General features: G+C 39.3%; 2 protein-coding genes across 2 annotated transcripts; one reads left to right on the forward strand and one right to left on the reverse strand.

The window, feature by feature from the left end:
- Positions 1-13,000: 13,000 nt before the first annotated feature.
- LOC126484477 (DNA methyltransferase 1-associated protein 1) lies at positions 13,001-83,081 on the reverse strand. The gene is made up of 9 exons (XM_050108004.1): positions 82,953-83,081; positions 69,897-70,123; positions 66,990-67,153; positions 34,072-34,290; positions 33,866-33,973; positions 26,941-27,132; positions 26,719-26,860; positions 19,191-19,345; positions 13,001-13,350 (listed from the first exon to the last, which is right to left on the reverse strand). Exons 2-9 carry the CDS (start codon positions 70,099-70,101, stop codon positions 13,204-13,206), a joined length of 1,332 nt encoding a protein of 443 aa, XP_049963961.1. The 5' UTR covers positions 70,102-70,123; positions 82,953-83,081; the 3' UTR covers positions 13,001-13,203.
- Positions 83,082-83,319: 238 nt separating this feature from the next.
- On the forward strand, positions 83,320-113,693 carry LOC126483842 (uncharacterized). The gene is made up of 4 exons (XM_050107054.1): positions 83,320-83,680; positions 111,546-111,806; positions 113,162-113,338; positions 113,469-113,693. Exons 1-4 carry the CDS (start codon positions 83,368-83,370, stop codon positions 113,489-113,491), a joined length of 774 nt encoding a protein of 257 aa, XP_049963011.1. The 5' UTR covers positions 83,320-83,367; the 3' UTR covers positions 113,492-113,693.
- Positions 113,694-144,179: the final 30,486 nt, after the last annotated feature.

The following is a 144,179-nucleotide window of genomic DNA, read 5'->3' on the forward strand; positions in this document are numbered from 1 at the left end:
ACCAGCTCACACCAAAACAATTCCCTGATCCCAGTTGAGCTGCAGTGCAGAGCATGATATGTCAGAGACCTCAGCAGTGTACTCGTGCTTATTTAGGTGTGTATCACCTGATCGACAACTCATCTGTGTAGTGAATAGTTACTTTTCTCCTTTTAATATATGTATTCCACTTAGGATCTTCCATTACATTTTTAAATAACACAACTTTGATTTTAAATTATAGATTGCTTTCCACTCAGAGGACTGGAAAAACAACTGACAGGAAAATACTATAGAATCAGAATTGTTAAATCAGTTTCCTTCCATGCATTGTACCACCAAAGTGGTGGTGTTTTGAGTGATGAGTAGAGGCAACTGTTGGAGTATTTTGTTTTAGTGGAGTGCGTGGAAATATCTTGGCCTCAAGGCCAGGAACATAAACTGGTTGTAACACTGTTGGATGCAGTTTGTTTCATATGCATGTAGAAATTGGAGGCTGAGAAGAGTTTAATTTAGAAACTGTTACTGGCTTTGAATTTAAAAAGGCGTTTGATAAATGCAAAAAGTATACGCTCATTGGACTAAAAGATGTTTCTTTCACTATTACGACACAAAGTCCACATCAAAACACACATTTAGGAACATCAGTTCAGACAAATCAAGAAAACATGGAGCACTACTGTGAAATTAAGATATTTTTGGATGCTATAAACACAGAAACAAAACAATCCTGTTTTCCATCATAGCGGTAAAGTAGTAATTTATGTGCAGACACTGTTATGGTAGTTACACAGGCAAAAGATAGCTTATAAGGGCAAAATTCTTTTTAAAAAATAGTTTATTAACGTGGAGTGGCAGTACTCCCACATTATGCAAGTGATGGCTGGCTGTGAAATATAAACTGCAGGAACACTGAAAATAGCTCACCCAGAGAAGAATGGTAAAAATGGCCACAGTGACAGTGCAATTAGGCAAGGGGCCCTATTTAAATGGCACATAGTGGGCAAGTAATACATGTTACAATCTCATCCCAACTCAGAGATGACATTAGTAGGCCCAGAATGCCAGGTAGACATGTTAATTACATTTCTCACAGTACAGCCAGTTTGAGAGGGACCTAATCATTGGCATGAAAACTGCAGGTTGGTCAATATGTCAGGTCGACAATCATTAAGTAGAGTTCCAACAGATGATGATTATGATGATGATGATGGGAGCAGTGGCCACGAGATGGCACACACAACATACTGGGTCTGGAGCAACCCGAAAGACGACGATGAGAGGGTTGAAGGATTGTGGGGGCAAGCAATCGTGGATACTACAGTGACTCACTTCATGATAAAAGCAGATGTAAAGGTGCCAGATGTTCCACAAATGATATCCAGGCACCCTTGTCATGTCATGTACTGCTGTTAACACTGAGACATCATCGACTCAATCTTCAGTGATGCTGAGCCAGAACAATGTGGACTGCCACAGACAGGCAAAACATAGTGTATAGTGAGGAATTCCAATTTGTTTTGGGGGCATATAACTGCATACGGATGTGGTGAACAGTACAATTCCACCCACACCATCACATGCTGCTCCACCCACACAGCTGGTGTAATGGTATGATCCCCTAAAATTGTGATATGTGGAACCTTAATGGGTCGGTGTTATGCTGACTTGACATTCTTCAGCCTGATGTTGGACCTTTTCTACATAGTCTACCAGGGGCACTTTTCCTGCAACATTCTCATCCTCATACACTGTGAGTTGCTCATGACTTCGTACATCATGTTCAAACCTTTCCATGACTGGCCTGCTCTGCGGACTTGTCCCTTATACAGCATTTGTGGGACTAGCTGAAATGGTAGATGCCGTTGTCACTCTGTACATTATTTGGAGGTGGGTGTTCAAGATTTTTGGATCAATCTGCCTCAGAACATCAGATGTCTAATCAGCTCGATGCCAGACCATGTAGCAACACATATTGCAGCCAAAGGTGGTCCATTGTGTTACTGATGTTGCATTGTATTTGTCTATTTGTACTATCTATTTGTTTACATGTCTCAATTTTGGGATCAAGGGAATCTTGCATCTGCATCATTGTCTAACAAATTTCATTTCGATCTGATGCTTCCATCGTGGTGCATTATTTAAAATATTCCCTAGTGTGTTATACATGGAAGTTCCAAAATTCTGTAGCTTCTGTTTTTTCATTATCTTGAACCTGAAATGTTTCCCATAGCAATTTGTTTTTATGACATACACCTGCATCATTAGCAGTATCTGGTAATATAAATGTAGAAAAGTGATCAAACTTATGTTTTAAAAAGGCAGTTCACCAGCGAAATAAATTAAAATATTTAAAAAGTAGAAGGATAATTAGAACAGTTAAGCTGCAGTTTCATAAATTGTTGGAGAGGGAGGAGGTGGTGTAATGTGATTATGGCTACGACTGATGCATTATGTCCCCTCACTTGGTTGCATAATATGTGGTTTGGTTTGCATCTGAATGCTTCTGGTAAAACATTACTTACACAGGTAATTGGCAGTATCACCTAGCCTTACAAAGCAGTATCCATCTTTTCCCAGTGATATCCAATGTGGTCCCTAGGCCTTTAAGGTAAAATAGATTTGAAAGGCAGAGATGCAGAATAAATATGTTGTTGATGTGGTCTTTAGCCGGAAGACCTGCTTGATGCAGCTCTCCACTCTAGTCTTTCCTGTGTAAGACCCTTCCTCTTTCTAACTACAATAAATCCTTTTGAATATGTTTACTCGAGTCAAGCCTTGGTCTCCCTCAACGATTTTTACTTAGATGCCTCTGACTGTGTCCCTTTTTTTAGTCAAGCGGTACCCTAAAAATATTTTCTCCTAAATCATACCACCTCATTAAATGCACACTACACCCTTCAGCTTTCTTCTGTAGCACTAAGATTCAAAAGCTCCTATTAACTTCTTAACTGTTCATCATACACATTTCTCTTCCACACGTTACACTTCGTACTGTACTTTCAGAAGCAACTTCCTAAAACTTAAATTTATACTGGGTGTTAAAATGTGTCTTTTTCAGAAACATTTTTCGTGCTATAATAAATCTGCATTTTACACTCTCTCTACTTTGGCCAGCATGTTATTTCTGCTCAAACAGTAAAACAGGTCGTCACCTTTTAATGTCTCATTCTCTTGGCATTACCCAATTTAATTCCATTACTTTTGCTGATATTCACTTTTCAAGATACTATCATTGTGCATAACTGATTTTTCAAGTCCATTTCTGTCTCTAATAGAAACGAACCTTTTAAAAATTTTGTCTTCTTGAACTCAAGTTCCCTTTATTGCTTGGTCAATGCACAGCCATAACATGGGGTGTCAACTGCAATCCTGTGTAACTCCCTTCTCCACCACTACTTCCCATTCATGTCTGTAAACACTACTAACTGCAGTCTGGTGTCTGTACAAGTTGTAGCTCTCTGCTAAATTCAGAACTTCAAAGAGAGTATTCCAGTTAACACTGTTAAAAGCTCTCTCAAAATTTACTAGTCGTGTAAAAGAGGGTGTGCCTTTCTTCAACCTATATTCTAAGATAAGCTGTTGGATCAGTATCACCTCATATGTTCCCTCATTTCTCTGGGACCCAAACTGATAAAAAAAAATGGAAATAATCTTGTCTGTAATATACAACCATAACGGTTCAGTAATGTTCACACCTGTCAGAAACTGTCCTCCTTGGAATTGGAATTATTACATTTACTTGAGGACTAAGGTATACCTTGCATATAAGGTGGAATAGTTTTGTCACATTTTTGTTTTTACTCCAGGTGCCTGGTTTTGACTTAGACTTTACAATGCTCTGTCAAATCGTCTTCTCAGTATTGCATCCCCCATTTCATTGTCAAACATTTCCTTTTCCCTTTCAATAATATTTTCAGGCTTTTTTTATATAGCTCTCCTATACAAGATGTGATCAAAAAGTAACAGGAATTTTTGTTTTTCATAAATAACCTTTATTTATTCATCAGCATCAACTTTGTCCCCTGTAAAGTAAACCCCTTCAGATATCACACACTTGTCAGCAGTTTCTCCAATCTTGGAATCACTTCTGGAACTCACTTTTTGTTATGGTGTTTAGCTCCTTCAGCAATTCTGTTTTATCTCAAAATGATGTTCTTTCATAGTTCTCTTCAACCTCGCAAATAGAAAGAAGTCACAGGGGGCCATGTCCAGCGAATACAGTGGCCAAGGCAACATAAGTTTTGTTTTTTGCCAACAAATCATGAACTATCTTTGAGGTATGAGTGAGAGCATTATCAAGATGCAATTTCCACAAGTGGTTTTGCCACAGTTCTGGTCGTTTACTTTGGATTGCTTCATATAAATGGCACTTAACTTCCAGGTACTGCATTTTATGGACTATAAGACACCTTAACCCTGAAGCAATTTTTAAAAAATTACATTTTTTCCAATTTTTTTTATGAGATTGCAAAGCCAGACTAGAAAAGTTACTTATATTATAAAACTGAAGTGACCTTTAAAATCCCTGAATCTCGTCAGTTGCTTTCTCTCTCTCCTTCTTCCATCATTGTTCTCTTCATATAACAAATGATTTTCACTGCCACCAAGAGCATTATTTATGCTGCACTTCTTGAAAGATTTAACAGGAATGTCTTCTCTTACTTGAGACCATGACTCTTTTTATCCATTGACACATGTTGGGTTTCATCAATCATATTATCCATCTATTCCATTCCTCTCTCATACACAGTTCAAATGGTTTATTTATTGAGACATTAAGAGGTTGCGACTGTGAAGTCAGTCCTCCTGGAATAACAGCAAGCTCTGTACGTCTCTCTCTCTCTCTCTCTCTCTCTCTCTCTCTCTCTCTCTCTCTCTCTCTCAACTGATCTAGCACAAGAAGAGAACTCTTCTTCAATAAAGCGCCTTTCCTTCTCTCTCACACTCTGTTAATCCAAAATTTCATACCAGTCTAGTCCATCCAACCCTTGCCATGTATATGAAAACCACCACCTGGTTGAAAAGAATCATTGGATAAAGTTTAGTATTGTCAGCACAATATGAAAGGACAACAATGTAGTGCATTTTTTTTCAAGTCCACTTGTTTTTATAGTTTCAGTTTTAGCACCTTTCTTGGCAAAAGTTCTGTTACTCAGCACATCAAATGTTAGAGGAGTTTCATCCATGTTTGCTATTTGGCTTAATTCCACACGGCTTTACTGTCAATGTTGAATAATAAAGTGATAGAAAGATAATATTTTCTCTTTGTACTCCTGTGGCATTTTCTGAGATATTTTGGTTTTGTTCTGCATGTTAAGTCCTTAACAATTCATAAACCTCTAGCATCAACCAACTCCACCATTATAGTCTGTTAAGTTCCTCTGTAACGCTAGCTTACAAGTGTGTATTTGAATCATTTTTGTATTAGTCCCAATGCCATTTTGACAGTGTCCTTGAAACCATTTCAATACATTATCACCTAGTTTTGGCCAGTTTACATTCAGTTTTCTATTTGCACATTTAGTGTTCATTTTTACAGTTCTTTCCTAGCCCACCAATCACAAATGGTAATTTTTTTCTGTTAATGGAGGGCAGAAATGCTGCTCAGCTACTCTTGTTTCCATGTTCTTCTACATATGCTATTACTTTCAAATTACAGCCCTCATCATACTTATTTTTTCCATCATGAAACTAGCTACTAACAAGAATATTGTACTGTTACCAAGAAAACAAATAACTTTCAATTACAGTTCACTGGTACCATAGACTGCAATGACACTGTATGCTAGGCAGTGTTCTGGGTTTGTGATGGTGGGGCAGGAGGAGCCAGTGTTTTTAGCACATTGAATATTAAGACACACCTGAATTTTTGAGGCAATTTTTTGAAGAAAAAAATGTCTTATAGCCTGTAAAATACATTAGGATTCCTTACTCACCATGCAACCATAAGGCATGGACTCATTATGCACTATCCCATTGTAACAGAAGGAAACAGTGAGGAGACCCACCACATGTGATCAAACTTGTCAATATTTTCGATCTTGGCTATTCAGGCAGTTTCCATTGGGATGATTGGACATTGGTTTCGACACCTATTATATCTTTCCTTAGAAGTTCTGGAACCTTGTCAACTTCCGCAATGTCTACGCAACATTGGTTTTGGTTGAAATTCAACAATTTCAGGACAAACTTTGCTGCTACACTTTTCATGCCCAAAACGTCAGGAATAATTGGCATGACCCAAAGGATATGCAGACATCATCAGATGTGTATTACCAAGATAAAAAAAGAAAAGATCTGAAAATAGGATGTCGAAATCCACAAAATTAAAAAAATTCTTGTTACTTTTTGATCACACCTATCAATCATACCGTCTTTGTTTAGTACCAGCTTTCTATACAGATGTTCCTTTTTTTCTCCAAATGTTTCTTTAATTTTCCTCTAGGGTGCACATATCAATCCCATAGTCATGGATGCTTCTACAGCTTTGCATTTTTCCTATAGCTATCCTTGCTTTACTTTCGTACACCGTGTCACTCATATTTTAGCTGTCTGTAATTCCTTTCACCTAATTTTTTTAAAAAAATAATTGACCCTCTGCTGTCTTAACTATTTAATCTCCCACAGCTATTCATTAGCCTTCTATTGTATTCCTTTCCCCGTTTCAGGTAATAGACGCCTAATGGTTCTTTTGACACTTTCAGCAACCTTTCATTCTGTCAATTTATCCATATCCCATCTCTTCAAATTCAGAAATTTCAATTTAATCTATTATAAAATTATCAATAAATTATGTCCTGGGTCCCTCTCTCCATCTGGAAATGTTTTCCAGTTTAAAATGTGGCTTTTGGGATCTAATAATGAAACCCTCCAGGTCTCTCCACTTGGACAACCTTCTTCCCTGATTGTTAGTTAGTGTTAGCAATAAGAAAATTGTTTTCTGCGCAAAATGCTACCAAGCAGCTTCCTCTTCCTTTCTCTCAGCTAGTCCATGTTCTGTTACTCCTTCTTCTCTTCTTTTCTTTTTCCTACAGTTGAATGCAGCCTCATCATCTTTCAATTTTTGTCTCACTCAACTTGTTGTGAATAATTTCTTTAAAATCCCATCATCTGCAGGGATAGTAGGCTTTAAAAGCATACTTCCGTAGTTGTTTGCTCTGTATTTATATTGGTTAGATAATGTGCTCACTATGCTGTTAATGTTCATTCTTTTTAATTCATTATTACATGTATTCAGCCGATCAGAGGTCCTATTCTTCATGCTACTGCATTTCAATAATTCATGCTATCTAACTTCGACCTATCTATTTCCATTTTTTAATTCTCTAACTTACATACACGATTCAGGGATCTAACATTCCCTACTTTGATTCTTAGATATTTTGTTTTTTGTAATGCTGATGCAACTGTTGATGGGCATGTGTGCTGATACTTGTCCAGCAGTAATTAAATTAAAAATACATTCATTGAGTATGATAATGTCAATAGCAACATGGTCTCCCACCCCCACCTCACCCCACCCCACCCCCATGAACCATAGACCTTGCTGTTGGTGGGGAGGCTTGCATGCCTCAGCGATACAGATAGCCGTACCATAGGCACAACAACAACGGAGGGGCATCTGTTTAGAGGCCAGACAAACATGTGCTTCCTGCAGAGGGGCAGCGGCCTTTTCAGTAGTTGCAGGGGCAACAGTCTTGATGATTGACTGATCTGGCCTTGTAACACAAACCAAAACGGATTTCTGGTACTGCGAACGGCTGAAAGCAAGGGGAAACTACAGCCGTAATTTTTCCCGACGGCATGCAGCTTTACTGTATGGTTTAATGATGATGGCGTTCTCTTGGGTCAAATATTCCGGAGGTAAAATAGTCCCCCATTCGGATCTCCGGGTGGGGACTACTCAAGACCAAGTCGTTATCAGGAGATAGAAAACTGGCATTCTACAGATCGGAGCATGGAATGCCCGATCCCTTAATCAGGCAGGTAGGTTAGAAAATTTAAAAAGGGAAATGGATAGGTTAAAGTTATAGTGGGAATTAGCAAAGTTCGGTGGCAGGAGGAACAAGACTTTTGGTCAGGTGAATACAGGGTTATAAATACAAAATCAAGTAGGGGTAATGCAGGAGTAGGTTTAATAATGAATAAAAAAATAGGAGTGCGGGTAAGCTACTACAAACAGCATAGTGAACGCATTATTGTGGCCAAGACAGACGCGAAGCCCACACCTCCCACAGTAGTACAAGTTTATATGCAAACTAGTTCCATAGATGATGAAGAGATTGAAGAAATGTAAGATGAGATAAAAGAAATTATTCAGATAGTGAAGGGAGACGAAAATTTAATAGTCATGGGTGACTGGAATTCGATAGTTGGATAAGGAAGAGAAGGAAACATAGTAGGTGAATATGGATTGGGGGTAAGAAATGAAAGAGGAAGCCGCCTGGTAGAATTTTGCACAGAGCATAACTTGGTTCAAGGATCGTAAAAGAAGGTTGTATACATGGAAGAAGTCCGGAGATACTGACAGGTTTCAGATAGATTATATAATGGTAAGACAGAGATTTAGGAACCAGGTTTTAAATTGTAAGACATTTCCAGGGGCAGATGTGGATTCTGACCACAATCTATTGGTTATGAACTGTAGATTAAAACTGAAGAAACTGCAAAAAGATGGGAATTTAAGGAGATGGGACCTGGATAAACTGACTAAACCAGAGGTTGTACAGAGTTTCAGGGAGAGCATAAGGGAACAATTGACAAGAATAGGTAGCTTTGAGAGACGAAATAGTGAAGGTAGCAGAGGATCAAGTAGGTAAAAAGACGAGGGCTAGTAGAAATCCTTGAGTAACAGAAGAAATATTGAATTTAATTGATCAAAGGAGAAAATATAAAAATGCAGTAAATGAAGCAGGCAAAAAGGAATACAAAGTCTCAAAAATGAGATCGACAGGAAGTGCAAAATGGTTAAGCAGGGATGGCTAGAGGACAAATGTAAGGATATAGAGGCTTATCTCACTAGGGGTAAGATAGATACTGCCTACAGGAAAATTAAAGAGACCTTTGGAGAAAAGAGAACCACTTGCATGAATATCAAGAGCTCAAATGGAAACCCAGTTCTAAGCAAAGAAGGGAAAGCAGAAATGTAGGAGTAGTATATAGAGAGTCTATACAAGGGCGATGTACTTGAGGGCAATATTATGGAAATGGAAGAGAATGTGGATGAAGATGAAATGGGAGATTTGATACTGTGTGAAGAGTTTGACAGAGCACTGAAAGACCTGAGTTGAAACAAGGCCCCAGGAGTAGACAGCATTCCATTAGAACTACTGACAGCCTTGGGAGAGCGTCCTGACAAAACTCTACCATCTGGTGAGCAATATGTATGAGACAGGCGAAATACCCTCAGACTTCAAGAAGAATATAATAATGCCAATCCCAAAGAAAGCAGGTGTTGACAGATTTGAAAATTACCGAACTATCAGTTTAATAAGTCACAGTTGCAAAATACTAACGCGAATTCTTTACAGACGAATGGAAAAACTGGTAGAAGCCGACCTCGGGGAAGATCAGTTTGGATTCCGTAGAAATGTTGGAACACATGAGGCAATACTGACCCTCCGGCTTATCTTAGAAGCTAGATTAAGAAAAGGCTAACCTACGTTTCTAGCATTTGTAGACTTAGAGAAAGCTTTTGACGATGTTGACTGGTATACTCTCTTTCAAATTCTGAAGGTGGCAGGGGTAAAATACAGGGAGCGAAAGGCTATTTACAATTTGTACAGAAACCAGATGGCAGTTATAAGAATCGAGGGATATGAAAGGGAAGCAGTGGTTGGGAAGGGAGTGAGACAGGGTTGCAGCCTCTCCCCGATGTTATTCAATCTGTACATTGAGCAAGTAGTAAAGGAAACAAAAGAAAAATTCAGAGTAGGTATTAAAATCCATGGAGAAGAAATAAAAACTTTGAGGTTTGCCGATGACATTGTAATTCTGTCAGAGACAGCAAAGGACTTGGAAGAGCAGTTGAACGGAATGGATATAAGAAGAACATCAACAAAAGCAAAACGAGGATAATGGAATGTAGTCAAGTTAAGTCGGGTGATGCTGAGGAAATTAGATTAGGAAACGAGACACTTAAAGCGGTAAAGGAGTTTTGCTATTTGGGGAGCAAAATAACTGATGATGGTCGGAGTAGAGGGGATATAAAATGTAGACTGGCAATGGCAAGGAAAGCGTTTCTGAAGAAGAGAAATTTGTTAACACCGAATACAGATTTAAGTGTCAGGAAGTCGTTTCTGAAAGTATTTGTATGGAGTGTAGCCATGTATGGAAGTGAAACATGGACGATAAATAGTTTGAACAAGAAGAGAATAGAAGCTTTCGAAATGTGGTGCTACAGAAGAATGCTGAAGATTAGATGGGTAGAGCACGTAACTAATCAGGAGGTATTGAATAGAACTGGGGAGAAGAGAAATTTGTGGCACAACTTGACTAGAAGAAGGCATCAGTTGGTAGGACATGTTCAGAGGCATCAAGGGATCACAAATTTAGCATTGGAGGGCAGCGTGGAGGGTAAAAATCGTAGAGGGAGACAAAGAGATGAATCCACTAAGCAGATTCAGAAGGATGTTGGCATGGAGAGCTGCATCAAACCTGACTCAGGACTGAAGACCACAACAACAACAACAACAACAACAACAACATGATTGCTGTAGTGCAGTGTTCCAATATGTTCACAAAATTTCGTAATATGTAAATGAAGAGACTGGAATATCTTAAGCTGTTTTAGATTACAGAATTTGTGGCAATATTTTTAGTACCTATTAAAAGATAAATTGTTTTCTTCTACATCTATACTCACTGAGCCCCAACATGGTGTGTGTGGTGGAGGATACATCATGTCCTGTTTCCCATCCAAATCTAGTTTTTTTCCCCCACATATTCCTTCTGTTTCAATATATCGTGTTGCTCACTATTCCTTCACTGAAAACGCAAGTCTCCAATTCCAGTCCACCTTATTACGCAAGCCCAAGAAGCAATTGCACACCTCCTTGCTTTGGGGCTGGAATTATTGTACGTTTGGAATGCAACTCTGGATGTGCATGGTGTAAAGTTTAAAAATGTAAGAGAAGATATCAAGCTAAGTAAATAATAAGTGTAATACATATAAAAATGTTGCTTTCATTAAGAGCTGAATAAACTATGATCTTATATTTCTTACTGACCACAGAATATTTGATTTTGAATTCAAAGTTTAGAACAAAGTAAAAATTATGGGAGAGAAAATGCAATTCTGTTTGATGGAGAATAAAAGGTTAGAAACTGAATACAATCAAAATATGTTTGGTCCCGTTATTTCTTGTAAATACTTATTTCCATATTTACTTAGAATAGATATACAATGATCAGCCAAAACATTATGACCACCTACGTGTACCTAATAAACAGCATTTTGGTGATGCGTCATGGCAAGGAAGCAATGAAGTCTTGGTAGGTTGCTGGATGGAGTTGGCGCCACATCTGCATGCACAAGTCATCTAATTTCTGTCAGTTCCTGGAAGGGGTGTGATGAGCTCAGACACCATGTTCAGTTCAGATCTGGAGAGTTGGAAGGGGGGGGGGGGGCAGACGGCAGCTCGTCCGTTGGAGATCAGCACTGTGTTCCTGTAACTACTCCGTCGCACTCCTGGCCTCGCGGTATGGCGTATAATATTGTTGAAATATGCCAATGCAGTCGGGAAACATGATTGTCATTAAGGCTGTACATGGTCTGCAATCAGCGTATGGTACTCTTTGGCTGTCATGGTGGCTTGCACAAACTCCACTGGACACACAGATGCCCACATGAATATTCTCCAGAGCATAATGGAGCCACTGCCAGCTTGTCTCCATCCCACAGTACTGGTGTCAAGGAGCTGTTCCCCTGGAAGACGGATTCACACCCTCCCATTGGCACAATCAGACCATGCAATGCTCTGCCACTGTGCCAACATCAAGTGCCGACGGTCATGTGCCCATTTCCACTGTAGTAACCGATATTGTGGTGTTAACACTGGTACATGCATCGGTCGCCGACTGCAGAGGCCCATCACTGGGAGTGTTTAGTGCACTGTGAATGTAGACACACTTGTACTCTGCCCAGCATAAATCTGATTTTATTTCCACCATAGTTCACTGCCTGTCCTGTTTTATCTGTCTGCCCAGCCTATGACATCCGACGCAGTAATGAGGGGGCAACCCAACCTCACGATGTCTGATGTGGGGGTTTGACCTTGGTTTTGTCACTTGTTGAAGACTCACCACAGCATTCATTGAACACCTGACAGACTGTGCAGTTTCCAAACTGCTTGTGCTGAGCCATCACAATCTGCCCTTGAAAACTCAGATCGTGCCCATTCCCCATTCTACACATGGATAGCACTCCAACTGATACAAAATGCACTGTACATGCGTCTGACTAGCAGTTATTCCTCGCCAGGTGATGCTACTATTACCTGGACTGGTTTATATTGATAGGTCAATTTGCTGGATGTTCAGTGTGTATGGTCTGTAAACTATTGAAAAGCAGGGGCATTAGGCTTAACTTGGTAGCTACATTCTACAGACTAGTTCTTACAATAACAGTGCATTGATTTTCGCATCAGGTGAAGAGAGGGCAGAACAGCTCAAAGTTTCTTAAGTTTGGTTATTTTTCTCCAGACTCTTAACGTGTGACAAATTTACATTCCTGGTGTGTGCCAATTTGAGGGCAACTTCCCCTGTTGTAAAGTGACAGCACACTGTCAAAGCATGAAATTACCCTTAGAGACATGTGGCAGACTGAACAGTGGTTCACTCTACTACACTCCAATGAGAATTCAGGCATTCTTTTATGTCCAGTACGTAAGTGGCTATACCTATAAATTTGCTGTGGTCTAAAAAGTATTGAGAAAGGGGTCTGCAACAAAAAGTCATGAAGGATGTTGCAGAACTTTCGAGCAGTTTATTTATAATACTGAAGAGAAAGTCATGTTACTAATTTTCCAGTTTTTATACAAAAGAAGTTTAAGTTACATAATCGGACATTTTCTACTTTTTATGTAAATGCAGATCAATGAATACTTTTATACTCTATTACTGTTTGAATTAAATATAAATCATAAAAGTACAAAATTAAACATTTTGAGAAAAAATGTAATCTACAGAAAATATACAAGATATAAAGTACATGCTATGGAATCAAGGTGCACTTGGTGTACCAGGTGAACCTACTACATCAATAACTTCTGAAATTGCCTTCTGTTTCACAGCTGGAGCATCACCTTCAGCACTCTGTGTACGAGATTCTTCAAAGTCTAAAGATATTGCACTTGGTACAGGGAGAGTCTGAAACATATACATCACTTTCACTTAGAAACAACTATATGGGTACCAGATGGAAACAGCTTAATGAATAAGTGTAGCAGTTCTAATTTTTTTTTCTTTTATGGGACAAGAACTTCATATAATATTTCATCCGATAATCCAAATGGCAAGAAAAATTCACAAGAAAATAATTCGCAATTAGAATTTGTGCTTGCAGCCTCCACCGGACACTGCCTTTTTGTCATAATATCACATAGACTTTCTTCAAGTGACAATTCTACAGTGTTAGAAATGGCAGAGTTAACAGTTAAGAAGATTAGGGGGGGAGAAAGAACGTAAAGCAACAACCATCCACCAGACCTCAACTTAGGCTTTTTGTTTCCCTCAAGTACATTCTCTTTTTCCCTTTCTCACATCTTTTACCATAGTTCAAATGTTTTAAAATTTATTTTATCTTTTCTCCATATTCTGCGGACTGTCCAACTGCCTTTCTTTCCTTGGCTGCAGCTGCTGCATCGCCATTTGCCTCTTCCTTCCATACCTCAAATGGCACTAATTTTTGCCTCGCATACTGTAAATCAGTGAGATATCGACATCCTTTTCTGTCACTTTAAAATTCCATCTGTTTCTGGCATTTTATTATTTTCTCAGTCATTCTGTCTTGTTGTGTATTGACCTGTGTTTCTGGGAGGCTTTCCTGATTAACTTGCAATGGGTACACGGGTCATTTCAAAAGTCCTGTACACAGTGCATGCACAGGCGTTCTGATGGTGTGATCAAGTTGAAATTCATGTCAGTTGTGAGCGAGACTCCAGACGTGATGGTTGTGTATGTGTTTGCTGGTTCGCATGGCTGTGTCATGAGTGATTCAGTCTTAAAATGGAAGCTGAAACAGACTCATCTTGGATTACCCATAGTGACCTGCATTACATCAAAATCGAATCCCCGCATGGAAAGAACCCACTGGAAATTTACAATGCTTTGAGAAAGGTGTGTGGGAATAGTGGAGTGGATCATAGGTTATCTTAGGCTGTGTCCTACGTGAGCGACAGAAGCAAGCGACTTCTGGATACGCGACACTCCAGTGACAAACAGCAGCATTGGGCGAAAAATTGGGTGTCCTGCGTGCGAGCAACCATGTCGCGCTACAAGATGGCTGCTCAGAGCCAACCAGCTATTTCAATAAAACAGCATCCCTAACCTGTAGAATACTGTAGCTGGAGAGTAAGGCTACAGAATTAGGATTAATTAAGAAAATAAAGCGAAAAGGAATGCTGTGCATGAAACTTACAAAGGGAGGAATCTCCATGGAGAATTTCATAAATATCAAATACGAAGATCACCAGACAAATTCTTCGAATGCACTTGAGAAGAGGAGCATTATACTCTCATCAATATATATATTAAAAAAATGCTGTGACTTACCAAACGGGAAAGCGCCGGTAGATAGACACAATAAAAAATAAACAAACACACACACAAATATCAAGCTTTCACAACCCACGGTTGCTTCATCAGGAAAGAGGGAAGGAGAGGGAAAGACGAAAGGATGTTGGTTTTAAGGGAGAGGGTAAGGAGTCATTCCAATCCCGGGAGCGCAACGAGTTACCTTAGGGGGGAAAAACGGACAGGTATGTGCGCGCGCACACACACACAGATATATAAAGACACAAGCAGACATGTGTAAAGGCAAAGAGTTTGGGCAGAAATGTCAGTTGAGGCGGAAGTACAGAGGCAAAGATGTTGTTGAGTGACAAGTGATGTACGAGCGACGGCAACTTGAAATTAGCGGAGGTTGAGGCCAGGTGGGTAACAGAAAGAGAGGATATATTGAAGGGCAAGTTCCCATCTCCGGAGTTCTGATAGGTTGGTGTCAGTGGGAAGTATCCACATAACCTGGACGGTGTAACACTGTGCCAAGATGTGCTGCCGTGCACCAAGGCATGTTTAGCCACAGAGTGATCCTCATTACCACCAAACACTGTCTGCCTGTGTCCGTTCATGCAAATGGGCAGTTTGTTGCTGGTCGTTCCCACATAGAAGGCTTCACAGTGTAGGCAGGTCAGTTGGTAAATCACGTGGGTGCTTTCACACGTGGCTCTGCCTTTGATCGTGTACACTTTCCGGGCTACAGGACTGGAGTAGGTGGTGGTGGAAGGGTGCATGGGACAGGTTTTATACCAGGGGCGGTTACAAGGGTAGGAGCCAGAGGGTAGGGAAGGTGGTTTGGGTATTTCATAGGGATGAACCAAAAGGTTACGAAGGTTAGGTGGACGGCGGAAAGAAACTCTTGGTGGAGTGGGGATGATTTAATGAAGGATGGATCTCATTTCAGGGCAGGATTTGAGGAAGTCGTATCCCTGCTGGAGAGCCACATTCAGAGTCTAATCCAGTCCCGGAAAGTATCCTGTCACAAGTGGGGCACTTTTGGGGTTCTTCTGTGGGAGGTTCTGGGTTTGAGGAGATCTGGAAGTGGCTCTGGTTACCTGCTTCTGTACCTGGTCGGGAGGGTAGTTGCGGGATGCGAAAGCTGTTTTCAGGTTGTTGGTGTAATGGTTTAGGGATTTGGGATTGGAGCAGATTTGTTTGCCACGAAGACCTAAGCTGTAGGGAAGGGACCATTTGATATGGAATGGGTGGCAGCTGTCATAATGGAGGTGCTGTTGCTTGTTGGTGGGTTTGATATGGACGGATGTGTGAAGCTGGCCATTGGGCAGATGGAGGTCAATGTCAAGGAAAGTGGCATGGGATTTGGAGTACGACCAGTTGAGGTTGGAGAGGAAATTCTGGAGCTCTTCTTCACTGTGAGTCCAGATCATGAAGATGTTGTCAATAAATCTGTACCAAACTTTGGGTTGGCAGGCCTGGGTAACCAAGAAGGCTTCCTCTAAGCGACCCATAAATAGGTTGGCGTATGAGGGGGCCATCGTGGTACCCATGGCTGTTCCCTTTAATTGTTGGTATGTCTGACCTTCAAAAGTGAAGAAGTTGTGAGTTAGGATGAAGCTGGCTAAGGTAATGAGGAAAGAGGTTTTAGGCAGGGTGGCAGGTGATCGGCATGAAAGGAAGTGCTCCATCACAGTGAGGCGCTGGATGTGCGAGATATTTGTGTATAGGGAAGTGGCATCAATGGTTACAAGGATGGTTTCCGGGGTAACAGATTGGGTAAGGATTCCAGGCGTTCAAGAAAGTGATTGGTGTCTTTGATAAAGGATGGGAGACTGCATTTAATATATATATATATTAAAAACAAAGATTCCATGACTTACCAAACAGGAAAGCGCTGGTAGATACACGCAATAAAAAGAACAAACACACACACAAAATTTCAAGCTTTCGCAACCAACGGTTGCTTTGTCAGGAAAGAGGGAAGGAGAGGGAAAGACGAAAGGATGTGGGTTTTAAGGGAGAGGGTAAGGAGTCATTCCAATCCCGGGAGCGGAAAGACTTACCTTAGGGGGAAAAAAGGACAGGTATACACTCGCGCGCACATGCACACACACACACACACACACACACACACACACACACACACACATATACAGACACAAGCAGCAGCTTTTTGTGTAATATTTCAATTTTTCCTCAGCTTATTAATTAAGTGTTCTTTGATTACTCAGATTACTTTCAAGCAGTTAAAATATTTTCATGCCAAACTAGACCTCATGATGGTCACGTTGATACCCCGTTTACCTATTTCTCTCCCTTTGTTTGGCTATGAAAATTTGGACAAAATCTCATGGTGTAAGTTATAGGGAGTCTTGTTTTTGCTCTGCTCACACATTTACAAAAACGTATCGAATGTTAATCATGTGATAAAATAGTCATATCTGCGTGCTGTCATTTCCAAAATTCGTCGTTTCGATATCTTGAACCTTTTATGAGATACGATGATTTTTACGACCACTTGATTCCTGAAGGAAAGGTTCAGACGTGGCACGAGCGACCCATCCGCGGATATAACAACCAATATCTCAAGAATGAAGAGAGAGATCATTCCGGTCTCAACTTTAAATACAATTTACATACATTGGTTACATTTCATATGCAATAATGTATGGCCTTAAATACTATACAGAAAGTCTACACAATGTGATTTTACCTCTGCAAATTCTTAAAAATTTTGTGCAGTCGTGTACTCAATTTCGTGCAGCACAGTAACGATGACGAATAACAAAAATAAATTCAGACATTTATCGTTTAAAGATATCAAGCTATAGGTTGCTGAAGAATCGAATTTTTACACCAAATAGTTTTCTTAAAATCGGATGTTAAGTAATTCATAGCTGTCGTGTCCGCTCCACTGCTGTGCAGAGATGACACATGGCTGTCGCTCTATGTCGCGCGTGCTGCAGCAACAAGCTTCAAACGTGTTTGAATTCAAACGTCGCCAGTTGCAGCAGGAGACAGGCAGCGACACAAGTGTCGCTCACGTAGGACACTTCCGTAACTACACCTGCGGTTGTGTTTTGTAGCCTGAACCTGTTGCTCGCTTCTGTCGCTCATGTAGGACATGGCCTTAGTGGTCTGCTCATTTCCAAGAAGATGTAAACACTGAGGACAACCCAAAAGCAGATGACCATCAATGCAACAGACTACACCTCTCATGCTATTGTTAATGACACTTTGAGAGAGGGTTGATGAGAAACATGAGGCAATTGCATACAATGCCAGAATGTCTGTCACTTCAGTTTACAGACTCATACTTGAAAAGTTGAAGAAAGAAAAAGTTGCAGCCTTATTGAATGGAAGGAGAACAGTTTCTGAAAAGGATTGTTGCACTCGATAAAACGTGGATACAAAATTTTGCGCCAGAACTGAAGTCTCAGTCATCGCAATGGCAATGTTCTGACTCTCCATGCCCAAAAAAATTCCAAAGGTGAAACTGATAACGATCTTTTGGTATGATATGAATGGAGTCGTAGCTACAAAAGAAACACCACAGGGGATGTAACATGCGCATACTGGAAAATGTTTCATGCCTAAAAAGTTGTCAAAGAAGGCCTTACATGTTTGCAGCTGGTGTTCTCATTTTACATGATAATGCGAGACTGTATATTGCCCTACCAGTGAGAGAAATGCTCAAAATATATGGATCGGAAATATTTCCCCATCCACCATACAGTTCTGATAGAGACCACCAGACTTTGATTTGATTCCCAAATTGAAGCAACAAGTCTATGGAAAACATTCTGGTACAACTGTTGAAGATTCCCAAGTAACCAGACAGCTCAACAATGAAGGTGCACTACCCAGAATACCGAAGTAGCCAAAATATTGGGAAGCTGTCACAAGCGCCAATGGAGATTATGTTGAAGGCCTGTATAGGTATTTTGTTTTGTAAAATAAATGACTGTGAAAGTGAAACTGGTACTACAATTGTGACTAACCCCATTTTCTTCAGTCCTTTTGTCTATGATGCTATATGAAGGTTCCCTTGGTTCCTGGCTTTAAATCTTTCATTTTGAATCTAAGTTTTTTATTTATTTAGGAGGCTATTGATGAGTGGGGAGTTTTCAGCTAGTGAATTCTATGATGTCTACCCCAAAAGTAGGACTCTTGAGTCTTCTCAAGTAAATTCTCCTCTTGATATAAATAAAATCAAAGCTATTTCTGTTGAAAATTTATAGCTATTGAAACAAACTGCACTATACAGTATTATGTGAAGAACCTTTTGCTGAAATAAAGGAAAAGGCTTTGCCATCTTGTTGTCACTTCTTTTGAAGAAAGTATTTCTCTTATTTTCTTCTGGCCATTGTCATTTTCAAAAAAGACATAATTTAATGGTTTTGACTAACACAAACTCTGAAATAATAATAATAATAACAATAATGATGATGAATCATTTGTGGAGTACTAACCTTTCCTGGATTGAGGGCTTCATACTGATGACGAAGTGTTTGCAGTTCAAATTCACATGTTGCTAGTGCCATTTTTAATTCATACAGAAGAACCATATCACTACGCAATTCATTAAAATGTTGGCAAATGTCTTCTGTTGGCATGGGGTTTAATTCTGCAACATATAACATAGTAATACATGTGACAAGAATAGAATATACAAGTGCAAACTGAAAAGTAAGCAGAGAATTTCAAACATTTAGAAATGTGTGTCTTTTGTGGAGGTAGAATAAAAAAAATGGGAAAATGTGTGTGCTGGGAAAGGCAGGATACATCATATGCGATACTTAATACATAGTACTGTCTTACCAAATATAAGGCTACACATAAACAACACAAATGCAGAAAGATGTCTCCATTTGTAATAGTGTGCACACTTAGTAAATGAAAAAGTTGTGCTTTGGAGCACTGTATAAGATTGCAGAAGCTATGCCCAAATAGTCTGAAGTTTAATTAGCATATCATTAATGAATTTTATATTTAAATGACATTAGTGTTTCAACCGAATGGAAAAAAATAAAAAATTTGATTCCACCTGGAATTGAACACAAGCCCCCCACACAGTGAGCAAACACTCTACCACAGAGTCACACTGCTCACATTTGTACATTCATCTTATTTTAGTATATTAAATGTGACTGGAAAACTTAAAAAGTCTATTTTCTCGAGAATTTTTGACAATTGCATTGAATGGCTTTGGAGGAGGTATTTTTGAGTTTTGAACTTCATGCATCATAAATGTAAAAAAATTACAAAAATCTTGACTGGCATGCGGCACCCTTGCAAAACAAAAAACATTCAACACAAAGTGTTTTGAATAGTGTCAACTTTTAAACAATCAGTTCTTGGGGGCTGACAACTAACTTACCACACCCTTACTATGGCTGGTCCATTGAGGGCTCATAAATTACTAATTTATGTAGGTTCTGGATGAATAATAAGATCAGTACATAAGCAGCAAGTTTGACGAACGCTGACCTAATACTTCACACAAAGCATTTTAACTTTGCACAGACCACTATCAGCTTTGTCCATACTGGCAATATTAGAATCTGTCTGATAGAAATATTAGGGTTAGGCAGAATTTAAATTCCCGAATCCAAGAATTCAGACAGATTGTAGAAGTAATGGCTAATGAGGTATTATTTTACTTTGTGTTTTAAGTACTTGGGGATTTTCAATTTTCTACCATATGCCCACTGGCAATGTGTTACAGACTTCTGCACTGGAACATAAAACTCCATTTTTAACCCTAGAGGGGGATGCAGTCTATATGGAAATTATTTCTACTTCTAGTATAGTGACAGTAATCTTTTTCATATTAACCACAAACACTGTTTTGGAGTATGTGTACTGGCATGTAAATGTAAGTCTGCTGCAAGGTGTTTAGTTATCAACTTCACACAATATTCTTACTTTATGCTTCTGCAGAATAAATATTCTTTATCCACCTTCACTGCAATGCCCCTGAAGATTGCTGCATAGGACAGAATTGAGTAAAACGTGCAAAATATACTAACAACACTGTGAGAGAAGACTTTTGAGTGCAAAGCTGCTAGAACTGAACTTTTTGGTTAACTTGACCACATGCTGGCACCACCTTAGTTTAACACTCATCTTGATGCCCAAGAACTTCACATACTGGGACTCAGTGTAAGCCCCTTGTTCTCTACTTCTAGTACCTGTAAGTCACATTTATTTGTTTGGAATAGCATAATAAGAGTTTTGCAATATTAAGGATTAAAATGTTGGCTGTGAACCAGTTGTAAGATTGTTCCATTATCCTCCTGGCTGTGTCTGATATGAATTTGTATGGATCTTTGATCAATATACTTGTGTCATCAGTGAACATTCCAGTTTTTGATGAGTCCTCCATTGTCTTTTATAAATTATTTACGTAGATCAAGAACAGGAGCAGGCCAAGCACTGAACCTTGCAACACACCATATTTAATGTTTCACCAACTTGAATTCAATCGTATTCCTATTATATCTGACGTGACCCTTGCTTTTCTATTGATAGTTTATGACTCCATTCATACAAGGGAAAGACCTTTAATGCTATACTATTTGCATTTCCCTATTAGAATTCTATCATCTACACTATGAGTTCCCAGACAGTGGTACTTGCGCCACTGGTGGTATGCAAGGATATTGCAGGTAGTATGCATACAAGTAAACAAAACACATATTGAAATAAGTAAAATTATTAATTTACATTACCTTATTTTTAAACTTAAAATGATAGTGAGAAAATTGACTGATAAAATTAGTATATGTGTAATGTTAAACAAAATGAATTTCTCGCAAAATGTTTGTTTCGAACTGTTGCCTCCCCATCCTCCCCTTCATTAGTCGTCGCTGCCTTTGCTGGGAATAATTCATCTTGTTTTGACGGTCTTGTTGATAGTTATTTGGAAGTTTTTGTGCTGCTTCTTTAACTGCTGCTAACTTATGCAGTGTACAAATGTATGACACTGCAGTAGTCATTACACAGTGAACAATTTACCATTGTTATTGTCACACTGTTGGGCATTACAGTAAGTGGCAGTGTGGTATGAAGAAAGCATGTGTCTGGGATTTGACTGTGTGTATTACGAGCTAATTTTTTACTATTATAATTGTGATCAGAAGTTTAACTTGATTATGAAACTTATACATGACAGTGTTTTAAGTTAACCATGAAGTGATTTTTAAGCCAGGAAGCTGCTTCTTTCTCCAAGGAACTAGTTTAAAAAACCTAAACCAATGCTGCTATATCTCCCACAGGGCGATGCTTGCTAAGAAATAATAAGGCACAGGTAAACAAGAACAAGTTCAAATGGTTCAAATGGTCTGAGCACTATGGGACTTAACTTCTAAGGTCACACTCAACCCTCCGTCATTAGGACTTATCAATCAGTAGCATAGTCTTCCCGCCCCAGTATGTGTATTCACTGTGTGTCTGAGAAGTTGTATTATTTTTTATTGAGAAGAGTTTCCCTTTGTTATTGAATCTCTCTGCTGTGATTGTTATAAACACTTGTTCTTGGCAGGCCGGGTGGCCGTGCGATTCAAGACACTACAGTCTGGAGCCGAGCGACCGCTACGGTCGCAGGTTCGAATCCTGCCTCGGGCATGGATGTGTGTGCTGTCCTTAGGTTAGTTAGGTTTAATTACTTCTAAGTTCTAGGCGACTGATGACCTCAGAAGTTAAGTCGCATAGTGCTCATAGGGATTTGAACCATTTGAATTTTGCTCAATATTTATTGCAAATAATACTGACATTCTGAAACAGGTATTGGCAGTTTGTGCACTATACTGAAGGAGACTTCAGAGTTTTAAAAATACTGATACTAGCACAATATATTACAGGGTAGTATTGGGCAATACCTAGTTGTTCCTGTCGAGACTTTGTGATCTGCGGACATGTTAACAACTGAAATAGCAATGCTATATGTATATGACAGAGGAAAGACAGATGAAAGGAATTAATTGTCAAGATGCATTCACAGGAATTGTTTGATTACACATTCAAGATACGTATTCAATAATTAGCTGTAGAAATATTCGCCAAAAGTGTTTAAGAGCAGGGCAATAACACTGCAACTGCTCATTTGTTCGTTTCAGAAACTTAAATTATTTACTGCACAAAAACATAACAGCAATGCCTACCTATCCTCCAAAGCAATGTATCTTACTCTTTTCATGTTTGTAGGAAGCTTCCAGCATAGTGGTAAGTGAAATCCGACATGTACATGTGTACATGCGGTGTAGGAAAGTTCACCAATTCAGTGAGAGGTTCCTTTTTCATTCTTAAAAAATTCCCGCAGTGATCCATCTCTGCTGTAAGTTCTATTAGTACATTAGATGGCTGTGTGTAGAATGCCTTCCAAACCACTTTTTGTCCACTGCTGTTTCCTCTTGCTTCTATTTTTGCAGCATGTAGCAACTGCAGTCGCAATACATGCAAGTTCCATATCATTGAGTATTGACATGTTCACTACAAAGGCAGAGTTCTAACTGATGCGCTCGGGCATAAATATTGTGCAACAATATTATTCACAATAAATATTGAATTTGTGAGGGGCCCCATTACTGCCAGGGGCAAAAGACATTGTCCAAGCAATTTTGGGAGAAGTGGCCAAAGAAATACGAAAAGTTTCATTGGCTGACAATGTGGTAAAAATGAGAATTGAAGATGTGTTCCAATATCGAAGACATTATTATTACGACTCCAAGAGTGTACTTACTTCATTCTTCAACTAGACAAGAGTACAAATGTCACAAATATGGCACAGTTACTTGTTTTTGCATGCTTTTGCTAACATGAAGATAATAATAAGAGAAAAGATTTTAAGTTCACGAACTGCTCAAGTCAAATGCTACAGCAGAAAATATTTTCAGTAAGGTTGGACTTTATTTGTTAAAAGTAGGTACTGCTGGGCAAAAATGTGTTGGTATTTGTACAGATAGGGCCAAGGCAATATATGGTCACTTAACAGGGCTGGCAGCAAAAGTGAAGAATGTTACATCCAACTGTCGAAGCACACACTTTATAACATATCGAAAAGAATTGGCTTCTAAAAAAAGCCTAAAACTTCATACTGTTTTGACAGATGCTCTTAAGTTTGTAAACTGAATCAAGGTAAGGGCTCTAAACTCACGGCTATTCACACTATTGTATGAATATATGGTACGTAAATTTAAAAGTTTTCTTCTTCATTCTGAAGTAAAATGGCTTCTCGTGGCAAGATTACAACCAAATATTTGAACTGATGGCTGATGTTTTCTATGTTTCTTAGTGACAAAAACAATAACATGAAAAAATTTTTTCACTGATGATCAGTGGTTATCAAGATTGGCCTATTTAGGTGGTATCTTTGACAGGCTTCGCATTTTGGATATGGGCCTACACGGACAAGGCACAACAGCTTTTTTAGCAATAACAAAATACTGTCTTTTAAAAGAGAGGTGATTCCTTTTAGATTACAAGTACTGAACAATACCTTTTTCACATTCTCTACTTTTACATCAGTTTTGGAAGACAATGAACTAGCTCCCATGAAAGATTTAGTTTGGGACATTATCACACATTTAGAGATCATTCAAAAAAGTTTTGAGAACTACTTTCCTGTAAATTACACAAAATGTGACTGGGTAAGAAATCCATCAACAGAAAAAGTAGCGAAGAAGTAATAATAAAAGAATCTTTAATTGAAATGGCTAACAACAGTTCACTAGCAGATGCTTTCAAATGAAAACTCCCCTTTTTTTGGCAGTGAATAAAAACAGAATACCCTCTTTTGAAATAAGCAGTCTGATTATTGGTGCCGTTTCTTACTACTTACATGTGTGAAACTGGGTTTTCTGAGTTGTACTATAAAAATAAATAGAGAAACAGACTTAGTAATGAAGAAGACTTGGGAGCTACATTGAGTTCAATCGAGCCAGATAAACAGGAACATGTTTCCTACTGAAACACGGAAAGTTCTTTGATCAGAATCCAAATACGAAAACTGACTTGCTGATTTCGAAGTCTAATTTACCATAAAAATTTGATTTGAGTCTGAATTTTTTTGCTTTTTGCACTCTAATTTTTTGCACTTCATATTCAGTTTACGTGTCTCTTGCACAACTGGTTTATTTTACTTGTGATGTGAAAGTTTAATAAATACTTTTATCAGTAAATACTGTAAATGTCATTCCTAGGGACATCAAATTTTCATGAAAATGATAACACAAAATTGTCTATTTTAGAGAAATATGACGAAATTGGCAATTTTTATGAAATATTATGAAATTTGTCGTTTTCCCTTATAAAAAGTGTAGTAAATTTGAGGACAATTTACCAATATTCTTAACTGATGGTTACTGAATGGTGAAATTCTATTTCGCCTTCTTTCACCTCAAGGTTGAAATTCATGTGTAATTTTAAAAAGCTATAATGTGACTTTGAAAACATCTTGGAAAGGGGCCAAAAATAACAGTGTTATTAGTACAAAAACACTGAATACGTCAAAAAATTACACCGAATGTGCCAAAAAATATCACCAAACAGAAAAAAAACACAAAAAGAAAAAATATAACACTGAGTTTGTCAAAAAAGAACAAATTTGGTAGAAAAATAACAGTGAAATTAGAATTTGGCAAAAAAGTCACACTGAATATGGCAAAAAATATTCAATGTTTCAAAACATTGGCCAAAAAAGCCCTGAAATAGGAAAAAATAAACACCAAAATGGGAAAAATATAATACAGAAATTGGCAAAAAACCCAACAGTGACCTTGGCAAAATAACAGCAAATTTGGCAAAAATAAAACTTAATTTACAGAAATGCACCAAAGTTGGCAGGGAAAAAAAACTGCACTGAAACTTGAAAAAAATAACAAGGAAATTAACTTGGAAATTGGGGAAAAAAATAACACTGAGAGTGGGGAGGGGTGGTGGTAAATTAGTTACAAAATGGCACTGAATTTGGAGAAAAAAAACTGAAATAGAAAAAAATAGCACCAAATATGGTGATAAAATAAAATGATTTTCCTGTCACTAGTCATTGCTCTCTTACATTTGGCTTTATTTCATTTGATTTCATATTATTTGCTACAAATACATAACATATAAGAACATGAATGACTGTAAAAAATGCTTCCACGAAACCTTTTTACTTGTGTGTGTGACACTTTTCTATCACACATAGAAGTTGATCAGCTTGATGCAAAATCTGTGTGTTGTCAGCACTGAGAAAGATGGTGAAAATTATTCCCCTCATACTGTAACTCCCCCCCCCCCCCCCCCTTTCCACCACCTCAACAGGATCCATCAAGTGAATAAGCTGTATGGGTAGGCCCAAATGTCTAAAAATGTGAAGCGATACACAGTGAACCCCTGGCCTTCACAGTCAAAGGCCTTGGCAAGACCACACATCTGCTAGAATTGCTTTTGTGGGTTCATAAATCACATTCACACAAGAGAACCCATTACAGAAGCCGAACAGGGCTGTTGTTAAAAGGTTATTCTCAGTTCTATTGTAAGTTGCTTTCTCAAAAATTTTTGACAACACGGGAAGGAGTGAAATCAGTCTAACAGTTCCAAAAGCTAGGACTCTATCATTACTTTGCTTTTACATGTGTTTATTGGTTGAACTAAGTATTTCATCTTCTGAAGGTACGTACTGGCCAGCAATTCTGTCTCATAATTTATTAGTTTTCTCAATTGAATTTGTTCTGATAAAATTAATATTATAAATCAAAATGTAGGGGGAAAATGTACTATCCCTTGCAATGAATTACTTTAATTTCTATGCAGAAAAGTATTGTGAAAATACTACATTGTATTAAAACAATTTTCTCAGACATTTAAATTTTACTATTCCTGCACAATGATGAGAAGAGACATCACCTCACTAGCATGCATTATGTGACATCATGATAAACAGGTTAACATTACAGTTTCTGGAACAGCCAGTAAACAAAATGCTTGTTTGTACTACATCTAATGTTACAATACCAATGTGAAGTTCATGAAGCAGCTGCTCAATAGCTTTAGTTTTCTTCTGGCCAATGTTTGCTGGTAGCTTCATACGCTGGGAACGCAGAGACACACCACTACCCTTGTAATCAGGGAATTTTATTCCTGCAGTTTCCACCATCTGTAACATACATCAGAGAATAATTCCAAAAGCACTATTTTTGCAACATATGTATGTACGCTCTTATATCGTGCACTTACATTAGCATCTAGCCTCGGCCTTATTTGATGAGTCAGCTTTTTTTTTGTTATTTTCTTTTCTGTTCGCCGGACATCAGACTGGCTGTCAGCAGCTGTTATTAATTTTTGAAGATCTTGTTGTTTCTTTTCTCTTTCCTTCTTTCTTGCTTCAATCTTCCGCAGTTCATTCAAAAGAGTTTGTTCCTCCTCTATCTGCACATGTACAAAAACAGACTGTGCAGTGATGACACTAATGATCTTTAAATTTCTATGAAAACACTCAACAGACAATATCTTACAAAGTGTACTATCTAATAAGCAAAATTTTTCATGTCAAATTCCCACATTTTACTATTTATATATTTACTCCTATTTATAAATGACCTGCCACCTAGGGAAAGACAGGCCAGGTTTAACTCTACTTCGAATTGAACAATGGAAAATCCAGGATGCTACTCACCATATAGCGGAGATGCAAAGTCGCGATAGGCACAATAAAAAGATTCACACAATCACAGCTTTCGGCTATTAAGGCCTTTGTCAGCAGTAGACACACACACACACACACACACACACACACACACACACACACACACACGTACACACACACTCATGCAAACGCAACTTGCACACACGTCTGCAGTCTCAGAGAGCTGAAATTACACTGCGAGCAGCAGCACCAGTGCATGATGGAAGTGGCAACTGGGTTGGGGTAAGGAGGAGGCTGGGTCGGGGAGAGGGAGGGATAGTATGGTGGTTAGTGGCGGACAGTGGAGTGTGCAGTTTAGACGGAGGGCAGGAGAGAAGGTGAGGAGAGAAATAAAAAGAAATTAAAAGACTGGGTGTGGCGGTGAAATGATGGCTTTGTAGTGCTGGAATGGGAACAGGGAGGGGGCTGGATGGGTAAGGACAGTGACTAACGAAGGCTGAGGCCAGGATGGTTATGGGAACGTAGGATGTATTGCAAGGAAAGTTCCCACCTGCGCAATTCAGAAAAGCTGGTGTTGGTGGGAAGGGTCCATATGGCACAGGCTGTGAAGCAGTCACTGAGATGAGGGGTATCATGTTTGGCAGCATGTTCAGCAACAGGGTGGTCCACTTGTTTTTTGGTCATAGTTTATTGGTGGCCGTTCATGTGGACAGACAGCCTGTTGGTTGTCATGCCTACATAGAATGCAACACAGTGGTTGCAGCTTAGCTTATAAATTACGTGACTGGTTTCACAGGTAGCCCTGCCTTTGATGGGATAGGTGATGTTAGTGATTGGACTGGATTAGGTGGTGGTAGGAGGATGTATGGGACAGGTCTTGCATCTAGCTAGGTCTTTTGCAGGGGTATGAGCCATGAGGTAAGGGATTGGGAGCAGGGGTTGTGTCAGGATGGATGGGTATATTGCCAGAATGAGATTTTCACTCTGCAGCGGAGTGTGCGCTGATATGAAACTTCCTGGCAGATTAAAACTGTGTGCCCGACCGAGACTCGAACTCGGGACCTTTGCCTTTCGCGGGCAAGTGCTCTAACATCTGAGCTACCAAAGCACAACTCACGCCCGGTCCTCACAGCTTTACTTCTGCCAGTATCTCGTCTCCTACCTTCTAAACTTTACTGAAGTTCTCCTGCGAAACTTGCAGAACTAGCACTCCTGAAAGAAAGGATACTGCGGAGACATGGCTTAGCCACAGCCTGGGGGAAATAAAGAAGCAAGCATGTTCTTGTAACAAATTTACACGAAGAAAATAATTTGATACAGAAATGAAACGGAACTGTCTCATAGCTCTTAAAAGAGCAAAAGCAGCTCTTTCTTCCAGCAATGGATAATTTCTGAAAGAATATTTTGTGAATACTGCAAAAATTTTATGTACAGCTGAAATCATTCTTCTCAAAGTACTTCCTCTGTCAATGTGAAGCATTTGCAGATGTACTGAAGAAACTGTGAGCGACATGGAAGTGCTGTTCAAATACAGATAAAGATTGGGTTATTTTCTCCTCAGCTTTGGACAAAAGCAATGCTACAATTGATGCTACTCAGATTGCCATTTTCATGAGAGGTGTTGACGCTGATTTCAATGTTGGGGGGAGGGGGGGGGGGGCAACTCCTTGATCTGATCCCAATGCACGACAACTGTGGCTGACAATAAATTTTCTTGCTTAGAAAGCATAATTGTTGTTGTGAAAATTTTCCTTGATTGCAACAGATGGAGTTGTCGCATTGACTGGTCGCAAGTCTGGGGTTAATGAGAAACTTGGCAACTTTCAGAAAGTTTGTGTGTGCACTTTCTAAAGGTGAAGGAGTCGCTAATCCAGTAAATTTTCTAGCTGTAGCTGACTCCAAAGTGGATAATACTTTTGGGACATACTCTTTCCATGCTTTTGGATTTATATTTCATGAAACAGCAAACCCTCTTGCTCCAGAACGAGTCATGCAACTTCCATCAAATGTTGTCCTGCCCTGTCTTCCATCTTGGTGCACATGAACATCAGTCTACCACCACTCCCTGTTGCAGCTCATATGGATCATACACCACCGACATTTTTCTCTCCTGGCAATCACTGCAGGACAGGGGGTAATAATAATCATAATAGTGAAAGAACTCAAGCTTGTCTCAGGCACAACAACAACATTAATATTCAGCATATACAAGGAAATAACGTGATGCAGACAAATGTCTTTTCTGCAAATGTAAAATAGCATGTAACATTACAAAGTCGAAGTATGTAACATTACATCCCAATGAGATACAATGAAAATATTCTGTATTATCTCTCTCAGAATGAGTATAAAAAAGAAGGTAATTGTTGAAGGAGGTTATTCACTGCCAAGTTATAGATAAAAAGCACAGCTGTTATAACAAAAGTGGATGCTGAGCAGCACTTCTGACACACCTCATAGACTTCAGGGAATGTTATACAAGATGAGAATTTTTGTAACACACAATTTCAATTCAATGTTATAGCGCTATACTGGGTCCAGACCAGATCTGGAAGAACCTACAATATTATCATACCAGATGTTAAATATTGTGCAACAGACTCTACCAGATCTCACTAGGAACTCCTGGTTACTTCCTATGTTCTTGCCACTGTGTAAGGAGATAAAAGCTGGTGATGAGGTGTTCCAGCTCTGCCACAATACATCAGTTGCAGGTATGGCTGTCAACTAATAATCAAACATCTTGTCTCAATGAATTAACACATCTTGTCTCACTCGGCGCATCTGCCTGCCTCGCAAACCAAACACCTGTCGTCCTGCCAGCTGCTGCCACGCTCCCTGGTTGCCGATGCCCAACATTTGAGAGACGTGGCTGGTGGCTGCTGTGGATAGTGACTTTTTTTGCTCGGCTGCTGATGGACAGAGTTTCCAGAGACCCAGTCACGTCACCAGCAGCTGTTACATGTTGAGCCACGCTCCTCTCCACCGCTGAAGCCTCTCATCCAGAAAACTGTGTCCTCCCTCTGGCAGCTGCCACTGGTTCAGCCGTGCTTCCTTCGGCTGTCACTTCCCTATATCCCACAGGTTTCATCGTCCTCAAGACCATCACTGGCAGCTCGTCCACCTTCAGTCAAAAGCAGGCAATGTGATCCCACACACATCGCCTCATCTGTGGCCACTGTCCTGTGCGACCGGCACTGTACAGACACATAAGCTGGTGAAGAGTTTGTTCCAGCAACCCCAGCATCTTCATCAGGTGGCTTACATCTGGACGTGGCTGCTGCTGTGTCCTCCTCGAAGGCGCACCTGAAGATGACTGGCAGGTGCCCAGTTGAAATATCGTGCGAAGTACTGAACGACGACCTGCTGCAAGCCCGAAATTTGTTTGAACATCCAGCAGTCATGTTTGTCAAGTCAACCTCATGGCAGCTGCAGACATCTGATCAATGTCCCAATGGTCCATCTGCTTTTGGCCGAGCCCACTGGCGTCCCAGCTGATGTCCCACTGGCCTATTGGCATCTGGCCACGCCACCAGTGTCTCGATGTACGCCTTGCTGCTGTGCTGACATCCTGTCAGTACCTTCACATCTCCAGCAGCCACTGATGGCTAAGCTCCTTGCTCCCACTGGCTGCTACTGACCCTTCAAATACTTACATGGCTCACAGGCATTACTGTGTTTCAGGTGGTCGCTGTTCGCCGAGCTAGTCTCCCATTGGCCGCCGATGGCCTGCCAATGCTCTCTCTCTGTTTCCCGCGTCACAGGACGCCGTTCAGTCCATTCTAGCATTCTTCTGTGTCTCTTCGACGCTTCCACACCCAGCACCTGTCGTCCACCTTGTGCAGTAAATTGTGTTTCCAGCACATGCTTCTTTTCTGGATGCATGGGTGTCATGCTATTCTTATTTTCAGTGGTGCTTGTTCTTGGTGTTGCCCCTGACATGCTCCTCTGTTCATCATAGCATGTACTGTTTTGCATATTTTTTTGCAAGCCCTCGTTACTAGATGTCTGTCGCCATCACCATCAATCTAGCCTTCACTTCCTGCAGGAACTAACAATCTTCTGGCACATCCTTTCTTTATCACCCATTTTGGTGCTCCTAATGCCCCGTTTGCCTAGGTTCGCGTCTCTGACTTCTTCTCTCCTTCTTTCTCTTTCATTTTGGCCAAGATGGCTCTGCTATCTCGGCCCTGCCATCTCCTCCTAAGGAGGTGGGCTATTGTAGCTGGCCATTAAACAGGCCACTACAACCACCAACATTACCTCACATCCTGTGGGTTGTCTCATAACTGAGCCACATGTATTTCCTTGTGTTAGAAGCACTAGTTTCACACTAAACTGCGCACACACAGCCTATAGTGGCACTGCGATTGCGAAACAACTTTTTCATCCAGTACACACTGTCTGTAGCACCACTGGGATCAATCACATAATTATGCAAATATCAACCTGCCTGCCTTTATAACTCACAATGAGGCCACTACCAGGCAGTAGATTCTCCAGCTCTGGGCAGTTATGCTCACCACTTTTGGACCATCAGTCAGATTTTCACCATCTGTCTCACTGGCTCATCCATATCATGGGCCACTGTTGGTCTAGTTGTTACTTCCGTAAGTCCCCAAGAGCTGATGACATCGTTGCCAGCTCACTAGCTCCTAAGACTGCGCACTCCATTGGTATCCTGACGTCTCAGGTGATACCGTTGGTTAAGAGTTACCTCCCAGCTGCCACCACTACCTTCACAGGGCTGTCAGCCCCACTGCGCCCCAGTTTGTCACTGCTGATTGAGAACTGCCTCACCAGCGACTGCCAGTACCTGTCACGGCCTTGATGGCTCTTTGGGCTATAGACACTGCTTGTCTCACTAGGTGCCCGCACACCGCTCTTGCCACAGCATCAATTGCCCTCATCAGGCCGCTCACACAGTTAGTCTCACTGCAGCACCAATCACCAGGCAGCTGCTGTGCCTTGCCGAGCATCACCAGGCATCAGCTGTGCACACATCAGAGCAGTACATTGTGTTTGTAACAGTTCCGGTAAAGCCTTCAGTCTGCGATACCAGATGTTATGTATTGTTAACCACTGTGCAATAAACTCTTGCAAATGTTACTGGGAATTGCTGTTTACTTCCTGTATCCTTGTCACCTTGCAAGGACATAAAAGGAGGGAGTAAATCAACTGTCCTTTTCAAACAAGTGATCCTGGCAATTGCTCTCTCTGATTTACATAATAAAAAAATTAAATCTGGATAATAAAATGTATTGTTAAAAAGTGTACTTACTACGACTCTCTATCAAACATAACAAAGTGAACAAATTAAATCTGGATGGCACAATGAGTATTTAAACTTCTGGCGTACAAAATGTGTGTCCAGTGTCTTTTTGGTTATTCCATATGCACCTGCGATGAATACAATATAACGAAAACTAGCATATAAAATGCTACATACTGTATCCTCTTTCTCATTTCTGTTATAATGCTCTATTTAACTGAACCAATTCTTGCTGTGTCAAATTGTGTAACTGTTTCCTTTTAATAGGTCCCACTTTTTTTTTTAGTATATTTCAGTCTTTCAGTTATCATTTTCCACTCTGCCTCTTTTAGATCATTCTGAAATATACAATATGGTTGGTCTTACTATGGTACTTCATTGTCTATGATTAAATAACGCTGATTTTATTTTGTACATGCTGCTCTGACAGAGTTGAGAAGCTTTTCCACATTTTGTGCATATGTGGTTTATTGCCTGATACCTACTAACGATAGAGCTATCTATTCAGGGAAATTGAGAAGAGTGCCTATCAGATTTCGGTCAACAAATCTCGTTTTGATAACTGTGATCCTCAATCCTGCTACTTTAGCTGCTACGTAGTTGAGAGAAAAGAGTAGGCAAATAGCTTCTTTCACACTCAATGCATTCTCTTTCAGAGCACACATTCTATCACCTCTGTGGTCTGACTGTATTCACACACTGTCCAATGCCTTGTTTGTATGGCTATCCATCACTTAACGTCTCATGTCAATAGAGGCTATTTGTCTCTATTCATTACAGTGTTTGCTCACAAACTGAAAAACACATTTCTATCAACTGCAGAATACAGTTAAGATACCTAATATGAGCAAGCAAAACATGTTTCATTAAGAAACCACCCCAAAATGACAAAAATGATTTTTGCAGAGCCAGCTAGTTGTTAAAAGATGTCCCACAGTGTATAAAAAAGCAAGAAAATTATGACAAAATACAGAATAAATAAAAAATGGTTACAAGTGCCATGGCTTCTCATACTTCTGCATTATCTGTTAGGAAGCAGCATTCACAATGGTAAACAACTGAGAAATGAGCCTTCATACTGCTGCTGAGTGAACTCACTGAGCCTCACTCAAAGCACTCAACTTTAATTTCCTAACACCCTCACTTCAACTGTGAAGTTAATAATATGTAAATGTGACTGGAAAGTCAATATGTTGTTACAGAGCATACAGATTATTTATAATGCTTCTAAGACATAATTTTACCTGTTCAGGTGTTCTTTCAAAAAGCCGCCGCAGCTGTTCCTTCCTTCGCCGTTCGTGGTCTGCATCAAACACGTAAACTTTTGCTTCTGCACTTGAACTGGCCCGCACCTGAATGAGTGGTATACGTAAGAACATATAAATCTGTTAACTCTACAGAAGAAACACATTATAATTTCAAAATGAAGAATCATGAACAATGAACATACCCTGGTAAGAATTGCACAGACTTCGTAGTAGCGCTCTTTTAGATCTTCAACACTTCTATCACCAAAGCGAGTGCGATCCCAGCGGTCTTTCATCACAATAAACCTTAAATCAAATCGCCTACATAAATCAAACAGGTGGTCAGTTTCCTGTCGGCTCCATGATTCATTATGTAAATAGTGTAGGTACTCTGAATCCGTGTACGTTGGAACAGGAACTTTCTAGAAAAGGAAATACTAAAGAAATTCACAGTAAATCAGAAAGTGCATGACTTTTGTATAAAACAACAGAGCAATAGTCAAGTTATAAGGTAGAATGAAGCTGTAGCTCAGAGATGATGTGAAGGCTATCATGAGGCATTGTGCTAGATTAAAGGTGTGTGCTGGACTAGGGACTTTACTCTAGCCTTGGTCATTATCACTCTTACCAAATGAACCATCCAAGCACATTTCACAACTAGTTCAGAGCATCAATCTCACAGTTCCTCTCTTGTGCTCTTCCAAACAGCTACCACATGAGGCCACGATCGAGGAGTGAATCACAATAGGCATCATATTTTTTATGTCAAGAAGTACTGTCTATGGTACCCACTCTAATCAATTAAATTAGTTCACTAACATAGTTGTCACAATCTTATTCATCTAATACAACTTGACATGTGACCCAGACCAGATTTTGGACACTTATTTACTGTTTATTGGGAACTATCAACTTAAGAAGTGGGACTACCTGAGCACATGTCCAGGACCAACGTAAACTTCCACTGTCACTGGTGTTACACACAAATCGTAAGTGACATTGAAAGTTTGAGTCATGCTTGAAGGCATGTTTGGATGGCCTACCAGGTGAAAGGACTGCTTGCAATAGGCATTCTTCTTATCCCTGCCTTGAAGCTTCAAGTTGCAAACAGGTACAGCTAAATGGCAGATGATATGTAGCAGTAAGGCAACCAACATTTGATCATGGTTTTTGGGTTGATGACCAACAACTGAACAAGATTTGAAGTGAGGTTTAAGGGAGATTTAGTGTTAGTCGTAATAAACTTCCACTACACAACTATGTCAAATTATCTTGGAATGGGTGACAATGGAGATATAACATTTAAAAAAAACCTACCATATTTTGTTTATTTTGACTCTACATGTCATATGGTATCATATTCTGGAGTATCTCGGTAAACCGAGAGAAAGCTTTTAAAGTGCAGAAGCATGTAATTACACTCACTTGTGGTATACATTAAGAAATGACTATAACACTCAAGTGTTTAAAACATGTTTCTTATTTTATATTTTCTAACATGTACCTTCTAGATGCCTACACTATGTCATTGTTTCTCCACTCCTCGGATTCCCTTGGGCCAAACCGTCTTCTTTCTGTAGCAGCCAAAAACAGATCATGTCTGTCATGTAAACCAGTCCTACCTGTTACCGAATAAGACTCGATAGCTGAGCAATTTTGCTGGACAATCACCCGAAAGTGCTGTAGTAGGACTTATAGCCAGACACTTCTTTTTAAGGTCAGAAGTTTACCAGTCTTTTATCATGTCTTTAAGATCCTACCAGTGATGACCAAGTCACTTACAGTCTCTAATGTTTACAAACAGGTAGTTATTTTGGACATACGCAGAGCATAATAGTTCTTATTTCTTCAAAACTAAAATTACACAATACAGATGGAGTGAACAGTTTGCTTTACTTTGGCTATAACTAACACTGGAAGTTATGACTAGGTGAAATCTCTAACTAACAATATCTTTTAAACTAAGGCAAAAAATAGCCTCTTTAATTTGGAAGTGGTCTTTCTTTCTGAATTCACCTGTTAACTCATAAGATTTTCCCTATGACTAAATGTACAAAATTTTATAACTGCAGTAACTTTTGATGGCCATTATTTCTGATGAAACTAACTAGCTCATTGCAATCAGGCCAACAAAATGAATGATATGAATAATAAAGTTCTGTGGGGTGAGTTTGTTTCTACCATTATGATGGTTTAACGATATGTGCTTAATGTAGGAACTTTAACATTGTAATTTTGAAAAGAAAATTAGCAAGTATTTCATACAGACCTTAACACATGAAAACAGGAGAGCATGCAAAGCAGGACAGTGCTCTCTCACATGTCAATAACCATACCGATAGTCACACAAAACTTTTCGAGATGAGTCATTCAGGGAACTTGAAAATGGTTTAAATGGCTCTGAGCACTATGGGACTTAACACCTGAGGTCATCAGTCCCCTAGAACTTAGAACTACTTAAGCTTAACTAACCTAAGGACATCACACACATCCATGACCCCGGTCACGTGGTTCCAGACTGAAGCGCCTGGAACCGCTCGGCCACAGTGGCCGGCCATGGAACTTGAACTACCAATAGTAGTTCATGGGATTAATACTTGTAACAGTGATTATTGACAAAATACGTGGGAGAAACTGGTGGTCAGTAATGAAGCTGGCAGGATTATGAAAATATTGCTATTATACAGGAGATCCTGGGAAATATGGGAGAGCAGCTCACCTTACATCCCAGGTAAAACCTCTAGAAGAATAAACATTGGAGCACAGCGTAACACTATCAATGACAACTTCAGAAAGCACGCTTTCCTCCACAGTGTGCGTCTGCTGCTCTGAATGTAACTTCTAATGTTACTGGAAGAGATCTCTTTGTCTTACGTTTAGTGGGCTAAGTTATGAATGAGTGCACACCAATACACTCATGTGTTTCGTATTTGGCCATTCCTTACTATTGCATGTATGGAGACATGTGGATTGGATTTGATTGTGGCAGGTTGGGGTTGGGTGGGGACGGGTCCTTACTGTATTGATAAGCAGCTATTTGTTGACTCTGTTGGTTTCTTCTGTGGGGGGACAGTTGAATGCCAGCATTTATTGTATCCAATAAAACTAGAACACACTATTGCGTACATTCATGACAAAGCTGCCTTGCTGGAAGCAACTACAACTGTTTTTCATGAAATTTGTTCTCTTTCTGTTACACAGGTCAGTGTAAGGCGCACAAGGCCTAGGTTATATCGCTGGTGGGGTTAACACTTTGAGTACTTTCAAGGGATTTTTTTTTTTTTTTTTTTTTTTTTTTTTTTTTTTTTTTTTTTTTTGGGTGGGGGTGGGGGGTGGATGTAATATTCAGACCAAAAACAGAGCCCATTCTATGGATACTGACATGATAAGAGTCCAGAAATAAGGATCACTTCTCTCTCAACTTAAGTCATGTTGCTCAAATGAAATAGTATTAATAGGAATACAACAAAACTGTTTTCACATAGAAAATTGAAAATATATTTGGCAAACGAATCAGGCCAAGACTATTGAAAGTTCTTGAAATTTTATGAGCAACAAGAAATACAGGGTACAAATTTAATCAACAAAAAACCCAACATACTCATAGTAGCACTATTATTTTCAATGAAATTATTAAAGCAAATTAATACAGAGTGCTGATAAAATTTTACAAATTCAAATTTTTCACTTGCAACACCAATACACATAATCCAATCTCAAACATGTTTTCTAGAGCATTAACAAATTTGTTTTGATTGAAACAACAAAACCAAATTTGTTTCCCTATCAAGATGCTTAGATAGAGAAACTTGAAAACAAAATCTGAACAAACTGTACACGTGTGAGACCAAAGTAGCTTAACTTTATAGTACAGAACACTTGGAGATTATAAATCAAGCTTGTGTACTCAATCATTGTAGAACAAATGATAATCTTTTATTTATTTGAAAGATTATGTAAACTGCTCAACCTGATTGCCTGAGAAGGTGTCTGGGATTTGATTGAAAGGGAGTAGAGAATGAAAGAATTTGGGTTATGAAACAGCTTTACAGTAAATTAAAACAAAACAACAAAAATAAAGGCAGCCTGTCTGAAAGGGCATCTGTGAAATCAAACTTTGCTTGTGGGTAACATTCAACACCACGTTTCTTCAACTCCCACACTGTATTATGCTCGAATCTCACTTGGCATACTGCCCCACTCTTCAACAGTGGTCAGTGGTCCCCCTAGGATCATTCAGTGTGTTATGAGGGTACCTGGTATGTTGCACAGAAAGTTTAAATGAGTCCCAAGCACATTCAATCGGGTTCACTTCAGAAATTTCACAGCTCATTCCATTTAGCTGAATCCTGCTTTCTGAAGGATGATGTTCATGAGGTGTGCACAGTATGCTCAAGTATTATCATCATGTTTTGATGGACAGCAGGGTGGAGGATTCTGTCTAGCTAATACACAGTCCTCAAATGATCTTTCATAGGAAAGAGAGGTGTCTGACATCAGTAAATGATACCAGCCCAAAACATGACTGAACCCATAGGACTGCATGCCTGAGATGTACTTTGGTACACCATTGCTTTCATACACATCTACGACAACTGTCAGGTATCAGACAAATCCCACATTGTTCAAAAAGATTTCGGGCTTCCAGCCGGTCATCGTAAACTTCATTGCACGATATTTCGGCTGGACAACTGCCAGCCACCTTCAGGTGAGCCGAACGAGGACTGACGAAGAAGTTCTCCGCTCCAGCTTATATAGTGCACTGATAGTACTGCCGCACATGCGTTGCAGTTGCAGGGACAGATGGGCCACACCGCCCAGAGACAGTGCCCTCGCTGGTGGAACTGCAGTACTCAGCTGCCATCGGTACCATCACTGGCCGCAGCTATTGAAGTCTTCTGGCGTCTTTGTCTCGAGAAAATTTCGGAGATGATGGGATTCCATGCGTTATTCAATTGGTAACCACTGTCAAGGTTCATTAGATTTCCCGCAATGCGTATTTCAACAGATTCTTTGATAATGGAGTCCCAAAAAGTTGGTGCAGTGGCCAAAATCGAAGTTTCGTCGTACTCCATTGAATGACCGTTAGAAATACAACGTTCCGCAACTGCAGACTTACTTCGTTGCAGTAGGCGAGTGCAACACTGATGTTCTGTACAACGCTCTTCCACTGTACGCATTGTCTTTCCTATATAGGCCATACCACATAGACACGGTATTTTGTAAATTCCCGCCTTCTGCAGAAACAAATCATCCTTCACCGATCCCAGCAAATCCAAAATCTTAGAAGGTGGGCAAAAAACCACTTTCACATGAAAATTATTAAGAATCCTCACTATCTTGAAGGAGATATTTCCAACGAAGGGAAGAAAAGCTAGGGACTTGGCTGGTGCATTCTCCTCTTTATCCATTTCCCAGTTCCTGGCTCTAGTTGAGAAGGCCCTGTTAATTTGGCGGGTCAAGTACCCATTGTCTCTGAACACTGTCCTCAAATGTGCAAGTTCCTTAGGCAAAATCTATGTATACAACACCGTATGTGTCCTGTGCACAAGGGTTTTAAGTACACTCATGGTCTGGGATGGGTGATGGCAACTTGAAGAATGCAAATACAAATCAGTGTGAGTGGGTTTACGATAGACAGAACATCCCACTGTGCTGTCACTCTTCCGTTTAACCAAAACATCCAGGAATGGAAGGTAGCCATCTTTATCTAGTTCCTCCATAAAACGGTTAGCCACCAGAGGAGACAGAGGGCTGCTCATGGCGACACCGTCAGACTGTTCAAAATATTCCTGGTTAAACATAAAATAAGTTGAGGAAAGAGCATGTCGAAACAAAGCAGTAATGTCCGATTCAAACTGTTGATCAATTAGAATCAAAGAATCCGCAAGAGGTACTTTTGTGAAAAGGGAAACTACATCAAAACTCACTAGAAGATCTGAACCACTTAAGTGGAGAGCCGCCAGTCTGTTGATAAAATCAGCAGAGTTCCGTATATGATGTGAACATTTGCCAACAAATGGTCTCAGCAAAGAAGCTAGATGTTTGGCTAAATCATATGTGGGTGCATCAATATTACTCACTATAGGCCATTAAGGCAGACCTTCTTTATGCACTTTAGGAAGACCATACAGTCTCGGTGGTACGCTGCCATGTGGTCTTAACTGCTTGATGGTCTCTGGAGCTAGCAAGGAAGAGTGCAAAAGTGCACACGTCTTCCGTTGCACACGTGCTGTTGGGTCTTGATCAATTCTCCGATACATAGTATCACTAAGTAGACTACACATCTTCTCCAAATACAACCCACGAGATAACAAAACGGTACAATTACCTTTACCAGCCTTAAGCACCACTATTTCCGGATCTTCTCAAAGGTTCTGTAGTGCAGCCCTTACTTCAGCGGTTATATTACTGCATGGGGAGGAGCTTTCAGAAGAACCCAATCAGTTTCCCATCTTATTTCTTCAGCAACGTCCATAGGGAGGTGATGTACAGCTTGTTCAACACCACTTACGAAACTTATAAGAGGTACTGCACTTGGTGTAGGTGGAAAATTAAGACCTTTGCCCAAAACTGACAGCGTCGCATCGTCTATAATCTTCTCCGTGAAATTAACCACGGAACGTCGTGCAGTTACTTCCTGTGGCATTAGCTGTTGTGGCACAAAGCGATCAAATTTAGACATCTGCCGGGAACTAGCAGCCTTATATACCCAGTCGAACTTGGCTGAAGTCACTCCATACACCCAGTCTCATGATATAGGAGAAAGAAGTGCTGCAATCTTCAAGTGTATATCGTGTATGAAACTTGGATGCACCACTATGCCCCAGAGACAAAACAACACTCAAAGCAGTGGAAACATTTTGATTCACTGCCACCAAAGAAAGCAAAGACATTTCCTTTGGTGAGAAAGGTCATGGCATCAGTGTTCTGGGACGCGAAGGGGATTCTGTCTGTAGATTAACTCCCCATTTGGCAAACAGTTACTGGAGAATACTACACTAACCTCCTGGACAAATTGCAACAAAAGATACGCGAAAAAAGGCCAGGTTTAGCAAGGAAGAATGTCATCTTTCACCAAGACAATGCACGCCCGCAAAAATGTGCCGTCGCCATGACAAAATTACATGAACTGAGGTAGGAATTGTTGCCACAGCTGCCTTATTCACCTGATATGGCTCCGTCAGACTTCCATCTCTACCCAAAACTGAAAATTTTTCTTGCTGGACAAAGATTCACTTCAAACGAATAATTGATAGCCGAAATTGACAAACTCATTTTTGAGATGGGATCAAGGCACTGGAACACTGTTGGGTCAAGTGCATTAATCTACAAGGAGACTACATTGCAAAATGAAAAAAGTTTCTGTGATGTAATACTTTTTTCCTATTCTGTTCTAAGAACTTTTCAAACCACCCTTGTAAGATTCAGAATTGTGGGATCTGAAGCCCAACTTGCGGCTCTCTACAGACGCGTGGTAGCAGCAAAGTGCCGGATCTTGGCTGGCATTGGTAGTAGTTTTTGCAAAAAAGCTCTGCCTCCATCTGAGAGATACCTCTAGCTGTTGTTTGGAGACACCCTTGCTTCAGCACTGCTGCCATCAGTAAAAGATTGTGTTTACCGGAAATCCTCCAGATGGCTTCCCATACTGTTGTAGAACAAGTGGAACGATTGATAAAGTCCATGAACACTTGTCATATCCTTTTCTTGCTCTCCTTAATTATTTAGAGCAATGGCTTTTGTGACCTGAAAGGCCAAGTGGTTGTCGGGTGGCATTTAAGGCATTGGAGAGCCACACGGTTGCCCCAAATTGCTGAACGGCATTCGCCTGTCCACCAAGGTACAGGTTACCAACTGAAGACCTTGGAATTGATAGATCGGTGGCATGATGGATCACTCGTATGATGTGGTCTACCCATTCCTGGATGCTATTACAGTCTTTAAACACAGCCAGCTGACTGAACAGTGTCCAGTTAGCTTTGCTGGTGGCTTCTCCTCAGGTGAATGTGGAGTGGGAAATGGTCACTAGATTGTAGGTCATTGAAGAGAATCTGTGAGGGCTGGAGAGCAGAAAGAAAGGTTGATGCCTGAGAATGACCCAGTAGCAGTACAGGAATGATGAGAGTACCCATGCTGACAAAGCACAGTTCATGAGGTATCATGAGGCCCTTCAAAACCTGACCCTGAGGGCAAGTAGAGGTTGAGTTACACAAGACATGATGAAAAATGGTCACGGGAGTTGTTCCACAAGATCTAGAAGAGCCTTAGAGGCTACTGCATCTTGCAGAGGTAGACACAGTGAGCAAACAGTGACCCTCTGACACACATGAATTTCAACAGCAACTCCTTGCACGTCAGTAGCCAGAGGGAGAGCAGAGGAGTGATGTGTATTATCGACAAACACAGCAACCCCTTCCTTGGTTCTGTTCCCAGTCACATCATCTTTTCAGTGAAGGCTACAACCCTGTAGCACAGGGGTGTCAGTGGCTTTTTAAACGTGTTTCTTGTAAACACAGGCACAGGGGGTATTCTGTGTTAGCAGTTTCAGTTCCTCTACATGTGTCCTGAGCCCATTAATTTTCCACTGTAATGTATGAGCCATCTATCACAGATGATGTACTTTCGGCCTGTGTTCCCACCAGGGAGGGGATCCCATAATTGGTGGGGGCGAGATGATTGACCACATCATGGTTCATTAGCTGTACCCTTCAGCAGAGACATTCGACAGGATGACATCGACATTATTGGACTGTTTATTTCATGACTCCATCAGTGGTGGGCTTGACTTTTGATTTTTTTGCCTTGGATAGGTTCCAGAGCTACAATCACAGTAGTGGTAGCAGCAGTTCCGGATAGTGGACCAGACTGAGCCCTTGGGGGAGCAGGAAGCTCTGCAACATTAGTGACCACAGATTTTTCTGATGTTTTGGAAGAAAGTGTAGGCTGTGAAGTAACTGCAGCAGCACAAGTACACTGACAAACACAGGTACTAGTGCAAACACAAGCTACCCCTGTTTGTGTAGCAACATTGGGTTTCTGTACTGGCTGTTTAACAACTGAAGCAAAGGAGATACAGAATGTCGGGGGCTGCATGATCTTATAACTATTCTTGGCCTCGCCATAGGATATCCATCTTTGTGTTTTAATTTCCTTCTGTTCTTCAAGCAAGACACAGTAGTCCCTACTCCAGACATGGGGAGAGCCAGAGCAATTCACACACTTTGGAGAACATGAACATCTGGCTCCTTCATGGGCAGCCTTACCACATTTGCCACAAGTGGCTTTTCCCTTACGTCAAGAGTGGTATGCCCAAAGAGCTGGCATTTAAAACAGAGTATTGGGTTGGGAACATAGTGCTGCATGGTTAAGCAAAGAAAACCCGCCTTATTCTGCACATCTACAATGCCTTTTGGGCCCATTAAACTTCCAGCTCTTCTTTGGGGACGTCCACAAAGTCTCTGTGTGTCACAACATCTTTACTGTAGTTCAATGTGGTGCAGAGGTGGCAGACAAAGGTTCGAAGGATCAACCCTGGTCCCACGAGCAACTATGGAGATAAAAGTCCACCTAGACGGAGCACCACGTGCCTAGGTAGGCCTCATACAACTGAGGTGTGGCAGGCAGTTTCCACAGAGGTTGTTCATTAACACTGTTCCATGTCGACAGCCATGCATCTAATCAGTGCGCACAGCACCACCTTGAGATTGAGGGATTTTTTTTTATATAGGTTTTTACCATCCTCACAATCTGGGCCGTCAAGCCAAGATCCTTGACACACAATGCTCCACTGCCGGGCCATACATGGTTGCTGAAACATGCCCACGGCCTATGGTAACAGAGGACTGGAGGCGTGTACCAGTCCCCAGTTCAGGAACCACAGGGTCGTCAAGTCTGTCCTCAGCAAACGAATACCAAGGCTTTGAGGGCTGTACGTATGTAATCAAAGCAAAGTTTCTGATGTAGTTTTTCAGAACAAATATTTTGGAGCCACATGTTCCTTCGTTATGCAGATGTTGTCAAACTATAGCAGGGAAGATAGTGCTTAAAAACATTTAAAAATATTGGATTATTTCAAACTGTAGGTTTCACAACACAACCCAATGATGATGTCATTATCTTTTCATTATTGGTCATATGTATTACTATATTTTACAGTTGAGTAACTCACTGCCCATTGTTTGAAGAATTTGCAATGCATTAAGAATGCAAATTGGTATTAATAATCTGAGGGAATCAGAAATTGACAGTCAGAGATTATCATATTTTGAAATGTGTATCTCCACATCACTGGCAGGTGAATTCTAAGTTACAAAGCAAACTGGAGAAAAGTGATTCAACCAGGATTCAATCCCACACCCTTCCAGTTTTCAGCCACATGTTCTATCACTAGACCACCACACCAGATATGAAATAGATCACACTTGTTGTGTTCTGGAGGCACTGCTGCTCTCTCTAGTTATTGCGACTGTTCATCAGGTGGCAATGGCATTGTTTCCAGAACTTAACTTTAATTCATCATAATCGTACAAAGCATTTATAAATGACATACATACCTTCCTCGTGAATCTGTGTATCTATTAGACAACACTGGATAGAAGTCCCTACAGCAGTTCCTGAGATTATAATGGATATAGAGACAGATGCAAGCGACTTCAGTTTTTACATAAAAAAGAGATGTTACAAAACCTACAGATTTTGTGTTGTATATCAACAATGGAGATCAAGAATGCAAATTTCATATCACTCTAGCTGGTAGACTTTGAATTATAAAGGGAAAATATTAAATTTCATGGGCACTCTATAAATAAGAGACTTACTCATGAGTGTCCACAGGTGTTATGTTATAAGGAAACATCATCACTCTCAACTCCCACCTGAAGCAACTAATTATTTTAGGCATTGTAAATTTTGTGTTTTATTGCTATGCAAACTTACTGCATTATAAATTAAATGACAGAAGTTACTGGAGTTTACATGAGATATTGTAACACCAAATTCATATTAATACAGTATGAAACTATGTCAGAAAGCATAATTGTAAAGTAAATTCTCAATCATTGCATAAAATTTTCTTATTTTCCGTGGAGTGTCTGATCACACTCATAGTGTTTTAGGAAAACTGAGTAACTTTAGTTTTTGAGTGAGATTGGTACAGTTTGCTTAATTTCACTGATCAGATGAGCCTCTCCGAAGGAAAAGCAATCAGATGAAACTGACTATCTGATTTTGGTAAGATGTTTCACATTTGATTTTACAAATTAGGTTGCTCTCCTTCAGCCCACTGTATGAGAGTATAATATTGTATGCTGTGAATGCTTAGCACTGACTGATGTGCTTGAAAGAATGATGCTACTATAAAGTTGACACAGGCCATCACTCAAGTAACAGTGAAGTCATTGAAGATTTGGATACAGAGTAGTCAGTCAGTAAGTCCATCTGTGGTTGTGAGCTGAGGTGACAAATGTGTCTTTTGTCTCTGTGTTTTGGATGTTGGTTCTGAGTGATCAGACTTAGAATTTGCAAAAATTTTGTGCAACTGGTACAGTGCATATTGAGTGCTGTGTAAAACTGTTATTTTGGACATCCACAAATTGAAGCGAGGCTTTTGCTACCTATACGAATAATTTGGAGGCAACTGCTTCCATGAACTTTAGCATTTTGTTTTGTTGTAATGCCAATAAATTGACAGACAGAAAGCGATGCGGCAAGTAGAATACCGATAACAAACTCTATTTCATGGAAAGCAAACAATCATCTGGACAATAATGGTCATCACAGAGTGCACCAACTGAATATGAACAATGTACACTAGCTGGAAAAGCTGTGCTGCTGGTTAAATAAGAGTGTGAAGGTTCTGTGACTCTATTTTACACAAGAGTTTTCAGAATACACCAACACTATTTCTAAAGTTTTCATACTAGTATTTAAACTACTCAATTCCAAGGTTTCAAAGTTTTCAGTGTTCATTAAGCTGAAGATGCCAACTGAGAACTATAACTTCAAGATTAGCTGTCTGACAGCAGTTTCTGTTAACCTTTTCTTGAGCTAATTAGAGCTAATACTGAATTGGTACATAATGTAAAATGGAGGATCTGTTACAAATTATTAACATTTTTATTATTGACATATTTATTCTTATTAAATAATTAAATTTTACCCTGTAGCAAATGATTGTCAAATTGTGTATTTTGTGAATACAATGATACAGGTTTACTAAAATTACTGTTGATTTTTGAAGACCCTGTATATCATGGTTAATTGGTTCTCATTGATGTGAAGATATGCCAGGAATGACATGGTGTTCAGATTCCTCATTAAACTGTTAGGTCCCCTTTCTCTAGTAACATTACAGGGGTCGGTTAAGGGCACACAAGTAACTGAAATGGCGTCCAATTAAGGGACTCCCACCTAATAATGCCATACAAATTTACTTTACTTTTGGTACAGTCAAACAGCTGGTCCCACAAATACTCAAGAGAAGAATTAAGTGATCCAAGCAAGCACAGTCTTGCATGTTAGTATAAGCCTAATATTACTATGGCATTTAGGATTGAGGGTATAGTAGTTCCTGTTGTGTACAACTTCGTACACAACAGTAAGAGAGCTGGGCTACAGTGTAATATAGCAACTTTTGTCAGAAGAAACAGGAGATTTACTTAACTTTTATTTCTCTAGGCATCCAAAGACTCAACATAAATATTACAGCAAGAATCACCGTCCAGCTATCTCAGTGTCACCAAGGATAAACACAAACAAAGGTGTTGTTGCATAGTGGTTCCAAGTGCAAGTAGGTCGAATGGCTGCTGCTGGTTGTCCTATATTGTGGTGGCAGAGGATGGTTATAGGAGAGAGCTGCTGGAGGTTGGCTCAGCAGATGCACACCACTGGGTCCACCAGATCCCGCACAACCGCTATTGATGTCAGATAGAAACTTGCCGCTCTAGTATCAAATTGACATGCCGTGAGGTGGTATTGATATGTGATGCCACAATCTGTGGCTGCCATCTTGTAGATGGAAACTTTAAAAAATCAAACCCTTGTACTACAAATGAAGAGCAGCTAGTGAGTTTTATGATGCTGATGCCTGACATCTATTACAACAAAGAAAGAGTATAAACTGGCAGATTCATTTCAGTACAGAGAAGGAGATGTATGAAAAACTTCCTTCTTAGATGCAAAGGTGTCAAGTTGCTGAGATTCAATATGGTGACATAGACTACCCAGAGCCCTACTCCCTTGTCAAACACATATACAGATATATAGCAGGTAAGTTGTGGTAGAAGGTATATAATTTAGGAGTAAAGGTGGCCACTCACCGAATAGAAGAAGTACTGAGTTATTGACAGGCCCACACAAAAGATGGAGGAGGGAACTTTATCCAAGACTTTTTCTATCCCTCCAACCTAAATGATATCATGGTCCATCCCTCGGCTTCTCCCACTCCCAATTGCTTGCCATAGGAAACACATACCTGTGGAAGACCAGGTGCAAGACCTGCCCAATCCACCCACTCAGCACTTCCTATCCCAATCCTGTCATAGGGTTATTGTGAGGGTTCAGCCAGTTTTTTTATTACCTTGTCACCGGTCTTAAACTCCAAGAAGTCTGTGAACCACCGACTCGTTAAACTCTACTTATGTCAGTCAAAGAATTCAACTTGTATCCAAAACCAGAACAACAACAATTCTGATTTGTATGAAGGCTTTTATTGTGACTTTTATTACAACCTGAACATCAGTTAGGTACATCTCCTATGAAACAACTCCAAGCTTACAAAGCAAGAAAAACAAGAGTATATACATCAGCAATTACATTATTATCTTCTGGAAGACCTTCTCCTTCCTGAATCTTCCCACAAAATAATTAAATTTTTAACCTCTGTACAATTTTTCTAGATGAACAGATCTTTTGTTAAAAATATTTGTTCCTTTACATATCCTCTGCAATCAACAAAATTATTTAATTTCGAACACTTTGGCCACAAAACATCTGGGAAATCTCATATAATCTCGTACCCTAACACCTGCCGCCCCCTTACAAATGAACAAGCGTCTGACTACTTACCAGTTTCCACCTACAGTAATCCAATGTGAAAGTAACTTTTAATTAATCATGTTATACTCTATAAATTTCACTCTGGCCATTGTCTTTCTTCTTCCTTTTTAGACTAATCAAAAGTCTGTAATGCAGTATATACAAAATCATGTATGACCATAAGTGGCATCACCAAATGAATCAGGTAAATCATCAATGCAACAATTAGAAACAAGTAGTCCTTTTTGTCCACTGTACAGTAGTAGTTCCACAATATATTGGAAGACATGTTACCTAATTTGGTACTGAAAGTTTCACTCATACCATTCCCTTGCATAGCGTATTCAAATTAAAATTAGCTTCCCGTAGAAATGATACTAACCATTTCCCAGTGTTCGAGAAGATGTGAGACAACCATTCATAAATTACAAAATTTTACAGACTTGAAAGTGACACAAAAATTTATCTTTCCTGATGACCCATCAGTAGGTTTAGCCTAATATTCTAGATTACATGGCCACTTCACAACCTCCATAGATAAGAGACCATGGAAAGGTTAAGGTTTTATCCATTTTCATTGCACACAATTCTTACGACAGCTCTGGTATTCCATGTTACCAGGTCCTTTACTATCAACATTTACATTTAACCTTACTACTCACACCTTTAGTATTCTTCATGCTAGGATGACAGGTTCAATCATTTTCAACACCAAGGACAGCCTCTCTTCCAATAGTAGCTGTCTCCAAGTGCATTTCTTCCACTTACACTCAATCATTACTTTTCGGTGACGATGGTGATGATGATGATGATGATGATGATGATGTTGTTGTTGTCTGGATTGTGGGGTGCTCAACTGTGCAGTCATCAGCGTCCGTACAAATTCCCACCCTTTTCTCAGTCCAAATCTTGCCACTTGCATGAATGATGATGAGATCATGAGGACAACACAAACACCCAGTCATCTAGAGGCAGGTGAAAATCCCTGACCCTGCTGGGAATCGAACCTGGGACCCCGTGCTCGGGAAGCGAGAACGCAACCACGAGACCACGAGCTGCGGACCATTACTTTTCGAGCACACTAAGCTTTTTACACCAAACTTTAAAATAATCTTAATTAGTTCACTTCCGAAAACAATATAACATGAAAGATCCATAATGACACCTTTAATATCTTAAGCATCAACAACACACCACCTCTTTTCCAGGGCCTCCTTTCAAAACATTTAATTCACTTCACGGGTGAGTCTCCTTCTATCCGCTTTCCTATTATTCCATTGGGGCAATATTTGTAACTGAATATTGCACCTCATTTAACATTTTCAAAAATTCCATCACCATGTCGGTCCATTTTGAAAGTCTAACCACGTAATTCACACATGACCCATTTTGCTGCATTACTTTGAGAGTGAAATTTAGAAATTAAGATATGGTTCATGCCTTCCCATGCCACAAATTCTTTAAACTGTTTGGTTGGAAACTGAGTTCCATTATCCAAAAGCAAATTTTTTGACTTACCCACATTTTAAAAATGTTTTATTAATATCATTACAACATTATGAGATGCAGCCTTTCTTAACAAGTATAATTTTACTAGATTGTCCCAGCATTCAAATACCACAAATACATACATCATTTCTCTGCTGCCCCTGTAATGATGTGGTATGATGTAGTGTGCACACTAATAGTTTGTACTTTAACTTCCTAACACATCTCACAGGATCACAGAATTTTTCTAATTAGATGATTCCTATTCGTAAAGTAGTAAAATTTGTTCATGTGCATGATTCACTTTTTTGGTCTGAAATGAGCATATCCTACACATACATACCAAGTCATTAAATTAATACTATTTTGTGGGATGCATAGTAACCGTATCTGTGTGTTGCTTTTACTATGAAACAATATTCCTTTGTACAATTTCCAATTGTCAGTAGCATCAGTGTGACTTTAGTGCAAGGCATTAATTTGTAAATGTAAGTGACTATTTTCTTTTTGTTCACTTTCTAAGTCTTTGCAAAATTTTTTTTGTCTTGTATGCATTTACTTTCAGAAAATAAACAGCAATTTTGCCCTTTTTTTACATTTTGGTTTGACTGGAGACCTACAGGTAGTCAAGACAGTGTGTCGGGTATTATGTTATCTATCCCATTTACATATTGAATAGTAAAATGAAATATCTGTAGAAAGAGACCACAGCATATTAGCCTACTGTGTTGTAGTTTGCTCTTTAATAGAAATATCAACATGCTATAGTCTTTATGTATTGCTGTACGTATTGCATTTCCCGCTTGTAGGTATTTAAATTTCTTGAATGTCCACACTACTGATAATGTTTCCTTTTCTGTAATGCTGTAATTATGTTCATGTTGAGTGAGCATTCTACTAGCAAAAGCTATTGGTTTTTTCTCTAATGTGTGATCAGTCACATATTCCTGGAATATGTGACAGCCCAGCCCATAATCCGATATTTCCACTGCCATATGAAAATGAAGAGTGAAATTCAAGTAAACCAGTAGTTGGCTTGCTGCCAATGCTTATTTTATTTTTGAAAATTCTTCATGGCAGTTTATATCCCATCTCCATATTGTGTTCTGTTTTAATAACTTCATCAGACTTGATGCATTAAGCTCTGAATCGGCAAGGAATTTTCTGTAGAAACTCAACATCCCAAAAAATTATTATAGCTGGTTTTTTGTTAGTTGTTTCTGGACACAGTCTTATTGCACCCAATTTGTGTGACTCAGGCTTAATGTCCTTATTATTTACAATATGTCTCAATTACTTAACACTGCTTCTCCCAGATTGAGACTGACAATTTCACGGTGACACACAGGGAACTTAATCTCATGAAAAATTCATCCAGTGTTTGCAAGTGTTCTCCCCATGTTGTGGATATTACTACTATATTGTTGTCATATAGCAACACTTTACTTCATAACTCACTGCCTCTTGCTTTATCCAAAGCTCTTACGAAAACAGAAACTGAATTGTTAGGCTGAATGGTAGCAATTGGAACTGATACAACCTTCTTTCAAACAGGAGTGCCGTATACTTCCGTGGATCACTGCGTAAGGCAATCTGGCAGTAACCTCCCATCAGGTCCACTGTGCAGATACACTTCACTTCTTCATAATTGGCTAACAGTTCAGTCAGGTCCAGTGTACAGATACATTTCACTTCTTCATACTTGGCTAACAGTTCCTCTATTACAGGTGGCCTATCCCTCTCTGGCGCTATTGTTCTATTTACAGTTCATGCACGCACCACTATTAGCAAAATACCATCTGATTTTTTGTTGTTGTTGTTGTGGTCTTCAGTCCTGAGACTGGTTTGATGCAGCTCTCCATGCTACTCTATCCTGTGCAAGCTTCTTCATCTCCCAGTACCTACTGCAACCTACATCCCTCTGAACCTGCTTGGTGTATTCATCTCTTGGTCTCCCTCTACGATTTTTACCCTCCACGCTGCCCTCCAATACTAAATTGGTGATCCCTTGATGCCTCAAAACATGTCCTACCAACCGATCCCTTCTTCTAGTCAAGTTGTGCCACAAACTTCTCTTCTGCCCAATCCTATTCAACACCTCCTCATTAGTTATGTGATCTACCCATCTAATCTTCAGCATTCTTCTGTAGCACCACATTTCAAAAGCTTCTAGTCTCTTCTTGTCTAAGCTATTTATCGTCCACGTTTCACTTCCATACGTGGCTACACTCCATACAAATACAAATAGCCTGATTTTTTAACAACTACTAATGGATTATTGTAACAACTATCACTATTACTAAAATGCCATCTGATTTTTTAACAACTACTAATGGATTATTGTAACAACTATTGGACATTTATATAATGTTCCATTGTAACATTTTTTCAATTTATTTTTATACTAATGGCTTCCTCAATGCTGGTATGGAGAAGGGGAGTGCCATAAAATGGATTGTGTGGTTTAATCCTCAACCCAAAAATAAAGTCTTTAATAATGCCTGGACATGTTGAAAATACATTTATATGTCATGTAATAAAGAAATCATATCCTTCTTTTCATGAATATACAGGTTCTTTGATCTGTTAATGTTATCAACTATATCTGCTTCATTCACTTGTTCACATCTACAACTAACTGGTGCCTGTCATCCTGTTATAGTGTACTTCCTGTCATTAAAGTGAGTCCTAATCTGGATGTGTTGCTTTGCTTAAAATGAATGGCAGCTAAATCCTCTTCATGTCCATATATGAATGTTGCTGTCTCATTTTGGAAGTTTAACAATACATTATTGTCTGACATTCAATCTATACTCAAAATCATAGGTACATTTAAACCTTTCACAACAAGCACAGCTTGTTGAAATGTGTATTTGTTTAATGTAAACTTAAGTTAGTTAGTTACTTTCACGTCCCATGGATCATTTTGCACGATAAATTGTCATGATGTGGAAAGACTCATTTTACATTGATATTGCAAATTAATTTGTACATCTCTTTGTACTCTAAACATGACCATATAATAATAATAACTATTATTATTATTATTATTATTATTATAATTTCTCCCACAAAATGAAAACAAGATATACAGATAGTGTTAGCGATTCCTACCCACCACCTTTTACACATTATAAACATAGAAATTCTTCAACGGCATAGGATGGGTTGCCAAGGAGAAACTTTTTCAATTTATTTTCACATTTTACCTTGCTCTCTGTCAGACATATTATATCACTGAGGAAGTGGTCAAAAATTTTTGTTGTGGCATTGTTTCCCCCCTTTCTGTGCTAAAGACAACCATAATGTTGAGTAATAAACATCATTTTTTCTGGTATGAAATTTCCTGGCAGATTAAAACAGTGTGCCGGACCGAGACTCGAACTCGGGACCTTTGCCTTTCGCAGGTAAGTGCACCACTTGCCCGCGAAAGGCAAAGGTCCCGAGTTTGAGTCTCGGTCCGGCACACCATTTTAATCTGCCAGGAAGTTTCATATCAGCGCACACGCCTCTGCAGAAAATTTCATTCTGGAATCTTTTTTTCTTCTAGTATTGTAATTATGTACCTCATTGTTCCTTCTGAACTGTAGTGGGTTATTTACAACAAACTTCATGAAGGAATAAATAAACTGTGAAGCAGTAGTCAGAATGCCCAACTCCTTAAGCAGATGTCTACAAGATGATCACAGGTGAGCAACACATATTATTCTTACAGCACGTTTTTGGACAATGAAGACCTTCTTTCTTAAAGATGAGTTACCCCAGAACATTATTCCATATGACATTACCGAATGAAAACAAAATAAAATATGTCAACTTACTGATTTCTCTCTCCCCAAAATTTGCTATTTGCTGGCTGAACTAAGTTTTTTTAGGAGTTCCAAAATGTCATTATTTTCATCGTGGCAGTGACAACAGCAACCGTTAAGAAATTGTCTCAAATGAGAAACAGCCCACAGTTGTGCTAAATTATGATTATTTTAAACCTTGACCATGGTTTATGCTATAATAATATAGCCTTCTTCAGAAGTCACACACACTAATAAATAAAAATTGTCTTAGCCCAGCGGCTGGTCTTGACGCAGACGCTGGGCGAAGACATTTTTCATTTATTAGTGTGTATGACTTTTGAAGAAGGCTATATTATTATAGGAGAAACCATGGTCAAGGTTTAAAATAAACATAATTTAGTGCAACTGTGGGCTGTTTTTCATTCGAGCAAGTTCCAAAATGTGTTTTTTCCAATTTAAATTCTCATCAATATGGACACACAAGAATTTTGAAGTTTCTACACAATGTATTATTTCATCACCATGTGTTACATTTATCACTGGTGCAGTACCCCTAGAGGTGCAGAACTGAATATGATGTGTTGTTGTTGTGGTCTTCAGTCCTGAGACTGGTTTGATGCAGCTCTCCATGCTACTCTATCCTGTGCAAGCTTCTTCATCTCCTAGTACCTACTGCAACCTACATCCTTCTGAATCTGTTTAGTGTATTCATCTCTCGGTCTCCCTCTACGATTTTTACCCTCCACGCTGCCCTCCAATACTAAATTGGTGATCCCTTGATGCCTCAGAACATGTCCTACCAACCGATCCCTTCTTCTAGTCAAGTTGTGCCACAAACTTCTCTTCTCCCCAATCCTATTCAATACCTCCTCATTAGTTACGTGATCTACCCACCTTATCTTCAGCATTCTTCTGTAGCACCACATTTCGAAAGCTTCTACTCTCTTCTTGTCCAAACTAGTTATCGTCCATGTTTCACTTCCATACATGGCTACACTCCATACAAATACTTTCAGAAACGACTTCCTGACACTTAAATCTATACTCGATATTAACATATTTCTCTTCTTTTTGTCTTTGTGAAATTCAGGATGAGGCCACTCACAGAAAACCAGTCAATGATACTTTTGAGAACTTTGTTCACCATATCTCCCATTTCTGAACGTATACCAGGAGTGATTACGATACTGGTGTCATCTGCAAAAGAACTAATTCTGCTTGTTGTACATTACGCAGTACATCATTTACGTATATGAGAAACAGTAGTGGACCTAAGATTGAACCTTGGGGAAGCCCATATATAATTTCTCCCCAGTCAGAAATATGTCCCTGGATTTTGTTGGTTGAATTACTGTGAAGTACAACTTTCTGCATTCTTTTGATTAGATATGACATGATCCATTGGTTGGCTATACCATCAATCCCATAAAACTTCAATTTATCTAGGAGTATACTATGATTCACACAATGAACAATCCTGCATATACTGGTTTGCCTGTCGTGTCTGTTATCTTTATTCTTATGACTGGTAACTGAGGGAAAGCATCCAACAAATGAACCTACCACTCATATGTCACCACCAGAATCTAAAATAACTTTCACAGTTACATTACTTACAATGGATGTTAATTTTGTTTTCATATATTCTTTTATTTGTGTGTCATCTTCATATAATAAAACATACATTAAACTGTGATCATAATCATACTTCATTAAGCTTGAAACGATTTGTTGTGGCTCCCTTGGTATTGCTTCAGAGGACCAAGCCTCTTCTTGGAAGTGTATTAGTTTTCCCTCTTCATGGTAGTAGCACCATTAAATGTGTTTTTGTGATAATTTTTGCTGTTGCATTTCTGTATCTATTCCCAGAATGATTATAATCATGTCCATTGCATACCCTGTTTCCTCAATTTGTAGCATCCTCTTTAGTGAGGTGAGAATCCTCTGTTCACACTACTGTATTGGTTATTATAATTGGTTGTGCTGCCTGTGTCCCATCTTTCAGCTTGCCTCTCCACTGTATCTACGTGTTCTAAATATTCCAGTAAGTTGTTCACTTTTCCCCAATCCTTTGCTAACAATCTGTCCCTTACTCACCATGGTAATCAGCTAGTGACAACTTGCAATAAATGTTTCTCTCTCATAAGATCATATAGATATTTCGTTTTGTTGAAATGCCACTCCATAAAATCTCTAAAAATCTCTATATCTGTTCTATGAACCATTATTGTAAGGTTTTGATCCTGAAAGTTCTAATCTCAGTTTCTTTTAGGCCCCCTCACTCCAATACTTAGACTTAAATGCTGTCTCGAAATCAACGATGTGAATTCTTCTACCTGTAACATACCCCACTGTGCAGGTCTGTCAAGCGGATTATTACAAATTGTATCTTACTAGTATCTGACCAGGAATTGGATAACATGCCCTCAAATGACTTCAGAAATAAAACTGGGCGAATATTGCCTTAAGGTGAAAACTTAAGAAATCACTTATTTAATCCTTTGCTCAGCGTTACAGTAGTCATCATAGTTATTAGGTATTATCACATTCTTTAATAACTGGGCTTCTACTTCTTTTCTTAATTTTTCTTTGTCTCTTCTAACCTCAAAGCGTTATTTGATATCATTGCATTTATTTCTGTACTAAAACTATCATTGCTATGAACTGTTGGTGTTCCTGACAATGCACATGTAAACATTGTAGGTGTATATTTGTTGTCTCCTAGTTCTGTAGTTTTAGCATGTACTGCTGTACAATGCACATCCTTAGTTAATTCAAGTTTTTATAATCTCAGTTCCAATTCATTAAATATTATTGATAGAACATCAATATTCTTATGAGTATAAGTATATAACACTGTTTTGGTATCCATCAGTTCTTTCTCTAACATCTCAATTCTTCACACTAATTTGGCATTTCTGCCTTGATAAAATGTACATGCTCTACAGTACTGTCTTGTTTAGTTTCCACTATCTCCAACTGCCTGTCTATTTCAGAAATATGATCGAAGTCCATGTTCAATCTTGTTTCCAATGTATCTATTCTGCCATTACGTTGGGTAGTAAATTCATTTCCATGTTTCTAAATTCATGAGTTTGGTGTCAATTTGCAGAAGTCTGTTTTCACTTGGGTAAACTTGTCATCCATATGCATAACTGTTCTATTTAAGTGAGCCAGTTATTGCATGACTGATGGCATGGTGAAACTAAAACAAATTTATACCTATATATCGTAATAAAGTATCTGTAGTGAACTATATCCAACTTAAGTTGATGTAAAAGTGGAATGGGTGTATGTATATTTGTTGTAATTACCTGGTTGGAATTTACTGAATGTAACAGCACTTGTTGTAACAATAGAATGTATAAGTGACACAATGACGTGATAAAAACCAACTATATTCACAAGTCATCGTCGTAATAAATACTTCACTTTAATCACCGTATTCATATGTTCACACCACTAGGCTTTACAAAGAAGGAAAAAACAATCCGAGTCCACCAAATTATGGCATTTTGTGCCTCATCACGTATGGCCACAACACTGTTTGCTGTTTGGCACTGGTTGTTGCTGCTGGTACTGCATGCTGCCTGGCACTGGTTCGTCAAACTGCAACACCTCACAGACAGCTGCCGACCTTCTATGCCTTGGATGACATGCACAGCCACTCATCATTAGTGCTTCAGCTGTCCATATCTCGGTAGCTGTAGCTGAAATTCTTCAGTGTTCACAGGATTACTTGGATGAAATAACCACTCCGAACAGGTGTTATGCACTGTGGTTCAAATTCCGCCTTCACTTTTCGTAAACGGACCCAGACTGTATGAAGTATTCTCATAATTCCACAAGAGAACTGCTTAACAACTGAAGTCAAATCATGTTGCTATAAGCAGATTTACTCTGAACAGAAATTGCAATATATAAATCTGTCAGCTTAAAAGCATATATTATTAAAATCTGTTGCATTTAACTTTTTGTGCTTTTGGCTGTACCGCTTCTTAGTATTTCAGCATCGTACAATCATTTATCTTGGACACTGAATAGTAACATCAGTACTGTCAGTTACTGCTTTAACAGCGTTACTACTGAAAGCAGAATATATAACTCCACTACAACAGTCTTGTCTGGTTAATAATGGTTTGTTGTAAGAGCACTGTTTCTTTCATACCAAAATTTTCCTCATTGATCTTGAATCTACTTATTCAGTTTGATGTACCGGTATTGCTTAATCGTCTTCCAGTTCATTTTTCACCATGGTTGCCACATACGGGTATTCAGTTAGTTTTTAAACTACACAGTTACTGATCTTCAGCTTTGAGCAGTCTGTGGATACCTGACTCGTTGTTAAACTTGTCTTATGGCTGTTGAAGAACTTTATTCATACCCAAAACCAGAACTCAATAACTCTGATTTGTATGAAAGCTTTTATTATGTCTTCTATTACAAGTGTGATCTGAACTTAATCAGTTATGTACATTTCCTATGAACCAACTCTAAGCTTAGAAAGCAAAAAGCAAGAGTATATACATCAGCATTTACATTATTAATATTCTGGTCATTGGTATTCCACGTCATGCTTTGTGCAGAATATTCTTTGCCGCCACCGATCAGTCCATATGTCATGACAACAGTCACCATTTTAATGTTCCTGAGATGGCCTCTAAGCTCATGCAGAATACCTCAAGAAAAATAATAGATGAACAAATAAACAGACCTTCTGCTAATAACACTTGCTCATTTACATTCAAAATTGGCGTGATATTTCCCCTCAATCAATGAAATGATTTAATTTCAAAAAACTATGATCAAAATACATCTGGGAAATCTTGTACTCTCACATTATCCAACCCCACAAGAGGCAGAGCCACATGTGAAAACAGCCATGCTGTATACCAATTCTGCTCCAATTACTGCACAGCTTTGTTGTCAGTACGTCTGCCTCGATAGCTGAAAGGTCAGTGTGACGGACTCCCGTCCTAAGGGGCCCGGGTTTGATTCCCGGCTGGGTCGGGGATTTTCTCTGCTCAGGGACTGGGTGTTGTGTTGTCTTCATCATCATTTCATCCCCATTTGGTGTGCAGGTCGCCCAATGTGGCGTCGAATGTAATAAGACCTGCACCAAGGCGGCCAGACCTGCCCCGTATGGGGCCTCCCGGCCAATGGCACCATACACTCATTTTATTTCCAGTCATCATTTTATTTCCAGTATGACAAACAACAAGCTGTTCACCAGAATGGATGACCCCTGTCAAACTATGACCAAGAACAAAGCTGACCACAACATGCTCCATTGCAGTGACAGCTTCACAACCGACCCCTTCTGTTCTGGATTCTTCTCTCCACCACCAACCTTTCTGGCATACGCAGATGGGAGTTATCCATGCGACACACCCTTCACTCCCGCAGTCCTCTTAGACTGTCTCTCTTAACCCACTGTCCAGACATTTTCCACTGTATTTCCCATTCTTCTGTCATTTCACACCCTCCCAATCCACGTCTCCTTTGTGTGCCACACCCACACTAATTCCGGTATCTATACATCACATGCCTAGCCTGTGTAAATGCCACCCCCCCCCCCCCCCACCTTGCACTCCCCCATTCCTAGGCAGCAAACATGCTAATTCCCTCTGAACACACCCTCAATCCTCTGGCTGCCCCCTACCTCTCTCTCCCTCTACCCACCTCATCCGACTCAATCCGCACTGCACCCTCGACCACTTTCCACCATGCAATCACAGCACTGTATGCCCAGTCAGCACAATGTCAGTGCACAGGTGTGTGTACAGGCTTTTGTCAGGTCAAAAAAGATGACAGTAAGGTGATGACGGCAGGAAAAGACTGTTCCGATGAAAGACTCCAGGTATACCAAGTTGACAGTGGTGGAGTGACCTTGGCGAAAACTGCCCTGGGATGGAGCCAGACGGCCTCATGGCTCAAGGACTGCCGGTTCACCATACATTCAAGCAGCTTGCACAGAATGTTGGTGAGGCTATCCATATCTATCAGGGTCTTACCAGGTTTTAGCACTGGAACGATAATGCTTTCTTGCCATTGTGACAGGAATTCGCCATCACTCAAGATGCAGCTGAAGATGGCAAGGATGTGGCATGGTAATCTGCTGATAGATGTTTAATCATTTGGGGATGGATGCTGTCTGGACCGCGGTTGTGTTGGGATAACAATGTGCAAGGGCACTGAGAAATTCCCACTAACTGAACAGAGCATGATATGGCTCAATTTGGTGTGCAGCAAAAGATAAGTGCTTTTGTTCTGGTAATTCTCAGAAGTAGAGGTTCATGCATAATGCTCAGCAAAACGATCTGTGGTTGCATCTGGGTCAGTATTGATAGCTCCATTCATGGAAATCACAGGTATACCTGCAGGGGTTTAATATCCATAAAGGCACCTGGTCTCAATCCAAACTTGGACAGGAGAGATTCGTGTTCCAATGGTGGAGATGTACCATTCCCAACACTCCTGCTTCTGTCTTCTGTGTAGTTGATGGACCTGGGTATGGAGCCATACATTGAAGGGTGCCACTTATGATGTTGTAGGGCCCGCCTATGATCTCTAATGGCCACGGCAATTTCCAGCAACCAACAAGGCACTGTCTTCTGCCGTGAGCAACCTGAGGAACAAGGGACTGCTGATGATTCTGCAGGAACAATGGTTGTAGTAATATTCCGGATCACCACATTGATAATGCCATGTGATGGAGATCAAACGGTGGTAGTAGACATGAAAGCACCCAAGTCAGCATTGATAAGAGCCCATCTGGGCAAGCATCCAGGTGAGTGGCGCTGGAGGACGTACAAGAAGAGTGGAAAGTGGTCACTATCACACAAGTCATCATGAACTCTTCAGTGTATAGATGGTAGAAGACCAGAACTGCAAACTAAGATATCAATGGCCGAGCATGTGCCATATTGAAATGAGTGGGGTGTCTATATTCTCAACATCTTTGCCACTGCCAGTAGCCTCGGTTTCACCCCAAGAAGGCTGTGGGCATTGAAATCACCCAAAAGTAGGAAAGGTGGAGGAATTTAAGAAATTGGTGCAGCCAATACATTGTATGATACTTCACCAACTGGAGGAAGGTAGATGTTGCAAATGGTAATCTACTTCGCTGTCCTCACCCTGACAACCACAACTTCTGAAGTTACTTGAAGCGGCACAGGTTTGCTGTAGACAAAGGTAAGAACATATGTACACATTCCACCTGACACACTGTCACAGTCATTGCGATTTTTGTAATACCCCCCCGACAGCCACAAAGGTTGGGGGTCAGCGCTTCCGGAAACTAGGTTTTCCTGAAGAGCAATGCAGAAAGCAGGTGTAATGCTTAAGAGTTGTTATAGCGCAGCCAGGCGAGGGAATAAACTACCGCCATTCCACAGGAGGATGATGCTCTCTGTAATCTGGGAAGGCATGAAGGGACCGAGGAGGCAGTTTATGCCTCAGGGTCATCTGCAGCCACCAGTTGAGTGCTTGTATTTATTACCATTGCTGCTGAGGCATCAGCGAGATCTAGGCCCTCGGGGGATGCTAGAATCTCCGTCTCATCCTCAGATGCGGAACTGGCAGGAAGTGGTGGTATGGGGGTCACTGGAGTTTCTTGTTTCTTACCAGATCTCACTTCTCTTTAGGGGCTTGCTGGGAGGGCTTCTCTGAAGTGGTGTCAGGTGCAGACTTTCACCAGCAGCTTGTGGCTTCTTCAGCCACTGGCTAGTGTCCACTTTTGCATGGGGTGAGACCTTGGGGACCCTTTCCATGTGAGAGGGGGTGGAGGAGGCTGTTGCTTCTCTGGCTGGGGGGGACTGATGATGTCCTCAGTGTTTGGGGGGACATAGCTCTCAAAGCAGGTGCTATGGGAACAACACTGAGGGCCAGTTGTTGGAGGCAGAGACAAAGGGACTATCGTCACTGGCAAGGTCAATGTCTTTGTAGCTGCAGCACAGGAGGAGGTCAACCGAATGGGGTCCAACTAGTCACATTTCCTTTTAGCCTCTTGGTAAGTCAGCCTGTCTGGGATCTTGTATTCCATAATTTTCCTCTCCTTTTGAAGAACCATACAGTCCAGTGAGCAGGCATAGTGGTGTTCTCTACAGTTGACACAGGTGGGAGGGGGGCACATGGAGTATTTGGATGCAATAGGCATTCTCAGTCTCTAAATGTGGTGAAGGAACTGCACCAGGAAGACATGTGCCCATACTTTCAGCACTCAGAGCACCACACAGGGGGAGTAACGAATTATCCTCAAAAGTCAAGATGAAGGCACCAGAAGCAACCCTATTATGTTCTGGTCCCCTATAAATGCGTCGGATGAAGTGAACACCCTGTTGTACTACATTGGTGTGTAGTTTGTTGTCGGACTGCAAATGGGAGGTCTCAATGAAAAATAATCCTCTGGACCACATTTAGCCTTTTATAGGGAGTCGCTGAAACGAGAACGCAATCAACAATGCAACATGAATCAGCTTCATTTTTCAAGGAGCTCCTCGACAAAATAGGAGTGATCCATGAGGAAACTCTTCAGTTTCGATTTGAAAGTGCGTAGATTATTGCTAAGATTTTTGAATTGTAGTGGTAGCTCATTGAAAATGGATGGAGCACACCTTCCCGCACAAGAGTTAAGGAAGTCCGATCAAAATGCAGGTTTGATTTCTGCCGAGTATTAACTGAGTGAAAGCTGCTTATTCTTGGGAACAAGAAATGACAGTGAGGAGTATATATACTGAGTGGCCAATGTCAAAATACCCAGGCTCATGCACAGGGTCGACAAGAGGTTCGTGAACTTACACCTCTTCTTGCTTGAAGCACCTGTTTCTGATTCAAAAATATCTTTTAGAATGGGAAGAGTTACCCCAAAATATAATACCATATGACATAAGAGAATGAAAATATGCAAAGTAGACTAATTTTTGTGTCGAATGATAACTCACTTAAGATACTGTTCGAATAGTAAAAATGGCAGTATTAAGTCTTTGAACAAGATCCTGAATGTAGGCTTTCCACAACATCTTACTATCTATCTGAACACCTAGAAATTTGAACTGTTCGGTTTCATTAATCATATGCCCATTCTGTGAAATTAAAACTTCAGGTTTTGTTGAATTGAACTGAGGCTTACTGTGATTTAGCGTTAGTTTATTTTCTACAAGTCATGAACTTAGGTCAAGAACTGCACTATTTGAAACCGAGCCAATGTTTCACACAACACCCTTCACTACCAAATAGAAATATTTTAGAGTTACCCATAATACCAGAGAGCATATCATTTACATAAATAAGGAACAGGAGTGGCACCAACACTGATCCCTGGGGCAGCCCCCACTTGACCGAACTCCATTCAGACCCCACATCACAGCCATTCTCAACATCGTGAATAATGACATTTTGCTGTCCATTGCTAAAGTAAGAGGTGAACCAATTGTGAGCTACTCTCCATATTCCATAATGGTCCAACTTCTCGAGCAATATTTTGTGATCAACACACTCAAATGTCTTAGTTAAATCAAAAAATATGCCAAGTATTCGAAACCTTTTGTTTCTTCTATAGCCCTATGTTTCCCCCACAGTGTAGCCAGGGAAGGGAATACTTTACGATCATACTTCTCAACACTGAAGTATAACATTCCTTTCTTAGAGATTGCTGGGGCTATTCAGCCATCAACAAAAGATGACTTGGTCCACCTCACTGCGGGTCATCTGTTCTGAGGCCACCCACTCTGACCAGGGACTCCCCACAGGTGCCATCCAGCTTCAACAACGGCCACCTGGCACGATGACTGTTGTCAGGAGTGCTGATGCCCCATGAAGCTGGGCATCTACTGCTTGGTATATGTGGGGAGTTTGCTGCTTAGACAGCAGCAGTGCGATTCCTTTGTTGTCAGGGGGCTACAAGTAAGAGGGTACATGATGGCCCCTTGACAACGGACTGGCTACTGCACTGGACATTGGGTGTGAAAAGGTTCATTATTATCATGGGTGCAGAAGATGGCAATGCACAAGGTGTGTAGATTACGCACCCTGTAAGGTGTTCTTGCCCAATGGCTGGATTACGAGTGGAGTTACAGAGGCATGAGAATATTAGGCGCACAATGGATACATGATGCATCACATTAAGTGACCTTCCCCACATGGCCCACACTTCTGAAAAATTTGGAAAATGTGGAGGTAAAACCCTAATAGGCAACCATAATACTTCAGGCTGGAAAGTAGGAGACTCCTTTTAGTCACCTCTTATGACAGGCAGGAATAACTCCAGTCGATTCTGACCCTCGAACCAGCAGGCGAAGGACAATTTAGACAAAGTCACACCAATACCCAAGAAAGTAAATAGGAGTAATATGCTGAATTACAGACCCATATCACTAAAGTCAATCTGCAGTAGGATTTTGAAACATATCGATGTTAGGCATTGAAACCCTCATAACTCAATCTGTCTGTGAAAACCTCATAATTACAGCAACCAATAACTCTGTGACCAAAGGGAGATTTGAAAGTGCATGGATTTCTCTAATCTGTCAATAGCTATGATTCTACTATATAACTACACATGTAGCAACTTTCTGTATCACTTCATATTATTCTTTAAGACACCATTTTTACTTCTCCTGTAAAATTTAACAAAATGCAGTTACGTGGCTTTCACTGGCTACGATCGATATACTGTGTTCTAACGTCATGAATTACCTCAAAGAAAATGATTTACTAACAAACAGTCTGCAAAGATCCCCACCCCAAAAATTTTTCTTGTGAAACAAAACTAGTTCTTTATTTTCATAAAGTAATGAGTGCTATCTCATAAAATAATGAGTGCTATCTCATAAAGTAATGAGTGCTATCAATAGGGGATGTCAAATTGATCTCAATTTTTTAAATTTCCAGGATACTTTCGACACCATTCCTCACAAGCGACTTCTAATCACATAGCATGCCTATGGAGTACCGCCTCAACTGTGTGACTACATTTGTGAGTTACTGTCAGAAAGGTCACAGCTTGAAGTAACTGACGGAAAGTCTCGAGTAACACAGAAGCCATAGATGGCATTCTCCAAGAAAGTGTTATCTACATAAATGACATTGGGGACAGTCTGAGCAGCCCTCTCAGACTGTTTGCAGATGATTCTGTCGTCAATTGTCTTGTAAAGTCATCATATGATCTAAACCAATTGTAAAATTATTTAGACAACACACCTGTATGGTGCAAAAGGTGATAATTAATTCAAAATACTGAAAAGTATGAAGTCATTCACATAAGTACCACATTTCTGGTAAATGATAAGTCACACAAATCTAAAGGCTATAAATTCATCTAAACATTTAGAGATTACAATTACGCATAACATAAATTGGTATGAATACAAAGGTAATATCATGTAATTTATTGGCAGAACACTTAGGGAGTGCCACAGATCTACTAACGAGACTGCTTACACCACATATGACCATCCTCTTCTGGACTATTGCTGTGTGGTGTGGGATCCCCATCAGATGCGACTGACGGAGAACATCAAAAAACTTCAAAGAGCAGCAGCTCATTTTGTTTTATTGCGAAGTAGGGGAGAGAGTTTCGTGAAAGTTCAATCACCAATATTCTGTTGGTACCCACCTTCATAGATCACATAACTAATGAGGAAGTATTGAATAGGATTGGGGAGAAGAGAAGTTTGTGGCACAACTTGACCAGAAGAAGGGATCGGTTGGTAGGACATGTTCTGAGGCATCAAGGGATCACCAATTTAGTATTGGAGGGCAGCGTGGAGGGTAAAAATCGTAGAGGGAGACCAAGAGATGAATACACTAAGCAGATTCAGAAGGATGTAGGTTGCAGTAGGTACTGGGAGATGAAAAAGCTTGCACAGGATAGAGTAGCATGGAGAGCTGCATCAAACCAGTCTCAGGACTGAAGACCACAACAACAACAACAACAACAACAACAACCCACCTTCATAGGGAGACACGATAATCATAATAAAATAAGAGACATCGGAGGTCACACAGAAAGATTTAAGTGCTCGTTTTTTCTATGCGCAACTCATGGGTGGAACAGTAGAGAAATAGCTTGAAGGTGGGTGAGTGAACCGTCTGCTAAGCACTTAATTGTGAATTGCAGAGTAATCAGATAGATGTAGATGGAATATTTCATAAAAGGAATTACGATCCAACAGGACAAAAATGGTTGCTTGTGCTCCCAGCCCATTTCCATCTATTCGCTCTGGAGTATTTTCATGATGCTCCAACATCAGGTCACCTGGAATTTATGAAGACCCTTGACAGAATGAGAATCAGATGTCATTAGCTAGTGGTCTACCAAATTGTCAGACATTTTGTAAGCCATCGTAGAGCATGCCAAAGACGAAAACATGTGCCTGGCACCAATTCCTTCATTTCACATGATCAGAATTTGACCCCTCGGAGAGGTTTCTCAAGTCAACAAATGGGAATAAATGCATGATAGCATACACTGACTACCCCACCCACTACACTATCACCAGAGCTGTGCCCACTGCTGAAGCTCCAGGAATCACCAGGTACATTGGAGAAGACATAATCTTGAAGCGTGAAGCACCATGCGAATGATCTCTGATTGTAAAAAAGTGTTTCAATCGAGACTCGTGTCGAATCGGTTTTGCTATGCAATGTGGTCCACAGAATGAGAAAAGCCTACCACCTAATGACAAATGACATGACAAGACATTTTAATAGTATGCTGGCAGATATTACATCAAATTACATCGATGTCAAACAGAAAGGTAGAGAGACAATACTGTCTGTCATGACTTTTCATATAAAACAAGGCACAACAGGGCTTTACAAGCTCCTCACCATTTTTCTTGATTTGCTGCTGCGAGGTTGAAATAACTTTGTTTCCATTTCAACCCAATTATGCTCATGATGATTATAATAAAACACTCATTACCAGAACTGAAAAAGCAAGAACAACAACAATAATAATAATAATAATAATAATAATAATAATTACAGTGCAGCTTTGACCTACATTGGATCCTAATCCCTTAAGTCAAAGATGGCGATCCAACAGTGAGGTGATAAAAGTGCAGAGACACTGTCTATGTCCTCTGCAAAAAGCCCCATCATAGTGCTGAGGAGCATTTCAACAGCAGGGGCTTCCCATACAAGAAACATAAATCTGTGCAACAATCATGATGCCACAATGGAAGCAACTGTATTTACTCTTTGCAGTGACCACAAGGACATAACAATTCAATGAGAATGCAAATATCCATCAGCGCTGCCATACTAAGGATGACTGGTTAGATCCAGAACCAGGAATCTGCATTTCAGTCTGAATTAGCATGCTGCTGTTTGTGCGGAAGGGGAGAAATGCCACGTGCTGTGCATATCCACTTTGGTGAAGCAACCATAGTCTCTGGCTGGTGACGTGCAGGCCACCCGTACAATACTTGCCTCCAGTGAATACTTATGAGTTGATGCTTCTGATTTGTGAGACTTGCTTATTTGTGAAATTTTGTAATTTGCTAGAACATTACTTATGTGTATAAGAAGGAGCACACTATGCTTAGGCAGTTGGTTCAGCTCTGCAAGTGCTTCATATGTGTTCAGTAAACGTGCTTTCAAATTGAACTATTGGTTCTTGTTGGCGACCATGCTCTATAAACTATAATGTGATTCTGGATTCTATGTGACAATACTGTAGAAAAATGATGCTATAGTGAGTTCTTACAGGAATACTATAACACTTTATAGGGATTAGTGACAACTATTAGCAGCTTCAATATTATCACATAGTACAATGACTGAAACAAAACACAAACACTTACCTTATTAAACTTGGCAAATGGGTAATCCTTTCCTTCATCAACAGTACGACGCCAGTGATGAAACACTGCTCCGTCAGTGCGCGCAGGGTTTGTGAAAGGCATCCACTTCCACGGACGTACTTTCCGCATTCCAAGTTTAGCTTTCATTTGTTTGTAGCCCTGCCCTAAAACAGATATCAGACAGCTTTCTTTAGCAGTAGTAAGGCTACAAAAATGTTTGGATAAAATTTGATAGCATGTTGCTCAAGTGTTGTGCTAGGAAGCCAGAGGTCCAGAGTCTGAGGTCTGTGCAATCCTGGGGATTTTTGGAGAATTATGATTTCTATATCTGGCAATATTTTGTGAATGCAAAATACAAAGTGCACTTGATGCGAATTCTACATTTAACTGAAAGACAGTAATTGGCTGAGCTTGCCATGTGGTTATTGTACAACAGTACTGAAATTGTAAAGGAAGTAAAAAATGTCTCCCCGTATATGGCAAAGTTTACATCATTTACCAGTATTATTATTTGTCCTTCTATTGTATTATTAAATGAGTGTGGGAAGAACTGTTAGTTTACCTCCACATCCTGTCTGTGAATCTGGAATACACTAATTTTACTGTCATAGTCATTACGTGAGGTGTATTTGCCCCCGAACATCATGTGACCACTGGTATATGCACGTACACACGCTGGAAAGGCATATTGCCTCCAACAAGCCCTCGCATAGAGAGCACTGCGGCACTAAAACAACATTTCAATTTACGATTACTGTTATTTTGACTGTAATATACACTAATTTTATGTGACATTTCTGCTTTAATTGTACAACGATGGATCTTTCATAGTTTTTGAAGCAGAAATTTGACACAAAATTTGTAGTAACGAAAAAAGAGAATGGCAATGTAAATTTTGGGAAGATACAATGTAGTTTAGTGGGTGTTTTCAGTCACACTGCATCTGTTTGCTATACTTCAATAAGTACTTACACTCCAGAGGATTACGGTGTCATGTTAAGAACAGAAAGAGAGAATAAAGTACTAAAAACCTTAAGTACCTGTAACTCAAGTACGTTATTAGGGTACTGGAGCATCCTGTGAATCTCTTGTGGTCATTATAGATTTGATATTGTTATTCCACTCATCTAGGTGAAAACAGATGTTCAACAAGATGATATCTGTATTAATAAAATTGTTTTGTCATTCACATCATGAGCACTATAGAAATCTCTCCAGTTCACATGTATGAGCAGTCCCTTTACATTATTAATTTTTGGTTTATTTACTACCCACCCATAATCAGACAATAAATTTCGTATCTTGATCAGTATTATGAGTCAACAAGAAGAACAACATGCCTAGTTTTACAAGTTCATTAAATCTGTATCCAAAGGAAAACTCACATGAGAAACTTCATAATTATGAGATTTAAATGCTGGCCTATACTTACCATCAGCAGGCAAAATTCTTAGTACTGTCAACAGACACACACACAAGTACAAAACCTTTGTCTTCCATCATCCTCACTCGAGTGGGTTCCTCCCACTCTGTGGTTTAAAGCAACTTCCTTTCCTTCCTATTCTTCCCACAACCTATCCCTCTTTCCTTCTCAAGAAAAGAAATATTAGTCCCAAAAGCTAGGATATTTTCTTGTACTTTAATATGGGTCTGTTAGCAGTATTACGAACTTTGCCTGCTGCAAGTTAAGTTTATTAGATCTGTATCTGAAGATATTACCAGTGTCTTTTTAAAACATTTAGCTATCCAAGTAAGAACTCAACTGAATGACCATGTTTCTGATTCTAATAAATGTTTACTGGGAGAGCCTTCAGAAAAGCTATATCACACTCACCAGTGGCCACTGTTCCTGCCTTGTTTTTATAATTTAAAATACTAAATAAATCAAAAGAACTTCAAGATGATTTATGAGAACATTAAAGTTTTCTAGAGATTCTCAATACACAGATAACTTTACAAAGGATTTCTTATTAAATTATTCTTCTGTCACATACGCTTCTAGATGTTGCTCTAAATAAAATTTATTGACATCAATGTGGTTGAAATTCTGCAATATAAGGAAAAGATATATTGCTACTTACTGTAAACATGACACATTAAGTTTCAGACAGGCACAATGAAAATCCACTTACACATTAGCTTGCAGTCAAAACGTTTGTCAAAAAAAGAAACACACACACACACATTCATTCATACAAGTAAGCACACCTTATGCACACATGACGGTCACCTCTGGCAGTTCAGACAGGTGTGTGTGTGTGTGTGTGTGTGTGTGTGTGTGTGTGTGTGTGTGTGCGTGCGCCCTTTTGTGACTAAGGCTTTGGCTCAAAGATAATGTGAAAGTGTCTTTTTGTTGTGTCTATCCGCAACTTAATGTGTCACTTTTATGGTAAGTAGCAACTTATCTTTTCCTTATATTGTTGGTATTCCAACTTGGAGATTCCATTCCTTGAAATTCTGGTCATTCTAATGTGGCAGTTTGTTCTCTCTGTATATCTACTATTCAGAAGTAAGATGCTAACCTACCTCATGCACCATTAACATACGTATACCAGTGGTCACATGATGTTCAGGGGCCAAATACACCTCACGTAATGACCATGACAGTAAAATTACTGTGTTCCGGGTTCACAAACAGGATGTGGAGGTAGACCAACAGTTCTTCCCCCATCCATCTCATTATATGACAAATAATAATACTGATAAATAATGTAAACTTCACTATACACAGGGAGACATTTTTTACTTCCTTCCCAGTTTCAATACCGTTGTACAATAACCACATTTTTTTAGCTATATTTATTCCCAACGCTCTTTTTATTCCCAACATTAAAGCATTCAAAATTTTATATAATGAAGAGAGATCAAAATGACAAATATCATGTAAGGAAAAGTGTTAAGACATACCCATGTCTGTTGGGAAGACTGGAGGAGCATCCTTATTGTCAGTATAAAGTAGAGCGAATACTTCACGATGCATTCCTTCTGGCCGTTTTGAGACCTTTGGAGTGAATGGCTTTCTCTTTACCTTCTCAGGTCCCAAAATAGCCTCTTTTGTTATTTCAGGGGTTGGAGGCCTTTCAAGCTCCAATATGTCTCTGACGTCAGCCATCACTGAAAACAGTTAACTGCACCTAAAAGAAAAAAAATATTTTAAAAAGCTTACACATGAACACACTTTATAATAAAATACAATTAATATAAATGACATGCATTCCGCCAACCAATTTTATGTGATGCAGCATGTGGAAGTTGCTGGATTGGGACGGGGTACTCCTGTAACCAAAATATCAGGTACGTTCTGGTACGTCTGATGTTGATTAGATAGGATGAAAAAGATTTGCATTCGTGAAATAGTAAATTAGTATCATTATTGTTACAGATCTGAAGATGGTTCTGGATGAACCGAAACCGGTCATATGAATAAAAATTTTGCAATCAAGATGGATTATAAGTAACATTGTAAAATTCACTGATTGCTGCTATCCTATTAGACATTATGTCTGTTTTTGCAATTCATGTCAACTGATGGGCATTTTCATTGAATGAAAAAATCAAGGAAGGCTTTTCAGAAGAAGTTACTCTTCTACTCTCCACAGAAGTGGTTTGTAATGGTGAAAATTCCTGACACCAGATATTGTGGGGGTTGTCAAAAATCTCTTCTCGAGCTTCTTGTGTAGGAAATCTACATTGACTTTCTCTAAGATGTGAAAAAAACATTCCTCAATATTAGCTTTGCAGAAATCATAAACACTATATACAGTTGTTATTTGTGCATCATCCGTTAGTTGAAGACCAGCTCTTCTCAAAATACATTTTATAGTTCCTCCCGAACCATTGTACACAGATTTACTGTGACTAGTAGCAAAAGAGGACTGCTCAGCATCAACAGAAAAATCGTTTTTGTGCTCACGCAATTTTTTAAAGCTTTTTCAATTCTTATATTCAGCAGCACATCCATCGGCAAAACAATGCACTTTCTTCGCTTGTGAGTAATGCTCTGCCAGCCACTTAACCATTTCTTCCTGGACAGCATTTACAAATCCTCCATCATATTTCCTATCATCACTTATAAAGCAGTGGTTCACTATTACCAATTTACTTTCTTCATTAATCACATAAACACACATGGGATGGATTGTATAGCTGCTCCTTGTGTGGTGGCAACTCTGAATTTCATTCTGAATAACAAAACTGTAGTTTTCAGCAAAGTCTTTTTCCGGGGTTAGATTTTTTCAATTTTTTCAATGACTGTGACTGAAATATATAAGTGAGTGTGGTTAAATGCCTGTAATTTTGTTACCAACAAGTCTATGTATTCACCAACAGTTGCAGACTGCTTTACCAATTCTGCTTGATGGTCTTTATTTATCCACTGACTAAACCCAATTTCATCATCAGCATCATTGTAAGCTAATTTCTGTTTAATAATTCCGACAGTCTGTCATCACTGGGACAATTATCATAGTGATTAACCATGCAGTCGTCGTTTTCAGAGTCACACACGAGAAATTATATAAGTTCTTTGTATGTTTATTCAATGTGTTCCACATCTAAAACCAGTTTTATATTCTGGTAGATACAACACACACACACACACACACACACACACACACACACACAGACACACACACTGAATGAGTGCTACCAGCACCAGCTAAAATACACAACTTCGGTCTTGGCGAATAAAATTTAAAAAGACCAATATTAATGTTTGGATTGGTTGGTTGGTTGGTTGGTTTGGGGAAGGCGACCAGACAGCAAGGTCATCCGTCTCATCGGATTAGGGAAGGAAGTCGGCCGTGCCCTTTGAAAGGAACCATCCCAGCATTTGCCTGGAGTGATTTAGGGAAATCACGGAAAACCTAAATCAGGATGGCCGGACGCGGGATTGAACCGTCGTGCTCCTGAATGCGAGTCCAGTGTCTAACCACTGCGCCACCTCGCTCGGTAATGTTTCGATTCTCCCATTTAAAACAAGAGTACAGTTCTCTTAAGTTGCAAAGGATTTTTTTTATATATACATTCTCCTGAATGCTAACTTTTTCTTTTGCTCCTGGTGACACTCGCGTTTATTCATCATTTTGGTAGAAATTGTGACAATTTTTACTACTTCATCAGCAATATCTTCTCCCTTTTTGGTTTAGGAATTGACAAGTTACCCATTTCTGTTTTCAGTTTCCTTGCTTGTCGAACCACATACTCACTAACACTGAATTCTGACACTATGTTTTCTTGTGCCTAAGAGGGTGGAGCTAAAGTTAAATTTGAATTTTTTCAGGTACTGTTACGCTAGCCACTTTTTCTTTTATTAACAATACCATGACATCATAATCTTTGGCTTTCTTTACAATTTCATCATCAAACTGTTCTTCTCTACAGTCAGAATCTTCAATACTGCAATATAATGCCTGAACACTTTTTTTTCCAAAACATCCCTCACTTTTTCTAACTGCTTATTGTCATATGAAGCTTCCTGTGAATTGGAATGGAGTGAAGTTTTAGGGGAGAGCACCCCAAATAATGTAAAGTGTTATTCACATCCTCAATACTTTGGCTTCTTAGTACTGATTCATGAAATGTAACCTCCGGGTCATCTGTGTCACTTTCATTTCTATGATATCACTGATGATAGTTTTCTGTTCACACATTTTATGACATGTTGTGCACAGTTTTTGGCCTGGTTTTACATTTATTCTTTTAGTACTTAATGCTTTAGACAAAGACAAGCAAACTGAGCTCAAAGATTTTTCAACTGTTTGTGGTTTTTGTAAGGATCACAACAAGCTCTTTGATGACCAGTTTCAAAACGTTAAGTAACAGTATCTGTGATATCCACATCTAGTAGCATTTTATTGATCTTGTAGAAAGCTTATACTGGGTCACAGCAATATCAAATCTCGTTGGTCTTCATTTCATTCAGTTCTTCTCAATTATTATTATTATTATTATTATTATTATTAATTTTTTTTTTTTTTTTTTTTTTTTTTTTTTTTTTTTTTTTTTTTTTTTTTTTTTTTTTTTAGTTTCTACTGAGGGGCAAGTTGTCAACTGACATGTTGTTTTTAATAATTTTCTAACAGTGCATGAATTCACATTTTCCATTGCAATTCACTGAGCACTAATGTACTTAAAACATACTTTATACAAGTGGAAATATAGGTCCACACCACAAACAGATATGGCCTGTCTCACAGAAATACAATGAGCAACTGGGGCCAAGTAGACTAATTGTAGCATGCCAGCTATTTTCAACAACAAATTTTGGCAATTGTTGCATTGTTTTCATGCCTATAAAGGTTTCAAACGAGCTTCTGCCTCTCTAGGAACACCTTTTTTAATCACTGTGAGCAGATGATTGGCTGAACACATAAATAATATATTATAGTCTTTAAAACATTACTGAATTAGTCAAATGAAAGGAAATAAAATTTCACCCTTGAGGTTAATTTGCCTGACTAGAACGAGTTACACTTAAATATGCTAATTTGATACCCCTGCATCTGGGGGAGTGAGACAGTGAGTGGATAAACTTGCTTATGACCCTTATCCACCACAGTAAAATGTATTTTGATTTCATGTGTGTGTGTCAATTAGCAGAAGACCCACTCAAATTTTTTTTTTCAAGAAAGTTTACAATCTGTGGGATTATTTATGACCAAAATAGGGTTCCCGGCGGGTTGAAGAAATGTTACATAAACACATGCCCACAATTTTTCTGAAATCGAAAATTGACATACATTAATATTTTTTAAAAACATTTCTTTGTAACTTTACTGCTTGAAAACTGGATATATGTTAATTACGTGTTGTACTTAACTTCTTAAAAAAATTCCAAATCAAAAGCTTCATAAACACTTAAGTTATGGGCATTTATGTATATAGAACCATTTTGCATTGACATTCTTTCAGAGCCCTGTTATCAGAATATCACTACATTTAGAACTCGATGTAAAATACAGTTGCAATCTGAGACCAAAACGATTTTGCAGAAGTTCCTGTGTTATGAGTATAAGCAAATGTGCAAAGTTTTGTGAAAATCTGAGAGAGAGGGTTACAAATCCTTCAATTGTTGCGTGTTTTGATGTGGAATGACCTGCCAACCAAAGCACATTCGCAGGATGATTAATCGCAATGCCTTGCTTCAAGAGGATTTTCCTCTGGCGGCCTGTGCTCATAGAAAAGGGTCAAAACTTTTTGTGGGTAGTTGATTTATGTTTTAGATGGTTATGGAATTTCATTTCGTAGAAAAAATGATTCAAATGGAAAGATACTAATATTTCCCTCAAAAGAAGATAAATGTTTGCCGGTGTGTGTGTGTGTGTGTGTAGAGAAACTGGCTGCACCTAAAGTAAAGCTGAGTAATAAGTGCCATTTTCCCCACCCAATCAACAATGCAAATGAAATGAGTAATTTTCAAGTGAAAGTGTCATTCAGTTACTATAAAGTATCATTGCATTATCAGGGATTTTTTAAAAATTTCATTAGTACAATATTTGTTCAATGCATTTATCTCCTACACAATTTTGTTTCCCATTTACTCTCTCTATAATAGAATCTTTGTGAATTTATACAGGCAACAGACGAGTTGTTCATAGCGTGATGTCTCGTTATATGAATGAAACAAACTGTTGCACTAAAAAATTATATTTCTTTGTTTATGTAGAAAATACAGTAACAGAATTTGTCCTTAACAGTGATTCTGGATATTTTTAAGCTTAAAGTGGAAAAAAATATTCACTGACTGTCATTCAATTACTCTTGAAATTGCCTAGAGTATTGTAGGAAAATTTGAAGTAAATCATTAAAGAACTTTTCAAGACTGTTGCCAACAATGTTTCCACCACTTACTAATATTTCTATGTGATTTATATTAAAAATATTCAGCCTATGTTTATTACAGTTAACCACAAAAATTTGAAGTAAATAGGTCGTGAAATTCTCAAGTTTTTTGGAAACAACTCTTTCCCTTTCTATACTACATATATCAAAAATTGTATAGCCTAGGCCTGCCTGGATGTTTATTAGAGCATCATGTAAAAATCTGAAGTAAATCAGCCACAAAGTTCTCAAGGTTTTTGGTAATAATGTTAAACAACATTTTGTTTTTATATAGTAGTATGGATATAGACATGGAAATGCCAAGCAGCAAAAATACTTCCACGCTATTAAAATCAATCATTTATTTATTTACATGTCAAGTTCCATAGGACCAAATTGAGGAGCAAAACCAAGATCATGGAGCATGTCACTAGATGAAATTACAACATAAAAGTAATAACAGATAAAAATTAAATGTTTATGAACCCAAAAAAAGTCAGTCCATCAATTCAAGTATACACAATCAACAATGCAACAAGAATCAGCTTAATTTTTCAAGTAACTCCTTGACAGAATAGGAGTACCCATGAGGAAACTCTTCGGTTCTGCTTTGAAAGTGCAAGGATTATTGCTAAGATTTTTGAATTCTAGTAGTAGGTTATTGAAAATGGATGCAGCGGTAAATTGTACACCTTTCTGCACAAGAGTTAAGGAAATCCAATCAAAATGCAGGTTTGATTTCTCCAAGTATTATCCGAGTGAAAGCTGCTTATTCTTGGGAATAAGCTAATACTGTTAACAAGAAATGACAGTAAGGAATATAAACATTAGAGGCCAATGTCAAAATACCCAGACTCATGAAAAGGAGTCAACAAGAGATTCGTGAACTTACACCACTTACTGCCCGAACTGCCGTTTCTGAGCCAAAAATATCCTTTTAGAATGGGAAGAGTTACCCCAAAATATAATACCCTACAACATAAGCGAATGAAAATAAGCAAAGTAGGCTAATTTCCATATCACTTCAGGCACCATTCAAATAGTAAAAATGGCAGCATTAAGTCTTTTAACAAGATCCTGAACGTGGGTTTTCTACGACAGTTTACTATCTATCTGAACACCTAGAAATTTGAACTGTTCAGTTTCACTAATCATATGCCCACTCTATGAAAGTGAAACGTCTGGTTTTGTTGAATTGTGTGTTAGAAATTGTAAAAACTGAGGCTTACTGTGATTTAGCGTTAGTTTATTTCCTGCAAGCCATGAACTTACTTCATGAACTCCACTATTTGAAACCATGCCAATGTTGCACACAACATCCTTTACTACCAAGCTAGTGTCATCAGCAAACAGAAATATTTTAGTCACCCATAATACAAGAGGGCATATCATTTATATAAATAAGGAATAGGAGTGGTTCCAACACTGATCCCTGGGGCACCCCCCACTTGACCGTATCCCACTCAGACCCCATATCACAGCCATTCTCAACACAGTGAATAATGATTAGATTAGATTTACTTTCATTCCAATTGTTCCATAGTGAGGAGGTCCTCCAGGATGTAAAACATGTCAGAAAAACAATAACACATGACAAATATTTACAACTGAAACAAATAAACGAATGTACCTTCCACAGGTCCCAAGCTTTTTTAATGAACGCAATATCAAAGAATCATTTTACAGACACTAATGAACTAAATTTAAAATAAAAAAAGTTAAACATGTAATAGAACTACTACAATACTTATTTACATTGAACACATTATTGCACTGAAATTGTGCAGAAGTTATATTACACTTATATATACACACACACAAATCAGTTGGTTCTACTGAGAAATTCCAAAATGTGTGTTCCTGAATAATGCACACCTTTTTGTACAAGAGTAAGTCACTTTAAATCCTTGTGAAGATTATTCTTATTTCTAGTATTGATTCCATGAATTGAGCTGTTGGTTTTAAAAAGTGATATATTTTTAATGACAAATGTCATTGAGGAATAAATATATTGGGAAGCAGTAGGTAGTATCCTTAGCTCCCTAAACAGGCTTCTCCAGGATGTTCTTGAGTTCACACCATATATAACTGGTACTGCACATTTTTGTGCCTGGAAAACTTTAGCCCTGCTTGATGAATTACCAAAAAATATTATCCCATATGACATTATGGAGTGAAAGTAAGCATAGTACGCCAGCATTTTCATTTTTATATCTCCAATGTCTGACACAATTCGCATTGCAAATAGAGATTTGTTAAGACGCTTCAGCAGTTCTGTGGTGTGCTCCTTCCAGTTGAATTTATTATCAAGCTGTAATCCCAAGAATTTAACACTGTCCACTTCTTCTATCTGCTTGTCGTCGTATGTTAGGCATATACTCGTGGCACACACCTTACAAGTTCTGAACTGCATGTAGCGTGTTTTTTCAAAGTTTAGTGACAATGAATTGGCTAGGAACCAGTGGTTAATGTCCACAAATATTTTATTAGCTGATTTTTCTAAGACTACACTTGATTTGCTATTTTTTGCAATGTTTGTATCATCAGCAAACAAAACGAACTTGGCATCTGGTAATGTTACTGATGAAAGGTCATTGATATACACAACAAAAAGTAAGGGCGCTAAAATGGAATCTTGTGGGACCCCACATGTAATTAGATCCCAGTTGGATGATGCCTGATAGCTTAATGCATGTCTTTTTCCTAATAACACCCTTTGTTTCCTGCCAGAGATAAGATTTGGACCATTTTGCAGCATTTCCTGTTACACCACAATATTCTAATTTACTTAAAACGATATTGTGATTTACACAGTCAAATGCCTTTGACAGATCACAAAATATACCAGTTGCCTGCAATTTTTTGTCTAATGAATTAAGCACATTTTCACTGTAAGTGTAGATAGCCTTCTCAATATCAGAACCCTTTAGAAATCCAAACTGCGACTTTGACAGTATGTTATTTGAGATAAGGTGGTTGTAAAGCCGATTGTACATTACTTTTTCTAAAATTTTTGAGAATGCTGACAAAAGTGAAATTGGATGGAAATTTGATGCTATTTCTTTACCTCCCTTCTTAAACAGTGGCTTAACTTCAACATATTTCAACCATTCAGGAAATATTCCACTGATAAATGACTGGTTACACAGTTAGCTTAATTCAGAATCACATTTTTAATTAACATTGTTGATATTTCATCATACCCACTAGATGTTTTTGATTTTAAAGATTTTATAACGGACATTATTTCTGCTGGGGTAATGAGAGTCAAACTCATATTATGGAAGTTACTTGAAATGTCTGGTCTGAGGTATTCCATAGCAGCTTCTACAGAACCTGACAACCCCATCTTTTCAGAAACAGTTATAAAATGTTTGTTAAAATGTTCTGCAACACTATACACATCTGTCACCAATGTATCACTTACTCTTAATGCTATTTGTCCCTCTTCATGTCTGGGTCTACCTGTCTCCTCCTTCACTATTTCTCATATCGTCTTTATTTTGTTATCTGATATGACTATTTTTTCTTTGTAATATATTTGCTTTGATGTCCGTATTACACTCTTTAATATTTAGCAGTATTTCTTGTAATGTGCTATAGCATCAACATCAGAACTGTTTCGGATTGACAGATACAGTTTTCTTTTTGTTTTATAAGATACCCCTACTCCTTGAGTAATCCATGGCTTCTTTGTAGACTTTGCTCTAACCTTGGTTAGTTTTGGGGGAAAACAGTGTTCAAATAAGGTAAGCACTTTATTAGAAAAAGTGTTATATTTTTCATTCATGCCATGAGCACTGTGAACGTCAGTCCAGTGAATGTCTCTGATGAGTGTCCTAAAATAATCAATTTTTGGTTTATTCATTACCCTTTTGAGCTAAGATTTAACAGATTTTATACCCTGTTTAGTATTAACATTTAACAGAAGGAACTGCATTTCTTGGTCTGAGAGGCCATTGACTATTGGTTTTGTCATATAGTTTTGTTCATTGGACTTTTCTATAAAGATATTATCAATGGCTGTTTGTGAACAATTGGCTACCCTAGTGGGGAACTTTACAGTGGGAATTAAGTTGAATGATAGTGTTACTAACTCAAATAAGTTCTTATTGGGAGAGTCTTTAAGGAAATCTACATTGAAATCACCAGCAACCACTATTTCTTTGTTTTTGGTTGTTAAATGGGCATGTACAGCTTGAAGGTGGTTTATGAACAGATTAAAGTTACCTGCAGGTGCTCGATATACACTTAATATTATGATGGATTTTTTATGAAATTCTGCTTCTGTTGCACATGCTTCCATGTGCTGTTCTAGGCAAAATTTAAGAATGTCTATGTTCTTAAATTTATGACAGATCCTGATGAACGTGGCAACTCCACCTTCCTCCATTTCTCCTCTACAAAAGTGAGATGCTAACCTAAACCCTGTAACACTTAAAAGTTCTATACCAGTGGTCACATGATGTTCAGAGAGGCACATTATGTCAGCTGGGTTTGAGGACTCTAATTCATCTATGTAGATAATTAATTCATTAATTTTATTTCTCAATCCTCGAATATTTTGATGCAATAAGGATAGCTGAGATTTCACATTGACTGAGTTAAAATTGGGTAAAGTTAAAATATCTGCTGACTGTTGAAGATTCTTAACCAATAGCTGTTTATGCTGATGTAATAAGATAGAATTATGTTTTTTGGTTTCTTTCTCAAACTGAAGGTTTGTCTCAGTCCTAGCCTCTCTTAAAATTTGGTTTCTTTCTGTGCTCCCTACCCTTAAAAACGGTCTTTTCTGAACCCTATAACCACTGGTATTTTATCGCTCATGGCAGTGCCTCCCCCCTTTAACTTTCCTGCTATTTTCCCAGCCAGTTTACCCTTCCCTATCCTGATATGGTGAAGGCCATGCCTAGTATAATCCCACCTACTGAGAGAATCAACAGGAACCACACCAATATGTGACCCTGCATCTGATATAAGCAGCCATTCCAACTCGAAATTAACTCTCTTGACAGAAGAGTTCAAACGAGGCCAGTCATGGCGCTCAAGCACAGATACAAACTCAACACTAGTATGCTTTGATGCTGATGCAATCTTTGCCAGGTCACACTCTATACTGTACCCAGGATCTCAGTCAATACTATTAGGTCTATCTGCCCCATCCACTATTACCACGGTGTCTTCCTTAGTGAAATCTTTGCAAAGTGATCCTAAATCCTCTGTCACCTGCTCCAGACCAGCACTAGGTTTAAAAAAATTGGTGACCTAGTATTCTGATCCTAGTTCATCCTGCAAAAGTTGCCCAACACCTCTTCCATGAGAACTACTTAACAACAACACTTTCTTTCTCTTTACTGATTTCCCTACATTCTTACTTTTCAATTTGCTGTTGAAAGTTTGTTGTGCCCTGTCTACACCTGCAACTGCTTGAGGCTCACCAGTTTCTAACTGAAGCAACAGGTCAAATCCATTTTCCACATTCACCACAAAGCTGTCAGACAAAGCTCTAGGCCTGTTCCTCCTGTTGCCTGTTGCCACTTCCCACCTCTCTTTACCCTTCTCCCTCCTTAACCTGTCAAGATCTCCCCTGGCCTTATCTAACTCAGCCTGAAGGGCGGCAATTTTCCCCTCCTGTTCTAGTATCTTCCTATCTCTACCACATATTCTACAAAACCACTGATGAGTCTCATTTACTTCCCCTGTTCCCATACCACTACAATCACCCACATGGAAAAAAATTACAGCACCCATCACACCAAAGCCCCAACCTAACAATTCTACAGCAAGTCAAGCACTTTACACTCACATGATAAATGTAATACTTTATTACGAATAAGTCAGTTAAATTATAGATAAACATGAAAATATAGTTCCACAAATTTGACTATGCGTACACAAAAACAACAGCGCGAAGTTTCTGAAACAACAACTTAATCTTTACACTACTTTCCGGAAATGTGAGTTAAATAAGGAAGAGGTACGCTACTGTTAAATTGCTGGAGGGGGGGAAAAAAAATTCTATTGATTTGCTGCAGCAAAAAGTAAAGAGAAAATACGACTGTACGGTCTTTTCACGTTTTCTGCTATATTACATAAAGAAAAATGAAACCTTTAATGGTACACTTAAAAGGCACACTAATACACCTATTTACCATGTAATCAGTACTAAACTATATGTTTTTATAACCTAAAATAACTTATCTTTACGAGAACATCAAAATTTGTGCTAGTCGCCTGGCTGCAGGGCTCCTCATGACCTTTTGCTGTCTTCTGCTATCATAAGAGGTGAACCAATTGTGAGCTACTCCCCATATTCCGCAAAGGTCCAACTTCTGGAGCAATATTTTGTGATCAACACAATCAAATGCCTTAGTTAAATCAAAAAATATGTCTAGTGTTCAAAACCTTTTGTTTAACCCACCCAGTACTTCAAAGAGGAAAGAGAATACAGCATTTTCAATTATCCTTACATACACAGCCTTTTCAATAACTTTAGCAAACACTGATGGCATAGAAATACATCAAAAATGTCTACATTATTCCTTTCTCCCTTTTCATAAAGTGACTTTTACTACTGAGTACTTTAATCGTTCAAGAAACTGACCATTCCTAAAGGAAAAATTACAAATATGATTAAATACAGAGCTAACGTGTGCAGCACAGTACATTAATATTCTACTAGGCACTCCATCATATCCGTGAGAGTCCTTAGACTTCAGTGATTTAATTATTGTCTCAATATCCCCCTTGTCTGTATCACAAAGGAGTATTTCAGGGAAATACGGAAGCGTCCGATCCCACCCGTCTGCTTTGACCCATGACGTCACAAATATGGCGGAAACAAAAACAAACACACACACACTTTCCACAAGAAGCCTAATGACACTAACGGGACAAGCGCGAGAAATGGGGTGTTTTGGGTGGGGGGCAAACTAAATATAAACAAATTTAGACGCCTTGCGTAGCTACAACGTGTAAGTGAAGACAGCCATGCATGAATACCCACCCACCTCCCCAGGGGTCGTAACCCCTGCAACCCATAGAAGATAAAAGATGCTTCAGTAGCTGATTAGTGTTTTTTGTCTTTTTTAAAAAAAAATCTCACGAGATAGAACGAACAGATCAGAAAAGTAAATAAAATAAGATAAAACAGAACTGGAGACAGCCACACTCAAACCAAACTTCGCGCCGTTAGGACGTCACACACGACAACACCCTTACGCCACGGGTCAAAGCCGACGCGTGGGATCGGACGCTTCTGTCGACCCTATTTCAGACAGCAATCTCGGAAAGGCATATGCCAAGAGAGTTATACGATTCCCTGTAGAAACTTAATTTTTATTATTTGCATGCACCTTCAAAAGTGTGAAACATATCTGTCTGTAGCTTAAGTTACCTGAATCATTCTGAGTTATCAAGCGTATACTTCTGACACGATCTCTCTTCTCGTTTATTGATATAATTTTTGCTAAACTCTCCTTATTCTTTAAAATGACATTTTAACAATGCTGAATCACATATCTTGAACCCCACTGATTTATTTCATGATCTGGGTCTGTGTGAAATATAAAACAGGGCAAGAGACCCACAGTTAATAAATGACTCCTTTCTTATTGGCATGCCGAACATAATGCTTTATAACTTGTCACACAGGAAAACATTTTGAACCAATAGTAAATGTGACCTTATGAGCAGGAAGAAAACGTCCTTTTCAGAAAAAGACTGATTTTCTAGATGGTCTGGTAGAGTGATAAGATTGCTCTTTGTGACCTCAGTAATCCTCAAATAGACTTTTTATATCTCGTACAATGAATTTTACCATTCGCACATATCACTGTACCGTTAAAAAGAGGACAAAAGAAAGGGAACCCCAATTCTGACAGGAACTCGTGAACTGAAGTGTGGTTTTAGAGTGGACAGTGGGTAACCATGGGTGAATTCGATTAACTACATCAAAGAATTGTGAATTATTAGCCAATTAATTAAAGAGAAATATGAAACAATGTCGCTGTGATAGGGTCCAGACCGGATAATTTCGAAACATTCAACACAAGAAAAATTTAAAATGACGAAAATTTGCGTAATTTCTTAAACTTAAGATGTGAACAGCAAGTGGTCGTTATCTGCAGTAAAAAACATTACCTTATTTCAAATCAAAATATCTGATTTGTGACTGGATAATAATTTCTACTGTACAATTCCTCTGTCAACCACATAAACCATACACAAACGTAAACAGTACACAAATACCAACGTTTGAATAACATACACCTTGACTCGTTCAACTGTTATCGCCAACTTACTCGGCACGTTATGCACATGTAGTTTAACAGTAACATCTTTAGCATGACTATAACGTCAGAAGAGCTACAGTTCCAAGCGAACCTAGCACTTTATGAAGTTTAGAGATGGACAAATTCTAATAAATTATTCCTTCGTACTAATAAGTAGCGATCTCATTTAGTGTTGTAACGTTTACGGTGTGTTTGCGTACTACTACGATCTTTGATTTACTGTGGTGCGTTGAATTGTTTGTTTATGTTTTTAGTGTTATGGGATGATGCTGCGCCGACTTGTTTCTCGAACTAGACGTTTATTTGCACTTGAACCTGTAGTTAACTTCGCACCTTCATCATATAAAATCTGCAGATATTTCTGTGAAGACCGGAATAATTCTGTTGAAGACTCAAAGAAACAAAGTGAAGAGACTCAGATTTCGGGGGCTTTTGCGGGCAAATACCGCATATTTAGGGATGAGGATTCGCCTATAATTCTAGATGTTCAAGAAGAGAGACTTATTAGTGATGGCGTTGCCCAAGATATTGAAACACACGAAGACTTCGACGAATTCTATGGATTATCTCTTGCTCGTAGGTGATTTATTTTTTAAGTTATTGTTGAGAGGCACTTACAAAATAACTAAAAAAATTAGAACATCGTTTAAGAACCATACATGAAGGAAAACTACACTATGTATATGAATTGACCAACTTATGGCATATACGGCGGATACTATACATCAGGAGAACTACATTTTGTATCTTTACGTAGACGCATTTTCAGTTATCTCTTACGATGTCGTATGACGATATTATATCACTTCATTTCATAAAACAATATTTTTGTCTACCCTTTCAATGCCCGCCCATGCCACTCATTTTAAACTGTCCAGAATGTTATATTTCTGCCCTCATTCTGGCGCAGTCTCTTGATTTTTTTGTTTGAGTTTAGAGTTTCTGACTTCGAAGTTATGTTCTGATGCCGTAAGAAAAGCCTAGATTATCCATTGACTGACGACTTTTGATCTCTGATAGGCTTTCGATTTTGTAGGATGTCGGTTAGTAACAGATATGTACATATTTGCTAGTATTTCATTCGTTACCAAAGTAAAAAATTGGCAAATTTATAACTGTAGAATAGCAATGTACCTGGTAGGTCAAATAGAAAACCACTTTTGTATTTTCATTTATTAGTAGTACGCCTGTCAACTCTTAGCTTGCTGCACCATTCTACTGTATCTAGTACAATGTCTCATAATGGCAAATTTTCTCTCATAGATATATGGATTTAGGTCTTATTTGATTTCTGTAAATCACTTTCCTCCACATCCATGTGCAATCCAAGTCATAACCCCCCATCCCATCCCACCCCACCCTTTGCTTCTCTCCTACTCAAGCTTGTGGACAGTCATCAGTTGGAGGTTAAACTAGAGTCTAATCTCCCTCTTTTTTTGTATTTGTAAGGAAGGTGATTGAAATTCATGTCCAGTCATCCAGATGCAAGTTTTTGTTTTATCCTTTGGCTAAATCTCAAAGTGACTATCTGGGTAGTTATTTAGAATGACCTTGCCTGATTTTATTTCCCATTTTTCCCCAATCTAAATTAAGCTCTGGCTGTGATGACCTCATTTTGTCAATGTAATGTTAAAACACATCCATGTGCATGTCAGAGGGGCTTCCCATTGTACAACATGTTAAAGTTTCTTCTTGTTCCATTCAGATATGGTGTGCTGGAACAATGAATAGTTAAATAACTCTGTGCCGAACTGTATGTACCACATTCCTCGGCTTCATCAACTCACAACTGCTCTGTCACCTTCCAACCTAGAACAAAAAGACCTCAGTCTGTGCTACATATAAGTCTAACAACACAGCTGCTGCCATCAGCTGGAAACCAGGTAGCTGATTGTGTGTGGGGTCCACACAAGGATCTTTGTTTTTGGATTAGGCACATCTCCATCCAATCCAGATAGTGATAGCTGTAGAAGACCTGGAAGAATTAGTGTAAATCCAAAGAAATGCACCCCTCCCCTCCCCTCCCCTCCCCCCCCCCCCTCACCACCTAGATGAGATTATTAAAATCCTAGGGGTTCACTGATGAAGCATTCACTGTGGAGTTCCAGAGATTCAAGCGGCCCTAAAAAGCCTACATAATACTAGATACAGAAAGCTGGTTAAAACCCACAGCTGGCAGCAGTGAGAGTTTTGGGGTAGATTTAACTATTATATAGAAAGGATAGGCTAATGCAAAGGAAGATTAGAGTTTAATGCCTTGTCATCCTGCAGTCATTAGAGACAGAACACAAGCACAGATCACGAAAGGATGAGGAAGAAAACCAGCCATGCCCTTTTCAAAGGAACCATCTTGGCAATTGCCTGGAGCAATTTGGGGAAACCGTGGAAAACCGGAATCAGGATGGCTAGACGGGGTTTGAATTGTCGTCCCCGTAGTGGAGTCCATTGTGCCGACCATTGCGTCACTTCGCTTGGTAGGCCAATAGGAAATGAAGGTGGTGTATTTGTCATAGTAGACAAGAAACTCAAGTGTACTGAGATAGGAACTGAAGCTGCAGCTTAGATTGTTTGGGTAAGGCTCAGTATCAGGAGTGAGCATAAAATTGTAATTGGATCTTTCTGGTGACCACCAGAGTTGCCTCAAAAAACTATCGAGGAAGCCTCAGGGATGATTACAATTTTGTTAGTTGTGGACTTGATGAGGCATCCTGTGAAACATTATGTAATGCCTTCTCTGAAAACTACTTAGAACAATGTCATGCTGGAAATATATTAGATCTAATGACAAAAACTAGACCTCAACTCTATAAAGATTTATTTATTTATTTATCTTTTATTTATCCAAGGATCGTCTTACAATGATATGGGCTTTGTTAAGGTAATAGAGTGCAAATCAGTAGGCCAAAATATACAACACACAGCACACAGCACAGTAACATGTGTTATGAGGATAGGACAGGTGGTCAGTCATGGCCTTCATTAGGTAACCATCACAGTATTTGCATTACTGATCCAGGTAAACCAATGGTCTTGAGAAACAGTTGAAATTGTCAAAACAGAACATAGGTCCAGGGTCTGATGGTCATGTCCCTATCAGATTCTATTCTTAATTTGCAGCCAAGTCAACCCTTCCTTTAACTATAATCAACCATAGATCCCTTGAACAAAAATCTGTAATAGTTGGAAGAAAGCATAGGTCACACCCATCTACCAGAAGGATAGCAGAAATGTTCCACAAAACTGCCACCTAATACCCTTGACATCTATTTGTTGTAGAAGATATTCTGAACTCAAACATAATGAGGTACCTCAAACAGAGTGACCTCGTATGTGAAGTTGTGTGGATTCCAAAAACTGTGATCAAGTGAAACCTATGTGTCATGACATATTGAAAGATATGAAGCAAGACATCCAGGTAGATGCAGTATTTCTTGGCTTCCAAAATTTAAGTGACTTAGTACCACATCTATGTTTATTATTGAAAGTACAATCGTATGGGGTATCAAATGAAATTTGTGACTTGATTGGGGATTTTCTGGTAGGGATAACATAGCAAGTTATATGAGGCTAGTAAAATGAGACATACTGCTTGTTGTGCACTTCACAGTGGTTTGGATGGTATAAATGTTGAAGTAGAGTTAAAAAAGCAGAACAGATCAACAGTACTGAGATCTTCAGTAAACTCGTCATCTGCTCTAGACCTATATAGGTCTAGTGAACAACCATTGCAAGCTGCCATCCACAATAACTGAACACAAACAACATTAAAACTAGAACATACAACCAAAAACATTGTGATTGCCAAGTACTTAACATAATGTTACACTTGACAGGATACACTGACGGTTGAGTAGACTCAGTCAGCTATCCCTGTTACCATTCATGCCATTCTTCTGTGTGTACATTCAATATCTCCTGCTACACATAATCTGAGGCATACTTCATAAATATATGGAGATGGTATATGTTCTTTCGGACATGTCCAACAGAATGCAGCTCTCGAAGAATGAAATTACAGTGAAATCCAGACCATGATCTGCTTACAGGCATTGATAAATATCAACGGGGACAGTTGAAAATGTGTGCCCCCGACCGGGACTCGAACCCGGGATCTCCTGCTTACATGGCAGATGCTCTATCTGACTGAGCCACCGAGGACACGGAAGATAGTGGGACTCCAGGGACTTATCTCAGGTATGCTCCTTGTGAGAGCCACACTTCCAACTTGCAGTCCACACACTACATTTGTAGTGCCCCTACCCACTATACTCATTACTCGCAGAAGTCAATCTACCGACTCCCGTAAGAGTTTGAGCAAATGTGAGTGCATCTGCACTGAAGAAGATCATTGGCCAGTAAACCTTATTTATATATGAATATTTTATCTTTTCTTTCATACATGTCCGAAAGAATGCAGCTCTAGAAGAATGAAATTACAATGAAATCCAAACCATTAGCTGCTTACAGACATTGATAAATATCGACAGGGACACTTGAAAATGTGTGTCCTGACTAGAACTCGAACCTGGGATCTCCTGCTTACATGGTAGAGGCTCTATCTGATTGAGCCACTGAGGATACAGAGTATAGTGCGACCGCATGGACTTATCTGTGGTATACTCCCCGTGAGACCCACATTTCCAATTTACTGTCCACACACTACATTTGTAGTGCCCCTGCCCACTATACTCGTTACTTGCGGAAGTCAGTCTACTGATTCCCGTAAGAGTTTGAGCAAATGTAAGTGCATCTGCACTGTAGGAGATCATTGGCCAGTAAGCCTTATTTATGTATGAAGATGGTATCTGTTTGGATATGTCCAAAAGAACAAATACCATCTTCATATATAAATAAAGCTTACCAGCTAAAAATCTTCTTCAGTGCGGGTGCACTCACATTTGCTCAAACTCTTACAAGAATTGGTAGGTTGACTTCCGCAAGTAATGAGTATAGTGGGCAGGGGCACTACAAATGTAGTGTGTGGACAGTAAGTTGGAAATGTGGGTCTCATGGGGAGCGTACCAGAGATAAGTCCATGCAGTCGCACTATCCTCTGTATCCTCAGTGGCTCAATCAGATAGAGCATCTGCCATGTAAGCAGGAGATCCCCAGTTCAAGTCCCAGTCGGGACACACATTTTCAACTTCCCCATTCATATTTATCAATGCCTGTAAGCAGCTAATGGTCTGGATTTCATTGTAATTTCGTACTTCATAAATATTGTAGAATGGGTTGCACTAGTGCACAAGTGCTTTGCAAGCAGTGTCATTCATGAACTGATTGTATTTTACCAGAATCCTGCCGATGAGCCGAAGTCTGTCACCTACTTCACCTACGACTGATTGTATATGATCATTCTATTTCACATCCCCACAAATTGTGTGATGTGACTTATTCCACTTGTGAATCATGGCCATCATAGTCATACAATACTGTCTTTTTTTGTGAAGTGCACAATTTTACATATCTTAACAACAAAAGCAAACTTCCAATGTCAGCACGACTTTGAAATCTTACCGAGATCAGACAGTATTTCTGTAGATATTTTCAGGAAGTACTTAATTACAGATAGCTGCATTGTCTGCGAGAAGACTAAGGCTACTATTAATATTGGCTGCTGGACCTATAATATAAGCTACACTGTGAACAGAAAGAGTACCCATACACTTTTCTGAAACAATCTTGAAGTTACTTCGTTCCAACTGAGATAATATGCTTCATCTCCCTACCAAGAAATCATCACAAATTTTATTTGGTAGTCCATAAGATCATATTTACAGTATACTTCCATATGATCATAGTTTTGTTAAAAAGCATTGATGAGATACTGAGTCAAATGCTTATCAGTAGTCAAAACTGCTGCATCTATCTGATTGCTTTGACCCATGGCACTCAGGATGTCATCTGAGAAAAACATAAGTTGTGTTTTGAATAAATGATATTTTCGAAGTCCATACTGGATAGCATGAAGGACATTTTCCTGCTTGAGATACCTCATTATGTTTGGGCTCAGAACATGTTCTAAGATTCTATGACTGTTGGATGTCAATAATTTTTTTGCTCCTGTACTGGGGTTCTATGGTACTGTGACACAGGGCTTTTCATGTGTCTCAGAACTACAGACATTTACCTGCAAACAACAAATAATTATGTAATATTAGTCTTTCAAAGTATAATTGAAACTTAATGACTTACCATGTACACAATTGATTTGTGTGTGTGTTTGCATGCTGGTATTTTACACATTATCAAATGGTACAGTGGCTTAAAATTAATGAAAAGGTCTTATTAAAGTTGTTGAACTTAGCTGCTTGAGAAATTCATAACATGTTTCTTACATTTTCTAAGAAAATTGTACTCTCTCCACTAATTCCTGTTCATGTGCTACAGTTGCGTGTGCTTATTATGCCATTTATTTTGTTGCACTCAATATAGTCAAGACCTGCCCAATAATTCTTTCAGAAACGTTATTCATGGTGCTGTCAATCTAAAATCATTAGTTACAACACTGGCTTCATTTGCAAGAAGCATTGACCCTGCTTGTTGCGATGCTATAGTATCAAAATTGTGCCCTGCAGAATTCATTCTCTCTCTCTCTCTCTCTCTCTCTCTCTCTCTCTCTCTCTCCCCAGCCTGTGAACCAGAGATTTCCATACCGTGTTAACAGCACAGGTATATGTCCAATCTGGGGTCAGGAATTCCCAAAGTTTAATGAAGAAGGAAACAAAAATGTTACTAATAATACACATATTGTATGCTGAATCCGGAAGGTTTTTAAGGCAACCAGCTATAGCACATTTTTTTTTGTATCTGTACTCCAGAAACCAAATGAAAAGACCAATGCTTCAAATAAGAGCAGGAACAAAGAATGCTGGAATATCACCTACAGATGCAAATCCACAAATAAGAACTTGATAGTTGATTCACACCCGATTCTGGCAACCAAAGAAGTCCATTAATCAGTAATGGCCAAAAAAGGTATGAATTTAGATAATATTTTCGCAGCTAAATGTTGAGTCTCTCTTGCAAAAGAAGGAGTATGCTGCACCCAAAAATGAAGAAATATGCAGGCACAAGAAGTGGTAGTCTGGGCAGAGATGGGAGAGGGAGGGTATTGGATGGGAGGTTCGAAATGAAAGAGAGAGAGAAACTGAATTTTTATTATATTTTGAAATTATAGGTCACATAAGGGCTTGTCCAGGCTGAACAGTGAGGTGTCTTCCTGTTGGGTGAAGGTAAAATACAGGAATAGGAAGGACAGAGAAGATTGTTCATGTCAAGTTTCACTGGTGGCCAGTCATGGAGTGCAGAGACAGATGTGTTCAGTGGGAAACCATTTGCTCGGTCTGAAAGCTGGATCACAAGAGAGCGTCTTTGTGGTCTGCTGCTCCCCAGGATGAGGTCAGCAACCACAATGTGACTCCTTTGTCACATGTCCCTGTTGGTCATCTGGATGGCATGTGGCACCAGTTTATTCAGCAGAATACTGGGAAGTGTGTCCTGTCAGCAACCCTTGCTGCTTGTGTCCTGAAAGACAGGGTGGCTTGGCAATATGCCACTGTTGGAACTGTTGTGGACTGGCAAGACAGCCAATCCACAGTGACGGGTAGCCGAAAGGCACGCGTTTAGCTCACGCAGGCTGGCATGAGGTCTGCAACAGGTCAAGGTCTTATAGTAGCAAAAATAGTACATGATTTCTGGAATACTTAACTTTAATCCATAATTGGTGAACATCGGTCTGACAGTACATGCATCACAAGATAAATAGCAATTGATAATGGCGCCTTGCTAGGTCGTAGCAAATGACGTAGCTGAAGGCTATGCTAACTATTGTCTCGGCAAATGAAAGCGTAATTTGTCAGTGAACCATCGCTAGTAAAGTCGGCTGTACAACTGGGGCGAGTGCTAGGAAGTCTCTCTAGACCTGCCGTGTGGCGGCGCTCGGTCTGCAATCACTGACAGGGGCGACACGCGGGTCCGACGTATACTAACGGACCGCGGCCGATTTAAAGGCTACCACCTAGCAAGTGTGGTGTCTGGCGGTGACACCACAGGAACAAATATTGGTAGCTTTGTCGAAGCTCCAAATGTGAAAGTAAATTTAGATGGTCAATAAAATATTAATTGATTACTTCCAGTAACCCAGACTGGCTAAGTGTCCTGTACATAAAAGACAAGGAAATGGATACCAAACCATAAGAACAGAATACACCAATAACTTGTGGAGAAGTGTAGGCTTTCCCAGCGCAATAAGTCATAGTGTGCCTGTGCTTGTACACTTTACTAAAGTTTTTGGCCCACATACTATAGGTATTTTGTGCCCTGTTTAGGGGTGATGATTCTGATGTCTTAGTGGTGTTTGCAATTGGCAGCCAGTTGGAATGCCAAAATGTCGTGTCAGCTGATTTTATGATGCATGTGCAAATCCGACAGATGTACCAACTACTGGAATAGTTTATGGACATATTAGTAACAGAACCATCTACCCTTTCTGCTCCATCCCCTCTCATACAGTGTCACCTCCACGCCAAAGAGAAAAGGGGAAAGAGATACATCTGAAATGCAGCCTGTCTGTAGAGATTACAAACTCCATAGGGAGGATGACCCTCAGTGGTGAAAGGATGAAGTGTGGAGTCACTCAACTACAAGCAATAAATGTATTGGTGCACATTGCTTGAGCAACAACAGTGTGCAATTTCGATTTACATGATCACATAGTCAAATCTCACAGGCGTCATTCAACAGCTCCTCCCACCTTTTATTATTATTATTATTAATTGGAGATGTTAACAGACTTTGTGTGTTATTGATTTCCTCAGACATTTGTTCTTGGGGAAGAGATATTGAGGATTTGCTTTCTCCCAGAAGAACTGTGTCTTCTAAACACATGTAAAATGAGGCCATTTACCACTTCTGTGTGGTTGTTCTCCGCCATAGATCTCTCCGCTTTTGCAGAGGTTTGATTATGTGAAACTGTCAATGTGTTCACTGAACACATCGTATTTTAATCAAGTTGACTGGGACAACATTATCTGAAAGAAGACGTGTAAAATGAATACTTAGCATGGTGACCTGGATTTTATACTGTCTACTGATCGTGATAAAATTTTACAATAGCTGCCAGGAGCGGGTGGACCACATGATTGAAGAGGTCATCCAAAAAGCTATTGATCCATCCACATCAAAAATTTGCTGATTGTTTTAGGAGACAGACTGTTCCTAGACAGAGCCATGATTATCCGACTGCATTGAGGGATCGGCAGATTTCACTGTGAAGGCTCAGAATCATTTTGTGTACAGAAAATGTAGCACTGATTGAGTCAGAAAGAGCTACACACACACACACACACACACACACACACACACTCACTATCTGAAGTATCCAGAAACCCTTTGTAATGTGAAATTAACCACTATATGTCATGAGAGGTGGATCCACCATCATAAAAGGATGTGGGGAGTATTGTGTTATTAGTAGAGAAGCAGTAACAGCAGTAGAGGCTAGTCAGGAGCACTCTGTGACTTCAAATGTGGTCTTGTCATTGGGTGTCACTTGACTATCAGATTCATTAGGGTCATTTCAAATCTTTTCAAGCTCCACTAGTCAACTGTTGGTGATGTAATTATGAACTGCAAACACAAAGTAACGAAGACATCTAAACTGAGACCAGGTGGACCTCATTTACAGAAGGACAGCGACCACTGAGCATTGCAGAGGGTGAATCTAAATTCTCACATGAAATCTGTGTAGGGAATTACTCGTGAGTTCCAAACTGCTATCAGCAGTCCGACTAACACAATAACTGTGCATATGGAATTAAAGAATGGGGCACAGTGGTCAAGCAGCTCCTCATAAGCCACACATGCCTGTAGTCAGTCGTAACCAGTGCTTGAGATGATGTAAAGGATGATGCAACTGGACTGTGGACAGCTGGAAATGAGCGATTTGGAGTAATGAATGATGTTATACCCTGCATCAATCTGATGGAAGGGTTTGGCCTTGGCAAATGCCTGGAGAGTGTTACCTGCTAACATGTGTAGTGCCTACAGTGAAGTACAGAGGGGCTGTTGTTACAGTATGGAGGTGTTGGTCATGGTTAGATTATGGTTCCCTTATTGCACTTCAAAAAATGCTAAGTGAGCTGTGTGCTGCATACAGTACAGGAACGATTTGGAGACAATGATTTTTAGTACTAGCATGACAGTGTCACTGCCGTAAAGCAGTGTCTTTAAGGCAATGGCTTGTGGACAATAACATTGCTGAAGTGGACTGGCTTGGCCAGAGTTCTGACCTGCACCCTAGGAAACTCCTTTGGGGCTAGTTAGAATGTTGAATTCGCTCCAGAACACAGCGTTCATCAACACTATCTTCTCTGGTTTTGACTTTTGAGGAAGAATGGGTTTCCATTCTTCCATAGACATTTAGACACCTTATTGAAAGTGTCTCCAGCAGAGTTCAAGGAATCATAAACTCAAAGGGTCGCCACACTCCATATTACCGGTAATGTCGACTAATAGGTGTCGGAGTACATAGGTTATTGTGAGTTTTGTCGGAAAGGTAACAAATCACTATACCTATCAACATTGGGAAGAGCAAGAATGGGTCATGGCATAAGCTGTTTTTCTGAATAAACTGTTGTGTATCATCAACCAAAGTATGGGAGTACACAAAGACTTCTGGAAGAGAACAATTATATCCACTCAGCTCCCTTGCCTCTGCAACAGAGGTTGTAGCCCAAGAAATAGTGAAAAATTTCTACAAAATTAACAGCTCAACCAGAGTCCTACATGTTTTGCTAGTGTCGTGAAGCTGTGATAAGGAACAGCCTGAATTTTACCTTGAATGTACAGAGTTGTACAACTGATTTGTCACAATGTGTGACGTGGAACCAGCTCTGTCAGCACACTATTTCATTTGGACTAAACAAGATTCACTAGAGTATGCTGCAGAATCTCAGACTACAACAAAAAATAGCTTCCTATGTTTTATTTAATGCAGTTTGGACTGATGGCCACTACTCAACATGTGGAGGGCGGTAGTTCTATTACACCTCCTACAACTGGAGGAGGACAGTACTCTCCTTGGCAGCTGTTGTAACATTTCCTTGACATCTCACATGATAAAGCCTGAACTGACTTGCCAGTTGTGTTCTTCTGTGGCTCCTAGAGTCCAGGAAGCTATTTAGCTGCTCCCAGTGTGGGTTTAGGAGACACTACTCGACATTTGATAACACCACCCTGCCAATATCAGGAGTCATCCTCCACAAACAACACAATGTAGGAGTCATCCTCCACAAACAACACATTGTAGAAGTCATCCTCAATTTTAAGAAAGACTTTTGATACTATTGTGGAATTTAGGACCACCTATTGTGCAAACAACTGTTTTTTTAAATGTCCAAACACACAACACCTTTGTGCCATTCTCGGACAGTATTTATACAATTTGGAAAATGCACACTTGTTTTAGGTAATAATTATTTGTAAGAAAGTAGACCTAAAAACGGTTTGTCTGACAAAATTATTACCTTCTGTTCTAGGATGTTGTTTTTGAGGGACCCTCTTTACTTTATTGGATATGGATAGCTTGCCATCTGCAACTGAATGATGTTATTGTGATTTTGTTGGTGATGTAACACATTAATTCATCTGTAAACTTAAGCTGGTTGTACAAAAATATTTCATAATTATATTTTGCTGTAAGTAATGCTGCTACTTACAGTGAAATATTTTTGTACAACAAAATTGCACTTATTGATAAAGTGATCTGTTACATGACCAACCAAACTCACAGTAAAATCATTTAGCTGCAGATGGCAAGTTACTGGCAAATAGTAAAGATGTTCCCAAATAAACCAACATTCTAGAAAATAAGGTAATAATCTCTTCAGACACTGTTTTCAGGCCTTATTTCATTAGAATAATTATTACCTAAAACAGAACTGTATAAAGATACCCATTGATGATGGAACAAGGATATGAAACATGTTTGGCCATTTAAGAAGAACAGTTGGATGCGTTATAGGAATGCCTGAATTTCCATTAATGCTAAAGCTTCAAACCCAAACAATTATTACTATGATAGTGCTTAGAGCAGAACATTTTCCAACAACTTCGTGAGTGGGTTATGTGGACACTTTCTCCCTTCTAATATGATACTACATATTTTCATTATAAAAACAGTGGATGTCTGCCAGGCCACTTATTACAAGCAAATAGTGCACCTTGAATTTGTCATTCAAAGTCTCCACTGAGACTATGATTTCCTGAAATTAGGTGCGCCAGAGCTACTATTTCTCCAAGCCACTCAGATCAGCTTTTTGTTATCTTTTGAAACTTTGCAACATTGTTGGCAAATCTTATCCCCTCCTCAACCCATTTTCATGCCTTATGCATCATATCCTGTGACTACTTGTGTAGTAAAACACATCCTATACACACTCCCAGCACAGCTTTCTCCTGTTATTGGTAAAACCACTGTTGGGGTAACCAATGTTATACCCTGCTGGCTTCCAGCAACTGTTTATTTTTCTGTGTTGAAATGACAGGAAGTTTGAATGATAAAAGAGGAAATCTGTATTGATCAGACACAGTGCCTTGTCATGTGCTATGACATTATAATATTGATGGTATTCTGTCATGAATCTTTCACTTCATGATGAACTGTGTGCTGTGGCCATGCCTTTTCTCTGCAGTATATTTTCTTTCAGTTGTGCTATAGTCTGATTCATGAATGATTATGCTTTGATCAGATAAAGGCACAGACGAGTATTGCTGTGTTGCTGGTTCCAAGCACGAGTTGTGGTACACACATACACATGTTTTGCACTTTTGAAGAAAGTGTGTATACTGCAAATTATGTCTCTCGCTTGCTTATGTAGATTTTGTCACTTACCACTGCCATCAGCGTTGACAACTTGCAACAAATGGAGTAGAAATTCACGTTCAATCCTCTACGATCACGTTTAATGCTCACATCGGCTACGACATTTACAGTAGAGGTCTCAGAACACTACTGAACATTCATTGGCTATTAGAGAATGTGTGATGTAGGTAAACAGAACAAGCTTAAACTCGACTATCATTGTTTCTGACTACAACTATAGTCCAGCAAGGTATGCAGGAGAGCTTCTGTGAAGTTTTAGAAAGTGTGATGGAGATTCTGGCAGATACGAAATTTTGAGTGAAGATGTGTTGTACCTTGATATTTCAGTCAGTAAGGCCAGTTCTCACAAAAAAAATGAAAAGAAAAAAAGAGAGAGAGAGCTCCAGGTTTGAGTCCCAGTTCAGTACAGAGTTTCTATGTGACAAATTGTTTCATTCATGACATACGTGTATGCTTCGTTGCATAATTGAATTACTATAAAACAAATACTAACAAAGAGATAGAGGGGCTGGCCAGTACTTACCTCAGCTCAGTACAGCCGATAGATACACATAAAACAGAACTGAAAATTTACATTCCTAGCTTTCGGAACTTTGTTCCTCCCTGATGAAGGAACAAAGTTCCGAAAGCTAGGAATGTAAATTTTCAGTTCAGTTTTATGTGTATCTATCGGCTGTACTGAGCTGAGGTAAGTACTGGCCAGCCCCTCTATCTCTTTGTTAGTATTTGTTTCACATCTTATATGAGATTTTCCATTAATCATTTAGATTACTATAAAACAACAGTAGCCTTAATTACAGCAAGAAACATTAGGACCAGGCGTCTACATCACAGTTATTGTGAAATTGAGTGCTAGTCTTGACCAAGTAATAAATTACTTTCAGTCACTGAGTTGGATTTAGAATGAAGAGGATCAAGTACTTCTAGTTGGGGCAACAGGCAACAGTTGGTTCCTAACCCAGATGATATAGTTGTTGAAACGTTCAAAGAAAACTTGAGTATCATCTCAGAAATGTACCCCACTCATAGAATTATAGTTAATGGTGATATCTGTTGTGTTCCGCATAGTCAGCGCGTACACAACTTTCCCACTAGAGCGCGCCCCGCTAAGCACAACAGCGCAGGCGCAGCGCTCGTCCGTCTCCGCACTACGAGATGGCGCTGCCTTAGAGACGGACCAAATTCTGCTTCTGCCGATCCGCATATTAATATGTAACGCAGCCAATGAGATTTCCGCTAACATAGAACCTTTTCTCCTCGCGGATCACACTCGCGTAGTGATACCTGAATGCGCGAGGTATTATAACGAGTGTACAGACCTCCGATTAGTGAGTCTGCATTTGTCTGCACCAGTCTGCATTAGTCTGTACCAGTCTGTAGTCAAGTTTCAGTCTGCACCTAAGAAGATTATCATACTCCTGTACATAGCCATGAAGATAAATGTATAGACACTTTGTCAAGTATCAGAGATATGTGAGAATAAGATTAACGTACCAAGACCAAAGGAACTTCAGATTGTCAATTGTAAATAGCGTTCATAATCAAGTTACGTAATGTTTATGCATGTTATTATTTTAATAAATGTATGTGAAAATTAATCAAGTTCTGTTTAAAGTTCGTCACCATCAATCTGCTACTTTAAGTGTGCAAGTGGCATTTCTATTGTCTGACCTAACGACAGAAGATAAACATGCCACGATAAGACCATGAGACATATTGCTGACACTCGCCTACTTCGTTAGAGCGACAAGTCAAATAATCTGATGGTGTGTGTACCGAAGGTCTTACAGTACGCACACCACAATATCAATCTACCCTCAAAATGCTGGGGAAGCTACATGTTCAGAGCTGATAGTAGGCATAAAACAACATTCGAAATTGTATTAAATGCTTCCTACAAAAATTATTTAATTAGTTTAGAAACCCACTCAAATTGTAAACGGTTGCAAAACTTACTTGACCTCTTAGCAAGCAGCAAATAATCCTGAGCAATTGAGGAGTACCATGACAGATAATTTATATTATATATAAATTACTAAGAGACAGGACTAATCCCCCCTATATTACACAAAATAGGTCAGGACACTGTTGCAGATGCAACAAAAAAAGCATGCCAAATTTAATATAACACAAAACTCCCAAGATTGATGAAGTTTTACAGAAGCTCAAAATTTAGTATGGATTTCAATGCAAGATGCTTTTAATAGTTGTCTCAAAACAATTCTGTCCCAAAACCCGAAAGAAAATCCATAGCAATTCTGGTCATATGTAAAGTACACAAACTGCAAGGCACAATCAATACCTTCACTGCACAGTAGTGATGTTAATGTCGCCAGTGACAATGCCACTAAAGTAGAGTTACTAAATAAGGTTTTTCGAAATTCCTTCCCCAAAGAAGGTGAAGTAAGTATTCCAAAATTCAAATCAAGAACTGCTGTTAACATGAGTGACTTAGAAGTAGGTATCCCTGGTGTAGCGAAGCAACTCAGATCACTTCCAGTCCACACTGTATACCAATTACATTCCTCTCAGAGGATGCTGATATAATATCTCCCTACTAGCTGCTCATTTGAGAAAACAAAAAAGATCAATGTCTAAAGACTGGAAAGTTGCACAGGTCATGCCAACACCCAAGAAAGGGAAGAGGCGTAATCTGATGAAATGCAGACTAAAATCACTGATGTCAGTTTGCTGTAGAATTTTGGAACATATGCTATGTTCAAACATTATGAATTGCCTCAGATGAGCATGGATCCAGGAAATATCTTGCTTGTGCAACACAACTAGCTCTTTATTCTCATGAAGTAACGACTGCTATCAACAGCGGATCTCAAATTGATTCCAAATTTCTAGATTTCCATAAGGCTTTTGATACCATTCCCCATAAGCAACTTCTAATTAAACTGCATGCCTGTGGAGTATCAACTCAGCTGTGTACCTGGATTTATTATTTCCTCTCAGAAAGGTCACAGTTCATAGCAACTGACATAGAGTCAGTGGGTGGGGTGAAATATTGTTCAGATGATCAATATTCATGCCAGTATCCTTGGTTATGTTCTAAATATATGTGCTGTGTCTTACCATGTTTGTCTAAAGGTATAGTTAATGGCAATATGTTCATCAAATCATCATTAATTTGAGCATTCTAGTGCTGTTTGAGAGTGCTGGTACCTGGTTTCTTGTGTCTGCCTCTCTTGCTATCATAAACAAAACAAACACCACATGTTGATAGAGTAATCATATTGCTCCATACTCAACATATATTTTCAGCTCACAAAGGAAAGATAAACGGGACCAACTAAATAGGCTAATACTTTTTGACGCAACTAAACCGTGTCTCATATCTCGCAACATACAATGCCACTTTGTATTATTTTGTGTTAGATAGTTAGTATTTTCTTGGTCAGTGGATATGTAAATGAGAATTCAGAGACATTAATTACTTACAAGGTTTCTACAACCTGTACGTCTGCGAAGTTCTTCTATGTATAACACTGGACATTTGCAAAGCTATACTTGTTTTAATTTATCCTGTGTTTATGATACATTGAATTTAATTCTAACAGTCAAAAATCCAGGATGGAATAATAACAGTATTATGGGAAAAAAATAGATTATTAGTCACCATACAGCAGAGATGCTAAGTCCCATATAGGCACAGCAGAAAGACTGTCAAACAAGTAAGCTTTTCACCAAAAAGGCCTAAACTGTAGTAGGACCTAAGAATCAGAAATAATTTTCAGGCAGAGACACTGTTTTCCATGAACTGAAACAAAAAAATGTAAAAATTACAGTTAGTTGAGGAAGCAAAGACATTGATGTGAAAGTTACATATGTTGTTGCAACAGTAATGCTGCACTAAATTAACACAGTAGTATGCTTGTATCTTCTGCATATGGCAGACAGTTGCATTTATGTGAGTAATACAGCAGTTAATATTGTAAGAGCAAGAGAAGACAGCCAAAATAGTGAACTTTGTTGTGTAGAATTTATGTTACATACTATGATGGATCTTTCTCTAATGAGCTTCTCACTGGTGAGTTGTTAAACTCAAGACTTATGTGATGAAGAATGATGGAGTGACCAGCTCTATCTTCTTATCTGAATCCAATAGGATATGGTAAATAATCTATTTGCAGCGTGATCAACTTTCTAAGAAGAATGACACTCATTTCTCATGGAGCTCATAGAGACCATTAAAAGCAAGAAACATTCCTGCATGTTCTGTTTTGTGATCACAGTCTATTTTGAAGTTACTTGTGCTGTAGCAAACTAATACACCTTTTTGTATGTTGTTTGTCTTCATTTTGCTTAAGTTTCATCACCATGACATCCAATACTTTGGGTTTGTATTGTTGTGTAATTGCTACATACTCCACTTCTTTCTGTACCATGCATAGGCTAATGAATGGATGATGAGTATCATTTTTTTATTTTGTTTGTGAATATCACTGTTGTTTTTTAAACTGTAGTTGAATGTCGGCATTGAATTTAATAAAGAAACAAGCTTTGTGAAATTGTTGTCAATCTGCCCTGTTGCCGAGAGATCTGTCTTCAAAAGCTCTGAAAGTGGACTCCAGAGACTTTAATTACCCAACAACTGATTGGGAGAGTTACAATTTTGTAAGTAGTAGGTGTGACAAGATATCATGTGAAAAAATAATTAATACTTTGTCTGGAAACTACAGAGAACACATAGTTCAAAAATCCACTCATGGTGGAGATGTGTTAGATGTAAAGGCAACAAATGGACTTAATTCATTTGAGGATATACATGTTGAAACTAGTATCAGTTACCATGAAGAAGCTGCAGCAATAATGATTAGTAAAGTACTAAAAGCAAGTATAACAAGTTGAAAGATTTAAATGTTTAGTAGATTAGATGAAGAAACAGTATCATCTGTAATCTAAGAGAGTTGCTCAGATTGTCTTCTAAATCATTTATGTAAGTAAAAGAAAGCAATTATTAATTATTATTGTCATTATTAATATTAATATTCATTTCTTCCCATACTAACTCACAGGAACTATCTGCTTCAATTTCGCTACGAGATAAACTATTTCAAACAGCCAAAGACACACCACCACCATTTGTATTTAATTTATCATTATGAAACACCATTAGGCCCTTTTTTTAAATTTTGGCTGAACTTATCTCAGGCTTTCACCAGCTTTCAGTATCTGTAATGATTTGAGCTTCAGTGGTTTCTATTAGGGCTTGGAGCTCTGATTCTTTCCCAACACAGCTACAACAGTTTACTACCATAATACCTATGATTAGTAGGTCTGCCCTCATCTGTGAGTGACCTAGACTGAAGCCCTTTTTGTTCTTTCCTGACACCCTCAAATTAAAGAATCACCCAGTACATTCCAAAAACTACCCCTGCTACCCATGTAGCTGCCTCCTGTGTGTAATGGACCCTTGACCTATTAAGCGAAACCCAATGCCCCTACAACCAGAGGTGCAAGTCAAGGAATCTGCAGCCTTCGTCGTCACAGGACTGTGTGAGCCTCTGATTCAGCCCCTCCACGTGGCTCTATATCAAAAGTCTGCAATTGGTCCTGTCAACAATGCTACAGGTGGCCTTTTGCAAGTGAGACTGGTAGTCTTTATATCTTCAGTTACACACACAAAACCAGAGAGAATCTCTTCTGATCCAAAGCAATACACGCCATTAGTACCAAAATGAGCCACTACCTGCATTTGGCTGCACCCTGTGCTCTTCATGACACATCTGGGATAACTTTCCCCTGTATGCACACAGAGTGCACAGCAGATTTCTTCCACTCCTTGGGAGCCATATCCCTAAGATGTCCTATTATGTGCCTAGCATTGGAGCTCCCAATTACCAGTCATCCCACCCTCTGTGAATGCACAGATCTTGCAGGTCAAGAGACTTCTTATGAAACAGGACATAAGACTGCATCTGGCTCAGGATCTTTATCAGCCACAGCTGGCCCCTGAAATCTGTCTATCAGACACACTGTGGAGGCCATTCAATCAGCCTGCCAGAAAGTCTTGCTGCCTGTCACACCTCAGAACGGGTTCCCACTCAACCATGGATGAGGAAACTTCAGTTGCAGGCAGTAAGTGGGGTTACCACAGTAGTGGTTAATGGGGGGGGGGGGGGGGGGGGACATGGAACATGCTGGACATTCCCTGGATCTCCACATCCAGCTCCCCACAGTGGTGCCTGTTGGGAACAGACTCAAGTTGTGTGACCGAATCCGGCACCACCTGGAGCTGTGTGTGAAGGCTCACCAACTCAGCGTGTATCTGAACACAGAAATTCCAGTCCCTACCCTTACTGAAGATGGCAGGACTGTACACTCATAGTAATTAAAATGCTAGACTGCACCTGCTAAGCACACAAACATGCAAGAAATTTACAAATTAAACTACTAAACACCCAGGTAAATGAAAATAAGTTGCCTCTCTTGAAACTCATGCAAATAATTCACAAATGAATGATGTTCTCTCCTGTGGCGCTGCTGAGACAAGAGCTGTCGCCTTTTTGTATACAGTATAGATGGAGAGGTGCTGAATTAAACACATTTTATTGTCAGAGGGGCAGAGTATGAACCATTAAATGACTGCTGTAGTAGAATCTTGTTGAAAAATATCTCACAAAACCTAAAGAAATTCCATTTATGTGTACTGGCTACAGGCACTAAACTTAGTGTTCAGATACTTACGGATGACACATGAACTGAAGTTAATGGTAGCAAAGCGAAACCCTATATATTGAGCTTCATTTTCAACTGTTTCTTTACAAAGGAAGTTACAGGAGTGCAGCTCCTGGTTAATTGTTGCACTGATGCAGTGATGGGGGACACAGATATTAGCACCAGTGGGATTGAGAAACAGCTGAAATAGGTAAAATTAGACAAGCCCCAAGGGCCTGATGGAATCCATATCACTTTCCGTAAGTGAGTTAGACCCTCTTGTAATTGACCACAGACTGTACTCAGTAGTTGGAAGGAAACACAGGACACACTCATCTACAAGTTAGTTACATATTCCATGGATCATTTTGCGCACCAGATCGTAATGATGTGGAACAAAACATTTTACATTCACAGTGCAAATTAATTTGTACATGTGATTACATTCTGAACATTTCTAAGCTTTTTAAATATAAAAGTATATAAAGAAGAAGATATACAGATGTGAATTAGTAATTCCTACCCACCACCTTTTACACTTTACAGTAACAGAAATTCTTTTGTAGAATAGAAGAAGTTCTCAATGAGGAACTTTCTCTGTTTGTTTTGAAATTGTACTTTGCTGTCTGTCAGACATTTTATATCACTGGGTAAGTGATTAAAAATTTTTGTTGCAGCATTGTGCATCAATTTTGTGCTAAATACTACGTTATGTGGAGTAATGAATGTCATTTTTCCTTCTGGTATTGTAAGCATGTACATCCTTGTTCCTTTTGAACTGTAGTGGATTATTTACAACAAACTTCATGAGGGAATAGATATACTGTGAAGCAGTAGTCAGAATGCCCAACTCTTCAAACAGATGTCTACCAGAGGATTGTGGGTGATCACCACATATTATTCTTACAGCATTTTTTTGCACAATGAATACTTTCTTTCTTAAATATCAGTTAAACCAGAACATTACTCCATATGACATTAATGAATGAAAACATGCAAAATATGTCAACTTACTGATTTGTCTCTCCCCAGGATTTGCGATGATTCTAAGTGCAAACAATGCTGAACTAAATTATTTTTGGAGTTACAAAATTTGCTTTTTCCGATTTCAGCTCTCATCAATATGGATACCTAAGAATTCTGAAGCTTCCACCCTATTTATTATTTCCTCACTGTGTATTACACTTACCATTGGTATAGTACCCCTAGATGTGCAGAACTGGGTATGTTGTGTCTTTTTAAAATTGAGGGTGAGACTATTCACAGAAAACCAGTCAATGATACTTTTAAGAACTTTGTTTACCATTTCTTCTGTTTTTGCATGTATGCTTGGAGTGATTACAATACTAGTCTCTTCTTCAAAAAGAACTAATTCTGCTTGTTGTACGAGGGTTATTCCAAAAGTAAGGTCCGATTCGCCGTAACTATTGAAATTTGGCGCCAATGACAAAACACGCATGCGCGCCGACTCCTGGCAAGCCTTGCGCGTCAAACGCCGCCATTCGCTTTGTTACTGTTGCTGAGTGTAGTTCACAGTGTCACTTTACAATGTTTAAGACAATTGATCAGCCCGCCGATTGTGAAGTAAGGGCAGTGATACGGTTTTTGTCTGCAAGAAACAATTCAGCGGCGGAAATCCATCGGCAGATTACTGAAGTGTACGGTCCTAACATAATGAGCGACAGTAAAGTGCGCAAGTGGGTGCGAGCTTGTAATGAAGGACGGGATAATGTGCACGATGAACCATGGTGTGGCCGACCATCAGTGATTTCAGACGATTTGGTCAATGCGGTTGACAAAAAAATTCGTGAAGATCGCCGATTCACTATTACAGACGTAGACATGCATTTTCCGAATGTGAGTAGAACAACTTTGTACAGAATTGTGTCTGAACATTTGAAGTTTCACAAATTGTGTGCCCGTTGGGTTCCCAGGCTGCTTACTGAGCCCCAACGAATGAAAAGAATGGCTTTTGCTCTTGATTTTTTGGAACGATATCATAAGGAAGGTGACAGTCTTTTAGACAATGTTGTCACAGGGGATGAGACATGGGTTTCTCACATCACTCCAGAGTCTAAACGTCAGTCAATGCAATGGCGTCACACGTCATCGCCAGTCAAGGTCAAGGCAAAGCAGACAATCTCAACACGTAAGGTTATGGCGACTGTGTTCTGGGATAGACGTGGAGTACTGTTAGTCGACTTTATGGAGAGAGGAACAACGATTAATAAAGCCGCCTACTGCGCTACCCTGACTAAACTTCGACGTGCAATCCAGAATAAGCGACGTGGTCTTTTGTCGTCTGGAATCTTGTTGTTGCATGACAATGCCAGACCCCACACTGCAAATGAAACGCAAGCTCTGATCAAGAAATTTGGATGGGAACAGATGGACCATCCTCCTTACAGTCCGGACCTGGCGCCAAGTGATTTCCACCTGTTCCGTTACTTAAAGGAGTTTCTCGGCGGCAAGCGCTTCGACACAGATGATGAAGTGAAAGAAGCAGTTAAGGACTGGTTATCGTCACAGGCGGCCGATTTCTATAACATGGGCATTCAAAAGCTTGTTGAACGATGTGACAAATGTTTAAATAAGTATGGAAGTTATGTAGAAAAATAGATAAAGATGTAAGGAATGTAAATAAAACAATTGTTTTGAAAAAACATTTTAGTTTTGATTTTTTTTTATAACCGGACCTTACTTTTGGAATAACCCTCGTATATTAGACAGAGGATCATTTTCATATATCAGGAACAATAGTGGACCTAAGATTGAGCCTTGAGGAATCCCATATGTGACTTCATCCCAGTCAGAGTTATGTCCCTGAATTGTATTGATTGAATTACTAAGTACAACTTTCTGCGTTCTTTTGGTTCGATATGATATTATCCATTGGTTGACCATTCCATCAGTCCCAATAAAACTTCAATTTATCTAGGAGAATACTGTTATTGATACAGTCAAATGTCTTAGGTAGGTTGCAGAAAACACCAACTGGTGCCATTTTATTATTTGATGTCTGTAAAATCTGGTGAGTGAACATGTAAAAGACATTCTCAGTAGAGCAACACTTCTGAAACCCAGACTGTGATTTGCTATGGATCTTATTGTTACTAAGGTGAGATATTATTCTGAAATATTTCACCACCTCAAAAATTTTAGAAAATGATGTCAGCAGTGAAACAGGTTGGTAGTTATTGATATGTCACTTATCAACTTTCTTTAAGAAGGGTTTAACAATGGCATATTTCTGTCTCTCTAGAAAAATGCCTTGAGTTAGTGAGGCATTACATATTTCAGACGAGACTAAGCTTATTTTGCAGGAACAAATCTTTAGTACTGTATTGGAAACACTATCAAAACCAGATGAGATTTTATTTTTGGGAGAATGTATAGTTTTCTTAATTTCAGATGATGTTCATGATACATTCACATGACTGAATTTTATGGTAGTCACTTTTTCAACATACTGCTGTGATTTTTCTCTTGAAATGTTTGTCCCTATGCTTTCTACAGTATTTAAGAAGTGATTATTAAATATATTTGCTACCCATGACTCATCATTTATAGCACTTCCATTCAGTTGAATAGTGACGTTGTCTTCTTCTGTGGCTGGTTGTCCTGTCTCATGTTTCACTACATTCTGTAATATCTTAAGTCTGTTGTTGAAATTACTGATTTCTGACATTATGTGCATACTCGTTGATTTTTAATAACTTTTCTTACTAATTTTGAGCAATTTTTGTAGTGTGTAACTACTGCAGGATCCCTATTTGTTCCTGCCAAAAGATACATTTCCCTTTTCCTTTCACAGGATTCTTTAATCCTTCTAATAGTCCATGGATTTTACATGGCTGTTTAGTGACCTTCCTGATTTACTTATGAAGGAAAGTTATTTTCAAATAATAATATGAATTTATTATGGAATAGATTACATTTTGTGTTAGCATTTAATTCATTATAAATTTCATCCCAAGTTATCTCCTGTAAATTATTCTTAAAAACATTTGTCCTGGAGCCATTAATTATTCTTACTGATTTCCACTGAGGAGTATCCAAACTGTAGGGCACGATGTTATTTATCCTAACTAACTGTGCATCATGAACAGAGAGAGCATTTGTTATTGGGTAAACAGTTATTTTCTTGCTGTGAGCTTCACCAAAGAACACATTATCAATTAGAATCCTACTGTCTTTATCCACCTGTGTTGGAAAATAATTATTGTGATCAAATTGTAGAATTCAAATAAGGTTTCCAGGTCATTTCTACTATCAGAATCCCATAGAAGGTGTACATTGAAGTCACCACAGAATATTAACTACTTGCTACTGTCTGACAGATAGCACAGTGAGGAATCCAGTTTCCTCATAAACATTGCATTGAAACAAGCATTCAGTTCATAGTGCTGTGGAGTGTGGGGAAAAAAAACCGTAAATTGGCATTCATAAGAAGAAGAACAACACCAAAAATGCAACAGGACCGTAATATGTAAGAAATTGTCCACGCAACCTGCCACTGATGATGCCTTGCAGAAAATAAAAGCAAAACGCGTATGGCACTAAAATTGTGTTTTATTCAGTTGCTGTCAGACGGTCCATAAGTAAAAATTATCAATATACCGTAATATTACGTGCAACTGAGGAAGACAGGACTACAAAAGTTGAAGATGTCCTCATAAACAGTCCAAAATTTCCCTGCTGTCGTCTATATATAGTTAAAATTAAAAGTAAACTATTTTTCAATATTAATTTAGAAGCATACCTCTTTGTGCTGATCACTACCAAATCTACTTGTCTTATTGTTTTTGAACTTGTCTTCTGTCTTAATGTACTTAAGAACTCCTTCTTTTCCCATATTAGTTCCACATGAGTAACCTGCTATAGTGTATTCTTTTATATGTAACTTATCTAACTCTGTGGTTATGTGGTGCTCAGACAGGCACAGGATGTCTATCTTTTCAGAGCTCTCTAAGTTTTCCAAATAGGCAAGAAGCTCTCCTCCCTTATTACTCAGACCTGTAATATTTTAATGAAATAAGCTAACCTTACTTTGCTGTGCATTCTTAAGCATTTTGTGAGGCTCTTCTATTACTTTCATTTGTTTTAAAGCAGCGTGCCTGTATCCTGATTCTAACTTTATAAAGGTGCATGTCTGACACCAGTAACTACAGGGATCTTGCTGTGTGTGATGGTGCCGCCCCCCCCCCCCCCCCCCCCCCGCCCCCCTCTGTACATTGTCTGCAAGAAGCTCAGCCAACTGTTGTTGCCCTTTCCTATTCCAGTATAGGTCATGTCTAGTATATCCCCATCTCCCAAGTTTAGCAACGTGCATGACACTGATATGAGAAGGGTAGTGTAAGTGATCCACAAACTACCATTCAGTATCCATGCCATCTATCTGTTGTAGGATTTTAGAACAGATTCTGAGCTCAAACATAATGATGCACCTTGAACAGAATGATATCTCCATGCCAACTGGCAAGTACTCTGGTTACACCGGTCTTGAGAAACAAACTTGTGCTTTTCAACCTCCTAGAAGGCATGGATCAAGGCAACCGGGTAGCTAGATGCAGTATTTCATGCCTTTCAAAAAGCATTCGACTCTGCACTACACCTACTCTTATTATCAAAAGAATGTTTGTATGAAGTGTCAAATTACTGGATTGAGAGTTTCTTGGTAGGTAGGATGCAACATGTTATGGATGGAGAGTCATTGACAGACATGGAAGTAACTTCAGGCATGCTCTCAGGAAGCATTTTGCTACACTTACTGTTCCCACTGCATATTAATAACCTGGCAGACTTTTTGCAGATAGTGCATTTATATATAATGAAGTGTTATTTGTAAAAAGCTGCACTAATATTCAGACAGAATGTCAACTTATTTTAGATGTTCAGAAATGTGAAATTATGAACTTCACAAAACACAAAAGAATCGTGTCCATGACTGCAGTATCAGTAAGTCATAGTTGGAATGTCAACTTATACAAATACTTGGGTATTACAATTTGTGCTGATATGAAATGGAATGATTGTATAGGCTAAATCATAGGAAAAGTAGGTGGTAGTCTTCAGTCGATTGGTAGGATATGGGGGAACTGCAATGAGTTTGCTCACAAAACACTGTGCAACCCATCTTAAAATATTGCGCAGTTGTATGGTACCTAAACCAGAGAGATCTAACAGGGGATACTGAATGTGTTCAAAGAAGGGCAGTACAAATGGTGACATGTTTGTTTAATCTACATGAGTGTGTCAAGAACATCCTGAAAAATCAAAACTGTCAGACACTTGAAGAAAGTACCAGTTATCCCGCCAGAGCATACTCACAAAATTTCGGGACCAGTCTTAAGTGAAGAATCTAGAGATATTTTTGCCCCCCTAGATATCATCCCTGTGTGGCCCATGGGGATAAAATTAGACTAATTACAACAGGTACAGAAGCATTTAAGCAGTCATTCCTCGCATGTACGATACACAGCTTTGGCTGGCTGCTCATGGAGTAAACACATAATGTGCCACAATCTGATCATAGACCGAGCAATGTGACGCAGTGCTTAGCACACTGGACTCGCATTTGGGAGGACGACAGTTCAATCCCGTGTCCAGCCATCCTGATTTAGGTTTTCCGTGATTTCTCTGAATCGCTCCAGGCAAATGCTGGGATGGTTCCTCTGAAAGGGCATGGCCGACTTCCTCCCGTGCCTTTCCCTAATCCGATGAGACCGATGACCTTGCTGTTTGGTCTCTTCCCCCAAACAAACCAATCTGATCATAATTTTCAAGTTGGTATTTTCTTGGACACAAGTGTTCACAAGAATGACTCGCTTGAATTTTGCTCATTTAATATCCTGACACAAGAAGAAGGAAGGGCAATTGGTGTTTTACATCCTGTCCACAGCTAAGATTATTAGAGATTAGCATTGCTTAAATTTCTTACTACCGGAGGGGAGGGAAGTGACCATGGCCCTTTTGAGCAACCATCCTGGCATTTGCACAGAGTGACATGGGTGACTGCAGAAAACCGATATGTGGATAGCTGACCTGGGAACTGAACGCGTATCTCTTGTATGCGAGTTGAGGGCGTTAGTTATTATGCCATTTCGCTTAGTCTCTCTGGAGATATTGTTAAATTACTATTTACTGAGACATTTGGTGGGCTTTTCGAGAAACTATCTATGTGAATGAGCCTTTTCAGTTTTACTTTTTTTTTTTTAATAAGTACAGAAATTGAATGACTGTAGATATGATTTGAGGCTAAAATTAACCAGTTTTAATACAGGTATTGATTCTCTTGTGGCTACAGGAATTACGTATTTATAGAAACCATGGAAAACCTATAACCAGCTGGCTGGACTAATTTGAACCATTGCCACAAGCTTATGGTCCACAAATCTAGAAGGTTGGGAACTGCTGACGTTTTGGATGTTTTACATTTAGATTGAAGTTGTTAAAATAAGTTCACTTTTTGACATTTTATCTCCAAAGTTTGCTATTATGCTGAGCTTTCACATTTAAGATGTTTCAAGTATTTTTTGGATTTGTTTACATTTTAAATTAAAGCTGTTTCCTGGAAGGCTCTTCCCTTTCCACCATGTAACTATCATAAGTTTGTATGATGGTGTCATGCTTTAAGCAGCTTCCTCTTAATTTTTGTGTTTACCAACATCTGCATCTTACCAAGCAAGTGGCACAGTGGTAATACAGGGGATTCATATTTGGAGTGGCAACAGTTCAAATACTAGTCCATCGAGCCAGATATAGGTCTTCCATGTTTTCTTTAAGCTTGAAAAGGACTCAGCCAACTTCATTCCCCAACCTTACCCCATTTATGAATGTACTCCATCTCTAATGACCTCATCATCAAGATTTTAAACCTTAATCTTGTTCTCCTGCTTGTTTTAAGCAGACGGACAACTTAATATGTACCTCTCATACCTATTTTGTTTGAAATAACTCTTTCATCTCTTTGTGTTGTTTGTTGTTTTGTTCTCTCTCATTGTACAGTACTTAAATTTTGTACATACTGCGAACTCAGATTCAAATTATCAGGTGTTGCTCCCTTGCATGAAGTTCCTTTACTCTTCACATGTTTTCTTCACTATATGGAGTTGAACCGTTCTTTCGTTTCCTTCACTGCTTCTTCTGTGTACATATTGAACAGTAGGGATGAAAGATTGCATCCCTGTCTTACACCCTTTTTAACCCGAACATTTCGTTCTTGGTCTTTCCAGCCTTATTTCCTACAGTTTACTCCTATTTTTCCCAGAATTTTAAACATTGTACACCATTTTACATTGTGGAATGCTTTTTCTAGTTTTGCTTCCATTATCAATCACAACATCAGACTGCCTCTCTGGTGCCTTTACCTTTCCTGAAGCCAAACTCATTGTCATACAGCATGTCCTCAATTTAATTTTCCATTCTTCTGTATGTTATTCTTATCAGCAGCTTGGATGCATGAGCTGTTAAGATGCTTGTGTGAAATTACAGTCTGTCTTAACTTTCTTTACTATAATGGCATGAATTTCATGTGAAAGTTTTCAAATCTTATAATGAAGCACTAAATTCATGTCATTTTTCCATTTTCATTTTACACGTATTCATTGATAAATTTGCATTTTGTCACTAAAACACACCCTTGATTTCAGCACATTTTATCATATAAAGTAAGCTAATTGACGCACTAAATACCTATTTAAAACTTATTTTCAGGTCAATGTTTTAATTATTTTATGCTCGTTTTACTATTGTGTGTGTTGCTTGAAATCAGTATACATATTTTTACCTGTTCCAAACACTTCTTTCATTACTTTTCAATAGTAGAAAATGATATAAATTCTATAACCAATATTAAAAATTCTTATAGTATCACTGTCTCATTTGCAGGAGGAGTGACTGGTGTTTTTGAAATAGAGGAACTTGTGAGTATCCTCAGGAGAGAGAATATGTTAGATATTTTTGTTGTGTCAGTACCTCCTGAAATTAAGTATGTGAATTACATGGTAATAGTCACTGGAAAATCACCAAGGCATATGTATGCAACGGCAGAATTTGTAAGAAGAGTTTTCAAAAAGAAACGACACCCACATGATAGAATACCAGAGATAGAAGGTAAAGACTCAAAGGATTGGATCGCCATGGATCTAGGTACAGTACAGTTTTGTATCTTAGTTGTGTATCTTATTTTTGTGCAGTTTTGATAGATAATTTTGGAAACGTTAAGACAACATTGATACAGCATGAGGAATGAGAGATTCACATAATTATCTTTGCGTAAGTTGTTTGTATCGTTAGTTAAATTCTGAATCCTACAGTATCTTGGGAGTTGGTATTTGCTAAAAACTGAATCAAATTTTTAACAGTGTATTTATAAAATGTACAAATCAGTGTTAAGTAGCAATTTTGTAAGCTAATTTAGTTGAGTACACTGGCTGGAATGGCATTGAAAGAGTGCTGTAGTGCACTCTAAATAAATGTCAGTTTCTCCAACATATCTACAGAACTACAAATGACAGTATTAATAAGTCACTACATTTATTCAAGATGCAGTATATGTAGTCTGAGTCATATGAAGAGACTCTGGATAAATTATACAAGTCCTTTAAAGCTCACTTAGAAGCAAAATCCAAACTGGATGAGCTATGCATTCCTGAATCAGAGTCCAATTGAGACTAGCTTTTTGGACACAGTGTAGTCTGTAAATATTTGTAAATTAGAGTAGAAATCTGGAAACTCACTCAAAGATTACATGATGACCATGGCTAAGCAACTCGTGGATAAACACTTGTAGAATGCAGACGTAGCTGCTAATCATTTCACTTCACTGGAGTACAATTCCACTGGAACTGGAACATTGCTGGTTTGGATTTGTGGCCTCCTAAATATTGGCCAAGTGGAAGACTACTTGCACACTCTCTTTTTGCGTGTGTGACTGGCATAAGGAAATAGTTTGCTGACTTTGGCACTGCCTATGGTGCAATCTGGCTGAGTGGAAACTTCCACAAGTCTAACCGTAAACATTATGCTATTGACATCAGCCGAGTAGGCAGCCTGGGCTGTACTGTGTGGGGTATCAGCCCCAGGATACAACCGCCTCACAGATAAAAGTAATGATGCTGACAGGAAACGTGTCTGTGTAACAAGATAATGGCAATAAGTGGCAATAATGACAGTATTTTTGGTGGAATAGCATCTCAAAAACAAAAATTACTAGAGTAGGGCAGACATTCAAACAAATTAAAAATGTGGTAAGATCCCTAGCTCTTTTAAATTTTCTTGCTTTGTGTAATGATTGTTCTGGGCTATGTTTTTATTTGACAATTTCCTTCCTGTTGAGACTGTTTGACAAACAGAAATTGGAAGCATACAGTTAATAATATAAATTTATGTACTTTATTGATTGATTGTGGTTGTGGATACAGTTAATGGGCCAGGATGCCTGTGTTGTTCCAGTAATGTTTATATATAATCATCATTAATCTGAAGCAGTTCCTTTATTTCAGGTAATATTGCATTGCACATTTTTTCCAAAACTGCAAGACTGACTTATGACCTGGAATCATTATGGTCTGTTGGAGCTGAATATGACAGACTTAGTAACAAGAAAGATGATCCAGTGGTGGAATTACTCTTGCAGCATTCTGTATTTTTAGGAGACATAAAGCCTTCAGAAACCAAAGGTTAACATAAAGCAGAAAGATGTTTTGTGCCTTGAATTGTAGTTCATTGTGTAAACACTGTGTCCTAGGTTCCAGCAGCATTGCCAAATAGTCTGTTACAAAATATTTTGACTGCGTGAATTGTCTATAGGTGCTGTGAGCAGTGATCTCTGATATAATCACTGCCAGAAACAGTAACCAATTGAAGTCAAGACACAATCACTTTAGTTCCAGAAGAAGCTGAGCAACCATCAAATTGTTTCTGAAAAGTGAAACCAAGGAACTTAACTGAATCAGGAAATCATATTTTATCAAGAATTGTACATTCAAACTGAAATACTTGTGTTTAATTTATTGTATGTTAATGAATTAGGATTGTTTGCTTTTATGTATATATTATATAAATATATTTTTATAACAATCAGAGTGTGTCATAATTATTTTCAGCATTCACTAAAACTTCTGCTTTATTCTTAAATGCAAGTGAATAATCTTCATTGTGTGGACTGATTATTGTAAAATTTGACACCTGTCTATGACCCAAACAGCCTTTCACGTACTGAACAATTATAAAATTATAAGCATGTAACAGAAAAACTCATTATTATATTTTAAGGATTTAAAAATATTATCAGAGTATGGTCTTTCTGCTCCCGGGATTGGAATGACACCTTACCCTCTCCCTTAAAACCCACATCCTTTCGTCTTTCCCTCTCCTTCCCTCTTTCCTGATGAAGCAACTGTGGGTTGCAAAAGCTTGAATTTTATGTGTAGATGATGTAACTTACCAAACGAAAGCGTTGGTATGTTGAAAGAAACACAAACAAACACACAAAATTCAAGCTTTCGCAACCCACGGTTGCTTCATCAGGAAAGAGGGAAGGAGAGGGAAAGACGAAAGGATGTGGGTTTTAAGGGAGAGGGTAAGGAGTCATTCCAATGGAGCAGAAAGACTTACCTTAGGGGGAAAAAAGGACAGGTATACCCTCGCACACACACATATCCATCCGCACATATACAGACATATGTAAGGGCAAAGAGTTTGGGCAGAGATGTCAGTCGAGGCGGAAGTACAGAGGCAAATATGTTGTTAAATGACAGGTAAGGTATGAGCAGCGGCAACTTGAAATTAGCTGAGGTTGAGGCCTGGTGGGTAACAGAAAGAGAGGATATATTGAAGGGCAAGTTCCCACCTCTGGAGTTCTGATAGGTTGGTGTCAGTGGGAAGTATCCAGATAACCTGGATGGTGTAACACTGTGCCAAGATGTGCTGGCCGTGCACCAAAGCATGTTTAGCCACAGGGTGATCCTCATTACCAACAAACACTGTCTGCCTGTGTCCGTTCATGCGAATGGACAGTTTGTTGCTGGTCATTCCCACATAGCTTCACAGTGTAGGCAGGTCAGTTGGTAAATCACGTGGGTGCTTTCAAACGTAGCTCTGCCTTTGATCGGGTACACCTTCTGGGTTACAGGACTGGAGTAGATGGTGGTGGGAGGGTGCATGGGACAGGTTTTACATCGGGGGCGGTTACAAGGGTAGGAGCCAGAGGGTACGGAAGGTGGTTTGGGGATTTCATAGGGATGAACCAAGAGGTTACGAAGGTTAGGTGGACGGCGGAAAGACACTCTTGGTGGAGTGGGGAGGATTTCATGAAGGATGGAGCTCATTTCAGTGCAGGATTTGAGGAAGTCGTATCCCTGCTGGAGAGCCACATTCAGAGTCTGATCCAGTTCCGGAAAGTATCCTGTCACAAGTGGGGCACTTTTGGGGTTCTTCTGTGGGAGGTTCTGCGTTTGAGGGGATGAGGAAGTGGCTCTGGTTATTTGCTTCTGTACCAGGTTGGGAGGGTAGTTGGAGGATGCGAAAGGTGTTTTCAGGTTATTGGTGTAATGGTTCAGGGATTCAGGACTGGAGCAGATTCGTTTGCCACAAAGACCTAAGCTGTAGGGAAGGGACCGTTTGATATGGAATGGGTGGCAGCTGTCATAATGGAGGTACTGTTGCTTGTTGGTGGGTTTGATGTGGACGGATGTGTGAAGCTGGCCATTGGACAGATGGAGGTCAACGTCAAGGAAAGTGGCATGGGATTTAGAGTAGGACCAGGTGAATCTGATGGAACCAAAGGAGTTGAGGTTGGAGAGGAAATTCCGGAGTTCTTCTTCACTGTGAGTCCAGATCATGAAGATGTCATCAATAAATCTGTACCAAATTTTGGGTTGTCAGGCCTGGGTAACCAAGAAGGCTTCCTCTAAGTGACCCATAAATAGGTTGGCGTACAAGGAGGCCATCCTGATGCCCTTGGCTGTTCCCTTTAATTGTTGGTATGTCTAGCCTTCAAAAGTGAAGAAGTTGTGAGTTGGGATGAAGCTGGCTAAGGTAATGAGGAAAGAGGTTTTAGGTATGGTAGTAGGTGATCGGCGCGAAAGGAAGTGCTCCATCGCAGCGAGGCCCTGGACATGCGGGATATTTGTGTATAAGGAAGTGGCATCAATGGTTACAAGGATAGCCTGGGCTTCAGCTGTGGTGATGTTGGGAGTAGGGTTAAGGTTTTTCAAGAAAGATTGAGAGGCAAGGCTGGAAGTGAGAAATTCCTGGAAGGTTTGGAGAGGGTGATTTTGAGGAAGAGGAGGTGGGTCCCGCTGTGACGGAGGACGGAACTGTTCCAGGCAGGGTTCAATTTGGATAGTGTCTTGGGGAGTTGGATCATTAGGAGTAGGATTAGGATTATTTTTCTTCATGGCAATTAATATCAGTATAGGCTGAAACTCTTGCTTTAAACACATATCAAATGCATGTGTGTGAACTTAAATAGGCTATATGAATTCATCATTGGAAACTTTGACACATGTATATGATCAAACCAGAGTTTGGCTGGGAGTGAAGAATCATACGTGTGTGTCAGGAAAATACTTTATCGTGTAATGTGTTAAAAATATTATCTGAGTACACAGTATAAAATTCTCCATTTCTACTTTCCCATTTCAACTCTATTGTCAAGTAATTAGATTTGCAGCAGGTCTGGAAATTCACTTATTTGCATGTTACTTGCAGTTCTACAATGGCTTGTAAAAATCACAGGAATATCTGTGCATGAAAAAGTTGTCTCATGCCTCATAGTTAATAATTCAAAAGGTTGAGATCAGGTGAACAGACAGGACCATGCAACTGTCCTCCCCTACTTTCTATCTGACATGGTAGATGTCATTCAGTGCATCTCAAACAGTGCTACTGAAATGTATTCAGAGGTCATCATGCATAAACCACATCTTCCTCTTATTACAGTGACAGATACTGTAGCAAACTGTAAACAGCACCTGTAAGCTCAGCTGGGAGAATGTATGCACCTACCGTATAGTTCAGTCACCTACAGTTCCTGCTCATATATTAGGTTGCTGCATAAGTTTCTAATGTTTTTCCGTAAGTTTAATAAACATAACAGGTACATAGAATAGAGACTTCAGTCATCAATAATATATTCTTCTTCACTGTTTACAACTGTCTGCCAATGCTGGAGTAACTTTTCAATTCCGTATTTTCATCTGGAAAGGAAGTTCCTTGAAAGTTGTTTTATAGAGAGCAGAAAAGGCGGAAACTTGAAGGTGCAAGATCGTGTGAATAAGTTCAGTGCAGAATGACCTCCCAACCCAACTCCTGTATAGTGTTTTTTGTTAGTCAAGTAGAAAGCATGTGGACATTATCATAGAGTTGCAGTAGTTCACACAGTCTTCCTGCTCGTTCTTCTTAAATTCTGTCTGCAAGACGTCTCAGTTATCAACAATAAATGTCAGCAGTGATGGCTACATCTTAGGGAAGCAATTCGTGGTACACCATACCGTTGCTGTTCCACCAGATGCATAACATTATATTTTGTGGATGCACGCAGGTCTTTGCATGGGAGTTACTGCTTTGTTTGGGGTTGACCATCTCTTTCTTGTCATTATGTTAGTATGAAGACACCATTTCTTGTCACCAGTAACTATACAAGATAGGAATTGTTGGTATTGTTCATAAGCCAGTTGATGACAAGCAAGCAGAGATGCACATATGGCCACCCTGTGATTTTTATAATTTTAACTTAGAGCTTGTGGTAACCTATACACTGATTTTTGAAACTTTCCCATTGCGTAGAAATGTTGCACAGTGGAATGATCACAGTTCATCACATTTGCCATTTCTTGAGTACTTTGACATGAATTATTGTGGATTGATGTGTTTAAATGGTCTTCATCAACAACTGAAGGTCTTCCTGAACATAGAGTGTCATTAATGTCAAAACGATTCTCCTTAAAATGAGAAAACTATTTTCTTGCTGTGTTATGTCCAGTGGCATTATTCTCATAAATGCCGTGAATATTTCTGGCTGCATACGCTGCTATCACCCCTCTATTGAACTCACACGGAAGAATATGTTGAAATGTTCTAATTTCTCCGCTTTGCACTCCGTTTTCTAACATCCACAGCTTCACTCGGTATCTCAAAATGACAATATGTAAACTCAGATACAAACAGTGAACCATAAATAAAAAATGATAGTTGATAAATAAACACATGGCAACCGGAATATGAACCTTCGAGACAAGAATGCTACCGACTTATGCACCAACCTAATATTAATTTTAAATTGCTGCTGATTTATGCCCTGAATGGAGGGTAAAAATTGTACCTCGAGGATTTTTATTTGGCCACTGATGTTCTTTTTAAAGAAATGACTGCATTGAATCTTCCACCACATTGGGAAAAAACCTGTTTTTAATGGCTTTGAGTGCTTCAGATCCCTCTTTGTGTCCCTCATTTTCACTGTCAATGACCAAAGTATCTATTTCACACAGATCATCCAATACCCTAAGTTTTCACCATCTTTTATATGGCATTGTGGCTACATTTCGGTTGTGCCGCATGTTTATGGACTATGACAGAATTTAAGCTTATGGGCTATGACAGAATTTACAGTATTATTTTATTGTTAATAAGCACTTTGTATGGAGTGTAGCCATGTATGGGAGTGAAACATGGTCAATAAATAGTTTGGACAAGAAGAGAATAGAAGCTTTCGAAATGTGGTGCTACAGAAGAATGCTGAAGATTAGATGGGTAGATCATATAACTAATGAGGAGGTATTGAATAGAATTGGAGAGAAGAGAAATTTGTGGCACAACTTGACTAGAAGGAGGGATCGGTTGGTAGATCATATTCTGAGGCATCAAGGGATCACCAATTTAGTATTGGAGGGCAGCGTGGAGGGTAAAAATCGCAGAGGGAGAGCAAGAAATGAACACACTAAACAGATTCAGAAGGATGTAGGTTGCAGTAGGTACTCGAACATGAAGAAGCTTGCACAGGATAGAGTATGGAGAGCTGCATCAAACCAGTCTCTGGACTGAAGACCACAACAACAACAAGCATTACAAGCTAGTTTTGTATGATCACAGTATGGAAGTTGTTTGTACTAAATCTGGAAGTTATTTTGTAGAGAGTAATCACAAGTTGAGAGTCAAAAGACTTAAAAATCACAGAATATTTTCAGTAATGAATTTATATACCACATTAGCTTAATAATGAGCACAATGCTTGGTAATCAGACAGGATCAAATCTTGTAAACAAATTAGTTAACTTAGCAAGTGATGATGCTTTGTTATGAGACTGCATATTTAGAATCTTCTGTCATGCACTAGTAGTACTAGCCAGATTAGGAGGATCTTCGCACCCATACTCACTTGCATCAAAACATCCCAATGTCATTGCAATATTTTAAGTAAATCATAAATATTCTACCTCGAGAGAATTCCCTTATATGATTTCATAAACGTGTCTTTATACCACATGTTTATCTCTTTATATAATTCTGGAGAATGCTGGGTGGTATACAAACAATGCAAAGAATAAAGGTAACTGGTCAGTGTATAGTTGAGCAGTAAGTAGTTGATACGTCCATAAACAAGACTGAAATCATCTCTAAACTTTCGGACAATGTCCGTCCTTGAAACTAAAACGCAAGTTTGAAGGGTAAGAAGGGTGATTGCTGTGGAATGAGAAGCAGAAAGGGAATTAGAAATAAATGTAACACTGGCAAGCTCTCCCGGACTCAGGCAGAGGAAGTGGGAATTAGCTTTGGGGAGGGGAATGAGGACAAAAGATAACAAGGCTGAAAGAATAAGAGAACAGAACAGTGTGGTATAAACTAACAGATATATGGATTATGCTAGAGTGAAGTTGTTGAGGGGCATGAGAAATGGAATAAGGGATTAGGTGGAGATGAGTGTGAGACAGAGGCTAATGGAGACTGAGGCAAGGAGGACTGGATGGTTGAATGACACGCTGTAGTAACCGTTCTCATTTATGCAATTTAGAGAGCTGAATGTGGTGGGACACAGCCAATCTGTAAGGCATAGACTGTGAAGCAGCCACTGTACTTGAGAATGTGAGAATATTAAGCTCAGTGGCTTGCTCTTGTCACTGTTTGGTCAACAGTTTTATGGTGACCATTAATTCAGGTGGCTGGCTGTGGGTGGTCATGTCGGCATAAAAGACTGTGCAGAAGTTACAGCAGAGTTGATAAATGACCTGACTGCTTTCACAAGTGGCCCTGCACTGTTTGTAGCGGAAAAGTGTTTAGCACATTGTATTTACGTTAAGGAAGATGATGGTTGCAATCCACGTGCAGTCACCGAGATTTGTGTTTTCCATTATTTCCCTAAATTGCTTAAGATGAATGCCAGAATGGTTTCTTTGGAAGGGCGAGTCCAATATCACCCAACCAAAGGGCCTTACACAAGTACCAATTTACTGGCCAACCAACCAACATGGTGGCATCCTCCATACAGCCCAACCAAGTGCACAGAGCAATCACTGTGCCACACTGTTCTTATAACTGGTTGTGTGAATGTTAGAATCTTTTAATCATTCATCCATTCATCATGTTTGATATATCCCATGAAGGAGAGTGGTGTATAATGCAGAAAATATAAACTGTTTATCTCTTTTGGCACTCAGTGACATGAGAACTATTTCTCTGCATGGGCAGTATGGTCTACTGATTTTTGCTTTGTGGTGTGCCTAATCACTTTTGACTTCTCCCATTTGCATCAGAATGTGCTTTTTGGTGTGATTTAAGGAACATGTAACTGGCCCATGCTTACATAATAGAAACCATGTCTTGACTGCCTCAGCATTTAAAAACACACTTACAGCTTCATGACACGTGGTGTCTAATGGAGCAGTCCCCACCGATGCAGTTGTCCACCTGTTGGTGCCATGGCAGTGCAATGTTTCCTGTCTCCTCTTCATCGCAGATGGCATTTTCTTCTGTGCACTGCGTGGTGCGATATTGAGGAAACTGTTTAAAGAAAGTGACAATTTCAATTCTTATAGCCTCAAATCGCTATTTTTCAGAGGACTATTTACCTTATAATTACTGACCATAGTCGTTATGACATTTTGAATTTCAGTAACCTGTTCATAGAGTTTGCCTTGAAAAAATGTCAACACTTATTTTACATATGGGTACACTTAGGGTCATGCATTCCAATATAAGAAATGTGGATAACGTATTGAAATTACTTTTAATGCTGTAAGTAAATTCATATCTATTTCAGTTCCAGGCTAACAAGTAGTAGTGGAGGTATGTCATGTTTCCACTGTGCTCAAGGCTACAGGCACAGCCAATCGTATATTCACCAGTACATGTATCTGTGTGACAAGTATTCCATCTTGTTGTCTGCAGTGTGGAAGCTTTGTTTGTAAAACAACATGTAGTAAATGTTAATCATATTAATATATTAACAGCAATTTAAAGAAAAAGTAACAGTGTCCAGCATTTTGAAAAAAACTGGTAAAACTCGGTGAATTTTTGCATTTTGCCTAAAAACTCTGGAGAAAACATGGTACCCAACTTGCTTGTGGGCAGAGACATGTGCTTGCTTTCTGCTTAGCTTGATACATTGTTAGGCTCACTGTTCATCCTCTTCTTGGTGCTGTGGAACTGCCTGCCATCAGTTTTGCAGCGTCCTCCTTCCCTCCCCTCACTCAGGTCAATGCAACAGCCAGTCAGTGTGAGCTGAGCTGTGCAGACGTTTGTTGTTGTTGGTGGTGTAGAACGGTTTCCATGCCTCTCCTGCAGCCTGACCACGCTTCCATGATTTGTTGTTTTGCTGTGGGTGTGTGTTTGTGAAGCGATATGAACCAGCAAAGAGCTGTGAGGAGTATTTGATGTGGTTTCACACTTACATCTGTTCAGATGTATTACTTTTTTTTCTAACACAGTGTGATGAGGAAGATATGTCTTTTAGGGAAGTTTGCAGCTTATTTAAATCCTTTTATCTAGGAGGTGATAGGGCTGCATACCTCCATTGCTTTGAATGTATGCAGAGAAATTATTATTGTAGCATGCCAACAGCTATTTATCTAATTGCTGTTGTGTACGAAAGAGCTTCTTTGCCATTTAGTGGACAGAAAATAAAATGGCAGCTAGCTGATTCTTCCATCTTTTCTTGGTAGAACAGCTTACTTATAAATGAAAAACATAATATTGTTTATGTTCTACAAGATTAATTTATTGAATTAACAAGTTGTTGACTCACAAGGCCACCATCAAACCTTAACTATCATCATCAGTGAAGTTACAATGTTTTTAAACGACATCGGAAAAGATGTTACTCATCTAGAGTGAGGCACAAATATAGAATTAACGGACTGCCAAAAACAGTGAACATGTGGGTCTGTCTGGCTGAGAGCTTTGTTTGACAGTCTTTTTGTTTTGCCTATCTACAACTCAGAATCTCCACTATATTACTGAGTAACAACTATCATTTTCATAATATTGTTAATTTTAAATTAAATCATTACATACCAGTGTTTTTTGAGTTTAGTGTTAATTTTTTTTTTCTAGTTTGCTCCCTTTACTTTTATTTACTATTCAACTTTAAACTTTTTAATTGCATTACCACTCCACTGTCAAAGATGATATTTTTGTGTGTTTGTGCCTCACTCTAGATGAGTAACATATTTTCCAATGTTGTTTAAATGTATTGAATCCTCTTTGACGGCAGTAGTCAGTTAAAGTCTGATGATGGCCTTGCCAGATGACAACTGGTTAATTCAATAAATTAATCTGGTAGAACTTACCCAGTCTTGTGTTTTTCAGGGGCTCAGCAAATGTTAACAATTGTTGAAAAGTATTTGAAGCTAGTAGAAAGGGCAAGGAAAGAACAGTAGGTAAAAATGAAACCTAAGGTCACTATCTGAGTTCCTAAGAGTCATATCTATCAAGTAGTGGTTGAGTCTTTTAGGGACAAATGCTGCAAGGTCATCTTCTCTTTCTTGAGACTACGGCTGTTTAGGTTGAGCTGATTCTGACTAAATTTTAGTGAGATGCCCCCCTAGCTCCTTTCCTCTATACTTCATTCCAATCTATGGTCACAGAGTTAATGAGGAAATTTTTCAAATCAGAAGTTTTGGAGAAACAGGCTGTCTGTAACACAGATCTGATGACCTGGTTTTTTACAACCACAGACATTGGACACAGAAACAAAAAAGTTCTGGGTCAATGTAACATACCAGAGCAAGATATCTGGGTGTTCCAGAATATGTGCCTTACTTTTATAAAGAGTACAGTTTCTCAAATGCTGGATAATTGCCCCAGGTGTATTCATTTACAAAGAGCATCATTTGTTTAGACCCAGAAGTGACAGTTAATGCAGATCTTGTGAACAAATCATTAGGAATATCACTGTCACACGTCACTGTCACATGCTTTGATGGTCAAGGGTTTGATGCCATTGTCCTTGAGCTCCAAAACGTTTTAGAGATCAGGCCAGTAAAGGAAATCCCCAAAGAACTTCATGGGGATTGTGATCGCATTGATCACTTCTGCCTGACTGTCATTGGGGATAAGAGTGGTCATTAAAAATTGGAGAGATTTATGAAGCTTGCTTTCATTGTCTTCTGTTGAAATGATAGCTTTGAAAGAGGTTTCTTTGACATTTCCTATGCTCTGTTGGAAAATTTGACTGAAGCCTCCCTCAAAGGCCTTTGTACAAGATCTGCTCAAAAAATTCCGGAACATTCGTAATTTCGCACCAATGATGTGCTGAAGCGAAATGTGGTTGGCATCCCTGCACACGCCTGTCTTTAATATGTAACTGCCAGAAGTTTCATTGTTGTATGTATGTTAGTACTGAGTAGAATATTGTATTGCACAGTTTGCGAATTTCGAGATGGGAGAGTTAGAGAAGCAACATGGGAACATCAAAGAAATTGTGTGTGTCAATCGAAGACTGACTGTCCGAGAGGTTGCAGAAGAATGTAACATTTCAGTTAGATCATGACATGAAATCCTGACATAACTGTGTCTATGCATTATGTTGCTGCCAAGTTTGTTCCACGGCTCATGAGTCAAGACCAGAAAGGTTGTGAAAGTTGATGTTGAAACCAAAGTTCAATCTTCACAATGTGTTGGGAAAGCTTCTCCAAGACTAAAAAAAGCTCGTCAGATCTGGTCAAATGTCAAAGCCATGCTGATAGTTTACTTTGACTTTGAAGAATTAGTTCATCGTGAATTCGTGCCACAGGGACAAACTGTCAATTGATGGTACTATCAGGATGTGTTGCAATGCCTGCGAGAAAATCTGAGAGCAGCCTGAAATGTGGCAAGACAATTCATGGCTCTTGTATCACAATAAAGCAACCGCACATTCATCACTGTTGGTGCATGACTATTGCACAAAGAATTAAATCACTGTGCTTGCTCATTCTCCGTACTCTCCAAATGATGTTTTTTTATTTACAGAGTTAAAAACCTCATTGAAAGGACGAAGATTTGCAACAATAGAAGAAATAAAAGAAAATTCACTGACGGTGCTTCGCGCGATGCAACAAGAGGCATACCAAGACTGCTTCCAGAAATGGAAGCGGTGTTGGGAGCAGTGTATCAGTTGTGGAGGAGAGTATTTCGAAAGAGACCATGTACATTAAGTAAAATAAGTTGTGGACAAAGTTCTGGAATTTTTTCAACAGACCTTGTAATGTTCATGAGGTGGTCAAGGTGGCTTGGGGTGTTGATTGTGTACTCATTGTGAAGCAGTTAATGCACAGCTTCTGAAGTGCTCGTGGTAGGTACAGTGAAGCAGTAGCATAGAAAAGGGTGGCTGAGAAGTCCTCAAATGAAAGCAAAAGAAAGAGGAAAGAGTGCCACAAAGTAAGAAAACAGAACTTGTGGAAAGTGCTGAGTAAGAGGTTTCTTAGACTGAAGAAGTTCTGGTACTAAAAAATACGTGCTTCTGACTTCACTCAATGTTCATGTATGTGTATACATCAAACTGGTCTGTTACTATTCCTTCCATAATTTTTTTGTTCAAATTGTACTTGAATTTGAATTTTGGATCTCTTGGTGAAAATAACATTTTATTTTCTTTGCAGTCTAGTCACATTTAGGTTTTTCTATAATTTTTTGTTCATATTATTTTTGACACTTAATTCTGTTGTGAGTACTGGTATGTCTATTTGTTTTTTTTTTTTTTTTTTTTTTTTATTTTAACTCAGGATCTAGCCCTCATTATGTTCCTATATATGGACAAATTTATAAATTTTGTCAAAATCTATCAAAACTAGTTAAGGACTAAGTACAATACTACCCCAGAAAGATGCAAAAATTGACCTGAAAAAATCAGGAAACTTTTTCTTTAGAATCTCTGTACACCCTGAAGAACATACATATCATTTTAATCATTTTCAGTGCATGCCTAATGTGAAAGGGAATATTACATTTAACCCAGAGAGTGTCGCATCTCATCAGCTTGTGAGTAAATGATGGACTAGAAATTAAAGGTGCTGTGCTGTACTACTACTGGGCAGTGATATTTTGGGGGCCATTGCCTCCCAGTTAATTCATTTTCTGTTAGGTTAACAAGATTCTAAATCAGAGTAAAATAATTGTTGATCTTTCTGAAGTAAATGTAAAATCATTTCTCATGTAGGGGCCTTGATTAAACCTGTGTTGTGAACATACAATTTTAGTAAAAATCATTTTCTAACTGACATTTCCCAATACAAATGAGTCCACACCATCTTGAAGTTATCTTCTTTTCCTTCAATGGGATAGCATAACTGGCAGGTGCGAAATAGCGTAGTACCAGTAGGAAAGAAACGACAAATCTAACAATAAGCGTGACTTCCTTCCACAACACAGTATGGTGGCCCATTCGGTTAATAAAACAAAATCATCGCCACTCAACTGATAAGAACAAATAGGAACCTAAAATTACTGCACAGTAAATATATCTCATAACAGATATCTACAGGATTTTGTCAAAGGGGGACTCCGATTTGTGAAAGAGGACCTTAAAAGGACTAATATATTTTTCCGAAAATTTCCACAAAGAACGATAAACCATTTTATTCAACAATGATTTTGAAGTTTTCACCAAGCAAAAATATAAACTCTTTTCTTCAAAGTGCTGTATTTTGGCAAACCACTAAGAAGTAGTCGTGCTCCAATCTCCCTTCACCCTCCAAGCTCATTTTACAGTCTTCTTTTTTTCAGTCCATATTTGAGCTGAGGATGTAATCAGGAGTGGACGAGCGCTAATTTTTTTGGCACACCATGATTATTACTGACAAGGTGTTTTAGAGTACAGAGATCTCTGTTCGACAGAGAGCTAGAACAATTTTTGGTGGCAAAAACGGAAAGACTCTGGAATTATTCAGTGTTACACTTTCCCAAATTTCCTCATTTAAGCATGCACCTGTCACTTCTTGCAGTGTAAGAAAGAGCTTTTTCTGCATTAAAGACTGACCCCACAGTCAAAAGCATGAACCTGAATGAGGAGAATTGGATTATCATTTATTTATCATATGGCTTTTAGTAGCGGGAGTCTTCGAAGAGATACTCGGCTCACGTTTTCATTTTAAGAAGAGGGACAGCATCTTTAACGGAAATGGAATATGCCAGGAAAGAAAGGTATTTGGAAGGAATTGTCTGTGTCCTATAGTAAAGGAAACAGCAGAAAACCATTTTCAAGGTTGCCAGTGGATGGATTCAAACCACCTAGCATCTTGAATCCAGGAATTGCTATCTCAGAGGCTCAACATGCAGAAATACTCCATGTTGGTGGAGAATTTGGAAAAACTGGATGTTGTACATTGTTTTAAAATAAAATGAAATGCATCACAACAAGAAATTGAATTCTGACATTCTATGTTTTTCCTTTAACTGTGCATGTTTAGTCATTTGATAGTGCAGGAATGCATGAATATTTTAAGATTTAATTGTGCAAGGAATTGCTGGCTTCATTTATTGTAGTATTACAAGAGCGCAAACAGCTTTTGAATGAAAGGGGGAGGGAACCCGCTGAAAAAATATTTTAGAAATGAACGAACTGTAGGGTGTGTAGTTATCGCATACCCCTTCTGCTCTCTACAAACCCCTTCCCATTCTTCCGTGTTGATATTTGTTTTCATAATTGAGTACAGCTCGGGTGATCAGATAGGGCGATATTCTGCCATCTGCACTGGTAATGACAGAATATCGCCCTATCTGATATCCGAGAGTGCAATAGATGTATAAATAGTTTAAATCTATCATTGGCATTGCTGGCTATCGATAGTGAGTACCCCTTTTCAATTTCATTACACAGCAGCTAGGTCATGTGTAATTTCATTCAGGTGATATGGGGGGTTCCAGACCCCCCCCCCCCCCCCCCCCCGCCCCCCTTTTCTGTCTACGTCCTTGGGTTGGGCAAAATGCAATTGGCCTAGAAAATATTTCTTGCATCTTAAAACAGACAGCCCACACAACTTGCATCACCTGCCACAGATTGGCTATCGTAAGGTGCATGAAATATATTTACCATGTTAGTTTAATTTGTGCTTCCTTTTTAACTGGACACGGCAATCTGCTAATGCGGCATTAAGAATGAGCTTGGAGAACCATAACTATAAGAATAAGAAAGTAGAGTTCTTCAGTCATGCGTGAAAATTTGCACCCAGACTGACGAGCTGCTAGAATTGGTGGAACATGTGACATGTGGGGACTGGGAATTTTTGTATTTATTATGACCACCTGGGCTTAACATGAATTCTATAGAGAGTGTATTGTGTTTATTCTTCCATTGCCTGTATCTCCTAACTGAACGCTTCTTCAAACCCAACTGAAGAATGCTGCTAGTATGGATGGTCAAGTGGCATGTGGAGGTGGTGAATATTTTTTTTTTTTAAATTATGGCCGTCCAAAACATAGCAAGGAATCTGGAGAGAACGCATTTTTCCGTCGTTAAGCCTAGGAGCACATAGGTATTTCAGTTTACACGGAGCACCATCCAAGGCCAAATTTTGCCCGTGTTACAATAAGCTGTAAATCCTGTAATATGTATTTATTTTAAGTAATTATGTTTCCAATGTGAAATCAGTTTAACAGGAAATAGTGACAATGTAACTAAAAACATAATTTTTTGAACACGTAGGATGAATATAACAAACAAAAGTGGTCAAATATTGGACAATGAAAGTTTGTATAAACTAGAAACATAAAGTCTGGTCGTAGACAGGCTGTCCAAAGGTTCTATGCACTCTTTGATATAATAACTGAATAATGCAGTTTTCACTGTGACAGAAAGTTTCAAAAACAGTAATAAAAACACTTGCACAATTATAGGTTTGGTATATTGAAAACTTTAAAAAATGCTCTTCACTTGGAGAGAATAGTCATTTACAGATGACATTTATTTCCTGCATGCAAAATTGTCGATTCTGAATGACTCTTACACAGATGGAGTCCACAGCTTCCACATGCTAACTTGGTTTTCGTGATGATGTCTCTGGCTCACTGGTTACTTGCATTCTTCAAGCATATGTACTTTTATGTTGTCTCATTGTCTCTGTAGAGCTGTGCAATGGGTGCAAGGAGATGAAAATGTTTGGTGGCCAGTATCCTCTATCTATAACACAAGACTGCACACAATTATTAACTAGGTTCTTTATTAACATAAACAAAGAGCTACTTAACTTTAGCTTCCATGTGCTGTGATACAAGCACTTTGTGTATCCCATGTTAGCCTCACTGCTGGTGAGGTAGAAGTCGTCTATAAGGCTGCTGTGTGTTCCCTACCTCTGTACTAGAGGCTAGGACTGCAGTTCTGACTCGTTGACATGCTGGAATTCACTAGGTGTGACTAACTAGAACTAACTGGCCCTCCGGTCCGCACTGGCTATGTAAATACTGGCGGCCAAGAGGTTTTGGCAGCGAGTCTGTTTTTGGCCTCTGTCGATTTTCTTGTAACCTCTACGCCACATGGGGTGCTGGCACCAGGTTATGCCAGCACATGTAGCATCTCCTCATTTGCAGCAGTTTTCGTTGCCTTTCATTTCTTTCCAAGGATCTGTCCCATCGCACAAATAATAGGCAACTGGAGTGGTTTCAAAAGTTCAAGGTGTAATTCATGGAGATACAGTTCTCTGGCGTTTGATTTTGTTTCGTTCAACTTAGGGCATTCACCTTGAACCGTGTGTATGAGTTTACTACTATATCAACAAGGTTATAGAACATTGACAGTGGCTATCTTCTCATACCCATTTTTGTAGAGTATGTCCTACTCATTTGATCTATGGCATCCACTCCTCTCTTAGTGGAATTATAATATTGGTTTATAAGGGTTTTATTTTCTGTGTATCAACTTCCACTCCTGCATCACGATGTTGTGTTGACAACATCAACAGATTTTTTTTTTTTTTTTTGTTTTCTCTTTGTGGTGTAAGAGATAATTATTGCTGGAGGCTTCTTAGAAGATGGATCTGTGAATGCAAATTTGGAGGAATACAGTTTTCTGCCTGCTGCCATCTTAAACTTCTGCGGTATGTGTTTTCTGTTGGATTTGAGTGTCCCAACCAATGTAAGTTCGTAATCTTCATACAGAATGCCCGCCAATTCCACAGAAGTGTAGAAATGGTCAGTTGTAATACTGTAGCCTGTATTCTTTAATTGCTCCACCAGTCTCTTCACAACCTCAGTAGGAACTCATTCACAGGCAGGTCTACAGTGTTTTGCAGCAAACATTTCCATTTTTATTATGTATCATTCAGTTACAGGTTTGCCTTTGAGGAAAACTTTAAAAGGATGACGACTTCTGAAAAGACGTAGAATTTCATGAATTTTTTTCTGATGTATCTTGAGAATATTCCATTCAGTTCTTCAAATACTTCACGCAGTGGTGCAAATTTCTCACTTACATGTGGTTCTGCCCTGGTGGCTTTACCATCAGATCAAAGATTTTTCCATAGCTGATATACACTTGTCTTACTCATAGTTCCCCTATATATGGCTCTTCCCAATAAATTTGACCATAAATCAGAAACTGAAATATTGGTGTCATGATAAATTCCCATCAGAATTAAAATTCCCATTGAATCATATATTTCAGAAGTGCAATCAGGAGATATGTTTGTCTTCCCACTTCTTCATTTATATGGTCAACAATGTACTGTACTGTTTCAGGAGTGAAAAATTTATTGAACAGTGCACATATATTTGTTACTTTTTCAGCAGTAGTTATTCCCTGATGTTCATGGACTATGTTGGCAAAATCACTTTTACAACACCTTGGGGCTTCTACAAGATAGACTCTACCAGAACTCCACTTCTTCATTTGAATTTTCTTGTACTTCTGTATGATCCAACTCAAAACCAGTGAAATCTGGTAATAGTCATCTACTAAAAGTTGAGCAAGAATTTCTGTGTTGTTTAGGTCTCTGTAGCCCATTTTAGAAAATCTACTTTACAAGAAAGCCGTTTGCTCTACTGTGACAAGCTGCTAATAGTAATGGCTGGTAATCAACAATGAAAATAAAACTCAACTATCAGACTCTCAACAAGGCCCTGTTAGATTGTATTGTATTGTATTGTATTTATTGGTCCAGTAAATCTTACATGTACAGTACAGCACATCAGATATTGGACAGGTCAAAGTACATCTTACAATTAAAACACTTTATAAACTAGAAAATTATGTTCACAAAATTTTACAGCACTTCATATACTTGGCAAGTCAATGTGTAAGTTATAATTAAACCACATTAGAAATTTGAAGTTTACAACTGAATACATGTATAAGCCAATATTAACGATTAAAGTATTTGCATGATCCTCACTTAAGCTCTAAGGATTTTTGAGGAACTCTTCTACACTATGAACTGACATGTACACTAGAGAACTACATTCACAGTATTTTACTTCATATACTGCGCAAGTCGGTGTACAACTTATACTTGAACCCCATTAGAAACTTGAGAATTACATCTGAATGTATTTATAGGCCAATATTAATGGTTACAGTATTTGCATGATCATCACTTAGACTCTCGAGGATTTTGGAGGAACTCTTCCACACTATAAAAGCAATGTGTCAACAGATATTCTTTTAATGCTGCTTTAAAATTTTTTACATCAGTCTTTACTTTAATTTCTCTTGGCAATTTATTGCAGATAATTTTTCCATGGTGTAATGTTCCTTTTTGGCACAAACTGGTTTTTGTATGGAGTACATGAAAGTCAGTTTTCTGTCTTGTATTATGATGATGAACATTTTCATTTTTGGGGAGGATACTAGGATTTGTTATTGTATATTTCTTTATAAACATTGCACTTTCAAATAGGAAAATACATGGAAGGGGAAGAATCCCCATCCTTTTAAATAATGGTCTACATGGTTTGTTCCTTTTTATTCCAGCCATGATTCTCACTATTCTTTTTTGCATCCTGAAGAGTTTTAGGCAGGATGGCAAGTTACCCCAAAAAGTGATCCCATATTTTTGGACAGAATGTATATTAGAATAGTAAACTGTCATTAGACAGTCCTTATGACAGCAGTTTTCTAGCACTCTCATTAAATAACACATGGTACTTAGCTTCTTTAATATGTTGTCAATGTGAGTTTCCCATCTAAGATTATCCTGTAGCCAGACCCCCAGAAATTTTGTATTAGGCACGCTTGCAATATCCGTGTCCGACATCTGAATTCTTATATCCTCTTCATTGTTTCTCTTGACATTATGAAAATTTAATGCTACTGTTTTGCTTTTATTTATTATTAGTTTGTTTTGGTTGAACCAGTTTACATTTGTTAATGCCTCAGACAGTCTTGTCTGTAGTATCTCTGGAGTCTTCCCGCTGACTAATATGCTTGTGTTATCTGCAAACTGGATAGTGCTATGGTACTGGTTGGTTGATGTTAGGTCATTTATACACTCCTGGAAATGGAAAAAAGAACACATTGACACCGGTGTGTCAGACCCACCATACTTGCTCCGGACACTGCGAGAGGGCTGTACAAGCAATGATCACACGCACGGCACAGCGGACACACCAGGAACCGCGGTGTTGGCCGTCGAATGGCGCTAGCTGCGCAGCATTTGTGCACCGCCGCCATCAGTGTCAGCCAGTTTGCCGTGGCATACGGAGCTCCATCGCAGTCTTTAACACAGGTAGCATGCAGCGACAGCGTGAACGTGAACCGTATGTGCAGTTGACGGACTTTGAGCGAGGGCGTATAGTGGGCATACGGGAGGCCGGGTGGACGTACCGCCGAATTGCTCAACACGTGGGGCGTGAGGTCTCCACAGTACATCGATGTTGTCGCCAGTGGTCGGCGGAAGGTGCACGTGCCCGTCGACCTGGGACCGGATCGCAGCGACGCACAGATGCACGCCAAGACTGTAGGATCCTACGCAGTGCCGTAGGGGACCGCACCGCCACTTCCCAGCAAATTAGGGACACTGTTGCTCCTGGGGTATCGGCGAGGACCATTCGCAACCGTCTCCATGAAGCTGGGCTACGGTCCCGCACACCGTTAGGCCGTCTTCCGCTCACGCCCCAACATCGTGCAGCCCGCCTCTAGTGGTGTCGCGACAGGTGTGAATGGAGGGACGAATGGAGACGTGTCGTCTTCAGCGATGAGAGTCGCTTCTGCCTTGGTGCCAATGATGGTCGTATGCGTGTTTGGCACCGTGCAGGTGAGCGCCACAATCAGGACTGCATACAGCCGAGGCACACAGGGCCAACACCCGGCATCATGGTGTGGGGAGCGATCTCCTACACTGGCCGTACACCACTGGTGATTGGCGAGGGGACACTGAATAGTGCACGGTACATCCAAACCATCATCGAACCCATCGTTCTACCATTCCTAGACCGGCAAGGGAACTTGCTGTTCCAACAGGACAATGCATGTCCGCATGTATCCCGTGCCACCCAACGTGCTCTAGAAGGTGTAAGTCAACTACCCTGGCCAGCAAGATCTCCGGATCTGTCCCCCATTGAGCATGTTTGGGACTGGATGAAGTGTCGTCTCACGCGGTCTGCACGTCCAGCACGAACGCTGGTCCAACTGAGGCGCCAGGTGGAATTGGCATGGCAAGCCGTTCCACAGGACTACATCCAGCATCTCTACGATCGTCTCCATGGGAGAATAGCAGCCTGCATTGCTGCGAAAGGTGGATATATACTGTACTAGTGCCGACATTGTGCATGCTCTGTTGCCTGTGTCTATGTGCCTGTGGTTCTGTCAGTGTGATCATGTGATGTATCTGACCCCAGGAATGTGTCAATAAAGTTTCCCCTTCCTGGGACAATGAATTCACGGTGTTCTTATTTCAATTTCCAGGAGTGTATATATAAAAAAATACGATGGGGCCCAGTACCGAGCCCTGCGGTACTCAATATTTTACTGCTTTATAATCAGAATAGTGTCTTGTTGATTTATTTTCTTTGTGAAAATGTATTTCTACTACTTGCTTGCGGTCAGTAAGATATGATCTAAGCCAGCTGTTAGGCATACCTCTGATACCAATTCTTTCAAGCTTCTGCAGCAATAGTGTGTGGTCTATGATGTCAAAAGCCTTAGACAGATCGAGGCATATGCCAGTTACTTTTTGTCCACTATCAATTTTTTCGAGTACTTCACCCAGAAATTCATATATTGCTGTTTCTGTTGATCGGCCTTTCCGGAAGCCATGTTGGGTTGTGGATAATATTTTGCACTTTTCTAGAAAATCTAGCAACCTCTTATGAAAATTTTTTTTTAGTATTTTCGAAAATGTAGATAGCAAGGCAATAGGTCTATAATTGGCTATGTCTTCTTTCCTACCCATTTTGAACAATGGTTTTAGTTTCACTGTCTTTAAGCAGGAAGGAAAGACTCCATTTGTTAATGAACTGTTGAAAATGTGGGCTAATGGTATTGCAATGAGGTCCCCCACATTTTAATGACATAATCTGGAATCTCATCCACACCTGTTGAAAATTTTGTTTTTAACTCTCTAATTGATAGTATAGTTTCCTTAGGGTTGGTTGGAGTAAGAAATAGGGAGTTGCAGTTTCTATTTGGATTGGATGGTGTTGTAGCAGGATTTTTATTTGAAGATTTTATGTCAGATAGTAATTTTTCACTAATATTTGCAAGGTATGTATTAAAAGCATTGGCTACTTCTTCTGGATTTGTAATTTTTTTGCCATCTTGGATTACCTGCAGATGTACATTTTGGGAGGTCTCGTTTCCTACTTGTTCTATGACTATCTTCCACATGGCTTTCATTTTGTTCCTGGCCATTTTCATATGGTGAACATTTGTTGTTTTTTTAGATTCTTTTATGACTTTGTGAAGCACTCTCTTATAATTCTTGAAATGCACCAGAAATTCTTCTGTAACATTTTATGTTTTTGAGATTTCATAAAGTCTCCTCTTTTCAGCACATGATATTTTAATGCCTTTCGTCAGCCATGTAACATTTCTTTTTTTAGTTTTTAATGTTTGGTTTTTAACTGGAAAAGAAATATTGAAATAATGGGAGGCTATTTCTATGAACATGTCAAACTTTTTACATGTGTCCTCATAGTTGTCTATATCATTCCATGTTTCTTTTTTCAGTAAGTGCCTGAAGTGTTCTAGGTTGTGCTTGCTAAAATTTCTACCTTTTCTTGTCATTTGTTGTTCAGTATTTCCTGCAGTGTCTACTGGGAATTCGATAAACTGTGCATAATGATCACTGAAACCTGTATTCATATTTCCAGATTTGTATAAATATTTATCTGTATTTATTAGTATCTGATCTATAGCACTGCTTGACGATTTGGTGACTCTGGTGGGGACTTGATAGTTGTATGTATGTTGTAGGTTTTTAATAAGGCCTCAAGGTTTAATCTGTCTTTTGAGTTCTTGTTGAAATCTATATTAAAGTCACCACATATGATGGTTGTTTTACTAACTATTTTTATACTGTTAAGTGCCTTCTCAAGATTTTCAATGAAAGTAGTTACGTTTCCATCTGGGCTTCTATATACGCAAATAACAATTATATTTAAATTTGTCAGTCCTGTAGCAGAAATTTCGAAGTTTTGCTCTTCCCCTAGCTGGTTAGTGAACTTTAAATTTTCGTGTTTGACGTCCTCTCTAACATATATGCATGTTCCTCCATGCATGGAGGTTTTCCTACAAAAAAAAGATGAAAGGGTAAAGCCCTCTATCCTTGTGTGATGTAACATATTTTCGGATAACCAGTGCTCACTAACACATATAACAGTCACTTCTTTTAGTTCATCTGATAACAATATTTCTATCTCACTAACTTTATATGATAAGGATTGTACATTTTGGTGCAGGAGCATAAATTTCGACGATGACTTATTTACTAGGTTGTTTTGGCCTACCTTATGTTCGACAGCTGCACATGACATATCATTTTTAACACTTTTACAATTGAAGTTTTCTTTCCAGAGCGATGTTTTAGAAGATGAAATCAACATTTCTCTGGAATCACTTGCCATAAAAAACGTTGTGGTTCTTTCCTGTTTCGTGTTGGGCGAGTTGACTTGCAGTGTGATGGCGTTTCTGCTGTAATTTTTGGAGTTGTAATTTGAGGAACCGCAACCAGGCTAGATGGGGATCCTCTTCTTGCCGCTTCAACACTTCCTGAAGTCATTGGAGTAATATGCTCTTCATTTGAAATTGGTGATTTCATTGCTGCTGCTGCTGCTGCAATTGGAGGCTGCACTAAGCCTGGCTGATTTCGGTTTAATTGTTCCATAATTGAATCGCACAGTGCTACTTTCCCTTTCATGTTTCTGTGCAATCCATGGGTAGTGAAATCTTCTCTTTTTTGACTGTCTGCATTAATATATGTCACATTGCTGAAGAGCTTACATATTTTCTCGAACTTTCGGTTAGTTGCTTCGATTTCTGCATTCACACACGATGTTTTGATGAGATCATGTCTCTTAGGGATGCTTATTACGAAAACTTTCATGTCCATAACTTTTGCCAATGTTTCCCTTAAAGATCGCAAAGCGAATTTTGCCTCGTTCTGGTAGACATCGTTTGCGCCAGCTAAAATAATGCAAGAGTTACAACTTCCGTGGTTACTGTGTGTGTCAATATGCTGAGTAACTTCTCGCAGTGGAGCACCTGGCAAATCCAATAACACTTTCATTAATTAGTTTTTCGTTCATGATCTTTGCCAGTCCTTTTCCATGACTATCAGAAAATAAATAAATAATGCCAGCATCTTGTTTTTTACGTTGACTGTTTTCGTTTGTTGTTTTCGGTTCCGAAACTTTCGTTTGTATATTTGCTTCACGTTGTCTGTTCGTTTTTTCTGATAGCACACTGAATCTGTTTTTGCACACGATATTAGAATCAGTCAATAACTTTCTTTGAGAATTTGACAGTTTACTTTTCACTACCGATATGTTTGGAAGTTCGCGATTTCGAGGAAAGTTTGATCTGTTTTCATGCTTTTCCGCTACCATGCTAGAGTTGTTTGTTTGCACACGTTTTTGTTTACTTTCAGTTCCTTGCAACAGTTTTTCTTCAGATGGCTGTATTCCATGATTTACTACACTCGATTTTTGCACACTGTTTTTTTTGTATTACAGTTACACTGCTTCTTTGAGATTTATCTTCCTGGATAGAGTTTTCTTCGGTCACTGATTCCCATTTTCCTGTGGAGGCCGTGTCGTCTTGCTTCCCGTATTTTCCCGATTGAAGTTCTTTTATATCCTGCTTTAGAGTACCGATTATGAATTGTAGACTTTTTATACGTTCATTTAGCTTTGATATCTCGTCCTTACAACTCATACACGATGTCTTTTTTCCATCGAATTTTACTTTTTTTTGCGGAGATACACGATTTACTTTACTTCTAATGGGTCTGGAACATGTCAGAAAGTATAACATAAAAACATAAAACATTTGAACAATGCGGTAAACTGGAACAGCTAATATTTACAGAATTCACATGCATTCAGCTATTTTGACAATCCCCTTACAAATGATCTGGGTAGTAAGTATTATATTCAAATGTCTTATGTTTTTATGTTATACTTTCTGATCTGTTCCACACCCATTAGAATCATCTCATTTTTTGGGTCTATGGAATGAAAACTGAATCTAATCATATCTAACTTGTAAAACTTATATTGCAGTTTGCCAAATGAAATTTGACAAAAGAAAAATGTACGGGCAATTTTTGTCTGGACTTGGTGGTTGTAGGAAAGACAATAAAATTATGATCACATGTAGTATCAACTCAGGGCAAAATGGGCCCTTGGGTATAAAATTTCTATTTTTTAATTTGCAATTTTTAAAATTTTGGCCACAGAAATGTACAATATAGAACTTTATAAGATGAAAGGCAAATAGGAAAAGGCCTATAAACACAGAAGAATATTTGTTATCATTTGTTAATAAAAGAAAAATGTACAGGCAATTTTTGCCTGTGCTCTGTGGTTGTATGGTTAAATGGCCTTTAACTGCCAATAATTTCTTTAATATGGTTTGTGATGGTCATGGTGCTTAAATTGGTTTAATTCTCTCATTAGCAGTTGTGGTAGAGGATCATACTTTTCTGAAAAAAATTATTGTATGGTTTTGATTTTGAAAGGTTTGCAGAGGTTGTGTTATGATCTGAACATTTGCAGTCACTGTATGTTTAGTTCAAGATTAATTCTAAAATCCTCAGGTATCTTTGACAGGGGAGTGGAGCTGGTTCTGAGAAACGTTGAGTCAGGAGTCTACGTCGGAGGCATGAGGACAGTCATGGGAGCCCTGGGCCAAGTGCATTAAGTGGGGCCTCCTCCCACTCCTACACACCTACCCCCTCTCCCCTCCATTCCTAACTCAACAAAAAGTTACTGAAATATCACTTCTGATAGCCACACGTTCCTCCCTACCCCTCTCCTTTAACACACACACACACACACACACACACACACACACACACACACACACACACACACACTACATTACAGCATCATACCACCATTCTCCTCCCACTTTATTCGAAAAGTGATTAAGGAAGAAAAACATTTAAAAAAACAGTTTATTTTATTGTAAATACTTCACCGAAGTGAGATATGATGTTAATGATTTTTTTCAGAGCTACCCATGCACGTAATAGCTATTAGTCCCCCTATGATTGCATACAACAAATACACTCCTGGAAATTGAAATAAGAACACCGTGAATTCATTGTCCCAGGAAGGGGAAACTTTATTGACACATTCCTGGGGTCAGATACATCACATGATCACACTGACAGAACCACAGGCACATAGACACAGGCAACAGAGTATGCACAATGTCGGCACTAGTACAGTGTATATCCACCTTTCGCAGCAACGCAGGCTGCTATTCTCCCATGGAGACGATCGTAGAGATGCTGGATGTAGTCCTGTGGAATGGCTTGCCATGCCAATTCCACCTGGCGCCTCAGTTGGACCAGCGTTCGTGCTGGACGTGCAGACCGCGTGAGACGACGCTTCATCCAGTCCCAAACATGCTCAATGGGGGACAGATCCGGAGATCTTGCTGGCCAGGGTAGTTGACTTACACCTTCTAGAGCACGTTGGGTGGCACGGGATACATGCGGACGCGCATTGTCCTGTTGGAACAGCAAGTTCCCTTGCCGGTCTAGGAATGGTAGAACGATGGGTTCGATGACGGTTTGGATGTACCGTGCACTATTCAGTGTCCCCTCGACGATCACCAGTGATGTACGGCCAGTGTAGGAGATCGCTCCCCACACCATGATGCCGGGTGTTGGCCCTGTGTGCCTCGGTCGTATGCAGTCCTGATTGTGGCGCTCACCTGCACGGCGCCAAACACGCATACGACCATCATTGGCACCAAGGCAGAAGCGACTCTCATCGCTGAAGACGACACGTCTCCATTCGTCCCTCCATTCACGCCTGTCGCGACACCACTGGAGGCGGGCTGCACGATGTTGGGGCGTGAGCGGAAGACAGCCTAACGGTGTGCGGGACCGTAGCCCAGCTTCACGGAGACGGTTGCGAATGGTTCTCGCCGATACCCCAGGAGCAACAGTGTCCCTAATTTGCTGGGAAGTGGCGGTGCGGTCCCCTACGGCACTGCGTAGGATCCTACGGTCTTGGAGTGCATCCGTGCGTCGCTGCGGTCCGGTCCCAGATCGACGGGCACGTGCACCTTCCGCCGACCACTGGCGACAACATCAATGTACTGTGGAGACCTCACGCCCCACGTGTTGAGCAATTCGGCGGTACGTCCACCCGGCCTCCCGCATGCCCACTATACGCCCTTGCTCAAAGTCCGTCAACTGCACATACGGTTCACGTCCACACTGTCGCGGCATGCTACCAGTGTTAAAGACTGCGATGGAGCTCCGTATGCCACGGCAAACTGGCTGACACTGACGGCGGCGGTGCACAAATGCTGCGCAGCTAGCGCTATTCGACGACCAACACCGCGGTCCCTGGTGTGTCCGCTGTGCCGTGCGTGTGATAATTGCTTGTACAGCCCTCTCGCAGTGTCCGGAGCAAGTATGGTGGGTCTGACACACCGGTGTCAATGTGTTCTTTTTTCCATTTCCAGGAGTGTATTTCACACCACCCAAAGTACATCTTAATTAAAAACAAAACCAACTTGTTTCTCATGAGAATCTTTATTTATATAAAAAGACAATCTTTTTACGTTCAACATTGAAAAAACAAAAAATTATTTACTGAAAAAGTGAATAATATTGGAACAGGTGAAATAATATGTTATGCTATACTGCAAGAAACAAATACATAATTTCAAGGAAGTCCACACGTATGAATGTCTATGTAAAAATCTAAACTGCTAATGAAATGTGTGCACTTGGCGACCTAAAGTTTTGCCTTACTACAATGAATTTTGGCTTGTTCTCATACAGGGTGAGTGAAAAAGAACTTTACAACTTTGGAATGATGCAGAAATTTATCGAGATAACTTTCAGAATCGGTAGATGTGTCATTTTGTAGTAAACAACCTCGAGTTTCATTCACATGGTGCATCAGTACCCTATTGCACCACCGGGGTGCCAGTGTAGAGCAACTTCCACTGGTGCGGAGCTCCCCAGATTTGACATCACAGGATTTCTTTCTCTGGAGTTTCATTAAAGACCGTGTGCATGTTCCTCCCTCAGCAGATGATTTAGTGAACCTGAAAAATCGAATCTACACTTCCACTGCACGAGGTACACGTGATTTACTGCAACGAGTGTGGGAAGAAACTGATTACCGGTGGGATGTTTGCCGCATCGCAAATGATAGTCACATAGAACCAAAATTACACTTGACACTTTTATGTGAAACTTGAGGTTGTTTGCTACAAAATGACACATCTACCAATCCTGTAAGTTATCTCAATAAATCCCTATATCATTCTAAAGTTGTAAAGCTTTTATTGACGTACCCTGTGTATGCACAATGGCCAATTATGTTACAAAATTCAATTTTTCTTACTATTTCAGTTTCTACATAGGTATGCATGTCTACATGTTCATGTACATTGGCAAATCAATGTAAACAGCGTGACAGAGGACACTTTTTATTGAACCATACATTAATGTCTGTTCCTGTTTCATTGGCGGATGGAGCGTGTGAAGAATGAGTGCTTCTGCACCTCTGTGCAAACTGTTCTTTCCATAATTTTATCTGCGTGACCTCTACAGGATAGAAACATAGAGGGCTGAAGAGCATATGTGGTTACTACACTGAAAGGAGGTCTAGAGAGATGTATGGTGTATTGCTTAGAGTTGTGCCAGTTTAAGGTTTTCCAACATTTCTGTTACTCACTCTCGTCAGTTAAACTAGCCTGTCATGGCACACCATGTCATGGCACGACACTGTGAAGATTTTTTGGGAATAAAGTTTTAATGGATGATGTCATCATCTGCTGTTGATCACTTGACCCCCAAGCTCATTTCCCACTGATAGACAGCCATGCTGCATTTCATCATGATTTCATTAGGTTGTGGTTTTCGTGGTTGATGTCAGTTGTTAGTTTACATCTTTGTAATTCATTACTTGCTATTTTTGTTTATTGATGTAGATAGAAAGTAGTTGAGGATAACCACGTGAGTTGAGATCATGTGACTTGAATTGACTTGATGTGATAGCCAGTGTGAGTACTCCCTGACATGATAGTGCCGTGATATGATGGTGCTGTGACAACCAGTCTGAATTGACCTTATTGATAGCACAGGGTGGGCTTAAGTCTTTGTGCAATTGATGTTGTGGTCTTCAGTCCGAACACTGGTTTGTTGCAGTTTTCCATCCTACTCTAGCCTGTGCAAGCCACTTCATTTCTGGCTAACTACTGCAACTTACATCCTTCTGAATCTGCTTGCTGTATTCATCTCTTGATCTTCCTCTGCTATTTCAACCCTCTATTCTTCCCTCCGGTAGTACATTGGTGATCCCTTGAGGCCTCAGAATGTGTTCCTATCAACAAATTCCTTCTTCTAGACTGGTTGTGTCACAAATTTCTTTTCTACCCAATTGTAACCAGTACCTCCTAATCAGTTACGTGACCTACCCATCTAATCTTCAGCATTCTTCTGTAGCACCACATTTGGAAAGCTTCCACTCTTTTCTTGTTTAAATTATTTATCGTCCATGCTTCACTTCCAAACATGGCTACACTTCATACAAAGACTTTCAGAAAAGACTGTCTAACACTTAAATCTGTATTCGATTTGACAAGTTTCTCTTCTTCAGAAACGCTTCTCTTGGCATTACCAGTCAGTATTTTATATCCTCTGCTTCAGCCATCATCAGCTATTCTGATAACCAAGTAGCAAAACTCATCTATTACTCTAAGTGCCTCGTTTCCTAATCTGATTCCTTTAGCATCACCTGCTTTAATTCGACTACATTCCATTATCCTTGTTTTGCTTTTGTTGATGTTCATCTTATATCATCCTTTCAAGACATTATACATTCTGTTCAGCTGCTCTCCCAACCCCTTTGCTTTCTCTGACAGAATTACAGTGTCACTGGCAACCTTAAAGTTTTGTTTCATCTCTGTGAACTGTAATTCCTGCTCCAAATTTTTGTTTGGTGTTCTTTCCTGCTTGCTCAGTGTAAAACTGAATAACGTTGAGGGTAGGCTACAACACTGCCTCACTCCCTTTTCAAACACTGCCTTTCTTTCACACCCCTTGATTCTTACAGCTGTCGTGTGGTTTCTGTACTCATTGTAAATATTACGAGACAAAATGCCCAATTACTACGCAGCGGAATATGCGAATACAATAACGAATAGAAGCACTTGATAGAAGGGGTTATTGTAGCGTGACATATGAAGTTTAAACGAACGGGCAGTGTGCTGGATCTTCCGCGAACAGGCGACTTTCAGCCAGTGAACGAGTCGGAGCTGTACAACACACGTTCTTATAAAGCGTTTCTAAATCTACTCGACGCGAGGGACTCGTAGGAGCACAGTGCGAAGAATTCTACGCAACAGTTTGTGCCTTCATGCGTAAGACACATGTTGCAGTCAGCCAATGGAACTCGTCGAGCAATGAGTATCTTCAATGAACTTATTTTTCAGATGAGGCTACTTTCCACACATGAGGCGAAGCTAACAACCACAAAGTAAAGATATCAGATTCAGAAAGTCCACATGTTGTCTCAGATCACATTAGGTATTCCTGTACCGTGAACGTGTGGTAAGGTTTAATGTGCAACAGGATCAGTGGCCCTCTCCTTTTTGTCGAAAAATCAGTAACAGTTAACCTCTATCTGGATATACTGGAACAGTTCGCAGACCCACAACTGATAGAATTGGAACCAGATCTGATTTTCCAACAAGATGGTACACCACTGCATTGGGAATTGCATGTTAGAAATTTTTTTAATGAATCCTTTCCCGACATGTGGATTGGGCGTGATGGTTCCACTGCCTGGCCTACAAGAGTATCAGACATAACGCCTTTAGATTTCTTTTTAAGGGGCTACGTAGGGGACAAGGGTTATGCATCACAATAGATTTAGATACATTAAGAAAAACGTTAACACATGCTCTTGCCGGTGTTACATAAGCTTATGGTGTGAAATCACATGTTGGTTAGATATTGTTTGAGCAACAAACGGCGCACGTGTGTAAGTTTATTGACATCGCAAAAAAAACTTCATGATCTCTTCTATCATTTGTCACAAATCACAAAACTAAGTTCTATAGTTTTTGTAAAATAACTATTGATAATTATAGACAGACTGTATTTTCAGACCGGGGGAGCATTCCTCACCCATTGTAGAATGTAAGTATCTTTAAAAAATACAAGGAGCAATCAAAGAGTATTGCTTCAAAAGCTGTGAAGTCTAGAGAGAGTATGCTAATCAGTCAAAATCGTCGTGAGCACTGAGGCAATCAATGCACCTCTGCACAGGCTGAAGATACGCGTTTGGTAAAACACTTTGCCCTGCTATGTGAAGAAGTCTGTAATTGCCTGCTGCACGTCCTTGTCCGACAGGAATCGTTTACCCTTCAATGCCTTTTTAAAGGCGTTACACACGAATGGGGAGAGGTTAGGACTACTGGCCGGGTGCTAGAGCGTCTCTCACTTGGGTTGGCGTACCGTGTTACAACATTTGCGACGTGGGGCATGCGGTATCATGAAGCAGCAGCACCGCTTGACACACCTCTCCACAACGGTGGTTTTCGACAGACGTGCTTGCCCATACACATTTTTTTTTCTTCACTGGCTGTCTACAGGTGTTTGTCCTTCGGCAGCCAAGAAATGAATATCAGCACATTGATCCTGTTTGGACGCATTTGTCAATAATATCCCCTAGTTCACGTTTCCACACTTACCGCTTGCATGTCAGAAAAACTCCTTGACTACGTGTTGCTGCTTATACACCCACATCGGAGAAATGGAAAATTTTTGATCGCCCCTTACATTTGTAGCTTGGAAAAAGAACGATTACCTATTTCAAAAGCCGTAGGTTCTGTTAGATATGAAATGGTTCAAATGGTTCTGAGCACTATGGGACGTAACAGCTGAGGTCATCAGTCCCCTAGAACTTAGAACTATTTAAACCTAACTAACCTAAGGACATCACACACATCCATGCCCGAGGCAGGATTCGAACCTGCGACCGTAGCAGTCGCGCGGTTCCGGACTGAAGCGCCTAGAACCGCTCGGCCACCGCGGCCGGCCTGTTAGATATGACAGTGTGGCTTTAAATACAGTTCGCATTAACATTAGCTGTGTTGGAAACATAAGAGGAATGGCATGAGAAAATGGCGTTGGGAAGTACGTTTTAAGATCTTTGTTGCAGGCGGTAGACATGAAAAAAGGTTGTATTGATACGTATGCATCTATAACATACTCCAGTCCTTAATATCGGGTATTTAGTCGCGAGTAAATCATTGACTGTAAAAGTATAATTTTAAGCCGCGTTAGGGCTCTGTCAGCCTCTCGTCCTCAATAAACTCGTCGAATGGTTTCTTTACTGCTTTTAAGTTAGTTTGCCAGGCGATTTACACAATGTTCCAACTTTTACATATGTTGGGAGTTTTCTCACGCAGTTTGT

Source organism: Schistocerca serialis, chromosome 6 (assembly GCF_023864345.2).
Source record: "Schistocerca serialis cubense isolate TAMUIC-IGC-003099 chromosome 6, iqSchSeri2.2, whole genome shotgun sequence".
Classification (NCBI taxonomy): domain Eukaryota; kingdom Metazoa; phylum Arthropoda; class Insecta; order Orthoptera; family Acrididae; genus Schistocerca; species Schistocerca serialis.

Bases quoted from the DNA above. Each gene is read 5' to 3' on its own strand.
- LOC126484477 (XM_050108004.1), bottom strand. From the start codon at position 70,101: ATGGCTGACGTCAGAGACATATTGGAGCTTGAAAGGCCTCCAACCCCT. The intron at 34,291-66,989 runs GTAAGTGTTTGT...TTCCTTTTCTAG, and splicing joins CATTTGCCAAGTTTAATAAG to AAAGTTCCTGTTCCAACGTA. The intron at 27,133-33,865 runs GTAAAATTATGT...GTACATGTGCAG, and splicing joins TTGAAAGAACACCTGAACAG to ATAGAGGAGGAACAAACTCT.
- LOC126483842 (XM_050107054.1), top strand. From the start codon at position 83,368: ATGATGCTGCGCCGACTTGTTTCTCGAACTAGACGTTTATTTGCACTT. The intron at 111,807-113,161 runs GTACAGTACAGT...CCTTTATTTCAG, and splicing joins TTGGATCGCCATGGATCTAG to GTAATATTGCATTGCACATT. The intron at 113,339-113,468 runs GTTAACATAAAG...AATTGTCTATAG, and splicing joins AAAGCCTTCAGAAACCAAAG to GTGCTGTGAGCAGTGATCTC.